At 32.9% G+C, this 129,531-nt stretch overlaps 2 protein-coding genes and 1 long non-coding RNA gene across 3 annotated transcripts in view; 1 reads left to right on the forward strand and 2 right to left on the reverse strand.

Moving 5' to 3' along the window:
• LOC106126521 (uncharacterized) overlaps positions 1–3,573 on the reverse strand; it is a 6,381-nt gene extending 2,808 nt beyond the window's left edge. Inside the window, exons 1-8 of the mRNA XM_013324233.1 lie at positions 3,561–3,573; positions 3,370–3,450; positions 2,825–2,875; positions 2,667–2,738; positions 2,495–2,554; positions 2,209–2,226; positions 2,014–2,112; positions 1,900–1,935 (exon numbers count right to left, since the gene is read on the reverse strand). Coding sequence (XP_013179687.1) covers positions 1,900–1,935; positions 2,014–2,112; positions 2,209–2,226; positions 2,495–2,554; positions 2,667–2,738; positions 2,825–2,875; positions 3,370–3,430 — 397 coding nt within the window. The 5' untranslated portion in view covers positions 3,431–3,450; positions 3,561–3,573. The remainder of the gene's footprint in view (positions 1–1,899; positions 1,936–2,013; positions 2,113–2,208; positions 2,227–2,494; positions 2,555–2,666; positions 2,739–2,824; positions 2,876–3,369; positions 3,451–3,560) is intronic.
• Positions 3,574–3,781: 208 nt separating this feature from the next.
• On the reverse strand, positions 3,782–4,342 carry LOC106126647 (uncharacterized). The gene is made up of 3 exons (XR_001228374.1): positions 4,246–4,342; positions 3,922–3,996; positions 3,782–3,854 (listed from the first exon to the last, which is right to left on the reverse strand). It is a non-coding gene; the product is annotated as an uncharacterized LOC106126647 (long non-coding RNA).
• Positions 4,343–24,715: 20,373 nt separating this feature from the next.
• On the forward strand, positions 24,716–95,718 carry LOC106126582 (transcription factor hamlet). Its single transcript, XM_013324302.1, has 3 exons — positions 24,716–25,073; positions 51,736–51,808; positions 93,924–95,718. The coding sequence occupies exon 3, from the start codon at positions 93,944–93,946 to the stop codon at positions 94,727–94,729; it is 786 nt and encodes a 261-aa protein (XP_013179756.1). The 5' UTR covers positions 24,716–25,073; positions 51,736–51,808; positions 93,924–93,943; the 3' UTR covers positions 94,730–95,718.
• Positions 95,719–129,531: the final 33,813 nt, after the last annotated feature.

Here is a 129,531-nt window from a genome sequence, read left to right on the forward strand (position 1 = left end):
CTCATCAGACGAAACGCGGAATTTCTTCCACTTCACGCCTGTTTTCTGTGTGGTGGTGGTATTTCACCGGGCGAACCTGGCCAATTCGTGCGAAGATGTTAAAGCGGGTTCTACCACTCTTAAAACTTATAGGTTATAAGAGAGTTTTCTAACTGGTTGCTACGTAAGACTTATTGACTTATATGTTCGTATTTAATAAATAAAAATTGTTATTGATATGGAATTCTGGTTTTATAATATTATAAACTTTACATGAAAAGTTTTAAATCTAAATTAAGGACGTATCCAAAAAATTAATCGACATCACAGAGGATCGAAGAGCTGGCAGCTACCTCGGGCAAAGAATTAGTTTAGCTATCCAAAGGGGAACGCTGCCAGTTCGGGACCTTGTCTAAAGGGACTCCTTTTAATAATATATTTCAGTAAATTATTCGTTTTTAATATTTTATTTCATATCATAGATTTAAGACTTTTCATATAAGGTTTATAATATTACTAGCGGACCCGACAGACGTTGTCCTATCTACACGTCTTTAATTTGAAAATTCGAATATTATTTAAAATTTGAGACTGCGATGGTAGCGCCGTCTGTCGGATCCAATGTAAAACATTCCAAAAATTAAAAATTAATTAAAAAAACATTGTCCAGCGGACAAAATTGTGAATCTAAACCATTTCCAGATCCCCTTGAACACACACAAAAAATTTCATCAAAATCGGTCCAGTCGTTTGAGAGAAGTTCAGTGACATACACACTCACAGAAGAATTATATATATAAAGATAAATCAAAATTTTATGTTGATAATTTTTAGTCGCGTAAGCTTACGTTTAATCTACTGTAATTACTAATTTAAACTACGTTTATGCCACAGATACTTTTAATGCAAAGTTACAAAAGCATTCAAAAGCTTGTTGATAAACGTGTTTTATATTGATTTCAAATACAATCAATGATATAAAATAATAATTAATTTTATGAAAACATTGTAATATTGATATACGAGACGATTGTGACTCTGAATACATTAACCTTCTCCGATTAACCAATAGAAAAATAATATAATAAATATTTTATCAACCCTGTTAATCTTTTAATAAGTACAATAATTACTGAATACAATAGAAAATTGAAGGTTGACTTTTGAACAGACGTTGAAGCAAAATGATCAGCATCTAAGCGTCAAAACAGCTTTCGAGTTAATTTTTTAAAGTTGACTCGAAGAGCCAGAGGTCAAGTGCTTTAAATAATAGTTCTTGTACAAGTAATTGATTGGTTTAATTTGTTCTTTGTTTGATTTAGTGAGCTCTCTGACATTGTTTCGACAGACGATGTGTCATTGTGCGGCCTTCACTTGTTTAATATGTGTTAAATGTTACTCTCTTAAATTAAATGACCATACATATTTGTTTATGGTTTTTATCGTAGCTTAATGTGATTGACCAATGCGGTTATATCTGTATATCACTATCTTTGTTTTTTTTTTTAATAGAATGAAACAAGTGGCAATATGTCGTGTACATGTGTCACCAGTGGTAACCCACGCTTGTAACACTCCGTGTATAATAGTTTTCAGATATTTTGACTGCACTAAATTTCGCATGAGTCACAACAGAGCACAGTTTTGGATTGTTGGGATTCTTTGGAAAGTTGGGCTGGCTGGAGTCCGGATCCTGCTCACACGTAAAATACGCGCAAGTCGTGGAATTGCGAAAATAGAGTCCTTTCAACTTACTTAGATAGCCAAACTTTTTCACTTTGAGCCGCCAAGATATTTGAAAAGAAGTATACTGCTTTGTAACCATAGTAAATAACTTTAAATACAAAGATAAGAAAGAATTAGAACCGGCTTTTCATTATTTTGGGAATTTTATTTTAAACCAATATAAATTTTCTTTACTGTTTCCACTAAAGGTATTGCGTTCCACCACTTCTCCTAAAAATAACAGTTTCGTAAATATAAATATATTGAGAGACAAAAGACAAAAGTTTGAACAAAAATATAATTACATACCCTCATTTAAAATTTGCAAAATCTTATGAAAGTTACCACTTTTTGATGAAGTTACCGATCGTAAGTCACTTGTATTCTCTGTGGCACTGTCGTCGCATTCTAAATAAAAATATATTTATCTATTTATCACAAACTGTTGGATATTTATAATTCAATGTCAATTTTAATTGATTATAAATAATTGTTCGCACTTACTGAGACCATATTTCATTCCTGTTATCGATAGGCAATTCACACTATTAATACTATTATCATAAAGACACTAACACAAATTAAATAATACGTTTTAAATTATAATTTGAAAATTGGGTTTTAAATTCTGTAATTTTAAAGTTAAAGTTAGTTAAGTGATTTATATTATATGCGAATTTCGTTACGTAAATATATTTTATATTTCTACGCAAGGGGGATAGGGCCCAAATGTTTTGTTACTCTTTGGGTATTAATTTTAACTTGTGAAGTTTTAAAAAAAAGTAATTACCTAATGCTAAACAAAGGTCTTTCTTAAGCGACGGATGCCTGTCCTCACCATTTCTTTTAACTGGTAAAAATTTAATATAATTAATGAAATCCAAATTGAATAAAGACATAATTTGTGCTTTACCACACTTCTCTACTTTGAGAAAGCTTTTGTTTTATTTTTACCAACTTACCCTCTCTGTCATATTCTTCTAATATTTTTTTCAATTCACCCAAAGATATTAGCTTTTGATCTGGATCTGTAACTTTGTTTTGAATACAATTTAGTTTTTGCTCTTTGTGTCCTAGATGGCGTTGGTCTGATAAATTTATTGATGCTTGCTTTACTCACCACCAACGTTATTATTATTAATGTAACTATTCCCGACTTTATAGATAAAATCTGTAAGAAATATCGGTATTGACTTATTTACGCTGTGAGTTTATTAATACAAAGCTTTTGCCCGCGTTTCCGTCTGCGCGAAATTAAAAAAAACTTTATTATATAGCCAAGCAATCTTCGAGACTGAGTTCTAAATCTTTTCTAAAATACATCGAGATCCATTGATCCGTTCAGGAGATACCTTCTAATATCCATCCATCCATCCATCCATCCATCCATAATATTACTATGAGAGTAAAAAGTAAAATTTTATTGGGTAAAAGTGCACTTTTTTATCGAAATAGTTCTTTACACTTTTCTTACTAACTTTTAGAAATAAATGAAACTATAACATTTTTTTAATTCAAACCAATCATGTTGGTAACACAATATGATTTAAGCAAATAACTTCTTGATGCCTTATTTTGAAGCAAGCTAATAAATTCTTAATTTTTGTTTTTTTTTGACCTCAAGCCTGTAGTTAGTTTATTAGTTAAAGTCCTTTTTAAAAATACCTTTTATTGTTGTCATACTGGCAACTGAGTTCGTTGTTAGCCAAGATGTAGTTAATGCCATGACGTTAGGCGTGCTTACATCTGTTCAAATGTAAAACTGATATAATTTTGACAAATAAGATATCAAAGTAGTATCATGCTATCGTGCATACATCCACTTAAAAATAATAAATAAAAAGGTAAAAGATTACCAGAAACTGTATTTAACTCCGCTGTAAATAAAACAGTTAACTAAAAATATATACAGAGAAATGCATAGTAACGTAATGAAAACATTAGAGATGCTAGATGTCTTGAAATTATATTATTAAATCTCTGCCTATCCCATGTGGGTCGTAGGCTTGAATATTAATATATAAACTAAAAAAACTTACGAATTAAAGCAGCTGGTACCCGAACATATTTTGTTTTAGGCGAAGCTACAATATGACCTTTGTTCCCATCTATTTCAAATTGCAGTTCGATCTCGCGATTCGGAAACTGTTCTAAAACATTTTTTTTATTTGTTATAAGTAAATAATATAACTGTATTTTAATACATTTTTCAGTTACCTGATAATTTTTTAATTGGTTTCATGTACTTTTGAAGTAAACTTTCTAGTTTCTGTCTATTGAAAACTTTATCACCTGTGTAATGAACACGAAATAATTATCAATTGTCTGCTTCATTTAGTTGGGTATATGTTTTTTTTTATAAGAGAAAGAGGCAAACGAGTGGCGGGAGTTAGTTGATCAACGACACCCATGGACATCTGCAACACCAGAGGAATTGCAGATGCGTTGCCGGCCTTTAAGGAAAACGTATGCTCGCTTCTTGAAGGTCCCTAAGTCGTATTGGTTTGGAAATTTGGGTATATCTACAATATTATAACTTACCATTCAAGTAATCATGTGCTTTACAAGAACAGATTACTAAGAAAATAACGTAGCAAATAGGCATATTTTTATAGCAATGAACTAATATTTTCCTACATTTTGTTATATAAAACAAATAGAAAATAAAGCAGTAGCAATGATTTGATTTTGAAATTATTTGCAATAAACCCTGATAAAAATAATATTTCTGCGAGTGAAATGTTTATATGTAAAATTTTAGTATATAAGAAAAATAGCAGTGTAGCAGTTGCCGCGAATTCGTCCGCGCGTAGTCGAAAAACTCTAGTAATAAATGTAATCTATATCAACCAGAGATAGTGTAGCTTCCGAACAGTGAAAGAATTTTTCAAACCTTTTCACTTTTCAGAAGTTTTGGAGTCTATTCAAACAAACAAATCTTTCCCTTTTGTAATATAAGCATAGAAATATGTAGACATTGGCTTAGAATAATGTTACTGTTATTTTTAAAACATCAAGATTTTGTAAGCATCTAACTTAAATACAATATCAAAATCAACACGTAAATAAATTCAATAAATACGATAGGACAGTCTGTTCTACACATCGTTTTTTTTGTGACTGAGTAGTCACTGTTTGCCTTGAAGAGACATTTACAGCTTCACCGGGCTTGAGGTGGCCGAGCGCAGATGGCGGTTAGCCTGAACTTCGTTTAAGAGTAACAAGACTTCAGGGCTCCCTCAGGAACCTCGGCTCGGGATGTTACTTCGTTATAGTTACCGAATTGGGATATTCGACATCTCTTCTTTATTTGGAAACATATAAGATTAGTTAAACTGTTATAGATAGAGAAGTAAAGTTTTACTTGTATAAATTTATGACCTAATTACTAATTAATCAGCTATTAGAATTATAGACGCTATAAACTATTTACGTTTCAAAATAACTGGTAAATGAATTAAATGAGATCTGATCCGGTTTTACGTAATAACAAGACTGTTCCAATAGTTACGCGGAGAGTAATAAAACACAAATCACTTCATTAGAGAGAATCTAATCATAGCCATTCCATTTAGGCATTTTGTTAATCATCTAAATTGTAATTAACTACGAAATATTACAGATAAAGTAATATTATTTTACGAGTTGTTGATACAATGTTATACATTGTAAAATATGGTTGAAGACCGAGTTCTCAATATTTTTGTTGTTAAATATTTACTATGCATTGAAATTCTACCAAATGTACATATATTAGAGATTTTAATGACGAAAAAAAATATTATATCATATTGAACATTACTAACGTATTATACTTAGTTCAGTTTCCAGGATTGTACTGAAAGTTGGCGGCAAAAGATTGATTTTCGATAACCCGTGAGCCCTAGATCCCACAGATTATTATGAGTTAATAGTAATGATATTTTAAGTTTTAATTTTACGTATAACATTGTTTGTACAGAATAGTTTTAAATCGAAGAGAAATGGAGGGAAGTTCTGCAACAGTACCTTAAACAGAGGCTTAAATATCTGATAACAATACCAAGATGTAGAATACGATTGTTAGATATTCACGAGGCTTGACCTCGGAAAGATGATGGCGCTGATGTCACCTTGATTATCTGTACGTTGTAGATCGCCTACAGTCTAATGTAAATCGATAACCTTTTAATGCTTAAGATAACAAAACATGGGAACATATTTTGAACTCTATTCGGAGACGCCTACGGGATACCATTACAAGCAATTGTTAATGTGTAAGTAGACTAGACAAGCTAGAGTTAGTATTCTATCTCCCTGTATAATTTAATATCATCTGTTTACATAAATATAAGACAGAAACCGCTACAAATCCAATGCATTGAACATAACGGCTGTAGCTGTTAGGGCAGTATACTCTGCAAAATATTTATCTTCTTCTGAAAAATTAATTTAGTTTATGATAGTAACAAAAATAAAGATATCAATAATTTAAATATCTTTCCTGAACAAGCCGAAGCAAACAGTGTTGATATTTTATATCAATAGTTTTGTGACCGATAATTTATCTATCAATTAGGTGTTTAGATATTGTACTAAGTAGCATAATTAAAATTAAACTGGTAACAATTATAAAGAAATAAATTGTTTTTATTTAACCAATTCTTTCAGTTCGATAAATAAGAAAAACAAATTATTTATCGACGTACGATAAACAATGTGTAAATATTTACACAAAAATTATAGGGTGGTATATACTGTACCTACCCTTTGTAGGAAAAAGGATTATAATGACTCCAATTATTAGGCGCGGACCACCTCAATGTTTTGAGTAAAATATTAGCATTTCTAGCTTTCGATATACTCACTCTGTTAAACTTAGTTCTGAAATTCTACTTTTCCTATCACACATTGCCAGCATTTTGTACATATGAAATCTTTACATGGAAATGTGTCAAGAGCGAGGTCGTGTACTACGTAATATTAAATTTAATAAGGAGTTCGATAAACTTTATTGCGGAACAGAAATTATTGTTCTCGTGAATCGCGATAGTTGTTCTTAGTACAGAACGTATACCTAATATTATTCTTATCGCTGCACACGGGGGACAATCGTGAGATTGCCACCATGTGCAAACCATTCAGAGCTAATTTGGATTAATTTAGACCAGTTATATGTTACAATTCTTCTGATATCTGATTACTTTGGAAGATCTCTTCGATATCAGTGGGTTAAAATAAATCAAAGGACATCATTTACTCGGTTTATATAAATTTGTCCAACTATGGTACATTTTTGGTAATTGTTCCTCTGATATTAAAGCAGATCTTTTCATAATGTTTATGATAAAAATTATACCGAACAATAAAAGGCAAGGTAATTTTCTTTTAGTAAATTTCTATATCTTAAACAACTATTGAAATTCAACGCATCGTCGTGAACTAATTTAGTTAGATTTCTATGCAAATTTAATGACACTAGTTACGGTACGTTCGGGACCACTAACGAAGTGCGCTATTAATGTTAAAATGAACTGATACGTGAAATATACGATGTAGACACGACCATTATTCGCACATTTTTTCTTCTTATTGAGCTGGGTATTGGCCTACGATACATTACACCTTGTAACGTCGTATAGTATTCAGCTTTACAATAGTTAGTGAAATTATAAATAAATTTAAAAAGGTTTTCCAAAATTCAAGGTGCTGTCTGGAGTCCAAATGCTAACTATTTTTAGTAGGAAGTTGTAGGATGAACATATTTTTACACACGAGTATCACGTGGTTATTCAAGTTAAAGTAACTTTACACTATTTTCTTCGCGCTTTATTTGTTAATTGAAAATTTTGCTACAATAAAATCGAAAACAAAAGTATGTAACTTGTAATCTACATATAAATGTGTTAGTTTCGCTTTTAATATAAATAATGTCAACAAAGTCATCTCGAGCGAGTTTACATACGCAAATTGAGAGCACGATCAACAATCTCGGAGCCTAATTATATGTATCTAAGCCGTACTGTAATGTTTTTATGAGAAAATTATACCGGAATACTAAATTTTCCGCGTTAAATCGCTACCCGTCAACACGTATTATGAGACATAAGATAGCACCTAGATATAAAGACGTAAACACTTCTTTAATACTCACTTAGACTTCGAAAATATTCACAGATATCTATAGTATAGTAGTTTAGCCTTTTATACGAAATTCAAATTGGTCCTTCGGAGTCAACGGTCGAGTATTAAGTAGGCAATAGGCAGTCCGTTTTGGTACCAACGGTGCATAGCAATCGACACCATGTAAGTCTAGCCAGTGGCTACACTCGCCCCATTAGACACTACTTCCTTAACAAAAGAGGCTCCGAGCCTCCCATTCTAACAATTGTATGAGCTATTTACCTTATCTGTAGTAAGCCGCAATCACACTCGCTCCTAGTGAATACAACGCCTTCTGCTCTTTGATACTTTATAATCAAACCTAAATCCTATTTACTTTTGACGTGAGGCAAGTTTGAATTTTTTTATACACGTTAGGCGTAAATCTCGTTATGATAACTTTTCAATACAGAGTTTATGGTCGTCGACGTATAGAGTTACTACAACTATGATAATAAGAGGCTAAAAAATCTTCAGCTGTATAAATAGTTTTTTTTTTATAAAAGCAGGGTACAAACGAGCAGCGGCAACACCGAGGTGTACATCGACGCCTATGGACATCACCAATACCAGAGGAACCACAGATGCATTGCCAACCTTTGAGACGGAAGAGTTTTCAATCAACATGAAACTTTATAAGACATTTTACGTGACATTGCAGTGTATCTTGTATACGTCTAGTTTATAATATATCTTAAGTACGAAGCTGTTACGGTCGGCGTATAGAGCAGTATCAGCAGTGTCGGTAGGAGCGGCGCACCCGCGGGTAACTGCGTTATAACAGTGATAGCCGGCGCGTGATGTGACCATAGCGGGGGACCATCGCCGCACGCTCGATGCCCGGACCCGCACCAAACCCTACCCGACGATCCTCAATCTTATCTGCTAGCCTAGTCACGATGCATTGCATTTCATTACCACTATGTAATGATGAAACATCTCGTAATAAGTATGTTGTATGTTCAATCCTCTGTATTGCTCATCTTTTATACTTAGATCTTCTTTTGGAATTAATGTGTATAAAGCAGGTTTAGTGCCGTTTTCCCAGAACGTATTTTAAGCTATAAAAGTATCACAATCCTTGACAAAGTGACAAAGTGTTTGACAAGCTAAACACAGGCAAAACGCGCATATACCGCGTAATTATTTATCATTGTTTACTGAAACATTTGCGCATTTTGAAATGGTTATAAAAGCACAAATTGCGATTACGTAACATCTCCGGCGCGTGCTGGTAATCCCGGTTTTGTGAACAGAAGTGTCCGCGCGACTCGTAAGCGAGTCGTGACATAAGGACTGCAGGCGGCCGTAATCTCGAATAAATTGCGTACACTTAGCGACTCTTTATAGACCTTTTAAGGTAGAAAATTTAAGATGATAATCGACACGTTCATAATTAAGATCCCTCGATTGTAGACTCGTGACGTAGTGTGGGTGTGGACGGTTCCGCTTCCGAGGTCACGGGTGGTCTCCATCCCCAATTTTGGTAGCCTACTGACTCTTTCTAGAAACAGTCCACATAACTAAATCGCCTCACTCGTTGTGACTTTTTGTTCTTCTAACCAATTTCTGATTTTACTTTAAAAGACATCGGTGATAAAGTGCGACGAATAGAGGCTAAGTTTGTGTAAATGTTTAACAAAAAGAGACGCAAATATTCGCCAGATGAAGAAAAAGGTATGGTGCTAATTTTATAATGAGATGGTCAAGAAGAATTCACTGTATAAAGAACTAGGAATGTTTAGCTGGATACCGTACGGTGCTTGCACGATAGCGTCGTGTGTGGCTTACGATACTTTAAATAATATACTAGCTCTGGACGATCCTCATATCTCAACGGGAAGTATTTTGCATGCGGCCACTACCTATCTTTTGGAATGATCTCAAAACGGGAGCAAACTGTTATTGAAAAGCTTTTGTTTCTACTATGAACGAACAAAATTGATTCCAATTTTGCGAGTATCAAAGTCTAAAATTCAATAAATATACAAGTAGATAAGTTATTTTATAATGTACGAAAGCGTACCAAACGCATAATTTATCGTAAATGCATAATTGCGGATCGGTAGTACGGAAGAACATCTTTGAAGAGCGTAGGTAATGTCATATATTACGCGGTGCACACATGTTGATTTTGGCCGAAACATCGTCTTAAAGCCAAGACCGTTAATGCGTTTTTAACTGCACGTTACATACGAAAAACATCGATCGATGAAGTCACTTTTTATTCACAACAACATGTTTTAAAAAATCGATTTTTGATCATCTTTTCTTGCTTATTTTGGCAGATTGAATCGTTCATTTTGTAAGTAAAGCCTTTTTTAGATCCAATGAAATTTAAACAACATTAACAGCAAACTGTATATGGGAGTTTTGTCTTTATTTTGACCACTTAATTCATATAAAAACTTTACCATTACAATCACAACTAATAATTGTCTGGTTTTCATTAATCGTTGAATTAGTTTTACAAAACTGATTCGACTTTTTAGTTATTAAAACAATTTGTCTTAAAGTTTCTATTTTAATTAGGCAAACTCCTATATACATAAATTGAAGAGATTTTACTATAAATACGGGCTAAAAATTTAAGAAATTGGGTATAAAATAACTAAATGTCGCCTGCAACTCGGTCTGCGCTGAATTAAAAAAAACTTTATTAGTAGCCTATACGTTCTTCCAGGCTATGTTCTACATCTATACCAAATTTCAGCAAGATCAACGCAACTGTTCTGGTGATACCTTCAAACATCCATCCATCTATTCAAATATTCGCATTTATAATATTAGTAAGAAGTAACATATGCTAAAAAACCAACCAATAGCAATAATAGTAACATTAATATACAGATGCACAAATATACCTTTACGTATATAAATAACCTATATAGTAAATTATTAATTAAATAACTATCCAATGCTGATTTTTGGTAGGATATTTGAAGCATCGTCTTTTATCACTTCATTAGCGAACCTTAAGACAAGTGGTCGAGGTCGGTGCAACACCTTTCGTGCTAATGTGACTGATGTGCTCTGCAGATTGCCAAGTGCTGGGCCACAGAGCATGCAAGGTCGATTCAAACACCTATTTAAACCTTTAATAAATCTACACTAACATTAAGAAAAGAATTTACTATAGATTGTTTGTTTGTGTTCATTGAATAGGCACCGAAATTGCTAAACCGAATTGAATAAAAAATTTTACTGTTGGAAAGTTATAATATCTCTGGTTTCTGGGTTATTAAGTCTGGTATATTACTAAATTATAATTAATTCTGCGAGGACGAAGTCGCGTACAATTGCTAGTTACTTATAATAATGAGATTTCACTACGAAAACACATGATGGATACTTAGTATTTTAACATTTTCAAAAGTTAGTTTGTAATATATCGTTGGACATATTGAGGCAGTCAAAACATGGTATGAAAAAGTATGTAGACCAACCAAAGATTATCATAAGTAAGCACATCAAAAAGTAACTTACCTCAAAGTACAGAGTTATATTAAATGTGTTCATAATTTAGAAATTATAAATGTCTACAAGAAGCTTTCACATAGAAGCACGTGTCTATCATTTAACAAATTAAAGATGTCTCGGAACAGTGGAGTCGCGGATCTCGTGCGCATTGCTACGCCGGGATCACGTATTCTGCCTCTCTCCTCTAATTAGCATTTCGACGAGGCGTCAGTGAAGTAATTTTTGCACACCAGTCGCACGAGCTAAGGCAATTATTAAAACATGCTTTTAATCCTTTTAGTACACCCTAGTGGAGCAAATCTCTTAATTTTATAGTTCCACTTTTACATACATATTTATAACCATTAACTTAATGTAATTTGCTAGTACTAAGATCTTAATTCGTTTGAACATATCTGCCTTTACCTTTAATCTTTGGCGTCACCTTTATAGGTACTACTTAAGTGACCTCAGTTTCAAAGATTAAATTTGATATATAGTAAGAAAATACCACAAGCATACTTCATTGGAATCTAAATTTAATTTTCCCAATGTGAAAAAGTTAACGAGGATTTGCTTTTGGTCGAATTCAATGGTAGTAAGAAATTAATAAAGTTACCTGTATAAGCCACAGATAAATTAAAACAGTTTATTTTTTTTATATAATAAAAAAAAGACAACATGACATTGTCAGCCAGTTTTATATGCAATATGTTTTTAATTTATATCTAATTTCTATTATATAACACCTTTAACCATTTATGATGATTATAAAGATTTGCTATTACCTTTATTGCATGTCTATTTAAAAAAAACCGTTACGAATTATGTATTAAACGTCAACCCTGGCATACAGAAGTATAAAACTTAAGTATTGCTTTTCCGCATTTTAATTAGAAAACGGAGGTACCAATAATGTGTTTTATTGATACATTTGATTGCGGATACAGGTCTTAAAACAAGTTGCTATCTCTAATTGAACCGGCTTCAAAAGATGCTGTTTCGTTGAATTACACAAGTGCGCACTAATCGCCAACAAGAACGACCTTGCGAAATAATCGAGATTATAATTACGTTACTCTACAATTTGCAGGAATTTGATCGAATTTATAGATAACAATGAAATCAATGCTAAAGGCGCTATAATTGTTAAGTTTTATTTTTTATTTTTTTACTACTATGTTAAATTTTATGACCTTATTCTTGTTATTACGTAGATAAGAATACATTTTTAATATTGATGCAGTGAACAAAACATTATAATCGAATCGAAATGAAGTTATTAATGCTTAGAGGCAGGTGCACTGTGACGTAATACGCCCCTCGCATGTTGTTTAAAGCTGACTAGTTCCTTTTTCTTCTAGAAATGTTTATTTCATGTATATCTGTTGAAGAATAAAATAATTAAAGATATTTTATATCAATGCACATAGCAAAATCTTTTTTTTTTACGTTTTATAAGCTAGCGCTCGACCACGATCCCACCTGGTGAAGTGGAGATTTGGTCGAAAGATGGTACGCGCTAGCTTAGTAAGTGCCTATTCACTCTACATAGCAAAATCTTTTTTAAAAATCTATCGTAGATCCTGGATCTCGTAAGCCCCCATTCACACAAGCACTTTTGTGTCACGCGTTAAAGAAACGTTCACAAAAAACAATTTCATCCCTATATATCTGTCTATATGACAGCGCTTTTGAAAGCGTAAAGTTAAATCTACATTTTTACGAAAACATATTTCTGGTAACGAAGTATATATATTTTTTCCAAATACTTATTTAAAATAGTTAACGTAACTTCTACTGTGATTAAGTTAGACAAACGAAGCGGAATCATCAGGCACTTTGAAGCAAATCTATTTTAATTTATGCTCCATTTCCCGCCATTAAATACGTCCGCAGAGACGGTATAGGCGCGCTCGAAATACTTTTACAGTTAATGTTTATATTATTTTATATCTTATTTTCTCAAAGTGTCAATTAAAAACTCAATTTTTATAATTTTAAGTTACATAGTCCAAGAAATGTCGATTTGAATTTCCTTAACAACCTATTTGATTAGAAGTTTTACCGTCGTCGAGTTTATTTATTACAGTAAAGCTAACATACTTCGCCTGTACAATCAAGATTGAATTATTATTTAAAAATTTGAATTATAAAAAAATATCAATTTTCATACAGATAACCTTTTGTACGTGGTTGTACCGCACCTGCCGATAGACGTTGCGCTCCCGTTAACGGACCACACTGTCAATACTTCTTCGTAAACTGTGTTTCCTGTAATAGTTGATGTTAAAGTTGCTCCGGAGAAAGTAAATAGCATCGCAATACGCCATGATTGTTTATAGCGATCAAAATTAATATACAGATTGCAATATGCAACGTAGAATTGATTAGAAATTATAATTGCTAATTTGTCGTTCTTTAATTTATTTCAAAGATCTAGTTTTAGTTAAAAACTTAAGTATTCTGTGTTCTTCCAGACTATATTCTACATTTATGCCAAATTTCAGCGTGATCAGTTAAGCCGTTCCGGAGATACCTTCAAACAAATCTCCATCTATCCAAACATTTAAAATATTAGTAAGATATAAAAAAAAGAAATAAATAGCCCAAAACAATAATACTCACTAACTCTTGTCATAAAGGCCTATTACATATACAAGTTATTATAACAGAACCATGCGTTCATTAATTTGATTGATTTGGTACAACTTTTAGCGAGCTGCCTACCAATTCTTTATGCTAGTCGATAAGATAGCAATTGATTTTCCATCTGCAATAATGGACCGAAGTATAATTGTCATCAGTTATCTGTGGATAGCCTGTCATAAATGTCATTTTTTATGTCAGTTTCCATCGGTATACGTAATTGGACCTCCGGGGCTCTCATCAAGGCGTTAGCGGCAAACTTCCGTAAGTCATGTGTCAGTTGTGAAGGAAGAATATCATAAACACATATATTACGAAGGTTTTTTTTATATTGCAATACTAAAAACGAATCAAAATTGTTTAAATTTATCATATCGAATATGTAATGTAACTTGAAATTAATCGATTTTTTATAATTATATCTCGTTTAAAGGAGTTCATTTGTTTCTCTATAATAATACGCATGTACTGAAGAGTTATTATATCTGTTAGGTGATTATAGATTTAAGAAGATCATAAAATAATTATATCTTATGTTTTTATTGAAATTATAAACATCGATTGCTACACTTGACTTGATTGCTGGCTATTTTATGTTCTAGGTAATATGCTAATGCGTAATTTTATCACTAAAGTAAAAGACAATTTTCACTTGTTCCGTGTTTGAAGATACACTGGAAAGCATTAGGCTTACAAAATGTTAGCGTAGCGGCTGCGATAAATTAAACCGTGGAAAGTTTCGATGGGCCGTTTGTGGTATAAACATGGACACGGCGAACCGTCAATGTTTATTTCAACCTAATGTCAAACATGACTTGGGGCGTCACAAGATCAGGTTCCTCTACAATGGTACCAAAGTTAAAATATTTCAAACTTGGTTGAAATATTTACAGTTTTACAAAGACGTATTTCATCACCGTTCTCTTTGTTCTTGAAAAATTAAACGACAGTGTATTTCAGCTTTATCAATTTAAAGAAGAATGTGTACAATGTGAAAATAATAATTTACAAGTTAAATAAAATAGTAGTTCCATTTAGGAACAGCCATGCGATTGGGAGCGAGCGATTTAACCCCGGTGCGGGCATTAGCACAGCCTCGAGCGAGAAGATACGACTGCGCGCGGACATTTGCGTCCGGCTTAATTATCATTGCCCAGTGCCCAGAGCCTAGAGCCCAACGCCGTTACGTCAGGCCCACGACACCTACCAATGAGCTTTCTCAATTGTCCACTGTGTACACCGAGAATATATTGATATAGCACTACCGCCGTTATCGATGCCAAAGTTTATCGCTGCTTTAGGGAATAGGTTTTGTGGCTCATATTTAACGGTTTCAATGTAATGATACAATGTCCGTTTTATTTTCTGACCATTTTACTTTACCCTTAAAAATAAGACTTTTTGTAATGAAAATATCTTTTCAAGTACAATAAGACTCTTCCAGACTATGTTCTATATATTTGCCAAATTTCGTCGAGATCCAGGCATAATATTAGTAAGAATTAAGATGTGAATGTCACTCGATTCTTCGATTGTTTTTATTAGTCTTTTGTTTTATATTAGAGAAACTTCATTTCAAAATAATTTGACCTCACGAGTTCCTAACAGAAGAATTAAGCAAAATATTGAATAGTAAAACTGAACAATATGTACACAAATCAAACAGGATATCCAGCACAAGGAGCGTAGCTGTATAGTGGAGATCATTTGCATGGTGCGCCGAACTGTTGTTGCGTGTTGACGCCCACGGTCCGTGCCCCGTGTCTGTGCAGTACCGTGCAATGTGCAATCGTTCGACGTATCGGCATCGCATTAAACCTTGTAAGCCCGCTACAATGCGGATTTCTACACGCTTCGTAAAAAAATCACCTTTTTTCGTTGAATGCTCGCCGTCATGCGAATATTCTTGTCGCAATATATTTCTAAACGATGATTTTTCTCAATCTGCTCCATATAGTGTCGCAGATAGTTCACACGATACCAGATTTCAATTAAATAAAGACCAGCATACGTTTGTCTTTTAACAGACAAAATAAAGGGAATATTTAATCTCATTATTATCTGTGTTCAGTTCTTTAATCAGCAAGAATTTGTTAATAAACAGTCCTTCTGTTGCTGGCGCAATACCATTGATTTTCTTGCGTAACAAAAGAACTTAGAGTTAACTGGCTATCAACTTATATAAACTGTGGAAAACAATGGTCTGAAAACAAACATCCTAATTCCGAATTACTTCAAGTATCCTAATGAAACTTTTGCTATGTTAAAATTGAACTCGGGAGAATTTTGGATTTCTTAGCATCAATTAACTATATTAATTACTTAATCTCGATCTAATTTGTTTGCAACTAATTAAGTGTATGGAAGTGCGTTGACATTCTCGGCTCGTGATCGGTCGATGGGTAAGTCGATCGCAACGTCTATCGACACCCGATACCGCGGATCGCCTGTCGCACGTCGACGGCGACGATACTGCACGGGGCCTTGGAATCGCGCTTACGGAATACGCGTCTCATGCGTATCAGGTTAACACATTCTTCACAAATCTGTAGTCGTCTTGAAGCACTATGCGATTCTAAAACAAAACATTTATAATACTGACATCGAGTAGCGAAGTGAAGATTAGAATGGGAAATCTACACTTAGTAATGGAGAGATCAATAGTAGCCTATGATCGTTCGTCGATGGATCAAACACTTATAAAATGTATCATCAAGGAAAACAAGGACATATTTTGTAGAAATTCGGAAGAATTTTCTGCCACCACATGAGCCTGACGGCTTTTATTAGACGAAGATATATTTTTTGAATATATGTATATGTATTCTTTGTATTTCCCAGAAGTCGTACTAATATTAAAAAAGCGAATGTTTGAATGGACGGATGTTTGTTAGAAGGTATCTCCAGAACGGCAGCATGGATCTCGTAGACAATTGGCATAGATGTAGAACATAATCTGGAAGAGCACATAGGCTAAGAATAAACATTGATTTTAATTCCGTGTGGATTAAGTCGCATGCGACAGTTAGTTTACTATAAAACAAAAATAGTTTTATTTATAAAGATCAAATTTTTAATAACATTTCCACGTGTAATTATTTTTGTTTTGATCAACTAAGATAACACGTCAATATCAAATGCAAATACCTTCCTAGTATGTAAAACAAGTTCTCGGTGTCGTCCCTTATAATTACGTTGTATGGACCACGCCTAATCAATATGATACACGTAATTGGTCTATCTAATAGCAATCGCGGAAGCTTGATATCGGCGCAGTATGACATCAGATGTAACAACCTACCTACACGAGACACCGAGCTGTATAAATAATGAAATAAACAAATCAAACGACTATCAATAATGTCGATATAATTATATACTCTACACATTTTTAATCAAACATCCTCGGACATACTTCTTTTTTTACAACAAGACAACTATTACAAAATAACTATTATCTGTACATTGATTAAGAAGTAAACATTATAAAGAAAAACTAAATTGGTTTGAAGTAAATTTTCAAACGAACCTTTACTAATCTGTTTTTCAATGTTTGATTTACATATTTTTTTTATTTACATTTATCTGCCGTCGTGATGCATCCTGCACATATCTGCGAAGACCGTCAAAGATATGTGTGAAGTTAACTAGCCTACACTCGGCCAGCGTGTTTGACTACGGCCTACTCATACCTAACTTAGGGTAGGCTTCGAGAACCTAAGTGGTCACGTATAGTGAGCTGTTGATGATGAAAGTCGTTATTTCAAAATGCGTTACAATAGTTTTTACATTGGTCTAGATAATGTGATTATAACATATCTGTGATTTTAAAAATGATCTTAGAAATTATACTTTAATTTGTTGGCTCTCAATTTAGTCATACCCGACAAATATGTGTAATAAAACTGCATAATTGCGATGTATGTATGCCATAACACTGCGGAATGGAAATCCGCTATTACATCCTACCCTTCTGGGTCAAGGGCGTGAGAGATATTCACATTTATAATACAGTAATATGCACAAATTTATCATTTAATTTAGATATCTAGATGAGAATATTAAAGAAATGGAGTCCGTACTTATAACTATAATCATAGCATTTTAAACATAATATTTTAAGAATTATCTCTTACTTATTTATCGATAACTCCATTTGCCCTAGTTTTTTTAATGTTCTATTAAAAAAACTCTGATTCAGATGCTCTTAATGAAGGAAAGTAATCTTACTATTTTTATAAATGCGATGGTTTAAATGGATGGATGTTCGTTTGAAAGTATCTCCGGAATAACTAAACGGACCTTGAAAAAATTTGGCACGGATATAGAACAGATATGGAAGAATGGGCTAAGTATTCAGTTTCTTTTTTGATTCCGCACAGATGAAGTAGCGGGCGAGAGCAAGTATAAAAATAATCATACAGATACGAGAATACGCGACGAAGACGACTCAGATTCAAAGTCAGCTGTGAAACTGCTTTTTGAATTACGCGAATCAAACGGATGTAGTGATGTTATGTATCAATCATTGTAACGGATGGAGGAAGGTGAAATGAGGCAGTACATCTGGAGCTACGGATGCTTACGACACTGTTTTAACGTCCGGTGCAGATAGTGTCTATTAGTACTGCTTATGAGAAAATATATTCTTCAAAGCAAACTTATGGGTTGCAAATTTTGTTACTCAATAAGCAAAATAATCAACATCAAATATAATAAACCTAACACCTACCTACCTACCTAACACTCCCAAATACATATATGTACGTTGCGAGAAGTTCAACAATTTTCTCTATCACTGTACACTAAGGACTTCCTCATTGACTATTAAATGCGTGGTGTGGCCTTGGGGATATTAGAGATTAACCGAAATTAATCAAAACTGTTTATGTTATTTCTATATGGTAGAAATCAAAATCCATTAGCGCAAAAAACGTAAAGTCATTTTAAGTGTCATGATGTGATTACAAAAGTGGCAAAGTGGCACAGTAAATGCAGCAGTACGCGGACAAAGGGCCGGTTGCACGAAGGTTCGGGCGGCGGCATTAGCCGGTGTGATAACGGCGAGGCTTATCACCGCGCCCGCGTCCACCGCGCAGTCGCCACATTCACTCTGAATATAGTCTCACCGCCATCTCTTAGTACTTGGCCCGTTTTTCGAAGCTAATTCAAAAATTAACTCGACTAAAGTAAATCGCACAGTAGAGTTTAAAGTAGGAAAAGCAATTTTGTATAAGTATATAAGAATTATTAATAATAATTTCCTCCGCTCGATTTATTATTATTAATAATTCTTATTATTTTTGATTAAACTTAAGTTTTTAAGTTATGTATAAGTTTTATGTTTTCACTTAAATTTAAAAAGTTTTTGTTACTAATAATCCTTTATTTACTTATAGTATTGGAAAAAGACTTTCGAAATAAGTTCATTCAGAACTACTGGATATGGTAAATTTAATAAAAGTATCAAGAAAGATTCGGTGAGCTACACAGGCAGAGATCATGCGATGCTTGACGCTGGAGTCAAGGAGAGCGGCCGGCGCCGGCCACGCCCGCACCCCTCCCGCGCCCCTTACCCCCGCCCGCGCACGCCATGCCGGCTGCACCAACACATCGATATACTCAATTGTTATTCGCTCTATATCCTGCTTTTGCTATGCCATTATCGGTCATAAATGCTGTATTTAATAGCATCACTCGTCCGCTAATCATACACACTTCAAAGCAGAATCTTGTTCCAATGAATGTACTATACAATTTTTATTTGTAATTTGAAATTATAAAAACTAGTCATGTGTGAAAAATAAATGCTAATCAATTGTATCACTTGGAATTTTTAATAGATCATAAATAAATGAGTAAGTGATAAACGGGTAACGAATCACTCAGAGACAAGCAGATATCCGCGATTGTTTCGCGGTAATTTACACATTAATTATTAAATCAGATCACATTCTGATTATTACGGATCTATTTTGTGCTCGATCACAACGATAGATACCTTTCCGGCTGTTCAAAGCGGATATTTATTAAAATTAATTAATACACTAATTAATATAAGGTTATTTCTAAACCACTAAGAAGGAAAATCTATTATTTTGAATACAAATTGAAATTGTCAACAATTATTTGTCGAACAATAAGTCTTCATAACTTTTATGGTGGTTATTATACACTGCCTTTAAAGACAACACATGACCTTAATTACACCATAAATCTTCGTCGGTGTAGTCATCGGTACGACATGAGCTTTCCCAAATTTGTTCTGCCCTAACAAAAACAAGCGGAATCTTTTTCATCTTCACCAGTTCAACAAACAATTAGTATAAAATAACCATAATTTTTGCGGACGGTGGCGATACATTTCGGTTCGCCGTATAAAAATTAAGCCGTAAAAGTTAACGATACGATCTCACCAAAAAATTTAAGGTCCACTGAACATAATTTATAATATTATATTTATTTGTTGCAAAAGAAAAGCCGTCGAAAGGGGCGCGAGGCATGGTGAGTCGTGAATCGACATTCGAGCTGTCAAAATACTGAGCCTCGGACCCGTTGGAGTCTTTGTGACGGTAATGATTATTATTTTTCAAGTTTAATTTCGGCGCAGCGGCGGCCGGCTGACCTTTTCACTCAAACGTTATTTTATTTTATTTCAGAGTCGGTTATCATCAAACGTCGATCTGGAATGGTGGCAGTGTCGGCGGGGAAAACGAGGCTGTTACATCCGTTCTCTAAGGTCTTTGGCGACCACGCCTAGCTAAAATGGTTGCAATGCCTACAACTCGACTATAATAAACGCTACTGCGCATTTGAAGCCGTTCATTTGGAGCTACTAATCTGCGAATATCGAACGCTCGCTCTAAATATAGCGCGACCACTTGTTTTTTTCTAAAGCAACATTCTCAATATAAGATTATTTCGTAAAAACGTTGGTGAATGAAAAAGGAAAGATTATGAACAAAGTTGATATTGTAGTAACATCTGGTATACCTTTTTCCATTAGAGGTACAAAAATATTTGTAACGAGTTTGAAATATGTATCAAATTAAATACTGGCAAGAAATTATTTCAGGCATGCGTTCTAATAATATTTGTATGGGCTGATTTTCTTTTTATAGCATCACAAAAATATGGCGTTTCTGTTAGTTTTTTGCAATAAAACTTTTTGGTGTGAACTAATAAACTTTATCGATTAAAAAATACTAATTGCCTTAACAAACACAACAAAACAAAAAATCTCTTAACAATGTGAGGAAAAATTTATGTGAATAAATATTTTTAAAGATGTTTTTAACGCCATATAAGTTAATATCAAATATAATTTTGCAGTTGAAAATGTCATATCCAATTTTAAACGCTTCGTAACTTTGCGGAGATGTGAGCCAGATATTGCCTCGGGTGGACTTGATTGACGGGTTTTAATGATTTCGATGAGTTACTGTAATTCATATGACTAAGAAAAAAGTAAAAAAGCTCTTGTTTTACTATCCAATGCTAACTACTGTTTAAATAGTTTTATGTAATCGCATTAATTGATAAATAAAAAAAAATCATTAATTGATTTTTTTATAGAATGAAACTAAAACTAAGTTACAATTTAATTTTGTGCTAAAAAAAACTTTAAATGCAACAATATAAAAAACACTATGTTCCTAATAGTGTAAAATGCTCATGTTAGGCGGATGGAGGGATCGATGTATATTAGAAGGTATCTCCAGAACGGCTCAACGGATATTGATGAAATTTGACACAAATGTAGAACATAGTCTGGAAGAACGTATTAGCTGCTTATTTACTTTATATAACTAGCGCTGGGAGTTGCGGTCTATAGCTACTTATATCATAAATTTAAGCAACAATCGACTGACTAAAAGACGTTAAGTTTATCCAAATTAAGATCGTTTCACCTCACGCTTTAACAGGCTATTCACAAACGCGGACGTGTGTACGTAAACCACGAAACATACAAGGCCTTTTAATTTATTTCAAAGAAAATATACGAATACCCAACTTTTATTATACAGGAAATTTATGATCGCAACCGCCAATGTCATGGAAGTAACCCAATTTTACACATAGTAAAAAAACTAAAATAAGGCTTGTTTTCATGTTAAATACACTTTAAAGTTGAACATTATATTGATATAAAAATTATGTTTGTTGGGAAAAATGTGTATTAATTAGTGTACATATAAGTTATGTATTATATTAAGAATAATGCTCGAACGAAATAACCCAAGACTGTCGTTAAATTATAAAATTTTATAATATATGAATAGAAAATTTAAAAAAAATGTTACATTTTCTTTTTAAAGGTGCAAGTTGTTTTATGTTAAATCGTAAGTAATTGTTTCATACTGTAATCTAGCTTCGTAAAATATTTTATTTTCTTCGTTTGTTTCCGTTTGCGCATAAATAACTGAGGAAAATGGAAAAAATTGTGTTATAAACGGTGAGACACTTAACAAAAAAAAACTAACTGTCGCCCGCGACTCCGTCCACTCTGTATTAAAATAAAAACTTAATTAGTAGCTATGTTTAGCTAGGCTATGTTCTATGTCTATACCAAATTTCAATGAGATCCGTTCTGGAGATACCTTTTAACAAACATCCATCCATTCAAACATACGAATTTATAATATTAGTAACAAATAAGAAGTAAGACATAAAGCATATTTAATCGGAGCTTATAATTTACGATAGATATCTGACGCTGTAAAAACAAATTAATATTTTTATTAATTTTATTTTAGGATGGTGACACATACGGAGTACATGTCACTTGCACAATATTTACTTTCAATCAACTACAAATCCCTATAACTTTTTAATTTGCATTTTTATTCTCTTTTAAGTATCTCAGTTTCGATTTTTAATTAAATATTTATTTATATCTCATTTGACAAGTATCGGGTCAAGGTAGTCTATTAATATAAGATGTAAAGTTTATATTTTAATATGTTTATTGGATGATAATATTTTATTACGTTTAAAAAAGATTTAAGATATCTTAAATTACTGTAGTTGCAGTGTTTAAATCGATGACACAAACATGTCTGCTATTAATAAGTCTGTGAACACAGTGTTATTAAAGGTAAAATTGTTTTATTTTCATTTATTATATTTTTTCATTTCTATTGAAATCGACTTAACTTCCTCTATTTGTTAATACTCTCACAAATACAGAGGTTTCCATTTAAATTAATATTTCCTTTTTAATAACTCAATACCTATATGTTGCCGAAATTGAAAGAAAACACACACTCAAAATTTTCGAAACCTTTAACTACTTCAAATACCTGATACACATTTAAAGTTACACTTATAAAGCAATGAAATTATACAAGCAAATTTTACACTTACCGTGTAATATGTGTGAACCTACCACTTAAACTCGACTGAGTTAATAACAAACTCGATACAAACTCGAAAGGGTTCAAAGATTAAAACGATATTATTTTCTCGGTGTATTTTTTTTCAACGAATTTTCTCGGTCACCGCAATAAAGAAGAGTTACGACAATGTTGATTTTAACATAATGAGCTCAGTAATTTCACAACGGCACCTTATATTTTACGATACGCACTTATTACGTGATCTGCACTCAAGTCAAGACTCGATCACGCTTTTTTCTGGAATTATGTGTTTCGAGTTCTATCTCCATCAAGTTGGGGCACGAAAAGAACTGTATAATAAATTACACGCCCACACAAGAACAAATATTTTGTTAACTTAATAAAGTTATATCTTTTAATATGCATTTTCTGTTATTACTTTTAAGCTCAAATTAAAGTATCTTTATAAATTTAAAAGTACGGTAAATTAACATTGCAGAACAAAATAGTACGTAAAAGTGAAAATATAAAATTAAGTTGAGTTGTAAAATGTAGAATCTTAACGAGTATACTTAAATTTTTCAGGGTTGAGTACATTGCTACTTTAAAGATTTAAGCCATCTATGTTATTATATTAATAGAAAAAGTATATAAATATAAAATAACTAAGTAAATGTTACACCTGTTCTAATTATCTATTAGATATATCCTATTTAACGGCCGGTCCAGTACTTAGATAGTGCAATAATGAGCAGAACAGAACGTCCAATGTAATTTAAATTATTTCATAGTATTTAGAATTTAAATTGTGCTATTACTCAGACTGAGATATTCAAACTAGGCATCTAAGTGTTTTAACATTCCTTAATTGTAATATACAGCAACAGCGATCTCTTTTGTATCTCTATTTACTTTATTATTTTTTATTTGAATGATAAATTATAAACATAAATTCGAATAAATATTTCAAAACTTTTAAAATATCACAATGTTTATTTTCCCATATATTAGACTTCAACGAGTAATGTGCGATTGCAAATTAAATGCTGAGACTTTTCCGAAAAAAAAATACTCAAAACAATTCAACGAAAATAAAAATTGATAACATAACTAAAACGACAGTAGATATAGAGTAAAACCCGATCAACGTTCGCAATGTTATAGCGATGTCGAAGACGCAAAACGGCGGGAAAAATAAAAATTGGCGTAGTAACCTCTGTGTGCAGACAAGCGTACGGGGCGGCGTCGCTTTTGCGACTAGCGCTATCGTTCAAGTCGTAGCCTGTACCGTTAGACAGAGAGAGCGAAACGGAGGCATGTATTAAAAAGGGACGACCAAAGGCCCGCGCCCCGTCCGCGAGCCATCCGGAAGCCTCTGAAACTGGACCGTTTTCTTTTCTTGTTATTATTGAGATCGAGTCTCAAGTTGTGTTGTTGTCGCGCGGCGCGCAGCTCGCGGTGATAACGCGATGGCACGGCGACCTGCGCACGCGCACCACACGTCGCTCCGCAGCTTTAAGCTCCCGCGCCCTCGCCGCTACCACCCCTAGTGTTGGAATGGATTTACAAGTGATAGTGCTCACTGAAAAAAACTTTGTATGAAAAGTACTGTGCATACAATATTCGGAATTGAACATAGTGTACTAAAGAAAGTGAAACTTATTCTGTGAAAAATTCAAATATAGTAAAGGGATAATTTACATTAACTTTTTAATTAAAGTGTAACAAACGAAAACTGAAAAACTAAATCGGTGGTTGTATGGACATTTTTGATAAAAACAGGTAGGTGTCTGTATTCTTTAATAGTTTGACTGCGGATTTTAATTTTAGCAAATTACTTCCTTTTTATTTTTATGAATCATTTTCTACATAACAGATAAAATAAAAAAAACATATCAACTTAGGACCTAAACGCATATTTTTTGAATTAGTAATAAATATCTCGCACATTTTCGTTACGAATTACATTTACTCGCAGTTCATTAATCTTGTTAAAGACGATAACTAAACTCATTATCACGATAATAAGTTAACTGCAATGTTAAAATGTTTTGAAATCAATCTGTAATTTATAATATTACAAAATATTCTAAATTACGAATTTCAAATTAAAAAGAACATTAAAATGTACATTGCCGCGCTTAATTATTTTCATGGTTTAAACTACTTTTTACTTAAATATTTCAATTATTTAACAAATAAATAGGAAAATAGAATAATATAATAAATCATATTGACAAATAGTGTTTATTTCAATAATAATAAAATGAATTATTTTTAAAAGCGCAATTAATGCGGTATACGGTATTCGGTAACGAGTTAAAATATTTAAACAGATTTTCTTTAATTTTCCTATTAACCTTGATTAAAGTCCCATAACAGCCGAAAAACAAAAGTGAAGGGTACAGTTTCACCGTAATTTTCACTTGCTGTAACAATCAAATAAATAAAAAATAAAATAAACAAGATTATTCGACCTAGTAAACCAGAAAGTGAGTTACGCTGTGTCGCCCGTGCCTGCCGCACGCCGCACCGCACGCCGCACTCCGCCGGCCGTCGGATAAACCTTTTTTTGCTCGACTTTTATCCATTGTGCTCTAGCTTACTATAAACTTGCCATAGTATGAAAACATTCAATACATAAAGACTGTAATAATGCGTATTTTAGGAAACATCAACCGTTATTTTCTTCAATATATAATTGTATTTATTTCTTAAAGTTTGTAACGTTATTTGAATAACTTAGGAAAAAATAAAATGATCAATATACTTGATGATTCCTCAACTGTCAAACAAATGAATTTTGCAAATTAAAATTCTTCAAAAACACAAATACGCACAAACTGGACCGACGTCATTACAACGTGATCCGTGTTTCCCACATGTATCAACTCCTTATACGGCAATCGTAATATCGCGGACAAATAAAAATTAAAGCGAGCGGTATCCATTTACACCGCATTTATTTCTTTATCATTTTGTTAAATTTTGTACTAAACTATCTGCCTGTCGCCCGCGAATCCGTTCGAGCGGTATAAAAAAACCTTCATTAGTAGCCTATGTGTTATTCCAGACTATTCTTATTATTGGGTATTTCTATATGTATGCCAAATTTCAGCGACATCCGTTCGGCTGTTCTGGAAATACCTTCAAACATCCCACCCATACATCAAAACATTCGCATTTATAATATTAGTAAGAATAAAAGTACAGTGTGCAAAACTGTAATAGTATTAGAAAGTTTATTACTAAAATTTTATAACAACCGCGATACATATAATTCAAATAATTACCCGTCTAATAAGAGTACGTTTATCAGAGATCTGAAATAGAAGTCAATTAAGATCTGGCATTTTTTTTATACTGCTACCGACACTTACACTTTTGATTTGGTAGCAACGCATCGATTGCGATCGTTGTCCGTCAGAAGTCAATCAAGTTCGTTTTCTTGTTATAGTCTCCATTTCATAGATCGCAGATGAAGATTGCGTATTCAAATGGAAAAAAAAGTATCCCTACTCCGAAATGCTATGTCATCTCTGTTATTATAAAATAAAAAAAATAATTAGACATTTCGCTTTCACTGCTATTGCAGAATAGGTGCGTAGAGTTAGGTAACTGACAGAACTGTCTGTTCTTATATCGATCAGGTGCCAAGAGACATTCCGGTTTCTTACTTCGTTTATTTATAATTAAATGACGTCTAGAATTTTTATTTAGTTTTTTTAAGCTATTAATTAATAATCATTAAGTTGTGATGCAATAGCAATTAAAATGCGATTTAATTTTAATTTAACACAAAGTTACTCATAAATGAAAACGCTTTAGATAATATTAATTTTCAAAATGCATTTAAAAAAATCTACAACAAGAACAATATTTCAGTAATGTTATGTTCCGTATGTTTTAAAAGATTGATATGTTATATATATTTTTCTTAAGCTATAAATTTTAAAAATAATTCTTTTTAAAATTTATAGCTATTATTTTTTCTAATTATTTCTTCACAAGTTATTTCTATGAAATGTTAAAAAATTAAGAAGCTATGAAATTAATGATTTTACAGACGCATACTAACATATTAGTGTGACAAAATTATCAAGGGTAGGTGTGACGACAAATGAATGCTTGCAAAACGAGCACATTTGGCATGCGTCAAATTTACATATAATTGCAGCTCACTACTAATTACCTACGAGGGCCCTCACGATGCAGGCGTTTATTGCTTTTCTAGTTCTGGCGACACGCTATTAAAATGCTTACAATCTACTTAATAAGTAAAAATCTATTACTTACATACTTGTATACAAAAGTGAAATATCTTCAACCTGAGAATTTGTTTTTTTTTTATTATTTACAGTTCCTTTTTGTAAAATCATTTAAAAATAAATCAATAGATTACGTTTTAATGAATCTCTTGTGAATAATTCGTAAGCATTACTCGCTACCTTAATCTGCATTCAAATATTTCAATGTATAATTACAAACAGCAAGGTATAAAAAGAAGTTAGTGATCACTGGTTAACATTTAATCACCCTACAAAATATATCTAGTTAATGCATCACAGCTGCAACGTAAGTTGTAATACAAAATAACAAAACAATCCGTAAAAAGTGTAAATCGTCTGTCGCTATGAGACCGTTATAAATGTATTTCGTCTGCTGCATCAAACACATATTGCGATGCAATAAATAAATTCGACACTACAAGGGGTGTATTTACAATTCTCACACAGAATCCAAGCTATTTTCAATCTAAATATAGACCTGTTTCATTACAACATAGTCTAAAATCGCCTGCACCGTAAATAGACAAAGCAATAGTTTTCAAACAGCATTTGAGACAGAGACTGAGATCACTAATAAAAATTCAAGGAAATTTGAAATAGTCTGCATTCAAGTACATCACTGATGAAATTCAGATTGTAAAAAAATGCACAGACGGCGATGTAGACGGTGTCGCATAATTTTTAGATTCATTATCATAATGTGCAGTCGTATTGTTGAGGTCAACATCGGAAATAACAAAATACCTAAATCACATCACTATTACGTCACAACTAACAATCACAACTCTATTGTTAACAATCACAGGTAATTCTACAAATCTAACAAGTATTTTGCATTACTTTCATATCACTTTACCTCCAGGAAAGATTAGTCTCTATTAAAAATAAAATTACGTATAAAAATCTCATTTACAGCGTATAACTTTACATATTTTCAAAGTTTTGGCTCTTATAGAAACTCTTCTTAAAATTAACAAAACAAATTGCCGTAAAATAACGATATTAAAATTCTGTTGAGGCAGGTCGTCTTTGATGCCAGTATCAATCTTCTCATCGATTAAAATGTCTCTAGTATTTTAGCTGTTAAATCTGTGTTCACTTTAAGCTGATGTAGATATTTACATCAGATTATAACAACGAACGCAGTACATCCTCTCCGGAAACTGTAGATCAAACGATAAGCGATCACTTTCGAATATTCTACTATGTATTTACATTTACAATTTCACTAGGTGTCGACCTCGTCCCTGTCCGCGCGGAATTAAAAAAAAAACAAAATTAGAAGCCTATGTGTTCTTCCAGACTATATTCTATATGTATTCCAAATTCCATCGCGAACCGTTCAGGCGTTCTTTAGATACCTGCAAACAAACATCCATCCATCCATCTAATCATACAAATTTATATTATTTGTAAGATTTTATAGAGCATCGGATTATGCAAAACTAACGATTTCTTGTATTAAATTTCCTACTAATTTTCCAAAAAAAAAACGTTAGAGCTAGATAGTTTATGTTCTCCAAAAAATGTCATCGAAATAAGTTAATTTTAATGTGGCAAAACTAGCGGCAGTTAGCATGTATCATTTGAGAGCGACAAATTCAAGTCACAAAAAGAAAAGTGAATATTTGAAATTTATAACTTACTAAACGCTCGCATTGCGATATCATTCAATCATAATACGCATTAAACTCGTGAGAACGTCGGAAGAATTCCTAAAAAACGGCCTAGTAAAGGCTCGATTAAGTTGACAGTTGACTTGAGATGCTTATCCGTAATGCTGGATGAATCTTAAATCATATTAACTACGTACGTGACGTCATCGTCCGCTACAAAAATCACCGGCTGCTGCATATCTTAGATACGATCGAAGCTATATTACCCAGAGACCTAGTTTACTAGGAGTCATATAGTTCGCTCACACGTGTTTTAACTGCTTAAAAAATATGGCTTTCATTATCTCAATATATGTCTTCAACGGAGGGCAGTTGCGTAAGTAACTTAAGTTTACCGCCGAGATGGCAATCGAGTGCATGGGAAGTCGATTGTTCTTCACACAAAACTCGTTCACACACATGAATGCCAACATTTGCGCCTATATTGTTGCGAGCCTTTCGATACCAGCTAATTCGATGCACTAGGAAAAGGGAACGAGGTTGATATACAAAATGATCGAGTCAATTTAATGCTGCGTTGTCACTGATCGGCGAATCAATAGTTAGTAGTCATTAATCGAATTGAACATAAGTAAACTTATGCCTTAACAGAAAGGAGATAGCATTTTGAAATTGCCGAAATCAATCACCCATATATTGAATAAATTACGAATTAAAAACACCTATACAAGTAGAGACAGCTATATTCTCTAAATGAGTATTACTGCTACGTCTATTTAAATCACCAAAACTACCATAGATTTCGGAGCTAGAAATACCTAGCTTCTTATAATTTAAAATGTTAGCAGCAGTCCATTAAACGACTGTGTATAAAAATCTCTTTTTGCCCTTAAATTTATGCAAATTTCAATTTACACGAACAAGAGAATATTAAGTTTAATTAAGTAAAAGTATTGTTAAACTTACGAATTATCGATACAGAAAAATCAACCCAATGTTCCTTATTATATAGATCCTTTTTCCTTATACACGTAAATCATACGTAACAAAATTTATGGAAAACGATACGTAAGAGTAATCTCAATAAATAACCTTGATTAAAAAGAAACATCACTTGCGCTTTCATTTATATGAAATCGAGCAGCATTGCCGTGATATCGGACAATAAAATTCAGGTCTCCCACCGTCGCCGTACGAAATCGACAAAAATTACTATTGCATAATAAACAATCGTCTAATTGGCGTAACCAACTATTTTAAACCAATCAATTACGTAGTTAATAAATGATGAAATAACTTCATCACATTTAGAACAGTTAAAAATACCTTTTAACTGTGTCTATTGCACTACTGTCATATATCTTTACTAATATTATTAATACGAATGCTTAGAAGGATGGATGGATGTTTGTCGGAAGGTATCACCAAAAAGCCCAACGAATCTTGATGAAATATGTCATAAATGTAGAGCATACTCTAGAAGAAGACATAGGCTACTAAAGCGTGGACGTTGTCGCGGGCGACATCTAGTACCATGATATATTAAAATAACTGACTTTAAATCAAATTATTAAAAGTCATTGTAATCTTGGCTTCAAATCAAGGCTTGAATTGCGTTTCTTTGGAAATTTATCAGCCACCAAATCTATCTGACTGTTAAAAAACATTTATTTGTATACTAGATTTGGCTATCCAGTAGTTAGCTGTGATCTTTATTTGTAGAAACAACTGTATCTTACTGCGGTATCAATGTCGAAGATATCAATGTCAACGAGGATATCGTCTAGGCTCGTGATGTAATATATTTAACATACAGCCGTAACCACTTTATTTTCAATTCGGATGTGAGAACCGTTAGATTTAATTAATTGGTGCTTAAGCAAATTTAATTAACCGCATGACAAAATCACGATGTGTATGTTTTTTATATGCATACGAATTTAATGGTTCATGTTTGATTACATTCCTAAAGTTATAAAATATTTAATATTATTAATTATACACTGATTTAATCATTTTGATTGTGTGTACGATTGTGGAGTGAGGAGGGTGGTTTTAACACTCGTAAAAATTTAGTTTTATTGGAAAAAGCTATACCACCGTAGACCACCACTTAGACCATCAGCTGGAAGAGGCCCATGTGTGACAAGACACGCTGACAACTAACTCACGACAAATGTGAATAAATCAATAAATATATTTCATTTTCGATACAATCTTAACTTATGCATTATTTAGGTAATTACCGCCTATTTTTTTAAACTTAAATTTTTAAACTACGTTATATATTCTATGAATTCTTCAATAAAAATTGTATAATTTATTCAGTCCTCATATCATATTAAATTTTACAACCATAAAATTCTTCTTACTACATTGTAAGTACCGTAAGCAATGAAAACGCCTTAGTATAAATCAAGTGCGGATTTAATGCAGCCTTTTAATTGGTAGGAATGTCGTTTACGTATTTTATTGTGTATCCGTTGTTATTGAATTCGATCCATTTAGAGTTAATGTAGGTCATTAGAGAGTTTTGTGTTTTTTTTACGACATACAATAATCCATATAGATCTTTATTAACGCTTTTGTCGATCGGCGAACTGTAGAATTAAAAGCAAAAAACTAAACCTAGAAGCGTCAATAACCTAATGGTTAAGGATACGGATTTCCGATCACGAGGTCGGGGGTTCGAATCCCGCCATTCGACTATTGTCGTAAACAATATCCTAGCACAAGCCTAGAGCTTAATTGGAATGGTAAAAAAAATGTTAGTAAATTTCCAAAAAAATCTGCTAATATTTAAAAAAAGAGAGTAATTTAACTATAGCTTTAGGTTGACTAAACGTGGTTTTCTGAGACCAAAATATCCGTTTATAACATATTGTTATTTCTGTAGTGTCAAATACAACGGTAGGGTTTTTCGGTCTTAGAAACTAACAGTAAATCTACATTTAAAATGTTAATGTGTTTTATTTATTTTAATTTAAAAATTGCAAGTTATAAAGTGCTAATATTTTCTTATTAGTTAGCACTTGTAGTATGTATATAATTATCAAGTTGATGCCATAAAAAAATAACATTACCAACAAAATCATACGTTATGTATGCGTGATAAATTTAAGGAATTTTAATTCGAGGATCTAGTTTCAATAAGTGGCCGCGAGAGTGCGTTGATGTCCGAAAAAAATTTGCATACAGCCTTCGCACGAAACTGGAGCAATATAAACAACGTTTCACGTGTCCGTTCTGTATATCAAATATGATGACAGGTGACAGCTCGGTTGGCGACTTATTTTTTGTAATCATCTTTACGTGACAGGTTGTTTTTCAAGTTTCCTTTAGTTATCTAATGAATTTCTTATAAATAAAAAAATACCCTAATTAAATCAAAAATACGTGAATCCTGTTTACATTAAAAACAAAATTAATAAATTAACTGTGGATACTTCGTCTGATTTTATGTTAAACATTTCTTTTTCGGTTCACCTAAAAGTTGACCTTAAATCGTAGATTAAATAATGGCTGTATAAAAAGAAACAAAGAATTGCTCAGTCGACGGTACACATATCGAATAGTTCGACCGCCAAGTCCAGAGGAATGCTTCTATCGGCGCCACAACAATGCATACTATAAAAAAATATCCCACGGCACATAATAATGAATAGCTAACGACGAAAACTAGGTGAATCTTTGTGCAATAGTCTAGTGTCTTTTATAAGAAATACGATCATTTTCAATTTCATAACGTTTCCCACACACGGGGGCTATGAATGGACCGACCATTGTCAAGATGACGAGGGACGGTTGACGGACAAATTAGTGTAATCTCAAACTGATTTTGTTATCGACACGTGCCAATGTCGTGCAACAATATTTTTTACTTTAAACATGCTATATTAATAGTGACATGTTTAACTGATGTTTGAAATTATTACAATATGACAACTCTTAATTTGGTTAAACAGATTTTTATAAAATAAACATTTGATTTTAGTATGGATTATATAAGCCCAAATATTTATAAAAAGAATTTAAATATTTAGATAGCAACTGGAAGACATCGTTATGAAGGTAACCAAGGTAACATAATTATTACAGTATTTCCTATTTCTCGAATTTGATTCTACTCGCCTCAGGGTTACCTATTGCTAAAGCATCGGTGTAATTAAAACTTCAATTAAGCACTCATTATGGATATCGTTTACGCGTTACGTCTATTTGACAGGTATGTAGATAAGTAATATAAACATGATATCTTAATTATAATCTAAATCAGTTACATTATGTTACGGAAACATGTCGGTAATAAAGCACAGAGGGCGCAGGACGCAGGGTCGTATATCCTCGACATTTAGTTGTACTAATTACACATTTAATTAATACATTTAAATAAAATTATAAAGTTCAACAGATGAAACGTACGAAATTGAATGTCGCAACATTTTATATCACTGCTTTAGGTATACATACGAAAAAAATGCGTACTAAATTCAAGTTAGAATGGCACCAAGTGCCATCGCAGAATGAAATTTAATTGAACATATGTACAATTATAAAGCCGGATTAATTTAAGGCGGACAATGAATGTTACTCTACATTGTATGTCTTAGCTTTTAACTTGATTTGAATAAGATTTTTAATAGGCTATTGATGCCAATCAAAGATAGAAATCGATGTTTTTTGCGCGCTTAACAATGAGTGGAACGGAATGTTAATTTCGCGCACAAACTCCTCAAGAACACAAATTCAATGCAAAATGACCGAATGTCATAGCGGAGCGAAATAACAGTATAACAACGTTACACAACATACATCTTGACATTCCTTTTTGTTCTTCAAACATTCTCAGTTGACCGTGTGAATAGCTCCCACGTCACGGTGATACTACCCGAGATACTTGGCGAGTCGAACAAACAGCGATTTACGATTACAAGAGATTGCCGCATCCGACAGGATTATAGTGACGTGATTCATCCCGGCACCGTATCGAAACTGAATTTTAAGACGTTTCACACGCGCGGTAATTTATTGCAATCGGAGCGGACACCGGTCCGGGCTTCCGACGCGACATCCACCTAATTTCGCAAACAGTCAATTTGTAGAAGAGATATTTCGCCGGCGCTCGTTCTTGTTGATTATCGATTACTTTATAGAGGATGTTAATGCTTCACAATCGAAGACAAGTGGCATTTGAAATGTATACAGCTATTTAGATTCGGCATCTACAGTCTAATTGTATCATAACACGTAACAGCTCTTAATTCGTTTGAATAAATTTACAATCAGTAATCATCTTATTAACAATAACATATTCGCGAGTCATTTGAATTCTAAAATGTGTCCGCATTGAGCAACTACGCCCATCGCCTTATTATTTCCAACGATATACACGTGTAAAGCGAACTTGTATCAAAGTAAGATTTATTATCGCTTACGAAAAGCAATCAGGGGAGGCGTGACCGATGGTAATTAATTCTTAACACCATCTTCTGAATATGGCTACCGAACGCTCTCCATTAGATATTTCCTTTGCTTTAATAGTTTCGATTGAGATGCGGTTAACGACTGAAGAGTTAATTAGATCGCTTAGTATAATCGAGTTCACTTAACGCTTCCTTAAAAATAATTCCATTTTTTATAATATACATACATATAAATGAAAAATTATAGGTTTATAAATTTATTGACTTCACGTATCATTGTAGATGTGGGTATTGAGCGGTTTAATAACCTTAAAAAAGATTTATTACAAAACATGAATGGATAAACCGGTGGAAGATGTTTAGTAAGATCTAATAAATCAAATCTTAAACTTGTTGGTTCATTCATTCGACGTATTAGATCGAATTGATATTGAAAATATTAACATACTAACATTTGGCTACGAGTTAGTTTAATATAAAATGAAATTTAGTACTTTGGTTCTAGTACTAAGATTCTTTTAGAGTTACATGAAAACAAGGAACACACTACTAAGAAAACTTAAGTGAAAAATTATTCATAGAATTTTCTTTTAATGTGTCATAATGCATTAGGTAAAGTGGCTTATTTAGAAGGTCACAAAGACAACGTTCCGTTTATGATTAAACTTTCCGCGTACGTTTTCTTTTAAATAAAAGCGGAGATAAGGAAAACCGTATGCGTCAACTGCGTACAACGTAAATGTTTTGAAATTATAATAAAGAATACATCGTAATGTTGAATGTATGGATGAGATTTCCTAGTATAAATATGTTGACTTTAATCGTCTATTTAAAACACATGAATTCATCTTACATAGGTATGTTACGTAATCAAAATTACTTGTCATTAGCAAGGCTAAAATGTCACAGAACAATGCGAGTGGCTCATGTCTGGTATTGGTGCGGTCGAAGGCCGTACGTGATCGCATTTCCTTCGATATTAAAGTTTAAACGGTCACGCAACAACAAACGTAATGTGTATTCTAATAGCACTAAATCATTCAAATGTTCAACACAGAAGGTTGAACAACGCCTTTATACAAACCGCAATACCCTTCTTTCGTCTATGAAATAGCTTCCTAGAATTAAGTGTTCATAAAAATTAGAACGCAATTTTTTTCATCTGACTCAGCCGTGGAACCGACAATTATTTAGAAATTTTTTATAAATTGCTTCCTACATTTTTTCTTTTTATATCAATTAATTATTTATATAATGTACTATTGCATTATGTACTCATTTAAAATATTTCATTCAATTATATTAAAATTACAACATATTTTTTTTAGTTTTTGTAACAACTGTATTATTAGCGTAATCGAAATGTAATTTTCATAGAAAGAAACGATTTCCTTATCTCCTCTTTCTCCAATACTTTATTTATTCTTTCAACACATATAAGTTCAAACACACAGTCACAAAATCACACCAAACTACCACTCACAAACCAATGAACATTGAACTAAAGAGGTGTAGTTAAGGTTTGAGCTCGACATTCCAGCGGCGATGGAACAATGTGGCTGTGTTTAGCTTGGAAGCTGGCTCCTAAAGCAGCGTATTACAAAACGATGAGTTCGCTTTAGATCGGACAATCAGGGGCAGCACGTGTTGAGTGCACGGGTCAGAGGTGTCTTGCGCCTCGGGCCTGACACACGGCCCGCGCGCATCTATTGTTGTAACGAACCAGTGAAAGATTTCTTTTCTTACATCGGTAATAAATTGTTTTATAATTTGTATCTGTTACTTCATTATGTAAAAATTCTTATTAAAGGTCGCTAGAGATTACAGATTTCTATTCATCCAAAATCTGACCAATTATTAATTATTACGTCTTAAATTCATATTTCTAACGAGATTGAATACCCATATATATAATTTTATTAACTAGACAATTTATTTTTACTATGTAGTTCTCGAATGTAAAAATTACTGTAGTTCTACAATGCGATAAAATTATTCAACATAACCGTAAGGTGTATAAATAAACAATAACAATTGTCATAGGCATTTCAATGAACCATATAACCCGGCGTTAGTTTGCGAGGCGTTGTCACATGGGGGCGTGTCCGCTAATAAATCGGCAACGGTGCAAACTCTAGCGTGAAAGATGAAGTGCTCGTTTAACATACAATAAGTCTGCACTCTGGCGCAATATCTGCTTGGGACAGTGTTAGATACAAACAACAAATGTGTTCAAATTAGAGACAGTACTCACGCCAGTACTGTCCTATAAATATTGGTCATACATTGTTAAGCATTTAGTTTCATATTGTATAATTCAGAAATGTATATTATTATAATAAAGGATTAGAACTTAAAGTATAAAATGAAAGACTGACCTGAAATAATTAATTGTAAAATCATCTATGTAGAAATGATATTAGAAGACATATGACTTATTTCTTAAACAAGGACAAAATAAACTGTAGAGTTAAAAATTTAGCGTTCAATTAGATTAAATTGACATAAAGAAGCACTCTTCGTAAAATCAAGCTGTTCTAATAGTTAAGCAGGCAGAGCATTTTTATCACTAGCTGCTCCTAAAACAAACAATCCAAACGCAGCACAAGATTAGTCGCTAACGAGTCTGGGTGTGTCTTCTGCACCAAATAACGCGGCCAATCATAATTGTAGGTGCAGTTAGATGCAATAACATTGAATTGGGCAATGCATAGATCAAATAATACGCCTTGCTCTGTGCTCGCAATATTTTTAAACGATATGAGAATCTATTAAGACGCGATTTCATTTATAATTTGTAATATTAATCGTACTTATTTTAAACGCAATAATTTTTTGTAAAAAAATATTACAAGTTTGCAAAAATTCTTATGACTAATTAATTTTACCGTGGAATAAAACATGAATACAATTAGTTCATCAAAACATAACAGACGTAAATAATACAATTCAGTTACGAGTTAAAATATTGCGCACGTGAATAATTTTTGAATTAAGTAAAATTGTAACCTTTGTTATTACGGTTTTTATGATAATAATACGGTTTTTATAAGCTAATAAAAAGCGCGTCTGTGCCTCAGGGGTCAAGCACTTGACATGCAATCTGCAGGTCCTGGGTTCGAATCCCGCAAAGTACCAATGTGTTTTTCGATTTCCGATTTACATATGTACATTTATCCGACATTCTTACGGTGAAGGAAAACATCGTGATGTAACCTGCACATAGCTGAGAAGAAATTCAAAGATAAGCGTGTAGTCTACCAACCCGCAATTAGCCAGCGTGGTTGATTAAGGCCTAATCACCCTTAACGTAGGGTACGCTCCGTGCCCCTCGGTGGGGACATATAGCTGATGATGATGATATAGCTTTTGCCTGCGACTTCGACCGCATGTAATAGGAAAAAAAATAGTGCGTAATTTATCCCAGTGCTATGACTATGCCAAACATCGAGATTCGTTAAGCCGTCTTGGAGTTGTCGTCTAACAAATTTCCATCCATTTTATCTTTTGCATTTATATTAGTAAAAAGCTGGAAGCACTGTCTTATTCGCTCTCCTTCAATAAAGTTAAAGGGAAATGTTTGATACATTTAATTTTAAATGTATTTGTTATTCAAACCTTGCCGATGTTTACTTATATAGTGATACTTAATGGTATGATATCATTTTCACAGAAAATGTGGGTAGATTTGTTTACGAGCAAACATAAAAAAGTATATTTAAACAATAGTACTTTCCATTGTAGTTATAATATAAATTAAATTTTACAATTGTATTGTTCCATAATAATAATAGGCAAATAAACTAAATAGGTGTGATTATATGGTTTTATTAGCGTTAAGGTAAATTACGAAGTAAATTAGCAATAAAATTATTATATCGGAATGCTACACAATAGCTGGCGCATACGCTCATAATTCTTATAACGTGTTATACAAATAATAATTTATGCGAAAATGAATTATTTGCTATAAATTAGTAGCAGTGTGTTACAGTCAATCTTACGTCAATCACTAAAAAGAACAGCTCATTTAGCTAAAACGTTACTGACGCTAAATATCCCGCGCTGTTATTTATAATTTATAGCTTCTTTGAATTGTGCAGTCGGAGTAATTTATTTTTGTGCAAAGATTACTAGAGATGTTATCGGACGTAGCATAATGGATGTGCATTAAAAAGACAATGTGCACGTCAGATTGATAGATCAACTTTTTATTCTACAAACTGTAACCGAGGAGTAGTATCGGAATACATTAAAAATGAAATATAGAATTACACTCATAATTTGAATACGTAGTAGCCAAAATAATAAGTATGCTTCAGTGATGGCATCCGATAGGTAAGTGGTTTTCGTAACGCCCCTCGAGCGCTCACGATATCATCGGAGGCTGCGCGTGCGCAAGCCGACCGCGCACTGTTCACTAGGCCACTCTTTTTTTTGTTCGAGCTTTACGAACGAAATATCTGGATGATTGTTATCGAGATCACCACACGTACCGGAGCATCTTCCATTATTACTAATTTCACTAATGACATAGATGGATTGCTCGTTCCGAATGATGGGGATAAATCGTCCTAATGGATCGATATAATCACCATCGATCATCATCATATATATCAAGGACAACCATTAACCTCGATCCCTAAAGGACTTTATTGACCTTCGAACGACAAATGATAAAATCATTCGTTACTTTCGATTCGGTGATCACTCGTACATATCGATCGCGTCTTCGATTGTGTCAATTTTGACAAGTAACGCTTAAAAGGAACGAGGTTGTTTCATTACGAATTAAATCTTCGTTGGTATGTTTCTTTCATTACGGTGTACAATACCAGCTGTGAGTATTTCAATTTGTCGGCGTCCAGATGACGAGTCTTAATTATAAATGAGATCAGCAAAATCTTGCAAGACCTCGGAGACAGTTGAGGAAATATGTCATCAATTTTAATTGGTTTTTATAAAGCGGTGCGTTCCTCGAGAGCAATCTTTCGATCAAGTGAGCGGAAAGCAAGGTTACTGGGAGCGGTCAAGGGATACTCGGATGAACTGAAAGACTTGATGAGTCATAGACATCGATCTGAGGTATTGTTCAATTTTGATAGTGGCGCCTAGGGGCTTGCAACACGCTTGCTAATTATTGCTTTATACATGTTAGCCAACAATCCTAAGGCGCGGGTGCCTCGATTTGACGTCGGCGCTGGGAGCCGCTTGCGGACAGACATCTGCTACCCGATATCTGGTCGTAATGTTTCGTAATTCCGAGCTCCGCAAGGCACGCATCTCGACCGATCAAAAATTCTTTGTGCGGGTGGCCTTGTTGAAATCGATTTCTTTATTATCTGACTCACCGATAAATCAATGACTTTAAAAAATTTCATTAGATAAAAGAAACTTCATGACAACCAATTCGATTGCGATTATTATAAAAACATTTTATAATTATTAAAAAGTAGTAAAATAAACAAAATTTAAATAAAAATATAATAAACAATATCGTTAAGTTTTGACGGAACTAAAGTTATGAAGAAACATTTTAAACAAAAAGCCAAATGAAGAACAAAATATGAGAAAGTTCATTTATCAAAAAATAACTAGGTTTGCAAAACAATAACATGGTGTAGTATGTCTACGATTCGTTAGTAGTTCAGATGCCTCGCGGACGTTTGTATCGTCAGTCTTAAGACATGAGTATGCAGAGTTGTCGTCAGCAACAGAACATTAATTATCATCAATATAATATCTGAATCAGATTCGGCGACAATTGAACAAAGAGCTTAAAGTCGATTATTCAGAGAGACTATACAAATGTTTAACTGATGATTTAGGATACGTATCGAACAGAAAACTATGAAAAAACTATTAATGTAACTCAAGATAACCAATTGTAATTTTAGTGTTATGAAAAAAGTCAGATTTCTGTCTTCGTAGAATGAGTTCCATTATTTATTACATATCTTCAATTTAATATCTACGGCTGATATTAGTTGTAAAAAAATGTTACAATTATTTTAGTATTTCTACAACTTAAAAAGGATTTCCCATCAATACAACATTTCTATTGGACTTAAGCACTTTAAAAGGCGTGTCAGTGAAAAGCGGACTGGCTTATGTACGTGTTTTTGTTTTAATAATAGCGTATAGAGAGGTGCCATAATAGGCCGTGACTGTTCAACTTTCTTATATTATAGAGTTGTAACTATACTGAAAATGATCTATATATTTATTGGGTCGTTTAAATAACTAACTTTCTATATGATTGCTCAATGAATAGATGTAACATCCAACTAGATTACTTTTTACCTATTTTATAAAACATATTAAAAACTCGTGTTAGTAGAAAAAAAAAACTAAAAGCATTAATTACGAAAAATAATATTAAGAAATACTTTGCGAACCTTCGATTATTAAATTCTTATGCAAAGCAATTAGCCGTAACAAAGATCAAACTAACGTATAATAAAACCATGAAAGCAATGAACTATAAACTAATGGGAATCTTTATCGCATTGTTAATCTAACTAAGCTTATATTTATGATGAAATCTAACCACATACGTAACGTAGCCAGTGAACTCGTTAATTATTAAAGGATTGTCGAAACGGTCCGCATGCGACCACCCGAGCGCCATTTCTTACCTCTAACGTATCCAGTTACAATCACCATAGTAATTGACTTTTTGCTCAGATTTTATATATAAGTATCGTAGGATGATACGTCTAAGGTCCTTCGTACACAAGGCAATGTAAATTTTTGAAACTAGGCGATTTTAGTCGTAGATGTTCACACACAACGCGAGTCGCGGACATTTTGTTATTGATTTTTTTTTATTATTTGTTTAAAATTAATATTAACAATTAATGAATAAATTAACTTATAATCAAGCTGAATGGATCTTTGAACATCAAAACTAAAGTTTTTTATAAAATTATGTAAATAAGCATTGCCTGCTAGAATAACTAGATAACAAAATATAGAAGAAATAAATTAAAAATGTCTCAATTAGTCGTTTCTTCTTGATAAATTCAATCATAATAAGGTCCGGCTGGCACAAATGTGTCGCATTTTGTCGCATCGATCTCGCAGATTATATGAAGGTCAATGTACCTCCAAATTAATTCTCACGAATCACGCAATTAAGATGCTTGCGACAGAGATGAGACCTGTTATTATTCTAATTATATAAAAATATTATTCAAATTTCAACTTTAACTACGTGTGTTTATAATTGATATTTCAGTTGACATGATACTGTTAGTGCGAGGATTTACTATAAATTATCTCAATTTGATCGGATCAGCTGTCACTTCTGTCGAGAACTTAAGTAGTGTGATCTCAAATGTCGCCATGTACGTCTGCTCATTGAATTGTTCACGAGAATAAGTTGCATTTACAGTTATTTTAATTACTAGAGTTATGTTAATACTATAGCTTCAAACCTGGATAAGAGCGAGTAATCCTAAAGATTCCTTTGTAAGCGAGAGTCCTTGTCCTGTACCGAAAGACAAGTAAGAGAGAAAAATGTCGTGGTACCTTGAACTCTCGCTTATCCTGGTTCAACTGTATTAAATTAAACTAGTACAGTTTGTTCAAACTCTAGTTTTGCGAAACTAGATGGCGCTACTTTACTACAATTGAACTGAAAAATATGAAAATTCCTTTAATTGCATAATAAAAATTGCTTAGTAAGTAAATAACTTTACCTTTAAATATCAGCATCATAGTAAATTGATACTTAAATGTTAACCTTTAAATTAATTTCATTTTACCGACATCAGGAACAGCTCGTTAAAGTCATCGTAAAAATAAACTTTTTAAAACAACATTTATGTCAAAACAGACCATTTACTTCACTGTAACAGACAGATAGCAGAAGATACCTTAAAGATAATGTTCCAAAAGAGACATTAAATACTATTTGCTTATGGATCTGGACACATACATAAATATTGTATATAGCAGTTATACTATCCATCGGAGATTTACTGCAAATGTAACAATAATACGTTTAACACTTACGATATAAAATTTTATTACTTGTGCGATTTCCAGTAAGCATATTACCACCCACGAGCATTACAATATGTTTATGATTCTGTCCTTTATTATATCGGAATTTACGTTAATGTTCAACAAGTTTTCAGTAGTGAATGTAGCAGAATGTCATATTGAATAACTTGGGCTTGATACTAAATGGAAAAATATTAACTAAGTACGAAGAGCTAGGAGACAAGCAAACATACAAACTTACAAGACGCGTAGTATGCATCATTATCACACAAATGTAATAAGTTATAATCCTGTAAAATATGTTAAATCATACGTAAATCAATAAGAGAAGTTTAATTTTGTATTTGTTTACATAACAATGAGGTTTTCATAATGTAATGTTATTATAAAATAAGTGACGTTAAACAAATATTTATTAAGAGGAAAAAACAAGCACGATCATATCATGGCTAAGGAAAAACAGCAGAATAATGAGTGAACAATTTTGATGAGCCCTTAACTAAAGTGAAGTTTGCGAAGACCGCGATATTTTTCGCGCTTAATTGGCCTCCCAAATGACCGGAGCCTTAATTTAAAACGAGGCGGCACATCAAAGTGCCGGCTTAATTTATTGTGCGGTCTCTGCCTCACTACAGACCAGATTAGACTTGACGTCTGGTCTTTATTTTCATTACTAAATGACATCACGAATTAGTTCAATGACACAATTCATCTAATAACTTAAAAATTGAAACTCTGGATAATTTGAAATCTTCTGTATTTATCACTTTACCTCCCAGTTAGAGTTGGCTTCAAATTAAACCCAACATTTAGGTTTATTAAACCATGTAAACCGCCCACGTGATTGGGATAAGGCCAAGGAGATGATGAATTTTCAACATTTTTGTCCTCATGTTAATAAAATAAATGGTAAGTGACAAATGTTACTAATATTATAAAAGCGAAAGTTTAGATGGATGGATGGATATTTGCTAGAAGGTATCCCCAGAACTGCTTAATCGGATCTCGATGAAATAGATATTTAGAACATAGTCTGGAAGAACTTACTCTGCTTTTGTTATTCTGCGAAGACGGAGTCGCGGGCAAAAGCTAGCTAGTAATACTCATTGAACTCTAGAATAGTGTGAAATTTTAAGCAAAAATACTGAGTTAATTATAAGCTCTCTTGATACATTCAATGAGGAAAGTTGTTTTAAAATGATAGTCGACTAATGCAGTCGGTATGTGGAGGTACACATCTGGTTTCAACATTCGGCCCCATCTGACGGCACGCTAATATCTCATTCACGCATGCGTCACTCTCGTTACAATCTTCTATATCAGTTTTCAATCACGCTTGATCTCGATGACCCTAGATTTCGGCTACCGTAAGCACGATTTTTTAATTCATCTTAATTAAATTTATATTTTATGCTACCGATTTAAAGTTGGAATTCGAATCTCTATATTAATAAAAAATCGGCACACCTTTGAAGCTTCGCATGTTAACAATCCGAGATTAGTATGTTTAACAGCCGTATCCAGTTGGTAAAATTAGTATTTTATTATTCATAAAACAAATAGCTATTTAAAACTTTTTATTGTGATTAAATCGTGTTAAATTAAATATTGTTTAATTTATTAACATATTCTTAATGAGTGTAGAATTTAAATTATAAAACTAGTTTTAGAAATGTTACAATGTTTCTCACATAAATTTTATTACGTATGGATGAGTCGTCGTATTTTTCTCGTGTTTCCTATGGAGATGTACATTTTGCAACGCAACGGTGCCGGTGCTTAGCCATTAAGTAAATGAATGGTGAATATGGAGCAACATCCTGCGCTCGTAGGAAGTGAGACCTGTTTGTGAGTAATGCGGAGAGGAGCCGGCCGATGCGTGCGCGCTTTAAATTGTACAAAATGATGGCGTAAAGTGCAAGGACGACTTTAATGCACTCCTGCACTTAAGTGCATCCTGAGGTCAATATTTTACCTTTAAACTGACTCTAAATACTATTTTTTTATTCCAATTTCATATTAAGATAACAGAGCATGCCTGCTGATAAGTAATGTGATGATTATAAAAATAACCTAAATATAACTTAACCCTTATGTTCATTTTGTATAGTATACCATACATACAACTCTATAGAAATATACGATCACTATGAAATAATTTTTAACTTACTTTTATTAAACTTATTTTTGCTTTTGAGTATTTTTTGCTTTTCTTTAAAAAAGAAATCTTGCCACAATAAGGGTTAATAATATTTTGGGACTCATTATCACGTTTGCCCTGAGACAAGCTGAAGACAGGACGGCGTGTAGGCAGTTGGTCGACGCAGCCGTAAAAGCATATCAAGACGAGCACGACCTTCATTAATGAAGTATGCGAAGAAGAAGAACTTAATAATAATTAGACAAAATATTTCAGAATGGAAGCATAACACACAATAACCGTCAGGCACAACCATTGAAGTTTAAAATAAAATAAAATTTAGATAGAACCTAACCACAAAATTAATTACATTAAATGTCAATATAATTATTAAACAAATTACACTGAAAATAAAATAAATAATATATAAACCAATGGAACATAAGTACTATGTTTAAATCGATTCTATAACGCAACATATTTTTTTATTTATTAACCATTCAATAGAAAACAAAGACATCACTAAGCAATGTTTAGCTGAGCATATGCCATCTTGGAATCCACATGGATACTTTATGATAAATAAATCACTAATAGCAACAAATTATTCATGCGCATAATAAAGAGGCAAGGATCGTGAGTAGGACCCATGCATTTCTTAAACAGTTATCGTATTTATAATATTTTAGATTTCCTGGTTTAATATCGCGATTGATTTTTCCTTTTAGGGTTAGGGTGTTGTAACAAATATTACATTTTCTCAATATTAAGTCCAAAGATATACGTATGTATATTATAAGGAGTTAAGAAAAGGATAATAAAGCTTATTCAAAATTTAAAAATATTAAAAAAAGCTTATCAAAAATATTATGTCACCCGAGGATAGTGTGAAATTTTTCATATTGGTTCACTATTTTCGGAGACTAATAATGTAAATGAACAAACAAACATTTGAATTTGTCTCAGTATTGATACCGCTTTCTGCTCAAATTTAATGTACCAATACGTTATTCATGTAGTAACTAAAAAGTTTTAAGTAATCATATAGATCTCCAGTGACTGACTCTTGGGACTCGCAAAACTGTTTGAAAATGTTTCATAAACAAAACTGCTCGTGCCCTTCATCAATACTAAACCATTGTGAACAACAATAATGACTCATAGTGATCGAAATATTTGCGCATTTCTCAGATTTCTTTTGACAAAAAAGGGATGTTTGAAGGTTAAACACATTCTCTTGTTAGCGTCATTCAACATACAGAGTGTAGAATATCATGTTTTTATTATCATGTAATAATTTTTGTATAAAATGGGGTCAACAGTTAAACCTTTGAACGTGTACAGTGTATGCAAAGATCTCAGGAATTAATTCGACCGAGCCACGTTATATGATGCCCATTAAATTTGTCACACGGGCAGCAAGAACAAAAATTACACCGGGCAGACGACGAACTACTTTTTTTACATCGTCGCTTAATGCTACTGTGTAATAATCACGTATTTACGTACCAGCTGGTACCCGCAAATGTCAACTTCGTACTGTTCTTTTTTCTGTGTCACAAAAAAGACGGTTATTCTTCAAGATTATGCAAGCGTGATTTGTTAAAAGTCCTAATTTTAACGTCAAAGTTTACATAAAATTTCTCGCTAGCCTTGCAGTTATTGCTGCGATATTTTACGAAGATCTAGATATAAATTAAAAGCTATTCAGTCTTAAATAAATTGTACATTTAAAATGAAAAATGTTGTTGACACCTGTAACGACGTTCGCAAGACGCCTTTTAACACTTCCTTATACCGAACGCATACGGAAAAGCGTTTTAATTGGACTGACTAATGCAGTTTCCATGAAATGTGACGTGCGGGACTTTTTCTGACGAATTAAGACATTTTGTTCATTTAAAATTACTGAGCTAGGCTTGAATCTTCTCGCAAATTTCAATTGTAACTAGCAGTTTAAAACCTAATCTGGATGATGATGATGATGATGGATGGATGGATTGATCGATGGATATGTGAAGGTATCTCCTGAACGGCTGAACGGATCCCGCTGAAATTTAACGTTGTAGAACATAATTTGGAAGTACACATACGTTACTAACTTTCTTTTAAATTTAAATCCGTGTTAACTGGCGTAAATTTAAAATCGCGGTTAATAGACGCTCAGTTTTCTTGAAACATATATTGTATTGAAATATATATTCTGCCTTCTGTATAAAACAAAAATGAATAAGACACTTTTAACGTTATAGTGTCAACGATTCGAAATGAAGAAAATTATCAAAATAGTATTCATTATAAAATTGACATTCGTTGGATGCAATGTTTAAAATATTTTCACAGTAATAGTATGTCAAGTCTTATTATACTTTCTCTAAGTAAATTATCGTATCATTGCTCTTATTAAATCTGTATTAGTGTGTTTTGTTTGTCATTAATGTCAAAGCACACTGTTAGAACAGTTTTTATTGAATAACCAGTTTTTTCCCACACCAGTTACGTTTATTTCGGTACCTAATTCTCATACATAAATAATCATACACAACACAAATAGCCACGATTTGCTTTGAAATTATTTAAATTCGATCTTGTTATAATTAATATAAATTTTGCATGTGTTATTTTCTAAAGAAGATATTTATCAGCACCATATCATATGTTTTTCTATAGATACATAATTGTTAAAACAGGTACAAAATACCATTAAAAAAAATCTCTAATTCTAGAATTTTCTATCCAATAATCGATAACGGCGACTTAGCTTCTTCATCTCCAAAGGAGTTAAAAAACATTGTATATTATTTTTAGATAATATTATATTTCTCCTAAACTCCGAAACAATTTGAAATTTAAAATCCTTAGTTTTTTGTCTCTCTGCGCAAAGCAAGACAATTTTGACTATTAATAATATAAAAATGTTGAAAAATAAAAAAGGTATTAAGATACTAACAACAACTTAAATCGATTTACCAAATTTAAAAGTTGTTTAAAAATCATGTAGTTTTCAATTAATACTGATTAGTGTTTTCGTGCGATACATCAATCAAACACATGTTTAGTAAAAAGCTGTCAAATACCAAGCTACCTAACTAGTACGGTGAAGTAGGCAAAGGCTCGCGCGTTTACCATGTTTACGCAAATTAATGTATTTATTAGTACTTAGTTAACTGATTTCTTAACTTTAATAAGGGTGACCCGTGAATATGACTAAATTATATTTATACTAGAGCTTCAGTGGCTAAGGGGTACTTGACTTGAAATCTGCAGGTCCTGGGTTCTAATCCCGAATTCCGCTATGTACCAATGCTTTTTACGAATTTCGATTCACGTGTGTACATATAACGACCATCGTTATTCAACCTGCACATATCTGCAAAGAAATATAAAGATGCCAGAACTGAGCCAGCGTGGTTGACTATGACTAGAGGTAGGCTCTGAGACCCTCAGTCGAGGGGATATATAGTGGGCTGATGAGATTATATCAAATAATTTACATCAGCAAATTTATTTAAGAAAGAAGTTTTGAAGCTTTGGTAAAAGTTTGAAGTAGTACAACAAATAATACATCATACGTAGTTATGGCCGGACGGGCGCCGCATTTACGACGAACGAGTCCGAACCAAGGGTCCTTATTCTCAAATTGCAGGCCGTAACATTTTTTATTACATTCGAAAGTGATTTTCGCTTGTTACGTAATGCATGACATTTATGTTGTTGTAAATAGATATTGATATCGAATAAAAAAAAAAGTCTTATAACAATCAAGTAGAGATGAACTTATTTTGTTAAAAAAATTATTACGTATGAAATTTTGCGAACAAAATTCTCTGATGCGATCAAATTATATATTTTTCATTATGTATTATTAATAAAGAACGCAATCGTAAACAAAATAAAGCGCGTTTGGATCGGTATTGGAGGCGGCCAAGACGGCAATGACTTAATTATTGTTATTTCGTCCCGACCACTGTACGGAGCGCTGTAATTGCGCCCCCTATCGTCTATAATCTGACCACTATAATATTATGTTTAAACGAGCCACTCGTTTCCAATGGCCTTGCTTACAATTTTTAATATATTACTTAATTTTGCCAACATGTTTTAATCATGATTTTTACTATATCGATAATTATTATTTGCGCCTACATTCAATATGTAGAGTTGTGTTAAAGTGCTACTATGTATTCTTATGTAAATCAATATCAACCTTAAATAAATAAATCTTACTAATATTATAAATGACAATGTTTGGATAGGTCGATGAATGGATGTATGTTTGTTTGAAGGTATCTCCAGAACGACTCAACAGATCTTGATGAAATTAGACACAGTTGTACAACATACTCTCGAAGAATACATAGACTACTTACTTAAATACTTTTTTTTAAATTATGCGCGGGCGCAATCGCGGGCGACAACTAGTATTCGGATAAAGCAAACCATTACGATTCGCGGGGACGGACCATAGCTAAGAGCAGAGCAGTTTTGCTGTCGCAAATATTGACCTTTACACGATTGACACAAAGTTTAATTTTACTTACTACGTCTTTTTATTCAAGAGCAAACGTTAAAAAAACGAAACTCAAAATTAAACCTTGTTACAATAGTATGAAGTTCATTTTTTTTTTGTTATAAAAATCTGCGCTTTACTTCGTGGACAGACTAAGTCGCCTCGAAACCGATATAAAGTACATATTTGTATGCTTTTCAATTTAAAATTAAGCTCATATTAATTCAATGAAATACTACAAGTCACTAATCTGATCGACTGTGAGTGTTTAATGGAATCGAACTATATTTAGAAGAGCGTAATTATAGCGGCTAGTTATCAGTGAAAGTTTTATCGAGACCGGTTAATGAGACCGCATGCAGAACCAGATTAAATACATAAGTATTTACCTTCTTTAAGCGAATAAATTGTTACAACTTTTTTCGCAAGTACCTTTTAATACAAAGTTAATAAAAAAACATCGAAAACATTGAGATAAGCTTTTTAGACGAATTCAGGGCGAGTTAACCAGACGATGTCAAATGTTGTGCAAATCTGGAATACATTTACAGGAGATTTATCGAGTACCTCTAACTTGGTAATAACTCATATGAGTTTATATCACACTAGGTTACTGTCTAAGCGACTGTCTTAAGTATGCGTCACAGCACTTGAGTAACTTGAATCAATAACATAAGAAACACTTTTGTTAAAGCAATTTTCCTTAAGTTTTTATTGTTAAATTAAAGCTACTAACTGTCTTAAAACATCCTTGTTCCTAATTAGGTTTACTGCTACAATTGTTCATTGGCACTAAGAGATCTAGATAGTTTAAATATGAAAAAGTTACACTAAGGCTTTATGTTATTAAGTTATGATTTATCTTTACTGTGTAGCAGTTAAACTATACATTAACTTAATTCAAAAGCTCCCTCGGAAGCGTTAATGTGGATACTTCGATATCCTTTACAATAGCTATTAATGCTTTATATAGTATCCATTGTCTTAATGCGTAAAACAACCTTAACCTACATCAAGGTGTTACACAATGTCGCATCAATCTTCGACGGCTAACAATCAAGGAGGCTCCCATAGTTTCGTATTGGAATCATCGCCTATTGTCCGCGATACGTAACGCCTGATACACACTGTCATAACGATTGAATAGCGGGAAATCCTACAAATATTTACTTAATATTAAAAGTTGTTTTTGTAGAAAAAAATAATGATTAAATCCGCTATTTATTTTTATATAAGAGGTACATGTTTAAAAAATCAAACTTTTTCATACTATCTCGAGATTCTAAAAAAAAAGTCAATAAGCCGTAATTTTCTCTCATACAACAGAGCGAATAAACAGTACTTGTCATGAAACCCCAAATTCTAATACATTGTCTTAAAAAAATATATTTTGACAATATTGTACAAACATATTGTCAGTACTTACATACACTCGTATAATCTTATATAATACGTTATAATGGATATTTTTTTCAATAACCAGACATCTAATCGAGCCCACAAATTGTCCGGACCTTTGTTTCGGAATCCGAGACAGATGCTCATTCACGTGCCATGAAAATATCAATCTTGTTAAGCAACAGTAGTATCATCATTTGTTATAAAACACAGACATCACAAGGCACCGAACTAATCTGTACACAACGTATATCATATTTTTTGGTCATACATTTACAACTTTATTTTAAGTGGAATTTTTCGAAGGTCGATTTATGCAGTTTTTTTATTTGTTTAATTTACTGTAGTATTTTTTTAATTTATTCAAATGGAACCGGAAAACTCATACATTTATTTAAATAGGTAGAATGCGTCTTTATTTTTGATATTAAAACATTAATAACATGATTACATCTATTAAAACTTGTACTCTTTTTAATTACGGTGTTAAATATCTCGATTAATTATTAAAAAAAAATAAGAAATATTCTTGCTCACTGACTTTCACTAGGTGAATTTAAATACTATTGCAACATAAAATTTACAAGCCCTTGTCAACATTAATCAATGATTCAATAATGAAATCAACAATGCATCTATGAACAGTGACAATAGATCGACAACATTTGGCAACAGTTCAAAGATCACGTAATTAATTTCAATGGTCGATATCTAGAAATGTACCCGCACAACTGTCACGATGCGACTTATTTAAGACGATTGTGTAATTTTATTATTAAATAATTGCCCCTTTGAGTATGCGCAACTATCGAAACATAAAAACATTTGGGGACGTCTGGAGCAACTGATTTTGCAATCTCAGATGAAATTAACATCTCGCAACGTTAACTTATTATTTGTTAACAACCGTTATTACGGCTTTCGTCAATCACACAGTTATAAGTCCAAACAAGTCCATTCATATGGATTTTTTTATATACAGCTTGTGACTTATGCAGTTAAGCTCGTTAAAATGTTTCCGAGACCTGTTTAAAATGTATTCTACTCTTTTGTTGCAGCGTACAAAAACCGCCGCCAAACTGTCTACCGCAAATGAGATTATTCCCAATTACCACGACCAAGCGCTAATAGGTAAGTCATTCGTTCAATTCCACGTTTTGTTAAAACATAAATAAAAAATGTACACGACAAACAGGAATGTCATAAAAAATACATAATAAATTATTTTCTCATTTTATATAAACTAAGCTAATGTATAAAGGGCGATGGATATATCTTATAATGGCTACTAAAGCTTATTATAATAAACGTGGTGGGACGACGGGCTCCTACACGGTTTGACCCCGGGGCTGCGATTAGGCGGCTACTACAGCTAAAGGTATCTTAGTTTAATACTACGTCCTATACTGAGCCATTAAAATACAACTAGTTCACGATTTTCCACACTACAATAATTCGAAATTTAAATTAAATTTAGCAATTGTTTTTACAACTTCTTGTTTTAAAAATTTAAGAAAAATTGATCACTAGCGAAGATGAATGGCAACTAATAAACTTCCTTTTAAATGAAATGAAAAAAAAAAATGCTCTTACAAAGTCAATATTATATGAATAATGAATAAAAATGTATTTTAATTTAAAACTATATCTCAGGTTGGTCATTATAATATTCTTTTTTCTAAATACTACAACTTATGTTTATGGTCTAAGGAAGAACTTGAAATATTTTGCGCTAATTTATAGCGTAGCAAATGACCGTTGCAGTGAAATTTTCCTCCGCCCCACCGACTATTTTCCGCCTTAAATCCATGCAAATTGAAATTATTTATACAGCAATACTTTATATCAATTCTTTTTAAGGTAAGAAGCTTTCCGAAATAGGAAGATGTTGCATACTTTTTAGGAGAACCTGGCTAAATCAAACGTTCTAATTCTCGGAAACGGCACTAAACTTCTGTGAAGTGGCGGGCGTTTTATGTGAAGCGATGACGTACCTACATAATTTCAACCAGCGCTAAATGGCTTGTAGATTAGATCTACTAAAATCAGAAGCAGAGTTGTTAAATAAGAGTATTAGATAAAAAGTTAAACGGTGATTGATATACTTTAATATGAGTTTGATTGCACTTAACTATTACAGAAATTGTTATGCTTTACTGGCTGTCACCCGCGATGACGTCCGCGTGGAATTAAAAAAAAACTTAATTAGTAGCCTGTGTTCTTCCAGACTATGTTTTACATCTATGACAAATTTAAGAAAATCCGTTAAGTCGTTTCAAAGACTCCAACATAGATAGAGAGATAGAGATACAAACGTTCGCATTTATAATATTAGTAATTAGTAGAGTAAGAAGTGAGATCATTTTTAGCGTGTAAACGTGGCAAGTAAAACTTCACGTAAATTCTACTATAGTAATACTGACTTATATTTTCCTCCTCCCTGATATAAAATAAAACTTATACTTATATATTGTGTGTATAAAAATATAATATAACATCGGACAATTTACTAAAACCTCATCACATTAATCTCAAAATAATACATATGTATGTGAACACGCGTCATGTAATCAACCATAGTCACGCGAACTGTGAGTCAAATTACGAAGGTAATACCATCTGGGTACAAAGAGATACTCCATATTTACGACATTGGAAATAATCGTTAAAAAAATGTTTATAACATAATAAAAACTTTTTAAAATTATGAAATAACTGAATACTGTTATAATAAACGGATATTAGTATCTGTTTCGTTTTTATTTATTTGCAGCAATTAACTCGTGTTATTTACGTTAACAACAATCCTTTTTACTGCCACTGCGACATCGGTTTATACACGTAATTCACAATATTATAGATTTCACAAAGGTATGAATTAAATTTTACTGTGCCCTAAAATTTTTTATTAACTCTTTCTCAATGTATCGCAATACCAATGTTACGATTCACACGAACAATAAAAACGAAGATCCTTCTTTAATTAATATGTCATATTTATATTTTTACGATTTGTACTTTCTCGCGTATTATTTAAAAAAAAATCCTGCCAAAATAACAATCTTATTGTAAGTGGTTTTGTATAGCAAGATGTAAAATTTATAAACTCTAAATTAAATTAAAATATTAATTACATTGAATACCAATATAAGATTTGTGTACATTTAATGCTTTTAAATCGATGAATGAAAAAACTACATAGATTAAGAGGTCATATATAGACAAATTCTCTTGAACAATTCCAAATAACTAAAACATAAGTAAAAATATCATTGATGCTGTTGTTCACTGGAAATATAGGCACATATATAAAACAAAAGAGTTGGGTACTTGAAATTAATTTTTAAAAATAAAAAAATTATTTTTATTATTAAAAAAATCTAAATAAAGTAAAAATACAATTACATCATATCTTTTAAACCAATAATAAGCGCTCATTAAATTTTCATAATTCAATTTTTAATCAGCTTCATTGAAAATCACTGCATCAAGGTTAACGAAAAAATGCTGCACGATGGCTGTAATCATCTTTATACCTATAATTTTGGTATCGACGTAGTATACTTTATATCTGACGACCGACAATCATTTGTTTATTTGACTCAATTATTACATTATTTTAACAATACTTCGCTGTCCATTATTATCGAAACCTTTAATAAACATCATTGAACTCTGACCTTTTTTTAAGTTGTATAAACTTTATTAAAAAACACTTTTAGAATTACGATTTTGTCTTTTATTGGACGAAATTGTGAAAAAAAATTTAATAACTATTACTTATAAGTCTTCCAATAATTGATAGCTTGCATCGCTGCAGGGGCACTGCTATGTCCCTATATTGTCTTCAAATTTCTTTCATTTTTATGATACGACTGTCGCTTGCGATTCCGTCAGTAGCCTATATGTCCTCCCAGACTATGTTTTACATCTATGCCAAATATCAGCGAAATCCATACAGCCTTTTAGAAGATACCTTCTAACAATCATCCATCCATCTAAACATTCGCATTTATAATATTGTAAGTAAGATTGAAAATGAAACCTTTACATTTAGAAATAAGTACCTATCCATCTACGTATCAAGTGGTTTCAAAGTTACGTTAAACACTTAAGTTAGTATTACCTTAATCGTGTAACTTAGATTTAATGTATTATTTTCTGATGCTACATAATGTTACCTCGTGGTTTGCATTGAACGATTGACAGTGAAATCGTTGGAGGTTTCACTTTGAACGGTCGTCTCAATGAAACGTTTTACAATAAACTATAATTTACTTCTATCAACACTTCTCTTTTTGATAAGCTTATTTCTTTTATTGATAAATTAATAGATTAGTGAAATAAAGAATAGTTGTTTTTTGTAACAATCAACGGCTAAGATAAAATCTTTTTAAAATAAAGATTGATACTGTAGCGTAGACTGATACGGTAGCTAAATTCTCTTATTATCAGGTAATAGCCAAAGAGATCAGTAATTAATATAATTTTTTTCACGATATAAAGACATATATATAAAGACATCGTTAAAGCGATTCTTTTTTTTAATTCCGCGCGGACGGAGTCACGGACGACAGCTAATAGTGCTATAAAAAGCTTAAACGTGATAATTTTATAATGCAACAAATATAGTTCTAGATAAATTTCCCTTTTAACTGTTGATAAAGGCGTAAAGTATCTGAAGCGCAGAAAGCACGAGCCGTGTTATCAGGCAGAATAGTGAATCACTAGCCTACTTTCTTAGCGTTGCGGCCCGATGTCGATATATCGAAAGCAACGGATCTAAGGTATTTGCGGTTTCCTACAATTGAATACCGCGCGGTTTGCCACGGCTCCTACCATACCATCCGTTCTTTTCAATTTCTCTATTAAAATGTTAAGAAAATAGCTATGGTATTTTATACATAGTATAAAAATGTAAGTTATTTAAAAGTCTTACCGTGGGTTTCTGAAGTCAAATTCCCCGTTTTAAATCATATGATCTGTGTCTTATCTATAAGTATTACAGAGATGACGATATATTTAGCACAGAAATTTTGATGTCAGAAACTAAGTGTTGTCGAATTATTACTATGGTAACAAGTCAAGTGAGATTCGAGTGAGTAGTTGATTCTTAGTAGCGCCATCCTTGATCTCGGGCAAACCGCATATCATATATGTGTACTTTCATCATACTATTAGCGAATACCTCAATGCTCGTGTAATTTCATACTCTTACATTACAAAGATCCATTTGTTATGAAAATGTTGGGAATTTAAATTTGATTGTCATTATTAAATTTGGAATACAATATTTCAAGTTGAGAGATGTCATCATAATTGTTATGAACCGTTATATAGTCACAAACATAGTATATCACTCAATTTGCACTTTTTCCAAATATATATTAATACTAGCTGTCACCCGCGACTCCGTCCGCGCGGAATAAAAAAAAACTTAATTAGTAGCCTATGTAGATCACATATCATGAGACTATGTTCTGCATTCATACCAAATTTCCGCTAGATCCATGCAGCCGTTCTGGTGATGACCTTCTACCAAACATCCATCCGTCTATACAAACATTCTTATTTATAATATTAATAAGTTGTTCATATATGTAGGTAATTCTACTTCAATTAATTTACCTACTTAGATGATGTGAATTCCCAAAGAAATACTTTACTAAATTTATTAATATCAAATAAACATTACATAACAAAAATGAACAGTCCTTGTTAAGACGCATAAACCATCGGAGCTAATTTGATTGCATAAAGCAAGCAAAAAACATACATTTTTTATTTATTGCTCATAGATTCATGATTGGATTCATAAACACCTCATAAAACGGCGTAAAGGCGGTATAAAATGTAGGCTAAAGATTTAGAAACGAGTCATAAAATCTCTACATATATAGCCGAGCGTCTTGATTAGGATATTTTCAATAAAACTGGCAATGATACAGTTAAAAGTGGCTACCGCGTTATTAAACAAGTTTATAACGCTCTCAGCGCGCGCCGATCGCGGTGTCGTTACGTTAACTAACTTATGATCCGCTTTTATCTATCTTATGTGAAATACCGCTTATTTATTTACACTTTTAATATGTAAATAATTTGCATTACGTTATTGTACTGATATACATATGTACTTAATTATGAAACGAGAAATAAGCAACTTGACGCATACTTTTATTCTAAAGCCACAGTATGTACTTTTTTATACGAAAGACAACAAAAATTGTAGAGGGCCTTTTCCTTTCTATAGTATACTAATACAGGATGATGATGACAATTTTTTTATATCATAAGGTGGCAAACTAGCGAGCGGCCACCTAAAATCGTTAAAATAGCAAAGTGAAAGAAAATATTTTCCCTTTCCATGCATCCTCTCATCTTATAAGAAAAACGGTAGGAAGGTAAAGAGGACTAAATTAGGCCTCCGGGACGCACACTCATCAGACGAAACGCTGAATTGCTTCCACTTCACGCCTGTCTTCTGCGTGATCGTGGTATTTCACTGGGCGAGCCGGGTCAATTTGTGCGAAGATGTTAAATCGGGCTCTACCACAGTTACAGTGCTGATATTGAACATTGTAAACAATTATAATAATTTATCTAAGTAACGCAGGAGAAGAACGACTTGTATATAAAACAGAGTATTGTTTGAATACATTTAGATTACATTCATAAAATATATGTTGATGTACATTTTCTAAAATTTCACTTTGCAGGTAAAGTTATTGGCTTTGAATATAGGCTCGGCCTTCCTCGAAAGGCTTATTTACTGCAGCTAGTCAACATAATGTCTATATTATAATTGCGATGCTGTCCAATGATAATAGCACTCGAATATACCAAGAATCTCATTATTGAAACTATGTTTTGTTTATTTTAGTTATTCTTCCTCTATTTATGATAAAGAAAGGAACAATTTTAGTTCATTTTTGGAGATAAATTTGCCTGAAAACTTAACAAAGTAATTGTAACATTCGTATTATTCTAATCATTATCATCAGCTCGCTATACATCCCCACCGAGGGGCTCGGAGCCTACCCTAAGTTAAAGGTGACTAGGTTATAGTCAACCACGCTGGCTAATTTATTATATATTATAAGGCCTTTTTTTATATACTATAAGGAGGCAAACGAGCGAGCGGCCACCTGAAATCGCTGAAATAGCGAAGTGACCGTTGCCCATAGACATACGCAATTGCATATGCGTTGCGTACCTTTAATCGACGGAGGAGAGGATGCACAGAAAGAAAATATCTTACCTTCCATGCATCCTTTCATCCGGAAATCCACTTCCACTTCCCATCCTTTCCTTAAGAAAAAGGGTGGGAAGTGAAAGGGGACTAAATTAGGACTCCGGGATCTCTAATACTAAAACAGATTTTACAGTGTATAGGTTTACGATGTTATTAACTTACATCATTACCATCATCTGATACAGCCGCGTAGCCTCCTGGACTCAGTCATATTAACTAACATAGCTTCATTTAGTTATTCATCTTGAAATAAATGACATTCTCTGCCGGATGTCGTATCTTTCTGTATCACTACAAACATAGATTTAATTATTCATAAGTACAGGTAAGATACGAGACAGCTTAACTTATTACGTACAGTTGAGGACGTTTATTCCATACCCATTTTGGAAAAATTGACATAAGCATTCACAACGCTATTAGGTCGAATATTTTCAAGTCAAAAGAAAATATGTACATGTGTGCTACATTATAGCGATTATGGTGATTGTTGTACGTCATTCGATTCTAAGTGGGCATGAAATTTGATTCTTTGACTATGTATTTCGCGAGACTATCCATCTTAAATCATAGATTTCTAAAGGAGAATTTATTGAATTGATCCGTTATTTAGTGCATCTCAAGAGTTGTTTTGAAATTTCTCTGTTATTATCTTACGAATAGTTAACAAGTAGATTATAAAGCAAGAGTTAGTCAATTCTGTGAGATATTTATGATCTGAAAGTGCTTTTATGCGATAATATAAACTCAGCGGATGCTTTTTCAATTATATAAAGGAAATATAACTGTTTGCAGTTAAATAACAAATAATACTGCCGCAATATAACAAATGCGTAATACAAATACATATAAATAATACCTTTATGGTTTTCACAAAACGATTTTTTCTTTTACAAAACACAATAGAGAACATTGGAAAGAAATCACATATTTAATTACCTAACTTTTTACGTATGTTAATTCAGGAACTTTTTGTAGACTAATACAAATAGGATTTGATGCTTGCAACATTAGATATGTAAAATTATTTATTAAATCATTATTATATTCATAATATATTTTATTGGCAAAATTATCATACACATTAAATTAACAACCTATACTACTATACTAAGATCTAATATTATCAAAATTAATGAACCCACAATACTAAAGAAATGCTACTAAAATTGCGATGCTACGAATCACGGAGCACTCACGCGTAAAGTGCTTACAAAAAGCGCTATCAATTTTTGTTTTTATTGATTTGATTCACTAAAATAGAGCAACACTTTTACTTCCATTTACGCGAAAGCCGAAGAAATGTCTCCTCAGATACGGCGCCTTTAAGCTCTTAAAGTGATTGGCGGCGATTCCAAACGCGTTTACTTTCATCAATTTAATGTAAATTGTATCAATTCGCATCTGTTCTTACGTAAGTTGGTATTTTTCTTAAGCCTTTTATCATCAGCAATCAACTCTTACTTAAAGCTTTGCAAGTTTCATATAAAATGTCCAATTAAGTATACCGACAAATCGTTTTTTCGTCTGAATTTTTTAATTTTTTTATGTGTCTCAAAAGAAAATAATAAAAATTAATGTATTTTTTATGAACTTTTTCGTTTTCTTAAAAAGTCACCGAATAAACTTTGTTCTTATTATAAATAAAAAACCTTTCGTATTTTTTAAAATAAAGCAACGACAAAATAATAAGAATCAAATATAAAGTACAGTCTTATGAAGCACAAAAAAATTATAATATTATAACCTAATTCATTCAAAAGTTACATCATCGTTAAAATTAGAACATTTTCAGACAACTTGTTATAAATTAACAATCATCAACGTTGCCTCAATACAATAAAAAACCATAAAACATTACGTATATGAAAAATCAATCAAATAAAAAACTGTGTCACTGAGTAACAAAAAAGAAATAACTAAAACATAATACGATAGAATGTTAGTGGTTTAATGGCGGCGCGTGCTTACTCAGTGTGTTAGAACACTTATAACGGGCCGAGTGTGCCGTGAGCCGCACCGCACCACGCCGCCGCCGCCCGGCGCACGGCACGCGCTCCTCAGAGCATCAATTACCGGGTCGTGATCGCTTCTGCACTACTACTACCAATATAAATAAAACTCGCCACCACACGCTACCATTCCGACAACTAGTCGCAACTCACGCCAAACTAAAATATATCAAAGGTCAAAAGTTCGAATTCGTCTCTACTTCAGAGTATTCCTGATGGATTCCCGCCATTAGGCGCACACGTTTGCACTGCAACTTACCTCTAATCTAATGCTTTTAGCGCCCGCGAAACGGTCCGCTCTTTTCATCCAATTACAAAGTAAAAGAGCAAACGGACGGTTGTATTTACGAAATGGGGTGGCCGTGCGATGGATAGTCGTGACTGCGCGGCATACAGCGGCACGCGACCGCGGACAAAGAAAAGAAGGCTCCAGCGAAGCGCGTTGCCGGCGTTATTATTCTATTTTTATAACGTCAGCTTGTCCTATTTTCGCTTTCCTAACAATGGCCTCGGTCACGCATAGTATTGATAAAAGAACCGATCGATTCGCTTTCGCGTCGTCGGCGTCTCGACAATGACGACACTTTTAGTCCTTGCGATCGCACCAGACACCGGAAAATTATATCACAATACAGTTATTAATTATTGCTTTTAAATTGATTAACACAAACTTTCACTATTGCATTGGAGTGATAAATGAAAATTATTTCACATAGTTTGTTCCTGGACCAACCTCTGTTTTAAATATTGTCATGTTTATATTTTAAGTAAGAAAAAAGCTCATAACTTAATTTTAACTTAATATAGTTTATTCTATAACAGTAACGATGGACTTTTCTATTTATACAAATAATATCTTCTTTTATAAATAATATTTGTATAAAAAACAAATCTTCGATTTAAATATTATATTAAGTTATAAATATTATACACGATAAAAAAGCGATATAATATTGCAGTGATACATTTAGAGGATCGGTTTCATAAAGCCGAAACCATTACGATAACACACTTCGATAATTTTGAAAGCAGTTATGTTGTAATAATTATTATTAAAAAACAGTTATAAAAACAATAACATATTTAAATCCCTTTACTTGAAAAAACATCCTTTTACTTTAAGGTAAGATTAATTTTATATATATAATATTATCATCCAATTTAATAAAAAGTCAAGAAAATTTAATTTCTAAAATGACATGGCATTTCCAAGCGCTATATCATTTCACAATTTTTTCCAACGCAATTTAAAAAAACAAATTCCCAAACCTATACAAAAATATTAATAATAATTTAATTATAATAATCACTTGTAAAAATCAAAGATAGATAATCAATGGGCAATGAAGAATTCAAAATAACAATACATCATTTTATGTTACTTTGATCTACGGCTCATTTTTATCTCTAAAACAAAAACTTATTTAATTGGTTATCGAGTTAACCTTCATTACTAACAGTCGGTAAAGGTAGTCTTTAAACAATTGAACATCGCGCAGCCTCGAGCTCCGTGTTGCGTTATCGCGGTCGCACTTGGAACAAACAAAATCAATTAGGATTAAGAAATTAAACGTTCGCTCAAAGAAGCCGCAACCACTTCCGATATCGACCGAATAAGGTCATTGACGCTCCCTATATCTGATTTCGCATAAAACGTTTCGCTTCGAGCGACTGTTCTCTTTTACGATTTCATCTTCAGTCATCGTTGTAAATTATAGCTATAAAAGTTACAATTTGTTGTAAGTCTCGTTTAACATAACTAGATATATTATTTTTACTGATATAAAAACTGGATGTTGAATTTCATTAAAACTTAATTAAGTAATAATCTCATATCGTAAGTGTGAGATTATATGAGAGTATTGATAATTTAAAAATATAACGAGATTGGTAAATGAACTGTTATTTTTGGTGAGACTCGTATGTAGTAATAATATTTTTACTGTCGAATGGACGGCGAAACAGTTAACACGAGTGACATTTTTGAACGTGATATAAACGCGCTGGACAATGATGACTTTAATCTGACGCTTCTTAGAAGCATTCGCGTGAGAAAGACCGGAGTTCAACCTTTGACTCGGCCTCACAACATAGCCACTTCAAAACGTTCTAGACTAATTAAAGTGACACTTCATTTTTGTACCCGACGTTCAAGTTACGTACAAAGTATGTGCAGTTACGTCCGCATTTCATTATCAACAATGTACGCTTTCGACCCAGTTATAGCAGGTCAAGCAATAACTCCGTTTTTCATAATTTTCGGACGAGTATAACTGCAACAGTTTTTGCCAAGCTAAGCCATGAAGACATACAAAGATCACGGAAACGTACAGTGGTGATATAATAAAACAAAAGCAAAAAATGAAATCGTCATAATATTTGACGAAAAATAATTTATTTTAAGCAATAAAACATTTAATAGTAAAATAAATTGCGTTGCAAGTATTGTAAATATAACGAACGACATTTTCAGGAGTGTCGTTGATGTCTAATATATTGAAACTGCAGCACTAGCTCAAATGGTTGGTAACAGACGACGAACAAGTGAAAATTAACATTTTTACTTTTGCTTTGCATTGTATGTTAGCAAATTAATGTAAACAACACATATGAAGCAAAATTGAATAATTGATACAAATTACTCTTATGATTTATTTTATTACCATTAATACGGTTATTTAACAAAGAACCGTTTCCATATTATTTGCAGATACAATGTAAACTGGATTCTTGACCTGCCTTTAAACACGCCGCAGACTGACATTAAGATATTTCAAAGCGATTTGCGTATCATTACAGGTCAGTCTAAACATATCACGACGTAAATAGGAATACGATTGAACGTAGAATTATCAAAAGAGGGTAGTCGGTCCGATCACTGCAAACTAGTCAGATTTTCCTTGTAGATCTAGTTTTCTTTCAGAGTGGTCGCATCACTCAACAGTTACTATCGTTTTCTTTTGGACAGCCGGGAATGATTCTTATCAAATTACTAGGTCTTGTTGGATAGTGAAAATTTTCCCACATTTTCTCGTGGGGCATCGACGCTCTGATGATAGGAATCAGGGTGAAATTGCTGGCTATTGCGCCCGCGCCGCCGGAGGCTCTTAATGGGCGGTTGTTTGTAAGTTTTCACTGAACGTTTGATACGCACCTGGAGCTACGGGTTTTATAATAAGACAGAGATGATATGTTTTCTATATCGATCATGTGATTAAACGTGACAGTGAAAACTGTTAACGCAATTATATTTTTATCACAGTTTCTTATTAACTAAAAGAAATTCTTTTAACGACGACTATTATAAGTCTCTAAACTTGGCTGAAATAGTACCTACAGTATGTTCTGCATTTCATTTTCTACTTTAAAAAATTGTTAATTTAATGAATAAATTAAATATTTCAACAACCTTTAACATCCTGATTAATGTTGTACTTTAAATGCATTATGGTGTGACTAAAAGCGTGCATTTATCAGCACAAAAACTGGCTTCAACGCCGCTACGTATCAACCATAAACCGAATTGCCTATGGGCGTGGACTGTGAGATAGTATTTGCACAAAGCGAAGCCGCGAAGCGCCTTTAGCAATTGGACGTCATTTCACGGTTCAACATTAGTTTCTCGACTCTTTGGCCCGACAGTATTTCACAACATAAAAACAAAACATTTCATATTTTACTGAGTATTTAAGTCTATTTCAAAGTTACAAATACTAACTTCAATAACTAAAACGATTAGTTTTTGAAGTATTTTTTAAAAATATAATTCTTGACTCCGCAACAAATTACCCCTACCCCTTCTAGGTAACTAATAAACGTAAAATCGTTATAAAATATGTTTTAAAAATATGTTTCTTCATTATTTAAAACTTGAAGCTTTTTGACCATTAGAATTATATTTATTACAGTCAATCGCTTAATATTTAAATTATATTAATAGTTATTTATTGATTAACAACGATTGTATAAGAAAACACAAGCAACACAGACGAAAATTATGGTGCCTTCATCGTAATATACAAAATAATTATAGCCCAAGTTGACGTATTTATCGCTGAGTAGACACTTATTCATAAATATTTGAGTACATTTCTTAACGTATAAATATTACCGTAGTGTAGTTTAAACACCACTAAATATAGCAAAGCGATTCTAACAGTCAATCTTAAATTGCTGTCAAATAGTTTACAGTCTTGAAATTCGATATGAGCTGTATACAGGAAATACTGCGCCACAAACGTGTATTCAATTATACAAACTGCGTATTTACAAATATTTTATACCAACTAATATTTTACATGCGCTATTTTAAATCTAAATGTAATATGGAATAAATTAAGCAGATGTAATTGGCGGTTAGATCTTTAAACATTGCTTTTAATATATTGAAATTAAACTAAATTTACTTTATATGACTTTTGTTTTACGTACGTATGTGTAGCTACGAGAAATGTTTGTAAAAAAACCTATTTTAATTTTAAAAAAAAATATGTATAGGAAAATTTAAGCAAAGGGAAATATCATTTTCATTATTAATCGTCGTCTTAAAGTATAGAAATATCAAAGTACAACATAACACTTTAAAGTTGTGCATTAAAGCAACGCGTGGGCAGATCCGTCCACATTTCTATGATGAATCGGTCTCCGGCGCCGCGCCTGAACTGGGTATGTTACGAAAATTCACCTCAATTTACATATTGATACAATCCCGACATACACCACACTCAACTATCGATATCCCAGCATTGTTTTATTGTTGCTAGAATAATTTATTGCCTTGTGAATAAATCCTGTTGTATTCAAAAACATTTGCACAGAGAATTGCATATACAAAATAATATAATAACAATTTATGAAATTATATATTCGTATGTATTAAAAAACTGTAATATGTTACTATTAATTTTAAAACGTGATTAAATATAACTTTAAACCTCCAACCGACATTACTCGATTGAATATATATTAAACTCATTAGCACCTTATCCAATCGTTTAATCATCATTTAACTTCAGGTGTCTTGACCTTGCCTTCAAGCACAATTGGATTAACGCATATTTTCTCATCTATCGTTAATCAAAACAATTCATAAACAAACATTAAGTACACGTAACGTTAAGATATAAAACAAAAGAATAACGATCATGACCTCATACGAAATATAATCTAAGACAATGCGTCCAGACGGTCAAATTGTTACCCTCTATTGTGCAATATTAGAGGCATTAGAATGTCATGTGGTGAGGAATGGCCCACTGAGTGATTGATGATTGTATGACGCGTGGGCGGATCAGGCGCGTTCGCTGAAAACACTCGCTAAATTACACGGCCGTGTCAATTGTGATTGGATAATTTTAGCTCAGTCAGATGTGAGCCGCGGATCATCTGTTATCACTGTTACGTTATTAAGTCTTATGTTATCATTAACTCGAAATAATATAAGGGAGATTAGAATTGTTTAAATTGTTTGTTCTTTGCAATCTACATTTTCATCAAAAAAAGTACTAAATGATATTTTTCTTTTTTTTCTCAACATACCTAACTAAACTTTGACATGTTCGCCGTATCCACTAAGTACGTACTCAAAACAGGGGAGGTGTTAAACTCCCAATATGACATTTTTCCAAGCTGAGTTTAAAAAATTAAGAAAATTGTATTTAACAAATATCGATTACGTGCAAATATTAAAATAGCGTAAGAAGTATTATATAAGTAGTTATAGAGTAACGTGCACTGTTTCAAATATAATAGCGCATCGGCGCACGCGCACCGCACGCGCCGCTAATGATCTGACGGTCCATTCTGCTATTTGAATATTCATATAATTTAAATTTATGCCATTTAAATTTACTAATTAGATTCCCATTTTTACTTTATTTTCCTTAAGACAGCAAATATGTTTTAGAAACACTAAATGATTTATTTAATATGTATGTTATTTACCAACATTAACTAGTATTTGGCACTTTTTCATAAATAAAGCTATAAGTTCTAAAGAAGTTTAATTATTAATATTGTATTTGAGTGCGCTTGCAGAATAACCTGTTTATCTTTAATGACTTTTAACGTAACACGCTTATTCATCTGTCATTCAATTCATTTGTTATCTATTCACGAACATCTGTTAAAGTTATTTTTATTAAGATGTGAATATTCATATTACGATCGTTTTAAGAAATAAAAATCAAAATAATATCTCAATTGTTAATCTACATTGATATAATACTATTATTTAAATTACATTGATTGTATATTAAGCAAATGAATACATTCTACGATGTATAAATTTAAATATATGTTTCAATACGTCTGATTAATACGCAAGGGTGTAAATCAAATAAAAACGTGTACAATTAAAAGAATAAATTGAAAAAATAGCGCAACGACTGATTTGCGGAGATATAGATTTCAATCTTGAGTTGATTGCAAGCCGAAACGAACTAATAAATTTAACTAATGTATACTGAAGAAGCCGAGTAATTAAGAATTTAGCTTGGAGGCATCCGCTTGAGCTGACGGTCGGTGAAGTGATATATGAGGTAATGTGTAATTTAGCTATTAAGTTTGCTTACGGCTTTCGAATGTTTGTGTAATGAATTTAATATGTAAAACATTAGAACCGATGTCAGTCAGCTTTACACGTACAACATTCGAGTAAAGTCGCGAATACTGGAAAGACTTATTAAATTATCGTAATACTAGCAGCAGTCGCCCGCGACTCCGACCGGCATTAAAAAGAACAAAATAAGTAGCCTATGTTTTCTTCTAAACTATGTTCTATATGTATGCCAAATATCATGGACAACTGTTCAGCCGTTCTGGAGACACCTTCAAACAAGCATCCAAACATTCCCATTTATAATATTAGTAAGATTTTATAGTAATTGAATTAATTAACGGAAGGTGACATGCTGTCTGCGTATCAAAGAATGAAAAAAATAATTGAATTAAAGTAATAAAAACAACGCTGACAATTCAACAATTGTTTAGTGTAGTGTAATTACATTATTTGCAATTACAAAAATTTATGTTAAAAGAAAAAATGCCAGATAACTTATAGAAATTGCTATTGATACGTATCAGACAAGGCCCGTAAGATCGCGCACGATCATAGCTAACAGTACCGGCACGCAATGAAATGCAAGACGATAATAAAATGAGCGTTCCGGTGGACACTAAGACGTTTACCGCATTGATGTAGTGCCGCATCAGTTTCAGCTTAGACCGCAACCAAGATTTACTGGTCTGTAAGCTAGGCGGCCCGATTTGAACGCACTTTAGAGTGAAGCGACGCGCGCGATAGACGATAAGCGTCCACATGTTGAATTGTAATGACTTTAAGATAAGATAACACGATAGCTTTACTGGATTTATATTTATCTCATTTTTAGTACATAGAGTATTATTGTAATACCAAGTAAAGTAGACGATCAAGATTTTGATCAAAATCACTTACTAATATAACTGCGAATGTTGGATGGATAAAAGATGGATGGATGTATGGATATTTGTTTGAAACTATTCCCGGAACGGCTCCACGGATCTTGATGAAATATGATACAGATGTAGAACATATTCTGCAAGAACACATAGGTATAATGTTTTTTGAATTGCGTGCAGACGGAGTCGCGGGCGTCAATACGTCATATGTTGACATTCAATTACCGCGCGTTCAATTAGAATTTCTTTTACAATCGGAAGCAATGCCTATTGCTAAAATTTATTTTTTAACTTAAAAACACTACTTAAATTAATTATTTTTTTAATGTTACATTATTTTATAAGAAATTTTTAATACTAATATTTGCTATAATGTAACACATTGTTTATATTCTACTGTTTTTATAAATTGTTTACTTTAATGTTGACTGGAACCATAAGGAAGCATTAAAGGAAAATTATTACGAACATTAGTCTTGTTCATTTTAACACATTATTGTCAACATATATATAAACTTTATGTAAATATGAGATAAAATTAAAAAGAAAAAATAAACTATTTTTTAAAACTATTGTTGATCTTTGATAAGTATTTGAATAAAGATACATTGAATTTTAAAGACTGAGATTTAAATAAATAGTACAAAGTTTGTAAAATCGCTTACTCTTATAATATGGACCAATAAAATTTACTATGACGAGTGTAAAGAGACTGTATTATTTCACTGATTGTGATGTATGACATTGCTGGGCTCAGTAATGTCTGAGCGCAGTGATTTGAGGGCGTTGGATAACATTTTAAGTACAGTGTAAATACTGTTAAAGTAGGTTAAATTAAATTCAAAGAGTTAGGCGATATATCTTTACTTTTGACGACTATATTTAAATCGCAGACCAAAGATTTTTTTAAATTAATACAGCCCAAAAAAAGACTCGACACGCAGTCTTACCCTATTACAAAAACTTATGAAATCTTATGTAAAACCAAGGCATTTTAGTTAGAGTCCGTTATAAAGAATGAAAAATTACACGGAACCAACATTTTGAAAGCTTATATTATAGTTTTCTATAACTAAACCTAAGCAATGAACTCTAAAATAAAGTATTTTTAAACGCTAAAAACCTTTAGCTTCTGGCGATCAAAAAGGGTTGATGTCGTTGTTGCTTATTCCTATATTTAGTTGTTACTTGTGAATAAATGTATGCAATAGACAGTTTATCGTGTAAGCCGTGTAACAAAATACTTATTACGTAGCAGGACAGATCGGTATCGATTTGGAACAGTTTCGCGCGGCCGCTCGTGCCGAGCCTTTCATCTCGGTGGGCGGCGGCGGCGGCCTCTCGCAAAGGTCATTATTGGCAAATTAAAGCGGTCAACAAACAACTAAATACCAGGAACAATTACCTACATTCTATTTGTATTCTGTAAATTATGTTTACACTGTTCAATAACTTTCAATATAAGTTGTACTATATTTCACATTAAAGTGAATTTTGTTAAAAGAAATAAGAAGATTGAAAAATTTCGTATGAATCCTGAATAAAGTATGTTTTTGTAAAATGACTCACGCCTAGATAATAAAAGTACGCGTGAATATGTAATTGCTTATTAAAATTAAAATATTTTTATAGTTCAGGTTAGCATTTATGGCAAGTTGTTGATTTATTACAAAATATTTCTGATCTATTTTAAATGCAACTTAAAGACAGCGTAATAAATCATATGTATGAAAAAAGAGGCGTCATATTGTGCTTCCTTGACATTATCATATGGCATATGGCCGTGAGCGATACCGACAGGACAAGTGTCTTCAATCTGTGGCTATTATAACCACATTTATGTATATATCTTTGTACATACCACAGATAAAATATAATCTTATCGTAAGTAAATATAAAAAATTGATCAGCAATCCCCATCCCCAAAGGTAATTAATTTGTAAGCTCATGTAAGACAAAAGTGTGGAAATTATGACTACTAAAAAATTCAATGAGGATTTCTATTATGTGTTTTACATTTTTAAAACCACAATAACTAGCAAAAGATTGATTTCAAATGGTTGAAACATTTATAAAGATAACCGCAGAATTGAAAATTGTACCTAACGATACATTTTTAGATTTATACGCCTTGTTATGTCATACCTGAATATTCGAATATTACAATCACCTTTGACAACCGGAAACAAAGATTTTCATTAACCGTGGGTTTCTGAGACCAAAATCTCTCTTGAAAAATAATGTTATCTCTGTTTTGTCAAAGATAATGAAAGGTTTTAGTCTCAAAAACCAACGGTAAATTACATTATTCATGAAAATAAACTGTAAAATATTATTCTTTATTATTTTTCATCTTACGATACATCAACTAGACAGAACTTTTCTCGTGTCGAACGAATGATTTATGTAGGTACACATTGAATACGATGACTTCATTGAGTAGCTTCAGGCCGAACGTGAGTGGGCGTGTCCACGATGACCCCAAAATATAATCAAAGAAGACTTCCCGATGAAGTAATAAATCAAATTCTTTGCGCATAAAACCTCTTAATACCGTCCCTTTGCATCCGCCCTGGGTACATTTATCATTCCGATCAACACACACGGCACGGTGTCGAGGAAAGCATTCGTATTTTATCGACAAATGAGAAATTGAGAAATAATAAGTAGCATATTTTATTTCGATGCATTTAAATATTTCCTTGTTAATCTGAAATTGCTACAGTGCAAAGGGATTTTAATGAGTACGACGGTATGGAGTTCTCTTCTGAAACTGATATGCACTTGTAAATGTGATATTTATTAAAAACTTGAACGTTTAAATATGGTATAGTATGGTAACGTGTATGACCTTTCATAAATGTTTACTTTTTAAAGCAAGATCCGTAATCAGGTTGAGCCGGCCCAACTTTCTATTGAACCGTGCTCGACTTTAATTATTAACTTTATCGTAGCCCAGTTATAATTATAATTTATCACATTTTATTAACAATGAATTGGTAACAAGACAACGCATAGATTTTTGCATTAGTTTGAATTAAACATTTTGTCAGAATATCTTACTAATATTATAAATGCGAAATTATAGATGGATGGATGTTTGTTACAAGGTATCTACGGTACGGCTCAACGGATCTTAATGAAATTTTGAACAGACGTCAAACATAGTCTGGAAGAACACATAGGCTACTAATATTTTTTTAATTCTACGCGGATGGAGTCGCGTTCGATATCCAGTTGACTATAAATGAAAAACTAAAACACTGTAATCATCTTTAAAACAAGAGTGGACAATACTATATATGAAGCAAATGCAGCTTTTAAAACAATGGCATAGACTTTCCGAATATATTAACTATGATTAAAACTTTAGAATGTAATTAAAAGGTGTTTTGTGATTACAATAGTGCATTTAAGTACATTAATGTAAGCATTACTCTCTGCTTATAGCATGATCGCGTCTACGTCCACTTCATTAGCACGCCGGCTCGTTAATTCGCGTGCGGCTGTACACTATAAACATCGCATTGCCTCGGAACGAAGCATATCGAATTACAACTAATGCTCGCAACGAACGAGTAAAACCCCATGTCTCCTAGCTAACTGTAACGGTGGTCTGTACTTTAAAATTATACTTAAGTTACAAAATGGAAATGATGCTAATGAGATGAAAAAAATATATGTTATTTTTTATTTTATTAATTCAACTATTATAGACATCTGAAGTTCGGACCTTTGTTTCTAGGGTCTTATCAAGATAATATTTATTATATAAAAACATAGTTTATTATATGTCAATCAAGTACAATTGTGTAGGTTTATAAGTGCATATACAGGTGTTATATAACCAGATCAGATACTTGCATTAATCAGTCCTTCAACAACTTGAATAATAAATATTAATGAAATTGATAATAAATGCAATACGTATTATAAGATAAAAATCAATATACATAATATACAAATATATACATATTTTTAACACACAAATTTGTCACATTGATGCCAATTAAAATATATTATTATTTCAATTTTAAATAATTTATGTTAAATAAAACAATATATCAATCTCATAAATGTTAAATATACTAATCCAACATAAATTAATGACAACGATATCATTAACAAAAAAAATTTCATCATTAAAATTCAAAACTATAAACAAATGAGCATCGGTTTCCAGTAATAAATTAAACGTTACTATAACAACATTAAAATAACGATCTCATTTCTATTCATAAATGATAAACAATGAGGTTTTAAACGATTCGCTACCATTTCATGTGTCATCTCACACAGTAATCTAGTGATTTATTGTGCATTTAATATTGACTGAGTGAAAGGTCGCCGCGCTTCACGCCGCCTTCCTAACCGCTTAATGATATTTGATAAACTTACTACTTTACGATCAATTTACAACATTTTATATGGTTATAAAATCAATTCCGTTATGCAACTGTAGTGTTTACAAATATAATAAATTATTTGTTTTTTTTAGTTATATTTTTTGGATATACAAACATTATTATAACTTGTTGATACTAAAGTAACTAAAATAAGACATCTGCTAAGAAAGTTAAAGAAGATCTGAATTCGATATAGCAATGTGGTATCATTTCGTAAAACAATGGAGGGCCGTACAACAAGGAAGTGGTCTAGTACTATCAAGCTATCTCTAATAAGTGTAGTGGACAGAGGGCAGCGGTGTCCCAAGTGGCCCGCTTGCATACTTTCACCGCTCGCTTCCCGATACATCGATATTGTTTCGTTCAGACAATGCCAGTTACATGCTCCAGTTGCTAAACCGCACGGAAATAAACTAACTCACTTACTTTTATTAAATTACATCATTGAAACAGTATTTAAATGTCATTATATACTTAACTTGTACCTTATTTCATAGAAGTTTATCATTTTAAGACGATTTTATCTTAACACTAGCGCTAACCCGCGACTTCGTCTGCGCGGAATTAAAATATAACCTTTATTAGTAGCCTATTTGCTTTTCCAGACTATGTTCTACATTTATGCCAAGTTCCATGCAGATCCATGCAGAGATTTTGAAGATACTGTCAAACAAATATCCATTCATTAATCCAATCATCTAAACATTCGCATTTATAATATTAGTAGTAAGTTTTTTTTTATTTATTTTTCATACAAAAGATTTCACAAAGAATTTTATCTCGCCACCAATTTTATCTTGTAAGTAACGTAATCATGATGTCTTCTCTCTTTTATAGAAGTTTTATTATAAATTGCAATAAAAAACTATATGTAGCCTTAGTTATTGCTATGGTACGTATAGCAAATCGTAAACGTTAAGTAGCGATATGTACGGCATTTGAATAAACAACAGTGGAATCTTACGGTTAGATGAAACAAAAGTGTAGACCATTCGACATCGTTAGGCATAAGTTATACAGAGCAGCGCGGATCGTAGGAAGCGTCTGTACAAATGCCTACGGGCTATCTTTATTCCAAGTCTTATTACACGTCCACAGAGTAATTTAGTTACAGAGTCAAATGAAACAAAGGAAAATGCTCGCGTGGTTCTGTCACATATTTCACAGATTATATTAAGTGTTGATAATGTTTTGAAACGATGTAATAAACAAATATTATAACGAGATGAAGATATGACATACTTTAACCATGTTTTAAACTTTACTCGCTGTCGCCCGCGACTCTGTCCCCGTGGATATATAAAAAAAACTTAATTAGTGTAGCTTATGGGTTCCAAATTTAATTGATATCCATTCAGCCGTTCTAATGATATCTTTAAACACCCATCCATCCACATCACATTCATCTAATCATTCGCATTTATAATATTAGTAAGTTAAATAAAAAGAAGCTCATCATGGCATAAAGTCGAAAAATAAAATAAAAAATATGCATAAATAGTACTCTATGTCCGTCTCCTGGCTCAAAGCTACCTCCTTACCAATTTTAGCCATATCGGTAAAGCCGTTCTTGAGTTATAAATAGTGTAACTAACACGACTTTCTTTTATATATATAGATTGTAATGTGAAATGAACTTAATAATATTTATTGTTAACGTTAAACAATTAAATGTTCAATAAGTTTATTTAACAACTTTCGAAAGTCGCTCCAATAAGAATTATATCATTTTACATTTACGATGTTACATTTCGCCACTAATTATCAGGTTTCACTCGTAACGCGGTCCTGGTAGAGTGATGCAATTATTTAATATTTCATTATTGCTGAATTGTAAAAGTTTCATGCAAAAGCGATGTAATCTGTCAGAGAATGGACAGGCCTTGTTGCGCAACGACACTTGTAAACGGAGCATTTCAACATAACACTAAAGTTCCAAAATAATTTCTCGACCACCCTATAAAACGTCGACTTTAAACGCGATTCACTTTTTAAAGTCACTTTCCTTCAACGAGTTGGCTCTCGAAACTTTATGATGTGATTAAACTGTTGGCGACTCCTGCAATGCGAACGCTTCGAGAGCGGCAGTTCGGCGGCAGAGCGAACAGATTCATATCGTCAATACCACAGTTTCGCCCAAATTATATCAATTACTTTATCTCACCTGCCTTCATTGACAGTAAAAAGTCTTTCCTAATTAAGTCCAAAAATCTCAGTGCTAAAATAGAGAAGATTATGACACGAAACAAAATACTACGGATATGTATTTAAAGTATCCAATATTCATTGCAATTGAGAGCAGTGCAATGCTAAGCTACGGAATATATAATATTAATGTTTGATCTAATAAATAATATGAAATTGGAACTCTAAAGTAAACTACCACAATTCAAATTGTTTTATTTATAGCTGGTATTTATATATATATAGAGAAATCAATTGTCTCGCTAAAACTCAAGAACGACTGAACGGATTTAACTTATAATATCTTGGTCTTAAAATGTTCGTGGAGATCTAGCGAAGGTTTAAAAGGTAAAAAAATGTTGAACAATTGCCGGGAAAACACTAAAAACAGCCTTTTTATTTTTCTCCTATAAACGAACGGATGAATGTCGCTGGAACTGGGCATAGATGTAGAATGTAATCTGAAAGAACACATAGGCTAATGCTTTTTTTTTTAATTACGCGCGGACAAAGTCGCGGGCGACAGCTAGTGCCATATAAAAATGTCAAGAAAACTATATTACATTATAAACTGTCAATATAGAATCGGTAAGCACCGGGATTCTTTTAGCATTTTATTGATCAACATTTTAGTTCGAGGTTCGAATAAAATTTCATGATAATAGCGGCTGTTAAAATTCGATTGATAAAATTAGTTGGTGACAGGCGTGTATTTAATTATAGGTACCTTTACTTTCTTATCGTGATTGTTACAATCTTTTCACATTAACAGAGCATACTTTACTTTCATTATGAATATTCTGAGATGTCTTTAAGTTTTACTTTACCTGTGGTGCGGATATTTGCACAGATATAAACAACTGCTGTTTGAATGTTAAGCCCGCTGTACACCTTTAGTTTTCACTGCACAGTTTTAATACTGCTTAGTCGTAAAAAACAAAAACCAAAATTAAACATAGAATTTTAAAACAAGTCAATTTTAGTTTTTGTTTATAGTTTTAAATACTTTTAGAAAAACAAAGTCTTTGTATCTAACAACGCCAAGAGAAATAAGAGGGCAGTAAGAGCCCGCTATAAAAAAAAATCTGCACAGTTTTTTAGCAAAACTACGAACTATACAGCTTGTTTGACAGTCAATGTTTACACGCGTACGTTTTTGTGTAAATTAAAGCTGAAGGTGTGAAGCGGGCTTTATTTACAAAAAATGACTATAGGAATTTAATATTACCACACTTCACTAAAGTGTTTTAAATAAATAAATTCACAATTATCAGGCTTATGTCACTATAAATTACTCATCCCGTCACCGACAAATTAAGTGAATTTACAAAATAAATTGCTTTACAAGATGACGACAATAACACCAAGGATATCAGATTGAGGAAGATTGTTTAATTCAAGACCTTGTTTTTTTAATTGCATTAAATGTTATGGAAAGTTAATACAACATATTAGTCATTGAAATATCACTTAAGGGAAGTTGGATCTTTTTTTTAAGTATTTTTAAGCTAGTGTTCGTTATATATTTTTCTGCGCTATTTTTTTATTTATATCAAATAAACTAGTTTTTGACCAACCCACGTTATAGAAAGTGGTTGTGTAGTGGAAATAATAAGTAAATGTTACAAATACTATTAAAATCTTTACAAATATGAACACAAGACAATTCTCCACCAATATCTACCTTTGCATTTTTTCGTATTATTATGTGTATTCAATTAAAAAATAACTTTATTCACAGTTTAATAAAACCTTTGTTATCTGCAAATGCATTGACTACGTCAATCATAAGAATTTACAGCAGTGTTTGATTTATTGCTAACTTTAATAGAAATCTAACGACGCTTCCGGTCCTCCAGTCTCCGAGGCGATGTTTTTATTATTTAGTTATATCAATAAAATAATCGTTATTTATTATTTATATAACGACGGATGTTTCATAAATACAATTGGTTTCCATAATAATTAAATTTTATTGAAATAATAACCATTACGGCTTTATTCGAATTATGATTTACTAGCTGTCGCCCGCGGCTTCGTTTACGCGGAATTTAAAAAAACCTAATAAGTAGCCTATGTGTTTTTCCGGACTATGTTCTACATGTGTGCTAAATTTCATTAAAATCCGTTCAGCCGTTCCGGAGATACCTTCAAACAAAGAAACATTCATCTATCTTTCGGTCTAATATTTTGCATTTATAATATTAGTAAGATTTTTATCGATTTCTGGAAAAGGCATATGAAGTTGCGACTTATCGCTTAGTGGAAAAGGTGTCTAAGTAATGTTTAAATTAAAGTGGAACACAAACCATCCATGTGTTACTTAAATCGGTACTCCATTGACGAAATTATGGTACATTATCAATTACGTTCGCTTATTTCAACGTCCGATAGATTGTCGCCGGATGTTAACCTCAAAGTATTGATGGGACCAGTTGATCGCTATTCGCACTCCGCAAATTTCACCTTCGCATCGCTGTCCGTTTTAATTGCACCACATTATGTAGGTGGACATAATTGGCCTGTAAATCACATTCGCCCGCTCAATCGATAACACGTCACAAAAGAGCAAAGAAAGTGCTGATATTTATGTGACCAATTAAATTTAGACCTGAAACGTCTCGTAATGAGGCAATCTGCGAGACTCAGTCATTTGCCAGCAGTTTTCTGTAACAACGATTACATTTTAGTTCAAATTAAAGTTTCGTTAAAATGCCGCTCGTTGTAATCGCATACTGTTTCGTCCAAGTGGTTAATGGTACACATAAATTTGACAGAAACTTGTTTTTCTTGCTACCGTACGCCGATTTAACGAGACAAGTGATTCGAAGACAATGGGTGGCCACTGTTACTTAATTGATCTGTTTCATAAACTATCCGCATTCAAAATATAAAGACGTAAATATTATATCAAGGAATATCCCTGTTCAAAATATTAATATAAAATTACTACATATCGTAAAAACATATCGAAAAGTTAGTGTTTTGTTAATAGAGAGCCAGTATTATAATTTGCGAAATCTTGTTCTGATTTTGGACAGACAGAACAAGCGTATTTTTCTTGTAGTTAAATATCGTAGATTATTTGAATTGCTTTACAAAAGCTTTTATGCCAATGCTTTAATCCATTATAAGCATTAAGCGAGCATTAAGGGTCAAAATAACCAGAAAATTAAATTACTACCGACAGACTCCAGAGTATTCAAATTTAGAGGCAAACTACTGATGTCGGCTATCGTAATCAGTTTACTTGTGATATTCCATTATAGGTTAGACATGTGATACGTTAATATTAAATCAAGTTTACCTACATTAAGGTCAGTTTGTCTCAAGTTCAAAGTAACTTACATCGCTCAGTTGGAAGTGTGGAAAAATTTTAATAAAGTATTAATTATCACTATTTTATTGAAACATTCAACTTGTCTGACTTTCCGAAGTCAATGTCGTTACCTTACATTATATTTAAATTTAATATTCCCACGCTTATTTTTATTTATAACGCACATTATTAATGATAAATGTCGCACGAATTTTCGATGCTTTAATGTATCTTTAAAAAGTAATTTTCCATTTTAACGTATAGCTGATTTTTATTAAACGTTACATTATCAACAATAATTATATAGAACCAACTAATAATAAGTTGGCGCTTATTTAACACAAGAAACAAATTGGTTAAGATATATAAAAAGTAAGTCTTAATATTGATATGTTTCAAGTTTAATTCGTAGTACATTTATGACATAGTTGGTTTCTGACATCAAAATCTACGTTTAAAACATTGTTAACTCAGTATCAAAAACCAATGATAAGTTAAGTTATACTTAAATTACGTATCGTGACATCTTTTCATAGTGTCTTAACCGCCATAAAGCAATACACTTAATGGTTCAACTCATAACGCATTACCGGCTAATATAAATATCTAAGCATATTCGCGACGTATCAGCAATTACCTTGTTATATCTCATTTATTACGTGTAAATTTATTCAATGCAAAATATACTTTGCAAACACTTACATTAATCAAAAGTCTGTAAATTTATCCCCAACTAAGGTAACCAAAAGGAAAACCCAATTTCAAGTATTTTAAACTATCTCCTAAAGCTTGATGTAGGAGTGAAGGTTTTAATATTGATTGTTAACCGATCTCTTGTTTCGTATATTCAATCTTAATCAATCAATTAATATTTCCATCACTGATAAACCTGGATATAAAACATTGATCTTTCTCTTTGTAAAAATGTGTTTAAACTAAACGTGAGAATTTTAAAGTGATTAAACGTAATCGTACGTCTTGCAAAAAATGACCGTCACCGGGCCAACTTTCTATAATTAAATGAGATATATATCTCGCATATTCATAAGATTGTTACGGAGATAATACATGTTCATGTATTACATAAAGAGCGTACGTCGGTGAGTGAAAACGCATGTCAGAGGCACGCGCAGACGTCCCTAACAAGAACGAGTGTCCGAGCGGTATCTAAATTCCGCTGCGACATACCGCCAGAGAAATCATATCGTTGTACTCAACCTTCCTCACTCATTTATCAAGCACGTAATCATTGGGAGACGTATGTTGGTCTGTCGGCTATTACAATACACTGTGTTATAGATCAATCTGATTACAATTAGTTTAGAATAAATTAATCATATTATAGTATAAGTAGAAGTGACGAAGAAAACGAGTCAGGTATAAAACATCAGTCGTTATCAATAAAGAAACAACTTGTAATTGTTATTATTTTACTATATTTGAATTTAAGCAAATATTATTACTGCGATGTCAGAAGATATGTGTGTCTAAAAGAAAATACAAGTAATTGCTCCAAATGGTTGACAACCTCTGGCCGGTTTCACCGCAATAACCAGTCCGCAATGCAGCATCGATCTTCGCCAATCGTAATTAACGATACCTGTTTGTGAAATCGAATTATGTCGACAAATCGATCGACGACTATCATTCAAATTTGTAGCTTATTGATACAAATTTATGAAAGTTTATAACACGATTGACAACTCAAAATCGTTTGTTAATAAATATTGTTTACTAAAGTCCTATGTTTGCGATCTCTGTCTGCATTCCATAATCGAAATATTAAAGTATCTTTGTTATTTAATGAATCAAGTCTTTCCAATTGTTGGCTTTTATAAAATGTTAATTTTTTTGTCTTAAATTAATCACCAAAGATGGCAACATACGAACCAATTACCTACCTGCTGTGAATAAATGTTTATTTTATAACGGAGAATTGCACCTACCCTCTGAAATAAGGTAAATACCATTTTACCTTGGTCTCTTTCATTTGGATCACATTTTATAATTAATATCACAATTCAACAGATGATATGAAAGCGGAGCTCATCATTAACTGGTGGTTAACTGCGTGTGGTCTTTGTACATGATCCCATCAAGAAATTTTCAATTTCAATTCCACGATCACAAGTACAGTCAAGCGAACAATTACAACGCATTTACATGTAAACGATTTAGTTTTCACCGACAACTTTAATTAACTAAGCAAAAAAAGAGAATGGCGATCCAATTATACTAAATGCTAATTACAGTATATTGTTTTTACAATGTCGATATAGTTAATTATATCGATACATAGCTAGTGATGGGACCATATGACCAAACATGACGATAAAGCAAATATTTATAATAAATTATTATAGGAAAGTTAATGTTCTATAGTTAATATCCTATAGTTATATATAATCCGGTAAACTTCTTGTTCTAGTAGTATAAATTAATAAACCCATATCTTAAAAAATATATAATTACATAGATAGTTAAAATATTTTTTCAGTAACATAAATATTTTAAAACATTTTTAGCGCAATTTTTATACAATTAAATTATACATACAACTGCAATGTTTCAGACTATCGATATTAAACAACAGCGATCTGTGTACATCACTCAGAATAAGAGCACTCTCTAGGGATGGGCAAGATCAGTATGTAAAGCAGGTGCGGGGTCCGTGAGCGTAATGCCGTCGCTCTGGGCTTTCCAGGAGGGTTTCCTTTGCTATCTAGAGAAAGTATATCACTTATTTCTTACCGCCTATTAAAATAACAACTTGTTTTACTACGACGTTAACGCTTCACTTTTCACGCAAACTTGAAAATTCCGCATATCGTGAATTGTTAAAATTATCGATATCGATACTTTTTAATAAATAAATTGTCATTCCTAGAAACAACATAGGATTTAGATTTTCAAAAACACCTAACGTCTCAAATTCTACCATTTAAGGCAATTTGTCGTCTGTCCGTCAACCATGGGACAAGGATTCATATTAATTTTGGAAAGAAAAATGTTGCACTATGAAGTATGCAAGCACTTTTGTATGAAATGAATTAATAGTAATGTTAAAGATTCGACACGGAGAGTAACCATTAAGTAGTAGTAGGCTACCGTGTAACGAGCTGCCTGGAGAGATAGGTTATTAAATTCATGTAGCACGCCACAAGCACGCCACAAATGCGTATTTATAAGAACCCGCTTCTCAGCAATTAGCAGCAAATCAAACTTAACCACTCGTACGTACAGATTGCTTGCAATATTCATGTAATAGAAGAATTAATAGATAAAAATTCTAGATTTAAGTTAGGTTTAAAAAATTTAATCTCAAAAAGGCAAAGAAATAGTCACTTATATAGGAAATTGCACAATATACGTAATACAATATAGTCGTCTGTTTTACAAACAAATTAATTAAATGATCTTAAATTTTTAATTTATCCTCAAATTTTATATAGATTTTCATGACAAAATGGAATACAATTTTTTTAATGATCGTTTCTTTTCTCTAACAATATTAACACCAAGTAAAAAAATATAGGTTTTTATGGGACATTCAAATTTTATCAATAATAAGGTCAACACATGTCTTATTACCATCTGAGTTTGGTGGTTATGACCAATCCATACGCACTTATACACACACGTACTTGTTACGTGCAATCACTTTTAAAAGATGACGATGCTATTATTCGACCATACACCAATTTAAACAGTTAAGTAGCTATCTCCATAATACTTAACAAATTAAATTGATGATTTACTTTGTATTATTTTTATAATTATCTGAACGTCCAAACACATATTATAGAATAAAACGAAAATAAAGTGAAGCTGATTGTTTGGAGGTGGATGTCGAAAGAGTAACCATCCATCACGGCACTCGCTACAGACAAGTGAGTAACAATGGCCCCGGAACAGCGATCAGTTATTAATTAAAAGAAAAAAAAACATTCCTATTTAAAAGTCTGCTTCGAGGCGAGCCCCTTAATGTTTTTGTATTCCCTTAATGAAGCCCATACATGGAGTCAATGTCTGTTCCAGAATTTGCATTGATCTTCTTATTTTTATTACTTTGACGTTTGGTACATTGATTGCGTAATTTTGATCATTCCAAATTGACTATAAAGGTGGGTTTCCACTGTCGACACACTTGTGTAAGTTTCACAGAATATTTTACGGTTGAACTAAAGGAAACCAAGGCACACATGTTAACTCTTTACGATATTATATCGATTAGCCATTATTTATTCTGTTATCGGACTAATTAATCAGTTGTTTGAGCGAATGGAATAGTCTTTTATTGGGGCAACTTATATAATTCAATTAATTTTAAAAGTGAATGTACACCCTTATTACATAACTAACCTTTGTGGTTAACAACGAACAAGTTTTTTATCCAGCAATGTTGGTACTGACGTAAAGAACAATAATTTTGAAATTAAACTCTTTTTATGGTTTTCATCGTATTTTTAATCTTTCGCCTAAAAACTAATAAGAAACAATAATAATAATTCCTGAACTAAATTTTAAACAGAATTATAAGTATAAAACTATAAACTGTAAATCGTAGTTCCTTTTACTGTCTTTATTTTGAAAAGAAATCTTAAAAGCGCAATTAAAAACAATAATGATACTCGTACTTCAATAACAAAGAGATTGAAACATAAGAGCCATCAGAGTATAATGTCAGAGATCCTACGCTGCATAATTTACTCGTACAGTACAGTAATGAGTAAACAAAATTACTCTTTTTTAAACGCAGAATTTTTATTCAGGGCCAGTAAAACCTTTTTCAATATGAAATTCAACTTATTTTGTACACGGGAAAATGCGTTTGGAATTTTTTCATTTTTAGATTAAATTATTGTCATTTAATAATTAACTTTTATTTAAATAATAACGAGTAGCGATCGATTAATTAATATACATAGGTTTACCTTATTTCTTGCCATTGTTTTTTTTTACTACCCAAATTGAAATAAATTTGAGTATACTTAACACATCTCACTTTTCTGCATAAAGTACAAAATTTTATATCACCTTGGTTTATTTTCATAGCAATATAAAATACGGATAAGAAACATATCTCAAGCTTATCGAATGCCGCTTATAAAGACATTAACACTTCATTCTCGTCCGTATCATCCTCTGGCATCTGCCAGACGTTTTGACTAAATGCCAAGGACTGTATCACAAACAATGTGGGCAGGAACTATGTAAATCTTTATTATTGATCCTATATGCTAAACGTGTGATTTGAAATGCTTTGTAATTTATAATTGTAATGCTTCACTAAATAGTAAAGGAAAAAAAGTTCCCAGATTATATATTTTTCATTACCAAACACATGGCTCCTAGCATAGCCTTTACAAACATATTTTTTTGCGAATTAAATTATTAAAGTTTCCTACTACACCAATACGGACCGGAGTGGAATTTTATAAATATGCAATAACCAAAAAGAACAAAAAATGTTGATTAATTTGTACCTACATCTAGGATATTTTTTCATATTCATATCTTCAATCTAAGAAATGATAACAAAGAACAATATTTTTAAAATGATTTCTGAAGTTTAGGAGTACAATATAAATTAAAAATTGCGACATAATTCGGCATAAGCGCGCGTAATTCATTATGTCCCATGACCCGCATTATGTCCCGTAAGCACGCTATTATAAGCTCAGCTATTACGTTCCGCCCTCATTGAAGCGCCTCGATAGGGCTTAATGACAGCCCACTAGTGTTGTACTAGTTTTGTACTATCTTTGTGGAAGGTCGATTACAGGTAATACGCTCGATTAGCAGGTGGATTGTTGTGTTCTTGGAGCTTAATTGTGCAGTTGTGCATGACCTCATTCTTTGATATAACATTGATGATTCCGACCGAGTTTTGAATAATCGGCGGGACGACCCTTGTGTCAGATGAATTTAGAGTATAACGCAGTAAGTTAAAATTGGGTTTCAAAATTTTATTTTTCATATTTAACTTGGAGATATAGTTTAAAGCTCTGGTCACAATATTTACTGTATAATATTATTCTGTCAGTTAATACTTTAACAAATTATTAAATTAAGTAAAGTACCAGCTGTTTCTCGCGACTCCGTCGGCGTGGGACTGGGAAAAACTTAATTAGTAGCCTATATCTTCTTTAATATTATATCCTACGTGTATACCAAATTAAAGCGAGATGCATGCAGCCATGCTGAAGATACCTTCTAACATCCAAACATTCACATTTATATTAGTAAGATAGTATAAGTAATACACGATGATTCTATGATAAAAAAGGTTGTTTCAAGCAACCGTGACTCGAAGATACAAAAGTAACGAGAAAGGAATTTCACTAAATCAATGAACAGATGTAATCCCATCGTACGTAATATTACAATAACCAACAAAACCACCGCAAATGATATTATCCTTCAATTGTGTAAGTTTATTGTGAAATGCAAATCGAAAAGTAACTTTACATTGGGTCTTGTCCATTTGAATTTGTTTTCGAGCGATCGGTACGAAATACAAATTGCGAACCCAAGAATTGCATCAGTGTATACAGACAAAGATTTAAATTTGCTTCCCAAACATAAACAAACTACGAGTAGCTCTCGCCCGGGACTCTGTCAACGGAATTAAAAAAAAAACCTTAATTTGTAGCTTATGTTTTTTCCAGACTTTTTTCTACGTCTACGCCAAAGTTCAGAGAGATGCTCTGAAGATGGGTTCTAAAAATATGTATCCGTCCATTCAATTTCAATTCCATTCGCATTTAGAATATTAGTAAGATATCTTACAACAAACTGTCACTTTACGAAAAATAATTTATCAATTCTGCTACAAATTTTCGACCTAATTGCATTTTGATTTTCAAATGTACTGAAATGGGTAGGTAATTAACGTCCTCGACTGCAAAGCTCGTTGGGCGCGGGCGTATATATTGTGGCGTGTTTTCGAGCTGAATAAATCAAGAGATATTAAATATGCAAGTGTAACATCGAGTGAATACATATTGGTCTCGTTAAAGGCGCGGATGCACTAATGGTATACAATTATGACGGTCACAACGGCCAGCGATACACAGACTATTGAGTCATTTACATACAAGTTAACGTCTTACGATCAAGTCTGATGTAAACAAGACTTTTATTTTAATATAGTATTATACTGTTATGAAATAATTGTATAAGTTCTGTAAATTGTATAAACAGCAAGAAAAGATAACATATGTTTGCAATTTTATTAATTTAACTGCTTTCTGATCTTCCTCATTTGAATAAGACTGGAACAATATTTTTTGTTATGTTAGAAGACAAGTCGACGGTATCAAAACGCGAACTGCGTACTATTAAGTACTGTGACGCTAAAAGGGGCTTTAAAGATCTATAAGAACAGATGAAAATAAGAAAGAGATCTAAAGGGAATTAATACTATTATTAATTCACATTCATTTACAGTATTTTTAATATAACGCCGTTCATAAGTGACGTATTTATTAAGACTATTTTGAAATAAGTTTGCGGATGTTGATTAAATTTATATCAATACTGATGTTGGCATTCTTATCTAAATAATTGAAGTTATTGCGACGTGTATAGCAATGCTTTATCAACGCAATAAAGTATAGTTGAGTCAGAATAATTTGTAAAAGCTATTTAAATAAGATACTTTATTGTATATCGACATACCAATGTTATTAATATATATAGTTATATTTATGATGCAATGTTTATAGGAGAGAAGACAGACAACCTTGTCAACGTACTTGTAATAAATATTTAACAGAGACTGATTATATTATTGTAATAATACATTTAAAATTAAATACGAGACGGATGAATTGTAGTAAATGAAATTGATATAAGGCAATCTCAGTGATACTTATATAGAAACATACTCATCAAATTATTAAAAAAAAATTATCCAACTTCATATACTTGGAATAAAGGCGATGAAGATCTTTTCAAAATGTTTGCAATTTGTAATGTTTTTCTAAAAATATGTCTGTGTGTTACACTGTTTACTATTTAAATAACAACTAGCAGTTGCCTGCGACTTCGTTCTCGCGGAATTAAAAAAAATAATAATTATAAAATGTATAGGCTATCGCACTAGGGATAGTGTAGCGTCCCAACAGTAAAAGAATATGTAAAATCAGTTAAATAGTTTCAGAGCATATTAACAACAAAATTACAAACAAACAATTAGATTTTTCCTCTCTATAATATTGATAAAGGCAATAAATCGTAAAATAAACGTATATCTATTATGTACAATCATGTATTGAGTATACACGTGAGATATAGTTTACATATGAGTAGTATTGCGGGGTCACAGCCATACCGACTCCTCTACAACAATGTTAACTACTCTATTAACATAATGTTGATGGTATAAGTGGAACAAATGGAAGGCCATCATATCGCATACTATACATTGCTATTGAATGAAAAATATTACAGAAACATTTATAGATTCAATCGATGTAAAGCTTTAGTAAGGAAATTGTAAATGTATGAAACAAAAAAAAACTTTTAGAATATTAGATTATGTAAGTTACTACCGTAGAAATTAGACATATTATTTTTTTCTCACAAAACAAAACAAACATCGAAATCTACAGCTTTTCACTTTTTCTATAGGCTCTGAATTACAATTATGTACTTAATTTATGTAATTTATTTATATGAAGCTTTATTCAAATATTATTTATAGTAAGATAATCATCAGCGATACAATGAGACAATGATTACCCTGATATTTATTACAATCATATAGTTTATCGATAAATATAATTTACCCGCCTTGACCATTCCTCAACTCGACCGTGAGAAATGCCATTTAATTATCTATACATTACTACATATAAATCTATTATACGACAAAAAATAGCTGACTATCCTCAAGTGATATGTATCACTTATTTAAAGGAATCAAAAGATACTTAGATCAAACTCTAGTCACTCTAGAATGATAGTATTCTTTGCTCAGCGAGAAAGCTTAAAGCTTCGTTGTCTCAGGGGATTTAACACTTGACTTGTAATCTACAGGTCCTGGGTTCGAATCCCGCCATGTACCAATGTGTTTTTTTATTTCCGATTTACATATGTACATTTATCCGACGTTCTTACGATGAAGGAAAACATCGTGATGCAACCTGTACATATCTGCGAAGAAATTCAAAGATATGTATAAAGTCAACCATCCCGCACTGGGCCAGCGTGGTTGACTAAGGCCTAGTCACCCTTAACTTAGGGTAGGTTCCGAGCCCCTCAGTGGTGTGTGTTGTATTTGGCTAGTTTTAGCTATTTAAATATTAGCTGTCAACAACGTCTCTTTCTGCTTAAAAGGAAAAAAAACAATTAGTAGCCATGTGTTCTCCAAGACTATGCCAAATTTCAGTAAGATCCATGGAATCGTTCTAGAGATACCTTCTGACAAACATCCATCCAAACATTCGCATTTATAAGATTAATAAGATTTATTTATTTAATCCATATTATTTAACAATGTTACATACTGTCGCGACGCACTCAATGAGCGCGAGGAAAAGTTGATGTGACAGACATGTCTCACTTTCACCCATCAAGAATATTTAATTGCAATTAACTGTGCTATTTTATTGCGCAATGATGTACACGGTTGTTGCGACGCGACACTCAAAGTATCCGGTCCCACGGCACGCCGCAAGGTGATGTCCTGAGGCATGTTCTTGACGCCTTTGACAGTTCCACTTTACAGATTACATGCGTATTACTGTAAAGCGGTTACATTCTACACATATGTATATACTATTCTACACTTGTAACCTTAGAAAATACATCAATGAATAGTAACGACTTGAAGAATAAAAACATTATTATGCGCAGTCCTACAGAGCCGCTAATTAGTAATGAATACTATGGTAAATATATATGGTTTGAAGGTAACTACAAATCCACACTGCATGTAGCAGTTAATCCCTTAGCCCGGATTTCCCCAGGCGCTTTTTACGCCACATCAAGTATTAAGAGATGATCGCTTTATAATCAATCGCATTTCTTTCTCCCAGTGTTCAGAATACTACTTAATATGCGCGATAAAGCAGCGTTGCGTTTTAAAAGTGCTTCTGTATGAATGACATACAAATGCATTCTTTATTTGTACTCGTTTTAACGCGGCGTAAAAAAAGTTCGGGCTAAAGCTCCTTTTTTGAAATATCACTATTATTACGAAAAGGCTTTCCATATAAAAGTTTTTATTCCATGCGACTCTCAAACACGAAGTACTTTGACTAGTTTGTAAAATTCAGTATTTAAATTCAAAACATATCTTATGAGCCATCTGTTAAAGCTTAACGTTAAATATCTTACATAACACATAAATAACCTTCAGAAAGCCTTCAAGTCGCTGGCTTTTGTAGCACAACATTTGCAACGGATGATGTCTTTGCAAAACTAACGTTGTCCACGACATATCCATTATTTATTAAGGGAATGTCAAATAAAACCCGAGAGGGCGTTCGCTAGTGGTATTGTGGCTGTGATAAAGGCATGGCCACCTACGTAAGGCTCGTGCGTTGGCGGGAATCGTGTCGGGATTTCACTAGTCAAGATTATTATGGCGCTGGTATGCCGCAGCTAGGAAATCGCCTTACAAACAACCTGCCCCTACGTAAAATACTATCGAAACGTTAGTAAGGTGCTTAATACTAATTTTACTATGCACTTCGAGTAAAATAATACTAAGGTAGGGTAGACTAGATATAATACAAGGTGGATAGAAGTAAATCTTGCCTTCGAAAGTTAGCTTTCAGAAATCCGTAAGTTTAACAATGCCAATAATTTTCACAAAATATAACGTCTTAAAAAAATTATCTTATATTACTTTTACTCGTGTACTATTTTTTGTGGGAAAGCAAAGTAGACAATGATTTTTGTCAAATTCGTTTATACCTATTCATCAAACGAATACGTAAAATTTGACAAAAAATTTGATCGCTTACCGGGTGCTATTCATCAAGCTATATGTACTAGGCTATCATATTTCTATGTAGCTACAGTCGTCACCCTACGCAGTCTGTCCCGCGTCGTCCGCCGCAATCAGAGCCCCATGTATCATTTTAATACTGGCCATGTCACCGCAAATCCGAATCACCAATGCAAATGAAACGAAGCGAGTTTGCAGAGTTCGCTCTAATAGCGAACTATAAATTATAAGACGTAGAATTTTGTTATCTACCCGCGTTGTATACAATTTCGTGGAGATTATATGCTGTATGCATAATCGAATTGCATTATATCGATTTTGTAATCATATTAATCGTTAATCTTTATTACAAGGACAGTATTTTAAGGCGTTTTAATAATAACATCAGATTGGTTCAGTCCTAATAAGGTGCGAGGGTGCGAGTGACGAAAATAACTCTAGTTTCGTAAATGATTTTATTTGGCCAATAAATTCGATATGCCATTCATATGTGACGCATGATAAGGACAGTATTATTACTTAATATGGATTATTTGAATGAAACAGTACGAAAAAGACAATACCTAGCGTATTTAATTATACTATTAATCTCGAAGGAAGTTTACACTAGTTTTTAAAAGGCAATATTACTCATGCAAACCTATTTTAAAGGAATTAAGAAGTTTATGTTAATGGTTTTGTTTTTAAAGAGCTGGATGTATGAAATGTCAATAATTATACTAAAACGATCTTATTATAAGTAAATAAGGTCAACATCAAAGATACGCGAGTAATACGTAACCAAATGTACCAATAACCGTTCAATTAAATCACATGGTACACTTAACGTATTGCAAAATGATCTGGTTTAATAAAAAAAGCGCAAATTTCCGGCGTTTCCCACGAGGCGTCGCCCCGGTTCCCACATACGATTACTTTTTATTTGCAACTTTGTCGCAGGCGGTGCGCATGCGTCGCAAATCTGACAGCTATTGGTCGGAATCTATCGCAATGTGTCTTAAAATGTTCACACTTGAATACTTCGGATTCTATACGTATTAGCCCATAAAGGAACTCTCTCATAATTTTAAAATTATACTTGTTTTCCAATTATCTATTATAAATAAATATTAATATTACAATATCCTTTTAAAACCTATAAGCTCTTAAACCAAATTTTTAATTTGTAGTTCTGATATGTGGTGTGTAATCATCATTGTAAAATTTTATATACATTAAAACCAGTTGCTGTTCGTTAGTTTCGCTAAACATCGAGAACGGCTGAACGGATATATCTTATCTTGGTCGTGAAATGTTCGTAGAGGTCTAGGGAAGGTTTAAAAGGTAAGAAAAATTCGAGTAATTGCCGGGAACTATTTTTTTTATATTCCACTCGAACGCAGTCTCGGGCGACAACTAGTTACGTATATAAAATTAGTCAGTTATCCTAAGTGGCAAACCGCACTCTTTGGACTGTATTTGATAGTATTAAAAACTTAGCTTATACTAAGAAAGTATTATAACTTAAAATCTACTTGGAAAAGCAAAAAGCCTTAAAAATAAGAGTCTATAATCGTACGGGATCACTGTAAAGTGGAATAAAACATTTTAATTTACAGTTAATTGTGGCGAATGTGATCAACCAATTCATCTGTTGCGACTATTAAACTGTTATTTTATAATTATTATAAAGTTATTGATAATCAAGGCACGATCATGTGTGAGATTAAAGATTCCTCTTAACGCTCGACAGATCGCGGCCGCTCTGTATTACTGTCACGTATATCTGTGGCACAGATTCCAGAGTAATATGTACTCACATCATACTACTTAATGTTCCTTCACTATACAACATATCTTACATATATTTAAGATATATTGATAATCATTTTTAATATTTAAAAATCAGCTCTACTAAAGATTTCTATTTATACTATTTAGTAGTTAATTTTAATAACCTATACATAAATGAATCTTTTATGAACATAAAATTAAAGTCAATCGTAGTATTAAATTATTCAAACTTTCGTGAGACATTATACTAAACTGATATATAATCTGTGTTTATATATCAGTTCAATCGTAGTATACAAATGCAAAAAATTAATGCTGTATATTTTATAATTATTGCATTTCTTCTATACAATTTTCTCTTTATTACATCTTCACTATAACAAGATGCCATTTAAGTAAAATCTTCGACGATGTTTTGAAGGATTTATTAATGTAGATTTTATATGAAGTTAATAACCTTACTGTAACTTAGCATTGATCGTGAGATCGCTTAGAGCCTTTTACCGAGTTTCTTTTTTACGGCAATCGATCGTTGAGTCGGCATAAAACATCCAATAACGTCATCGATAATTCTAAAGCCCAACTCCATATATCTAACGTTCATACATCGTAGAGTAATTTCATATCTCGTCATAAGGCGATCGGCGCGACATGTTACCTAAAATAGTGTTGTGAAATAAATCAAAGATTGTCGATGTCGATATGTTGCGGGTTAAAAAAAATGGCGCGTGTGAATCTGCTCCGGTTGCGATCATATGAGAGAATATAAGGTATGTCAGTTATTTACACGTATGACATATGAAGCCAGCCGATATTTAGTTAGGCTCCTGCAATGCCTTCATAACTGTAGCTCACACAACTGCCTTACCTCACTAATATTATAAATATAAAAGTTTAGATTAGTTTCTAGTACTACAGTTTTACAGTTTCCAGTTGCCGTAAACAGTTATATTAATTAGTTATAATTAACTGTAATCGATCAGATATCTTCCATTACACTTTAGGATTTTCATATATTCAAGATCGATTGCAGTAAATATTTTTTAAATATATTTTTTTGAAGAATTCTATTCCAAAGTCCATACTAAAATATGAGTCTGATGATGTTACGCGTATTTGTAGATCTACTGAATGCGTTTGTAAAACATTTTTGGTATATAGATTGTATTATGTCTTCATTTAGTTGTCGAAAATAATATTTTTGTACATATGTGCCGGCATTGGAAAGTTATAGCGTTGCAAATTGCAGCGTAAGCACCTCCCATATGTTCCGCACTGGTAACCAAGCGGCACACACTGCATTGGTTGCATGCTGAATGTAGAATTAGTGTGGCCCTCGAGCGTAAACAATACCATCTTTATATACCTAAATGAACTGTACTAAGCGTTGGTTTTTGAGACCAAAATCCCTTACTATCTGACTCGATGCATTCCATACTTAAATTGTAAAGTAATTGAAATATATATTTGTAAAAGACCTTAACTTATAGTATCGCTTGGCTTTTCACACCTTACAGGTAATATCATATACACATTATTAGATGTCAAACACAACGAGTCTCCAACACTTTATCATGCATTGACTTATATCGATAAGCTATGTCCGCTACGGTGAATTACGGTAATTTATTACCATCGAGTTTACATAACAAACCTGCAAAACGAGTCGACGCGCTTATTCGAAATGCATAAAAGTCGACAAAAGTTTACAAGATATACGATTCGTGTTGCGTCCATGGTAGGGGCTGCGAACGAATAAGCGATTCAAATGCTAATATATCACAAGGCGGCGTGGCGTGATGCCGCTCATTGGCTACGCTATTTCCATTAACATACATAACAGTGGTTGCCCCGCCCACTCTGCACGTCACGCCGCTTCCGAACGTTAATTACTAGTAATTAGCGGATCGTGACTGGAGTCGCGATGGACTCACAAATATGCAATAATCACTCGATGAACATAATGCAACCTGTGTGTACGCTCTATGGACTCAATTAACTGCATCGATAACACAAGAATTCAAATCGATAACCACTTAAGAATCGATATAAATTACATCTCAATGCACATAGAAATTCTAAATAGATAACTCAAAACATTAAATGCGGAAAGTTTGATAAGTAGTTAAATGAAAATTTTACGTAACAGAAAAAATCTTTATACATTTTTAAAGTATTTGTATCATTATAAATCGATATTATATAATTTGAATAGTTTACCGTGTGTATAAGTAAATTTGAAATTACTATAGATTTCGGATATCTGTGAAAATATAAAATCTACCTGATTTTCATGATAACCGTAGAACGTATTTATATTTACAGATATTTTACTTTAATTTCATAAAAGCTTATTGCGAGAAGCGGAATAAGAAAAGAACAAGTTCTTGACTATTTTCCAATAACAGGCTCACCCTTCATCAATCCGTACTTGCAGCAATTACAAATTAGTTCTTAGTAATGTATCACTGCTAAGCACGAATTTCTAGCAGTGCCGGATACTGGCGTGTAGCTTGAGTAACAAATCATAAACAAACTGCTCGGGGCTCACGAGTTCACCAAATAAGGTACTTAGGATGTCGATGTTCGGTTGTACAAAGGATTTATGTCGGCTGCTTTTGGCGCAAATTAACCGAGTGTCAAGGTGTAGGCGTGACCGGACTAATTTGTAGCAACACTCAAATAATAATGTTTTTCTAAGTAACTTGTATGTTAAGGTAACGTAAGGATTAACTTGGCTTTAATCAATTATTTTAACATACCAAAATATCGATAGTCATTGGATCCGGTTCCCTGTAGCACATATTACTTACAAGATTAGATTTAACGCTCGCCCATAGATGACAAAAACAACATAAAATTATTTCTTTCTTTCCTGAACAAACGTTATTTGCTACCAGTATTAATCACGAGGCATAGTCGTATCGATCTGTCAAAATTATTGTGCTATAATGATATTGTAAGACAATACAAATTCATACTCGGCGTTATCGTCGACGAAATCTTGAATGGACAGACAGCATTGGCGGCCGAAATGTGCGTGGAGATACGTGGGTGATGCACGCAGCGATCAATCATACCGAATGGAGTTGTCCAATCGAGCGTAGCAACTGTACTCTTCTTAATGTTTTTTGTAATACCTTCAAGTGTCGTAACTTGGTAACGTGAAAGAAATAATTTGTATTTCGTTTTTCAACGATATTTTACTTGTATGACTTTATATTACACCAGCACCTTTATCCACATGTAATATTTGTAAGTAACCTGACAAGAAAATCTTTGTAAACCCAAGCTGTTATAAACTATTGACTAGTTTATAACAGCTTGCTAAAGAGAGCATTTGGTTTGAACTTATGTAAATTGATCATACGAAAGAATTTCGAGTGGATAGTTTTGAAATATGACAAAATCGATATCGAATTAAGAACGGGACCGCTCTAGTAGAGATTAAAGCTGTCACTACAGATAATGCACAGCGTCTGTAAGGAAACTTGTTCACGCGTAATATGTATTTACGGCATAATAAGGTAGCCAATAAAGTTATGTCAATATTTAATTGAAAAAACGTCGTGGATTCGGTACCAAGTGGTCCAGATTGCGATGTCGCAAGCCTGTGGGCGTGTGCGGCGCGTAGGAGCCGGCATCGATCACGATGGTCACCCTGCCACAGCTCGCCTTATTTCGCAATTACTGTGTACATTTTAGCGTACCGACGTTTCTCCGATGTCGAATAACTCGCCACAGACGACAGCTCGAATTTCTTAATAAAACTAATTACCTGTCTTTATTTTTTTATACAGCAATGTATGCAATTCATTAATTATGTAAATTGCAATTCCATTATGTGCTAAAAATAAATTATCGAATCATGTAATCTTATTTTTTTTGTTGTTGCAGGTCGGTGGCGCACGAGCCCGATGAGCGCGTGCGCGGCGGCCGCCATGCGCGAAAAACACGCGGCGCCGCGCCGCCTTGCCTCCCCGCCCTCCTCGCCGCACGACACGCACCCTAGCCCTCTCGGCTCCCCTCGCGCCGATGAGCCGCTCGACCTGAGAGTAACCCACAAGCGGCCGCAGCGGCTCGAGGATGAGAACTGCAACCTGATCGTGCCCTCTCCGCCGCCGCACCCGACGCACCCAACGCACCCGGCCCACCCTGCGCACCCAGCGCTGCTACAGTTTTGTCGACGACTACCGCTAGCTTTACCAGCCTCCTTCGGCCGCTACCCTTTCCTCCCGGCAGCCGCGGCGACCCTCCTAGCTCCGGGGGCACCGCGGCCACCGCCCGTGCCGCCGAACCCCGGAGTCAACAGAGCTCGCGATCGGTACACGTGCTCGTACTGTGGCAAAGCGTTTCCACGCAGTGCAAACCTCACCAGACATTTACGGACGCACACGGGCGAACAGCCCTACCGCTGTAAATACTGTGAACGTTCCTTCTCCATTTCGTCGAATCTCCAGAGACACGTGAGAAACATTCATAATAAAGAGCGACCGTTCAGATGTCGCCACTGCGACCGTTGCTTCGGGCAGCAAACTAACCTCGATAGGCATCTGAAGAAACACGAGGCGGAAAATGGGGACGACGGCCGTCGAAGATCACCGGAGGAGACATACTTCGAGGAGATTAGATCATTCATGGGGCGCGTGGCCCCGGCGCGCCGCGCAGCAGCAACGGCTGCCACCGGCCTCGACCACACCTGATAGTGGCCGAAGTCAAGCTAATTCTCCGTTGCAATTATCTGGTCGAAGCATCCAAATGACACTTGTGTATAAATATAACAATACCTTGTACTATGTATGATATTTTCGATCGGTATGACGCGCCAATGAAACTATTATGCTATCTAGTTATACCTCTACCTTATTGTTATTAAATAAATGAACCTGTTCTGTATTATAATAAAAATTCTGTATATATGTCTTTATTGTTACCGAGTCCACTTGATTTACCTCTAATTCTTGGCGAAGTCTAGTGATAGGGGCTACTCGCCACCCTGTCTGTCTTACGGTAGCTTGATAGATGTATTAACGAAGTGATAACTTGTCGCGTACGTAATGTAAATATAAGATTGTGCAAACTAGTTTAGTTCCGTACCGAATTTTTCACTACCGATAGAAGTTATACTAGAGTAACGGATAATATATTCCTTAAGCATCGTTGACGTTAGTCAAACTATGCTAAGGTCCTCTTTACATAAGGCTACGCAAATCTCTGATAAAATTGTTTGATCCTTTTGTCGCAAATATCACGTAACGCGCGTTACAGGTATAGCATAGCGACTGACAAGAATTTATGAAAAATAGTGGCAATTTTTTTAACGTTCTGCACCAATAGAGAATCTATCAGGAATTTTGTATAAGATGTCATGCACAAATTCTAATACAAATATAATGTTAGGAAGACATTCTCAAGCTCTTTGGTAGCGAGCGACTGGCTTCGGCGACGAAGATCTAAAAAGATTGTATTGAAAAAATCGCTTAGACACTATTATAAATTGCAGGGTATCGGATATTTGCATAGCCTTGTGTACGAAGGGCCTTTAGTGTTCCGAGAGTGTTCGCTACTTTAGATTTACAATTTAATAATATATATTGTATGAATGTAAGTTGACTTCTTGTACTATTTTTGTATAAAATTTGCTTTTTCGATGTAAAATATTTAGTTATGTAGTCTGAAAGGAATCGCCGGTTACCAATAAATATTTTTAATTTGTTGCTTATTGATGATATTATGAATATATTTTAATAAAATGTTAAACAATTTGTTTAAAAATGATTGGATATCTTTAAATATTATTATAATGTGTGTTTCGTAAATTATTTAGTTTTATTGCTTCATTACGCAGAATGCGAGAGACTCTAACTCGCGATTGTTAAGTTTCCAAATATTACGAAAAACAAATATGTATATACAAGTTTTGAGATTTTAAATTAGATTTTATATGAAAATATATGAACGGAAAGTTCGAAAAAAGATATTAAAAATTGAAGCTCTAAATTAAGTTACATAATATCTGTGATTTTATTTATTACTTGGCTGCAATAAAAATCCATAACAATCTTTTAAGCCTAAAAATATTACAAAGAACTACACTAAACGTTCCTTTAGGAATAGATAGATCTCCGGTACTGTTGCTACGAGTATAATAAGTCATGGACACAAATAATCTATACCTCGAATCACCTTATTTGGTACTGCTTAGAAAAAATATGTAACACAATTCAATTTGAAAGTAAAACGTGTATTTTATTTGTGTTTTCATCATCATCATCATTATCAGCTCACTATACGTCCCCACCGAGGGGCTCGGAGCCTACCCTAAGTTAAGGGTGATTGTTGATTGATTTGTGTTTTAATAAAGTCAAATTACAAAAATTATTGATTAACCGTTTGATAACACACTATCTTTTGCAAATAATCAAGTAAAAAAAAAACTCGTTGATAACTGGACTAATAAAGAGTGTAAAATTTACAATAACGTTTTCATGACTTTACCTTTTCTTGTACTCGTATCAAATATTACTATGAAATGTTTAAGAGATGCTATTTAACTTATCACTAGATTTAAATGAATATAGAGATTATTATTACCTTGTCGTTTTGTACTTTTGATACCTATTAGTTGTTCAAAGGTCACCGATTACCTTGTCAAAATAAATATTATGAAATTTCTTATGTCTTTCTTTTACCCCAATTATATGCATCACAGCAATAATTTGAATAAAGAATATTTTTCTAGGATACAAGAATAACATATCATGACTCTTTTCATCTCTTTTTCCACAATTGAAAATATAGAGACAGATTTTTTTATAGACAATTAAAGTAATATAACAAGTTTAAAACAAAGTTGATTAGATCTAGGCATATTGTCAATATAAATCAAAAATTTTTTGTTCGTACCAGTATTACAAAACACATAAACTGTCCGCCATCTTGTCATTCATAACACAGGTGTTAGAACCATTATACAATAAATGGCTAGAACATAAATTCAAAGGCGTAACAACGATAATAAGGTAGATAAAAGATAAAGTACAATATGTAACAGCTCACGATACCATAAACGCAACACTTATTGACATAAACAAGAATGAGATCTAATTCAAATGGTATTCAAATGGTACGCCATTTTGGAATCGAAGGGCACCGGGGCGCGGGCGGGGGCGGGGACGTGCTTCGTTGCGCAGCCTCGTGAACGTTTACGATACGATTATACTTTATTGCCATTAATTTGCGACAAACGAAACCGCCCAGAAACATCGAGACGGCCATATTGGAGAAACACAAATTTATTGAACTAATTGACTGTTGTGCATACTAAAAACTAAACTACTTTATAAGCCACCAACTAGCGTTTAACATTATTTTTCTAATTATTAAAACCAATTAAAAATATTCTCATCTTATCGTGATCATCATATCAATATCAGTTTCAATAGGTTAAAATTACGGTATTAAACAAACTGTAACAAAGTAAGTATTCAAAAGCTTGGCAAAAGAAGTAGCTGTGATTTCAGATTGTTGATTGATAACAACATCGAGACAAATAAGACGATAAGTTTCAATTGAATAACTGAGATATCTATCTCTATCCATCCTCATTTAGTTTAAAATAGTCTGTTAACGACTAGAAAAAGTAACATCCTGCGACCATTGCACAGAAGAATAATATCATTATATGAATTATTTCTCGATAACGGTAGCAATAAAAACTTCGAGTCAATAAATTCCTACGCAAATAATCTAGTATAGATCTAGGTCCAGCGCAATGTAACTATGGCTATCATTCCGAATGCGACTTTAACGGAATCACTGTTTGCGCAGCGGGCCAAGTGATGTGCGTTGAGCGATTACCAAGTATTTTATTATAATATACATATTATTTAACGAAAAAGAAGAAATATTAGCATTCATATGACATATAAAAGAAAATCAAAAATCTTACTGATATTTGGATAACTTTAAATTGAGTTTGAATTAAGTAATTCAATGGCTAAAGGACTTTTACATGGTTAAAAAATGAATAACACCTTAAAAAAATTTTTACAAATCTCTGAGGATTATTATTTTTTTTTTTATAACAGAAGGGGGCAAACGAGCAGCGGGAACACCAATTTGGGTACCAAACAAAGATTAAATTTCCAGACTTTCGCTATTAATTAACATCATATATGAAATAAAATCTTTCAATTACATTGTTTAAACTACCGTACCAACCATGTCCATAAATTCAAATTACGTCGTGCTCTCTATCTGTTTCGCCGCAATCCTCAAAGCGAAAGTTAATGTTAGGCACGAAAAGCTTATAGCTTGCGACGATAGAAGTAGCAACAGGGTGGGGCCGGTTGCACAACGATGACACGGCACAGGCGCGGACCGGGCGCGGGAGGGGCGCGGGCACCTTGTTAGCGGCGCGTGCGCAGCCGCCGCGTTGCGTTACATTATTTATTGCTTATTGAAAAACTGACGGTCGCCCGCGCAAAATTAGAACTTTTGTGGTCTGCGCTGTTGCTAACTTTTTTAAGTATCAATTTTTGCACCGTCGTAAAAGTTGTGTGGCAATCTAATGGCAAATTATTGTTACACAAAACATCGATGCAATATTTCTATATTCTAATAAGGAAAAGGAGTTGAACAAAAAAAAATGAAAGTGGTTGTTGAAATAGACATAGTAGCAATTTTTTTCTTAAGTTAAACCCATTAAGATATAATTGATAAATGAGCTCAAAATTTTAACTTAAATTGATAAAAGTGTACCTCGGTAGTATGGACACGAGTTAAAAAGGAGACTTAAAGAGAGTAATAAATACTTAAAGATACACTGAATGCCACTAACGAGACGCTTTCTGTGTGACATCCATTTACTTCTCAATTTCAAAGTTGATTTCCTCTTTAGAAATTAAAATTTACGTAACATCTAAAAATGTCTTGTTTTTGGCTAACGGCAACTAAATATAAGGACAGAAAATTACTATTGGTATTTTTATTTCTGATAGCCTGAGGTCTGATGGCTATCACACCCTCACGGAATCAAAAAGTAACCGACTGCATAGATACATAAACCGTCCTTAAACAATATGCAGTGAAGAAATGTTTAGCTTCCTTTTTAACTTGATAAGCCTGATTTCCCCAAGTGTCAAAAAAACTTAAAAAATTAAAATAAAAATCTTTCGTTATTACGAAAGTTTGCTTGCATTATGTCAGATAATTTATACTTTGGATATTGTCTTGTCTTGTCTTTGACAATGCCGAGTTGTGCAAGTTATAAATATGAACTTTCGTCTTTGAATTTAAAAAGAAGCTGAGTTGCAAATTATTATTATAAAAAAAACAACAGCCCATGCAGATATGAATATAACCTTATTATAAATAAAATCTTAAGCAAGTACTAAGACGTGAAATGTATCCAACGAGACGAACAAGCCTGTGGTCAGTTGCATGATTTTGGGAGCGCACTTGCGGTGACAAGACGCCGATGTAAAGAACTCTAGAAGTGTCACTTTCACTGTTCTACTATTTTTTATCTTGGAAAATTAAGTCAGCAAGCGATATAAGTTTTAAAACAGTCATTTTCGGAAAAACTAAGCAAATCCAAATCTTTTATTTTTAATTTAATGACATTAACATTTTTGTGTGATATGATAAAATTGAATAGGTATCAGGTGCTTTACTTTTTCTTCAGATGAGTTTTTTATTAACTAAATAATAAAAATGTATGAAAAAATTTAAAAAAGCTATTTTTCATTTCCTAAGGAAATAAAAAATGGTTCTCAGTTCCGTAGCGGTGTAAATGAAAACCAAAAAGAAAGAGTCTATTCCAGTAACAGTATATTCGGTGTTCTCGAACAGGTGACCGATCCATCACCTGTGCTCGGTGACGTGTTTAATTAATGGAAAGCAAGGTCGGCTGACGAAATAGGCTTACAACCACTCTGGTGTCTCACAAACCCAGTGTCTTACGCAAACTTTTCTAACACAAAGAACTCTCTCTTACCACCACTACTTTTATTTTATAATGTATTAAGTTGGATTTAAGTTTATTTGCCAAGTAACCAAACGGTTAATAAATTAATATTTCAAAGTAAATACAAATGATGAAATAATAACCAAATAATTGTATTTAACATGGCACCAACAATCTTAATCAGCAATAAAGTAATAAATTAAACACATTTTTATAGCAAAACGTATAACAAATATGAAAAATGGCGTGAAATAAGGTGTGCGAGATACAATTAAAGAAAAATGCGCACCGGATTTATATATATCCGTAACTCCATATCATAGCGGGCGAAGTCAAGTGTCGAATCCAGATAAGGTGGGGTCCTCGTTTGGTCATGCCTTGCCGAGATATTTTGATGAGGAGCAGATAAATTAATTACATAGTGGTTCGAATGAACGCTAATAAACTGGCAAACTCGCTTATCGATATCGACCTCTAGATAGAGCTTGGGTAATGACGCTTTAAGTCACGTGTCTTTTCGCTTCTGCAGCTTTAATTACTGCTTTATGGATTCAAGTTTAACTTAATTACAGAAAAAAAAAAACAATTTAAACGGTTTTGAGATAACTTGTTTGTACGTGTTACACTTTGTATAAAATTTCATACCGATTATTGTCAGAATACTGGTGGGTAACTTGTTATAATTCCCGTTATTTTGAACCTATACAATATTCTAAACATTCAAATCCAATTTATCTTTAAACTTCACTAAGTTATGGTTAAAAACAATTGGCTATTGGCAATTTTAAAAATTTAATATTACTCAATGAATAAAGTCATTTTTTATGTTTGCAATATTACATATAATAAGCAGACCACGAATATACGTTGCTTATTAAAAGTATACGAACATTGCACCAAGTAAATAACAAATTATAACCCAAGAGGCCACAGCCACTATAATTATAGACGTAAAATTGAACAAATTCGATTATCACCTCACATTGGACAGCGATGGATGTGGTTATGCCTCATTTTAATGCAGTTACTACAAATCGAGAAACTTGCGATAGCGCTCGATAAATTGGCCGTGCATCGATAATAAGTGTACCGGCCATCAATAATTACACGGTAGCTGTGACGATAAGCGTCGACACTATTGTGCATAATGTCGTCCAGTATTACTAAATTATATAGTGCTCGATGCAACTGCAGAACGCCGGCCAACGCGGCGACCGGTCCCGCCCGGAGTTCCTCTCAATTAGGATAAAACCAATTTAAATATTAACGTCACATTGCAATATTGAATCAATTTAAACGTTTAATAATATAAGGCTTACACTACCTAGAACTGGGTACAAATTAACAATGAAAGCAACAAATCATTAGCAACAAATATTGGTCGATTGAATTGATTTGCCCGGATTTCATAGAAAACTTGCAGAGTAGAGTATTTGAACTTTTCGTATAATAAATGATTACTGTACTTCTGTTAACTTGAAATAAAAGAATAGAAATATGATGATTGACACAGCTATGTTTTGAAAAAATATCTCGAAAACCAGTCAAAGAGTTGCACTTTTGGAGATGTGTTTTCCTGGGCGTTGTGTAAATACCAACGCGATTTCTTAACCATCTAACTTCCCAACCTACAAATTATCATCTCTGTCTACCTCTTTTGAGAAGACAGAGCATAATATATTTTATAATTTCCTGACAATCAAATATTCTTTATTTGGTCATAGTTAAATTATGCCAGTCATAAATCAAGAACTAACAAAATGGAACATGTACTAAATTTAAAATATTCAAAATGTATATGCAGTTACTCGTTAATCGTACAGAACCCTCGTGGTACAATCTAGATTCTCTGACAGGTCGAGTCGTCACCAGTCATATTATAAATTCAGCGCGGGCGACAGGTTTCTTCCGTTTCGTTCCGCGAGCTTCGGCCGTACAAAGTTTTAAAGCTTAATGGAACGCATCTCGATTTACTTTTAAAATTTATTGTATATTTATTTTATTTTTCATTTTATTATATAAACATCGTAATATTTCAAAAAATAGTTTTAATTTTTACACTCTGAGCGTTAGTCCTTCGTTTTCATCAAAAAGATTCGTTAAAACTTTAATGTTTCTTAACCGATTTTTGCACTTATTTTTCTTAATTTCTGTCTCGGGTAAGTATTGCAACATATGCAGTTTTAAACTTAAAGCTTTAAAAACATTTATTTGCGTAATTTTTTTGACCAAATATAAGCAATAACTTTTGGGTAACCATCAACAACCACGAGATACTTGAACCCGGTTAAATTATTTAAGATACTTTGGAATATTTTGCCAACATCACGTAAAAAAGGACAAAAATATAACATTAAATGTTTTCTAGTGGAATCCACTTAACGTAAATTTTAATGGAGTTTTTCGTAATAACATATTTTGTGGCTTTACTCTGCGTCAAGTTAATTTTCCGTTTTTATGTAAGTAATAATTTCGTTGAGTGAATATTATTTCTGTTCCACGATACAGTTAGCTAAATAATTGATACACTTTTGTACGCCAAAATAAGTGGCCCGTACGAAAAAGTCTGCCACTGCGTCTCCTCCGTGACACGTTACAAAAAAGAAGAAATTAAAGAATCTCACAACGATATATTTTAACGAGCAGTGTTCCGTAATAATAAAAAATTATCTCCATTTTTACATGTATGAAATTTACTACATGCAGGTAATAGTAAAATCTATAATTCCTCAATACAAAACCTTGTTATAAAGGCAATTTGTAATGTTATTTTTCGCTGTCTATAACGTCATAGTCTTACGATATCCGTATTTAAATAACTTCCTTAAATCTTAATTAATAGTAAGTTCTTCCAGACTTTGTTCTTCTATATCAAATTTCTGCGAAATCCATGGAGCTGTTCTGAATATACCTTTTAACAAACATTCATGCAAACATTCACATTTATAATATTATTAAGATTGGTTCTTGTAAGCAGAACCCAAAAATATATTAAGTAAAATAAGAGCGAATTCCCAAATAACAAGCCGCGCGGAAGACACGAATATTTGGTATGGTCCGGCGAGGCCCTGCCGGCGAGATTGCGCTAATTAGCCACGAAACTTATGCCCGTAATGCGCACTTGCGGACTTTGGCCTTAATCATTAAAAAAACAAAAACAGTTGCCGTAAATGGAAGTAACAAATAACGATGCACCTGACAAATGATTACCAAAAATATCTTAATGTATACAATAATTGTTTAATTAATGATAATTAAGTTGTAGGTCCTGTATATTTTAATATATTTAAAAATTATATTTATCTATTCTTCGTTATTTTTTTTTAATAACTTTATAACCAGCCAGCTTGATATTGCATTTGCAAAGAGTAACAAATTAGAGTATTAAATGCTAATATATTCTTTTGAATAAAATTTACATTTATTTAAAACTAACGTACGCCAGCGGCTTCATCAGCGCAGTATTAAAAAAAAATTGTTCCCATACACATAAGCTACCTTCCAGTTAACTTCTCTTCAAACTTCGGAACTAACGAGAGCTAGCGGATAGACAGACACACAAATTTTTTTACAATTGGATTCAAACTAAAAGCATACACATGGTCAAGAAATACTTTATTCTTTTTCTATATAACATAAAGACACTCTAATTTTATACAATAATGGCAATTACATATTATTCGAATAAAAAAAGAACTCCGAGATCATGTGTCCCTAAAAATTATAGTAATCGATTCTTAACCTCTTCATTTCCTTCAAGGTGGTGCTTAGTTTTCCGTTTTGTTTTAAGCTACGTGCGTTCCATGTTCCTAACTTTAGTACTTTGTGCCCGGGGATTCTTCGCAACCCTGTCTCATTGAAGAGACGCTCGGGGCCATTGTTATTATTGACCCATTATACATTGTTTTAAATATATTATGATGTAACTAAGAACGTTTATATCTTTCAATTTAAGATCAAATGACAAAAAAGGATATACCATATTCCTAAAATTGTCATTATTATGTGACTTATATAAGTATTATACATTGATGCATAATATTAAATCTATACATGTTTACAAATATTTATTCATATGAATATTTTAATTTAAATGTAACAAATCAATTAAGCATGCACCACTTACTCATAGGTATATAACAAGTATTGCTTTATGTATGGAAATACATTAGTGGCAACCTATCAAAGACAGCATAACAAGATGTAATTTAGTATACGTAATGAAACCTGTCCATTATTATATTCTAACGAAACTAAAGCGATTGTGTATTAAGCGTCCCAATTTAAGAAATAACCGCGGCCCCGAGACCCAAACGGCAGTCTTCTATACCTCGGGGCACACTCTCGCTGTTGTGCATATCTCAATAATAGATTAAAGTATGTTGTTTTATTGTATGTAATCATAGGCGAGAACAAACCAGATAACAAGAACCGTTATAAACTTCTAATCTTGTTTCACATTCACTAAGACAGCGTGTCAAAGTATATTGGTTTTTACAACGCCGATGGCATCTCGTTTTCACTCTCAATGCTATCTAGCGTTGATTTTCTACACTGATACAGTTTTTCATTTGACCGAAGCATCGCAAAGCTGATTTCACTTACTGTGGTCATGACTAGATATCTCCGTTAAGTTCATTAAAGATTTGTTTCAGGTACTTTTTTATGATACTATAGTTACTTTTGGTAATTATAGGCATTACAAAACTATTGAAAACGCTTGGTTTGAGATTTATATAATATTTTTTGAAATATATAATACCAAAGCCCGTAACGTATTTGCAATTACGGATGTCCCACGCTTGCCCATTTTAAAAAAAATGTATGCATATCAAGCAATCTACAATAATATTGATAACACGACTTTTACATGAGTTTCTTTCGAATTTTTCCCAGTTGCCCGTTTTTTTAACTTTCTCATTTCCATGTTATATTCATAAATATCTTGTTTTTAATTTATAACATATATTTCCATCAGTATTACATTAGATCTCCTCGCTATGTAATTTTCTGTCCAACGTAGAAGATATTCAAGTCCTGCGGGGACTGTTTACATTATACGCCTGTAATTGCATCGGACTTTAGAAATACATTTTGAAATATCAATAATGTAATTCTGTAGCACAGAACTAATATTAGTACTATTAACTTAATCAAACTTTAGATATGAGTTTTTGATTAACAACTTAATACTTTAATAAGTCTATTTTTGTTTCGGTTAAAAAGTGTACTTGTAAAAAATTTATAAGCACCATTTATATTGTTAAATACATATGTAAAATGAGGGCTATATTTATTCCAGGATTCATTACAATATATTACTCGGTTCGCTTCCTGATTGAACTAGAACTTGGTAAGAGAAAATTTGTTACATCTCAGTGAACACTTCGCGTACAAGAATGCGCTCCGTAATCTGTATTACAAACGTGAAAAGCATTCTTAAGCTGTTCAACCTGTTAGAATAAATAAACAGAATATTCAGACATCTAGCACGCAGTGCGCGCACCTCTTAACATTTCTTATGTTAATTTAAATGATGAAACTAATACAACATTGCAGTCATCTGTTTTCTTATTAAATAAATCGCATGTCTTTTATTTTATTCTGTTCATACTAATAAATCGTTACTTAAAAAAATATTCAGACATATCCAAAATTTTAAGGGACAACTGCTTATTGATCTTATTGATTCACACAAAAGATGGCTACTAAAAATTAATATTTTTGTAAGCAATTTTTCAAATAAACGCTTTCAATATAGTTGTTAATCACACAGCAGCGATTTAAGATGAGCGCAAGCACCTCGGTGAGTTCTATACATCGCTATCAATTGAAGCGTTCATATTCATTCAGTTTCTCCTTAACCGCGCGTAGACTTGGGTGAAACTTCTAAACACACAAGAAGCAGGGGCTGTGTGATTTGTGACCGAGTTGCGGTTACAAGGGAAGCGATCCGTGCAACCGCATCGATTGGACGCGCAATACCATCGCCTACCACTCCGCTCTTGTCGTGAAATGGGAAAGTGATTCAAACAAGGCCTCTAACCCGACCACTTTTAATCAGAGCATGATAAAGTTTATCATTAATCTTATCAGAATACTGAGCACTATATAATATCAAGTTGTGTTTAAAATCTTTTAATAACGTTCACGTCAACTTTGTTCTAACACTGAATTTCAATACAATTTTAACACATATCGTAATTCGACTTCAATAAATGTACAATACTATCTGATGCATAAATAAAATACGTCCCAATACATAAAATCTTAGTAATATTATAAATGAAATTGTTTATATGGTTGGTTGGATGGATGAATAGATGAATGTTTGTTTGAAGGTATCTCCAGAATGACTCGACGAATCTCGCTGAAATTCGGCAATGATGTAGAACATAGTCTGGAAGAATACATAAGCTATTCATTAAGTTTTTCTTTAATTTCACGAGGACGGAGTCTTGGGAGACAACTAGTTTAAGAATTAGATTTCGTTCTCTATACTGTAACTAGTAGCTCAACTCTAGTTGTGCTTTGTGCAACAGAAAAGCGATACTAAATCATAAGTATGTTTTATTCATTCAACCAGTTACGGTTTGATGTCGCAAGTCGAGCCTGTAGCGGCTCCTTGCTCACTTATTGGTAGCAGTGTCATAAAAATACTGTCATAAATATACGAACTAATATAAAAAAAAATTACATTACATTGCAAGTTTCAAAAAACATTACCAAAATAGTTATCATTACCTTACTAATATTACAAATGCGAATGTTTGGATGGATGTTAGTTTGAAGGTATTTCCGGAACGGCTCAACGGATCTTGATGAAATTTTTCACAGATCTAGAACATAGCGTGGAAGAACACATAGACTAATAATTTTAATACCGCGCTACCAGAATCGCAGGCGACTGCTAGTAAGTTTTATAAAACCTAATATGCCGACCTCGTTTGTGAGATGAAGCCAGGAAGATCATTATAAGTTTTACATATATCTAACAAAGATGAATGATCTCTCAAAACGCTACACTTTTGACCCATAATGAAAGACAATATAGTACTAACTAATAAACGAAATAATGACAAATTTTAAAAGTAATTACAGATAATACTTTCAGGTGATACAAGTCATCAAAACTTACTTCTTTTCATGTCAAAAACTTACATATGTTTGAGAGCATTTAACATATGTTGACAAGGATAATAGGCTAGTTTATGTATCTTGGTGATGTAAACTCGCGAGGCCTTTGAAACCACGTTTTAATTTATTTGTTATCTTATAAAATCTGCAGTAATTGCGTAAAGTATATCTTTTTATAGTGTTTACAATAAACAAGGACATATTTTTAGTTTTTTTCGCTACCGCATTTTACATTAATTATATAGCTACATATGTACGTAAGTATTACATTGTCGACAAAACTAGTTATAGAGGTAATTAAACCTAAGAAACTATGAATACACGAATTATAGGTAAAAAGCATTAAGGCCTGTAAACCAATGAGAGAAAAAAGACAGTTATAACCCACTTATAATTCTTCCGATTTGCGTAAAACAATTTGCTATACCAGAACCTTAATGTTAACCTGGACGTGCTATATATTTCATGACGTCAGAATTTTTAATAACTTTGCAAAATCCGTATAGTATATAATATTGTTTGATTAATCAAAGCTCATGACCCGTAGCGGATGGTAGTCATACATGATATTGCATTACACGCGCGGCGCGGGCTCGTGACTGGAGTAATGTGCTCAGTAGGCACATATTTATGCATTCAAACACGGCATCAATCATTCTAATGAGCTACGCCGGTAGGCTGGGACGGGAGTACCGGCCGCCGCCGGCGTGATCACCTCTTATGACGTTTTAGTGATGTACACGAAATGCAGTTCATCTTTATCGATACACATTCAATTCATTTTTGCTTCATAAGTAAGAAAATTACATTCCATAAAAATATTCTTATCAAGACAATTTTACAGAACATCTATAAAATTCAACCCTAATTGTTATTTTGAATACAAAATATTTTTGTTTTAGAAAAATCCTTTAGGTATCATTTATGTAGCAGATGAGAGATTACTTTTCTTGATTTAAATTAAAAACTTACAAAGTTATAAAATATATAACAATTTCTTTGTGGCCACAAGTCCGCAACAATACATCGAATACACACAAAACAAATTTTCATTATCGATATCGATAAACTATTTCAGTTGTTTCTAAAACAAAGCAGTGATATTCACCTAACTTGTTTAGCAATAGAGGAAAGAAAGCAGAACGTCCGGCGCTATTCACAAATTGGCACGAGCGGAGCACGCGTTCGGTCCACATTCCACATCGGCATAACTTTACACACTCGCTATAGAAAACGAGCCTTATATTATGCGGTAATTAAATACCTTTCTGCATATATTGAACATATCACTTTAAAGGAATCCTGAACGGAGATAGACGCAGAACAGATTAACAACATGAAAGTATTATCAATAGCATTTTATTAATTTGCACCAATTGGAATAATTAAGAGTGCCAAAAACGAAGCTTATGTATCAGACATCGCAAATTTCGGAAATATTTATATTTAAAAGTTGTTGTTTAAGACTTGTGAACTATGTCATCAAACAACAGCTATAATTTCCATTATTATATTATGAGTAACAATATTCAACGCCATTAAGAGTGAGTAAACGACAATTTGTTTAAGAATGTTTGTTATATTAGCAACTGGTCAGCGGTATAATTATTGTAAAACAAATGAAATACAGGTCTAACTTTGTAGCGAACGTCAAGTTTCAATTAAACGCAATCATCGCGTCAACAGCGCCCTCGGGCGGGGACAAGCCGCGATACCAACATCGCGATATTCTCATTTTTCTACAGCAATTAGCTTTGCGTGCTCGTTGCATTAGTATCAACTAAACCGATAATTATTGTGCGTCTTATCTAAGCTCGTATTTGAAATATTCAGCTGCTCAGTTTTTTTTTTCAATAGCATGTGTATAGCCATAGGCGTCACCAGCTAGATTTAGGCTAGGTAATCAATAAACAAATTACTACTTTTGGAAAAAGAATTCCATGTTTTTAAAATAAAATTCTAATAAAATTTATTTGAAATTAGAATTCTCAGCAAAATACATATTTTTTTTTACATGAAGTAGCCAGTACTGAAGAACGACATTTCCATAAGTAAAGTACCTATTATATAGTAACAAGCAGGTTGAGCTTAATAAACTAAAGAATAGAAAAAAAATACCTTTATACTCTATGATTTATACAAAATTTGAAATGTCTTAAGGGCTAAAACCATATGGGGCCAAGATTATGGAGAAGTCGCACGTCTAACATTTTCTGGCTTTATTAATTCTGCTCCAATCTAGAGTAAAGATTCACAAATGGACAAGGAATCTTTTGTGCGGATAGTGAAGTTGAATTAATTGTTACCTTGAAAAACATTTGTTTTAATACATTAATTTCGAAATAAAATGGTAATGCAATTTAAAATGAGTCAGTAAAGTCGCATTATACTGACATTGGAGGTAACACAGTCATCTAGTTATTAATTGATATTCAATTGCATGATAAATTGATTTTTAAGGCTTTTACAAGCGAATAATTGCATAAACAAGATTAATCACATCGTAGGTCAGTTATTAGATAATTTATATTTACGTTTTTTATTAATTAATTAAAACCCTGTCTTAGTACTAATGGAAATATGGACACTAAGTAATTTAAATAAAAGCGTTGCTCTATTTAAAAGCAATTAGGTGACATTGTGTTATATTTGACACACTAACTAAAACAAAGCTAAAATGTTTAACAACAGATGTCTTTCTGTTAAGACCAACAGTTGTTATCAGTAATAAATAGTTCATTCGAAATTAAATTATTTAAACTTTCGTGAGACATTATAATAAATTTACATGAAAACGGCTAAAACACACACGTTTGTACATCCGGTGGTGGCACGGACTAGTTCCGAGCCCATCGGTGGCTCTGCATCAAGGTAAGTGGGACTGGTATTATTACGCGGACGCGGCCTGTGACCGAACAAACGTGAATTTTTTAGCCGTTTTATATGAGTTATTTTTCATTAGAAATGTTTATTTTTCTTGTTTTTCATTGCTGCAGTCTTTTCAAACTGGCTGTGGTCATCAGGTATCGGTGCTCTACGAGCCGCCTCTCATCCCTAGTGTCTGTCTATTTTGACATGCTTATAGGCTATGACAAAAGTCCATCAACATCCAGTTGATACATTTAGCAGCGTTTTAAGTAAAAAATAGTGTAATTTCAGTTCCTGGGTCGTTTCTAAGAAAATTAGTAAGCTACTTAACCAATGGCTTACAAAAAAATTATTTTCAACTACTAAATCAATTTAAATTCAATTTAAGTCTTCGTTGCTTGTTAACTAAATGAATTAATGTTTTTATATTTTAGAACACTTTAAAATACAATTTTTTTTAACTAATTCAATTACGTTTTTAACTAATACAATTCGAAAATGAAATAAAACGTGCATATTGCATGTTTTATTTCATTTTCGAAATTTAGTAATTTTTTTAATGAAATTCGTTGTCTAAATGGTTGAATGTTCGTGCTGTGTGAGTATGAATTAAAAATATAAGACATTATATTTTCATAAACATAAATAGACATTCCAAGCTACGAATATGTGGTAGAACAAATCTTATTATGTGTGTGAAAACTTATAAAAAACCTGCTTTAATTTTAGAGGTAATCGCTTTAAAAAGCAAACAGACGGGAAGTGACTTTGCATTATAACATGTGTTGATTAATACACTTTGTACATTCTAATAAGTAAACGTCTCTTAAATCTTTAATTAACCTAAATACCGAGACAGATAATTTGCACACGCCCACACTATCTACTCGAGATGATCGCTATAAAGTTTGTTAGTTTCGCTCAACAATTATTCAATAAACAATTTATCCGGCAGTTGTTTTAATTAACTCGTGATGCATTTAATCGAGGCCCAGATAAAACTAAACTAGCTTTAATCTGTTTTAATAACATTTCTCTTTCATATATACGACGCTTATTGACTTAAGAACAATCAACTATTATTTATAGGTACAGAAAATACGATCCTAGTCTTTCAGTTACAGTTATTAACTAGCTCTCGCACATGTCGACGAAAACATAATTAGTAGCTTATGTGTTCTTTCAGGCTATGTTCTATATGTATGCCAAATTTCATCGAGATCCGTTCAGCCGTCCTGGACACACCATCAAACAAACATCCATCCATCTAAACATTCGGATATAATATTAGTAAGATTAACTACATCTAATTTAGCACTCTAGATATGTTTCTAATTCTCTTTTGAGTATACATATTTGAAAAACTACAAATACTTGTAATTAGAAAACATTTTCCATCATTACTAACAAATAAAAACGCACAAACATCTTCTAAGTAAATATATCTTTTTTGTTTGCAGAGAGCAGTATTACTCATGATTACTATGTAAATATTTAATAGATGTATCATCATAGTATAATATCGTGGACATGATTACCATACACCTGTCAAGCGGCAATTTCATCTCATCAATCTTAAATTAAAAAGCTACAAGTAAATGCTCTTAAGTTTCTCTCAAGCGTTAGCTAATTATTTAAACTATACTATATTAAAAAAAATATTTTTCAAAGAAGTATTTATTCAAGTTTGTATGACAACAATTATCTCCGTCTTGTGTTCCGTGAATTCATTTCGGTTGCATTTTTTTCTCGTCATTGCTCCAAACAACCAGCCAGTTGCTTCCGTAACGTCAAGCATCGCCCTACGCGGCTCAACGTCCTACCTTAATGATGTCAAAAGGCAGCATAACATCCTTACACGGAGCTCTCGGTTCGTTACTGTCGTCTCAGAAGTTGACGTCTCACTGCCTACACCCCAACACATTACCATCACCTCAACGACTGAATAAAATGTATTCTCTTGTTAAAATATAAAAATGCGACGCAATATAACCATGAAATTCCACTAAAGTGACACTTGTTTTGGCACATATTGCTGTCTCTAAATTTAGTAAGAAAATGAGAGAGACAAAAGTATGATTTTTAAATGTACTTTGATAGTCGAAACCCAAAAGTAATGTCGCTCGTTTGCATCGCAGAACATAAGACATAAACGACTCGCCATATTCCACTAAAAGTTTCTTTGGCATTATAAAAATTATGACGTTACAATAAAATCTCAATAAAGAAGTCTTATTCATAATTCACAGTGTCCTCACGTGTTCATAAAAATATATTTTTTATTGCTCTCGAATGTTGAGGATCGAACGAGAGGGATGGCCTCGCGGTGACCTATAGCTAAAGACGAAATTATTTTTGCCCCTTATAAAAACACGCGATTGATTGAATCATTTTAGAACAATTCAAAGAATTTTTGCAATTAAATTAGTAAGCATGCTGCCTTATAATCTTACTAATATTATAAATGCGAAGACGTTTGGATGGATGTTTGTTAGAAGGTACCTCCAAAACGACACAACAAATATCGCTGAAATGTTGCATGGATGTAAAACACACTCTGGAAGTACATCTAGGCTCCTATTTTTTTAATTCCGCACGGATAAAGTTGGGGCAAAGCTAGAATTAATATTTTGTAACAACATACTTTGTAATAGTTTTATTAATTAAGTAAATCGTGTAAATGATATTGTTATAGTTTAGTTTACAAAAAGGAACACATAAACGTAGGCTAGCAATTGATTCCGGTACACGCGGCTTTCCTTACTATCGTACCTTATAATTAGAAGATATCAATTCGATGCGATAGCGCGGCGGTCCCTTACGAAACTCGTCCAGCTTCTTAGGGACCATATCAATCTCTTACACCATTTATAACGACATATAGAAAAACGCAATGCAAACAAAAATAACCCTTAAACACACCAATTTTAAGAATAGTATTCCTTATACTCCAATTACATTATACGTCATTCAGTCTCTGAAAATTGTAACAAAGATTATTATATCCAAAAGAATAAAGTGGCAACTTAATGTTGCTTAAAATTATACTATTAACAAAAGGATTTTAGGTCTAAATTAGTTTAACAAAAAATGTTACATATTACGTTATAAATATCCACAGTGAGTTGGCGTTAGAATCAGGATGCTGTAAGAGCCCGGACGCAGTTCTAATTATCGCCGCCACTCAGTATTGCAAAATGATCGAAGATTATTCTCGAGTACCCTTCGGCTATTAAGCCCGGTCTATTGTTATACGAAGTACATTTTAAACATTGAATGGTGCTTTAATGACCTGGGTGTGCCATTCTGAGGCTACTGATAGTGTCCAATGCGCAACACTAAACAATATCAAACCTTATCTTGATCGTCTTGAAACAATTTCTAATTACTGTAATAATGCAATCAGAATTATTAAAATTACGTAAGTTAAAATACAATTAAGTCAAATGCAATCTTATGTTGTAAAATATTTTCATTAACATACTTCTTGAATATTTTAAACCATTAAGACGAGACAAGCATAATTTTCTCTTGTTTATACGATTAGGATATTGAGAAATGACAATCAGGGCTGCGGTAAAGTACATATACAGGATTCGAAGTAATTCATTTAACAAACAAATACTTATTTAAAGGATTTCAATGACATTTAAATAATTTTTTTACATTTCAAAGTATGTAGTAACAAATTCATTACCACATAATTGTTTTAGTATGCAGCACGAGTGAGACTAGATGCTCGGTTCACTCGCAATGCAATAATGACAGGAAACGGACCTTTTACTTATATTAAATTGATATGGTATTGGTAACAAGTGTGTAAGGTCGACCGGGCACTTCCTTTCGTCTCGATTTCCAATCAAATAGACTATACACTGAGACTAATGTGCAGGAGGTACATTTAACGATTAACCTTAGACATCAAACACAATGTGAGGTTAGATTCTAACCGTTAGCATCGCAGTTAGATCACGGTCATACCGACAGCCATAATGTTAAAGAACTTAAACATGACATAGATCTTACTAATATTATAAATGCGAATATTTGAATGGTTGGATGGTTGTTTGTTTAAAGGTGTCTCCAAAAAGGCTGTATGGATCTCGCTGAAATTAGACGCAGATGTATAACAAAGCTAGTACAGAATATGCGCCACTGACGGTAAAACAAGACATTGACTCCATTTCAAAATCTATCAAACCGTTTTAAGCTGCACGAGGTCTCAATAGAATACATTACATCCTCATAAAAACATTACATTCGTATTAGTATAAATATGAATATTTATATAGTCTTAAGAAGAAGCAATGATTTCAGAATTGTTAGGACGTAGTCTGTACATAGAGTTTTGCTACTAAGGTGAATCTGAAAAGGAAGAAGGTGAAACAGAGCAATTCTCGATCTTCATTGATCTGTAGTAAAATTAATGATTAAGATTTTTAACCTAAATACCAATTGTAACATGCGACTGAAATTTTTATCAATACACAACTTAAAAATTTATGCAAATTTTTATCAACATCGTGTTAATTAAAACAGAATTTTAATGAATCTTTGCACAATACTTGAAAGGTATTAATCAAAAATTATTAACATGTTATGCATTCTTTGATTGAAATGTACATTACCAGCGGGCAAGGCAAGGACTCCGTACGACCGGAATGGTCAGGCGCGGCGAGAACGCGCTCACAAAGTTCAAACCACCACCAAAAATGTAATTTATAACTACATTTAAGCGAAGAGCCGAACCGCTCCGACCAATATTAATATCGGCGTCCAGTATCATTAAGAAATTCCTTTTATTGCGACTTTAAATAAGTCCGATCGATCGGCTTTATTAAAAGAGTCCACCTTTCTCCAAGGTTTTGCGCCGACGCCCTTCTTTTAAGACGGTGTTAAAAAACCTTCATTATATTTATTTGTGAGCGCATTGACAAAAGAATTTCTTATCAATTTTATGTCATTTTTTTACAAGTTTGGCACTATTCAATAAGAATATCTTTATCAAAGGGAGTGTAAACTACGGCAATTATTATTAATATTAACTGAATAACTAACATCATGCTTGTTCATAATAATTCGAGGGAATTAAAATAGCCATTTCCCCTTTTAATGCTAACAACAGCGTCTTTTTTTTTCTTTTTTATGTTATACGGTGGCAAAGGAGGAAGAGGCCACTGCCCATATGCAATTGCAGATTCGTTTCCTACATTGGATGGAGGACTGCGCAGAAAAAGGATATTGTCCCTTCTTATAAGGGTGGAAAGGGAACGAGAACTAAAATAAGACCTCCAATATGCACACTAATCATATGAAACACGAAATTGCTCAACTTGACACCTGTCTTTTATGTGGTCGTCTGTCATTCGTGCACAATTTTTTTTTGTTTTTGCGGGCTCCACGACTGTGTAACGTTGAAATAGAAAATGTACCGCAGTACCCAACTAAACGGCTTCTCTGCAGGGGTTACCAATCAATAATTACTGATTTTAAAACATAAATAATACGTTGATAAGATCGCGAAAGCTTGTTTTTTTTATTAACACAAAATTTTAATTGCATACAAATTTCATCAATTAAAATTTATTTACGACGTATCGAGATCAAGTAACGATAATCGATAATAAACGATTGAAATAAGGATCGATAAAACGTTCAAAGGAACGGCGGAAATGTACCTTTAAATGTATAATTGACACGAAGTTGAATAACATGTACTCGTTCAACAAATAGGGCGTACACTGGTGTCCCGGACAAACGGACGACCAAATTCTTTTATTTGTTTAATTCAAAAGAACTCGACAGTATACAGCGGTATAAATCATTGTTGCTTTACGAAAGAATAATATGGAATAGATGGAATAAAACATTAATGTATATTTTCTCATTAAAATAGGATCAAAAAGAACTCATAGTTTTTGCGTCCTTTGCTAACCTAACTCTTTACCTGATAAGTTTCATCATGAATTAGATGTTTTGGGATCTAGAGTTCTGAAATTTTAAACCACGTTACCGGGAAATTGAATAATTTAATTTGATTTATTCTTAATTCGGTTATGTTGATTGTATTAAATGATTATATTGAAGATACAAAAAATAAACTCAGTTTTTTAGAGACGGTACTACAGAGAAGGACTGAAATGAAAAAAGTCCAACATATCTAAATTATTTTACGTCTTATGTAAATAAAAGTTAATACGATTTTTGCATTTTTTGAATAACAGCATGTTAACTCATCTGTTTGACTTTCAGATATCACCTATTTTATAAGGTTAACCTCATAAAGTAACTGATATACAGTTCATAATATGACATTCAGACTTGAGGAAAACAATCTGGACTACAACTGCCATGACAAAGGACAAATCGCACCGGTATTTTTTTCATTTTATTGAAGCATAAAGGTGAATCCTTTGATAAAATATACTATTTTTTACAATAATTTTAAACAATTAGTATTATAGAACAATTATATACGAAATACTTCTTAAAGTATTTAAAAAAAAAATTAATAGGTCACATTTTTAGGAAAGAAAATTATAAACACGTCTTAAATCTGATTTTTTGAATTAAATATGACAACTGCTATTATTAGGTACTTAATATCATTTTTATTATGTTACTACTTAATATGGTAAAGTATTAATATTTAAAGATGTCATTAAATTTTTATAGCGATATAATAAACTACAATAACATATCCATTTTATGATAACGTGCATCCTTTTCAAGCTCCCACGTTACGGGCCTTCCTCGGACTCATGTTTCACCTAATTAGCTGCTCCTTGTAACCTCGCCCGCGCTGTCACTGCACTTATAACACCACCAAAATAAAATATACAATGTTAATACAATGCCATATTGAGTAAACTCAGAATAAAAACATTAAGATTACATTTTGACTAACGTGTTCAAAACTGGATGACATTCACATGACAGACAGTATTAGTTACAATTGGGAATGTAATTTGATAATCAAGTGTATTACCGTGAGTTTTCACTGCCGAAAAACATGTACAAAAACATAATGTTATCTTCCTTATTCTCTTAATAAAACAGATAACGAGTTGTCAACGAAATCAATTTCGTTCAACTTTTAATGCTACATAAGACTATCCAAAAAAATCCAGGCAACGTTCTAGAGCTGTGCAAAGCTTTAGAAGGCTTTATTTAAATTGTTTAAAGTTTTATCTGATCATATATTCATATTGTACAGCACGTAATAACATAGCGTGATTGTTTATGAGGCCTATTGATTAACCAGTTTGACCACACAACGCCCTTGAAACTTAATATTAAGTGACACCTTACAACATCATTTTTACTTACACAAAATATGTCATCTTATCGCCGCTAAGCATCGCTCATTAATAACCACGTCAACGTGTATAATAAAGTTCTCTGAAGCATGAATAAATTTCACAGCTTTAGACGTGACATACAACTCTTTAAAAATGCAATAAAACCAGTTCGCAAATCGTTGCGCAAAATAGCCGAAATTTTACGAAAATTAAATATCGATATTTTAACTACCGAGTACATGATACAGCTCTAGTAAATACGATGGAACTAAACTGAGGCTTGATTACATAAAATAATAAAATATTTTTTACTGGTTTATTACCTAAATTCCAAGAAATAAAGCATCCATAAGAAAAGTAAGAACCTAGGAACAAGTTTTAAGCGACAATTAAAAAAAACGTTTGACAAAAAGAAAAGATTATTAATCCACAGTTCTATCTCATCACTAGGAATGTCTTACATATCTGAAGGATTAACTGTTAGGAAGAAAATTTGGCAGTGTATTGACCCAACACTAGCCTTACTAAAATGTCGACGTTTGCGTCCCTTCACTATTCATTCTGACACTGGATTTTGTAACGAAAGCACGTCATTCGGGCCAAAGGATTCTAACTAATAATGTCTAAGACAACAAACCATACATTTAAGTTTATTAAATTAATTCTTTTCGAATTTATTAAACAATTCAATTGAGACGCAATTAATGATGATGCATTATTGATTCACGTGATACAGTTGTGACAACTCTCCTTCTAAATTCACCTAACCTACCTAATGGATATGATTTTGTGACGATCATAAAATTAAAAAAGGATCACAGCACGGGTCAGCGTTTGCGCAACCGTTAATGCTGCATTAAATCTGCTTACATGCAATGTTAAACAACTCTCGAACGTCGACGTCCTTAATTAAGGCAAAACGTCCATCGGCATTCATATATAAGATCGAATGCGATTTTGATTGATACTGGTGAAACGTTACACTTGTTTCATTCGGTTTCCACTCGCTTTAATCTCGACGTAGGAAGCCATCTCTGTCAATATCTCAAATTCGGAACGCGGGAGGATTAAGGCCGACAAGTATGAACGGCGGGAATACGCACGATCATGTTTGCGATAACTGGACAGACGTGATATTAATTTTTTGCGCACGTGAAAACCAGCTTTATAATAAACCTTAATATTGGTATTAAATGAACAGCAGGATTAACAACCAAAGGTTCTTTCTTTTCTTCGCCGAAATGATTTTACAGCCTTTAAACATTCGCATTACTTGTCAGTAAGTCTAGAAACACAATTTACACTGTTTGAACTTACATTTGACAGGACAAATGGAATGATGTTTAACTGCGAAACAAGAAAATATAACTCTAAAGTCACCGTATTAACGTATTCCAAAGGTAATAACTGAAGTGGATGCATTTGCCGTGGGCCTGCACCGTGCAGCTATGAAATATTGTCATGCCTTCGCCGTCACATCGCGACACAACGATGAAGCTGGAAGTCAGGTAGGAAAGAATTGTACGCCAATTCATCTCGATTTGTCTGGCGGGTCACGGCGCCCGGCGTCTAACAGTCACGATGCCTTATACCAAGTCACACACGCCACCATATATATATACCAAGATATACCACATATCCACTGCTACTGACGCTTAATTATAAGAACTAAATTACAATATCCATGCTTGTGTAGTTGCTGATAGTTTACACAGTTTTTTAGTAACTTTATTCAGACATCATCGCTTTCAATATTAAATCTCTTCAATATTATTAAAAATAAATAGTTGCTTGTTTACTATTTTAGAAAATAAGGTTTATTGATCATTTGAAATCATTTTAATAAATTAAGAATAGTTTTCTATTAAAGTACTTAGAGAACTATCCACAAACACGATCAGTTGCTTATCGTTGTAAACCATTTGTGCCTTAAAAACAAACAATCATAAGGTTGGTTTTAGAAAGAAATATTATGACAATGAAAATATTCAATTGATTTAAATCCGCATATTCTCAAGTTACGGAGAATGTGAATCTGTAAAAGCGGACAAAAAGGTTTATAGACTATTGCCGTAATAAAATTGTATGATTTATCGTAAACAGAGACAAGAGAAGTACTCATTTGCTTTACTGAATAGAACATTGGGTTTTTGCGCGGAGACACTAGATGTCGTGAGCCTCATTACTTATTTTGTACTACAGATCGCTATTTCTTATTGAGGCGTTTCGTTGAAACTAAAAGTTACTTGCTCCTGTTTTTTTGTTGAATACAAAAAGCTTGTAAATTGCTTTGTGACCGGTGTCAAAAATAGCGGAGCCAGGTTGTGCAAGTCACATCGTGCCCCAGGATCCGTCGTCAAGGTCTTGTGAATTCGTGCAGAACTGTACGTGCATTGATTCTATTGATGTAAAAATTTAATCAATTACACTTCACTGAAATTACCCTAATAGTTTAAAGAAACATCTCATCCAAAACGAACATATTTACGTGATAATTCATACAAATAATAGTATTTCCAAGTAAAAAACCTAAGTAAACGAAAATTATTAACATAAAATTAAGTTTTTATTACCAGTAGAGAATCAAGAAAATATCTCAACCAATATTATTTTCATTGTTACAGAGTTTTTTTTTCATCGACTTTTTCATATATTTTAAAAAGTTAATTAACACAATTACGTCTTTAATTCCTTTGAACTACGAAATATAATAAAAAATAACGTTTCAAAATGCAATCAAAAACAAGTAACTCAAAATTAGTTTCGCAACAGTTTCCTCGTTGATTATTTTTTGCTTTTAATCTGACGAAATAAAGAAGGACTAACCTTGAGAAGGCGGAAGATAGTCCAATAGAAAAATATAATTATCGGATCCCCGAAATTGGAAAACTTTAAAAAAAGTACCGCACGCCTATCATTAACATTTGTAATGAAAAACCAGAGTACAAAGACGAAGATTTAAGAGATTATCTAACTTTTTTCGTAACCTTACGTAGTCGTATATGAGGCTTTATTTTAGTATACTAGTTATCGAAAGTACACAACAAGATTTTATTAATATCATTCATAATACGGGCTAGTTAAAAAACAACCGAAAGATATATACATAACTAATATATTTTTTTACACTAAATATGACAAACAGGCAATCGGTGTTTGCGGTTTCTATCATTGTTAAACCTAAGGATCTAGTTTCTTGACAAAGTGATAAGATATGGCTTCTACAGTTTACTGAAATACTTCGAATCTGTGAAAATTATTTGTTCCGATGATTATCCACTCTCAATATTTGAGTGATATTTCTCACAGACTGCTTCCTAATATGTGCAAACATGAATAAATGTATCATGCTATCGAGCTACAAACGATTATGAAATATAACAGGAAACTTTCATTACATCATAACATCCAATTTAAATTGAAATCGTACTCGAATACGTGTAGGTAGCTACCGATCGCCGACTACAATCTCGATTGATCTAATATGAGAATGTCATAAAAAATCTTCGTTTCAATTTCACGCAACATAAACTTCGCGAACAGTTTTTATATTATGATGACAAACGACAATTTCCTACTCGGACTAATTGTCGCGGTCCATTGTAGCTGTGGCTTAGTTCATCGATATTTTTTGAGATCGGGCACATCGGCCCAGTCACCTTGCACTTTCGATTTTGCTCACACTGCGCCGGCACTGTTACTGTCGATTGATTCTTTGTCAGTGCCAAAGAGCTGACTCATTCATCAATAACGACTATTCTCTGAACTGTCACGGTATTTCAAATATGCTAAAAATATCGCGAACAAAATCTTTTTATATAGTTTCTTTAGGATTGATCTCTTTCTTTATAATATAATTGCAACATTATAATAAATCTCCGAACAAGACTTTCATATATAACTATACGCTGATTGCCAGTTAAAAAATGTGAGATCTTTTTTAACTTAGTATCATCTTGCAGGAAACCACATTTAAGACCGCAAATTGCCCTACATTGTGCCCTAACATTGTCTACAGATTTCTTTAGCCTTAGTCCTTGGTGGTGAAACCTTAAAAATGTCACCAAGGTGGTCGCGTCCCCACTAATTACTCGACGGCCTTGCGGTGCTCGCAACGAGTTTTTCTCGACGTTATCTATTCGTAAATATTAATTGAATTACACGTATGTCATTAAATATTGTATTAGATTGATCATGAAGTTATTGATGGGTATTGAATTAAATGGGTACACATAATTTTAATTACCAAGGTGTGGGCATGCGTAAATCCAATTAACAGTACGACTTGTTAAAACAGATAATGTATTAATTTTTTAGAGATAGCAAAGTCTAAACCTTTGTAATAAAAGGAGGTTGACTAATGCAAGAATAGTATTTCATTTATTTACTTGTGAGATTTTAATACTTCGAACTTTATAAATTGACCAAATTCCAAAACCCCTTGCTACAATGTTTCACTGCGATATTATGATTCGTAAATCAGTAAATTTAGATTGCAACCACATCTTCCTTTCTTATATTCTTTTTTTAGCAAACTTATACCTATACTTTGTTTTTTTTTTCAATTAATTTAATACTATTATTAACTTATTTATTATTACTTCAATAAACAGTCGCCTACACAGTAGCTTATTAAACAATTCATAAGCTTACTGGCTTAATGTGATCAGCGAATCAATGCGGAAGATATCGAGGGCCGTAGAACTGGCCAGCGATGATGCAATATGTTAATTTGGACATTACTGTACTTATCATAAGTAATAATTAGTAATAATACTCATAGACATATTCTTAATTTAATGAGGAAAGTATACGAGATTAATATTATTAAAAGACCAATAATTTTCTAGACTAGTAGTCAAGCTAATGAAGATATACTCGTATTAAACTGATATATAAACACGGCTAAACACTCACGTATATACGTCCGGTGGCGGCACCGACTAGTTTCGAGCCCATCGGGGGCCCTTCATCAGGATGAGTGGTACTGGTATTATTTCGCGGACGCGGCCCGTCCGCCGAAGATATATTAGATAGAACTCCCAAGAATTAAGCTATGTTTTTGCTCAAGTTTGCTTTGTTTTCAACTCCTAATAGCTGTCACGTGATTCTGTTCGCGTGGTATTAAAAAAAACTTAACTAGTAGCCTATGTGTTCATCCAGACTGTGCTCTTCATCTACGTCAAATCCATCCAAAAGTTCTTCAAACAAACATCCATCCAACCATCGATCTATCTATCCATCCAAACATTCGCAATTATAATATTAGTAAGAAGTAATATTGAAAATCATGTTACACACAATTGTTTGACCACGGTATAAAGATATATTCAATTACTAGCTAAAGTTCAAATAGGCCCCTATTCATTAAAAAATGTCCATTCATTAAAATGATACGTACTCGTATGTCCATTATTGCAAATCGATTATTTTTGATCCTATATCATAAATCTTGGCACGTCGAAACTTGTAAGTTAATTGATTAATAGACACGGCCACATAACTAATAAAGTACTTAATAACACGTCTGCGTGATTATTAAATCAATTCAATAAGCAATAAAATGATAAGAACAATATACTTATATGTCAATTTAATAATAGAATATGTTAAGTATAATTAAACGTGTTTAAGACGCTTCAAATAAAAGGCCCTTTTTAAATAATTAATCACCTTCTGTTGTCTCGCTGCTATAGATAAAATTAGACATGAATAATATAATATATTAATTCCTAAAAAATCGTAAAAGGACTAAATAAATAATATTCTAAAAGGTATATCCACAGTGAGTTGTTCTGTATGATATAATTTATTAAGTTTTCAGTACTTTTGGTCCTGCATTATAATGATCAATGTGATTCATACTGCTCACTACTTATTAATCTTATTAATATTTTAAATGCGAATCTTTAGATAGAAGGATGAATGGATGTTTGTTAGAACATATCTCCAGAACGGCTGCATGTATCTCGTTGAAATTAAGCATATATGTAGAACATAGTGTGGAAGAACACATAGGCTAGTAATTTTTTTTAAATTCCCCACGGACAAAGTAACGGGCGACCACTACTATTAGATAAATTTGAAGTCCAGTTGACGTATTATACATCAACCCTGGTGAAATTATATTAGCTAATATATCATAATGGCGGCGCAGCAGAGCTAAGAGTGGAGACATCGACATCCATGGCCAATTATAATTATACCTTAGCGGATTAATAAATACCGTTATATTGTTGAGCATTAATAAATTTGTCACCGCATTATAGATAGTGCGAGAAGGCGAATCGCGGACAATGAGCCGACGCTGAATTATCGCGCTTACAGTCCATTAGTCTCTCTCTGAAGCTGCAGAATAATGGTTAGGTCTCCGTGATTTTATCTAACCGCTGGAAATGACACCGATGCTTGGCTGGCTGTTAGCCCCGGGGTAATTGTTACGTATTTTTGATTCGCATCTCGGACGCCGAGGTGAGGCGTCTGTGGTGAGATACCATCTCTCTAAGCTTCTCTGCAGTATTAAGGCAGAAGATACGCCAAAGTACTATACCGTTTGTATACAAACTTCATAACATTGACTGTGCTTTAGAAGAAACTAAATCAATACAAATGAGAATAGAATATATTTATGAAGCTAGAAAACACATCTAGTGAAGCCATGTCTATGTTCACTCAAGAAATAATGTGGCGTGCCCGACGGTAATTCACTAAGCGATCCTATCGGTTGTCGATATGCCCTTTTTATGACCAATCCAAAGATACAGAAAGAGTTGGCAAATCTAACATAGTGCATTACATAAATTCATAATGCTTCTCTAATCTTACATCCGCTAAGTGTTACTAGACTAGAAGTATTCGTTAATACCTAAGGGCGTGTTGTTTTAAAAATTATAAAAGTATTTTTGTGCACTTGCTTTTCATTTGTGAGAAGTGCCACCTTCCTTAACTCTAAGTAGCAAAATCGCTTGAGCTAGGCGTTTGACTTATGACTAGATAGATGACCTATAGTGATATTTATAGAGTATTTAACGCGCGGTAGGGCAGGGCGTAGCAATAGCGACGCGTGCGCAACTAGGCTCAAGTAGGGAGTGAGAGGTGAGAGGGGGGAAGGTGGTTACAGAAAGGACAGAATAATACGCCAGTGGTCTAAGACGTAAGCGATAGGCGATATAACAAATGATTTAACCTATTCTTTTTTGATATTTTATTACAACCTTAATGGTACAATTAAAAGACTAGGAGATCAGTACAGAAATATAGAGAATTTGAAGTCTATATGCAGATTTCATTTATGCCAGTGTAGTCCAAAATAATCACTTATAAGGTCTGTTTACTTTGTTTAAACACCTAAAATATTACTAATTTGATTAATAAAAACTCGTATCTCATTAGATAACGTCCTCTAAATTACAAGACTAAACTGAATCACTAAGATAACCACAACTTTATTAAATTTTCACGAATTTCAATCTCCGTCGACTAATAGTCAAACATATAACAACATGTTGCAACAAGTAAAAATAACGTCAAAAATATTTTAAAAATCGCTATCGCTTGTAAATTGAGCGGTGTGATAGGAAGAGTGGCCAGCATGGCCCGTCGTGCAGCGTCGCGGCCGGCTATTGATAAATCATCGGCGGCCACGCGCGCCCCCGGCCCCAGCGCGGCGTACAGCGAGCCAAGCAACTGAAATACACGCAAGTTCACCATTCAACGGTCAAAGGAAACGTTTACTTTTATCCGATATCACGACAGTTTTGTTCTAACGCTCAGAGCTACGCGAAAAGCGGGACTCGCTTTGCTTACGAATAGCGGTGATATTCAATGTTTATACATACTGCTTGAATTTATAGTCAAATATAAATGAATTTTTGTACCATATCCCAAATGAAATGAGAAAATTAAAATTTGTTCATAATATTTTATGAATTATCTTCAAAAACATTTTTTTTTATTTGCTTTTGAGTGTAAAGTCAACACACATTGATGAGACATTTACAAGTTTCAAAATATTAAATTTAAAAATCTGAATAAAAAGTGTGTCATTATTGTTACTAATGACAAACTTATTTACCGGTAAATACAAATAAATACTATCCCTTGAACACCATAAAACAGTAATGAAGGTTGACAGTCACATCACAGTTGTACAAACTGGTTTCACCTTGCGTATAGTAAATCTTAAACAATATTACCAGTTATTCAGGAAACGAAGATTACGGCATAACGAGCGCTCTTCCTCTAAGATAACATGAACTGGAATGCAATGCGTAGGTGACCAGAACTGACCACGTATCTTAATTAACCCATTGTGTCTCATTAGAAAGCAAACACCCTGTGATTGTATTTGTAATTGAGCATTGTCAGATGTCCGCTTGAAAGGTTAACACTGTACTTTAAAACAGGAATGTTAAGCTTAAATATTTTTGTATCTGTGGTCTTTCGGTGACTTTAAAAATGTTTATTTGAAAAATAACAGATTACCCACAGAGCCCACTATTTGTGACAAATCACTTTGATATTAGTACCTTATATTAAAAGATTAAAAAGCAAATACTAAGACTATGGTTGTAGGAACAAAGTGTATTAGTCCAAAAAATCAGTTAGACACTATTTGGTTAAACACATGTTTTAACCTTTTGACCGTCGATGACTGATGGATGTTATAGACGTCAACATGGTTATAGCATTGTATATTCTACCCTTTAATATGTATCACCAAAACTGATTCCGTTATGAGTAAAGTACTCAAAAGCCTACTCCAAATTTTAAAGCAAGTGTTGTACGCTGATTTTAATATGAAACAGAAACGATCGTTTGAATTAAAAGCATTTATGATAAATAAACTATCATCTTATAAAAAAGGGTCTTGACAGACAGACGGACGGACAACAAAGTTATCCTATAAGGTTCCATTTTTTCCTTTCAAGCTACGGAACCCTAAAAAAAAGATTTTTCTCTATTCAATTTTATAAAATATAACAGAATCATCTTCCGAAATATTGCTCGATTTATATTCACTTCAGTACCGTACTCCAAATGTTAAATCATATTTAAATTGTCGACCAAAAATCTGTATCGCTCGAAGGCGAGCACCGACTGTAATTTACTTAGTATTATGATGCGATGCAATTTCACGAAGACCTCGATTTTCGCCGGCAAGAAATCATTTCCAAAAAATAACTGCTTTAATAAAAATGCTCTGAGAATTGATCGATATCTCGGTTTATCGGATTTCATATATATTGTTACTACGAACATCTCAGATTTACAATATAGTAATATTCAGATTATACGATAAGTCGAATTTATTACAATAATAAACAAAAATAACTATAAATCAACTCAATATATAGCCCATACCGACTTACTAATAAAATTATAACCAGGGCATTCATTAAATTTAATTAAAATTAAAATAAACTACCGGTCGCCCGCGACTCCGTCTGTGAGGAATTAAAAAAAACATTATAGTCAAGTTGAGCTGTTTCGGAGATACCTTCTAACAAACATCCACCCATCCATCAATCCATACAAGTTTTCGCATTTATAACATTAGTAAGATTTACGTAAAATCCGGACCCCTATCAAAATTATTACTTAGCTAGACGATATCTTTAATAAATTAGGGTTACACTATATTTTTCTTATATATTTTTCTTAATAATGTTTCTATACTACCATTTATTATTACATTCAAAATACTTTGATGAGCATATTTAATATAATAAGCATTATAAATAATTCGCCGAGAGCTGGGTGGTCCTTTCTGAAATATGCTTATAAAAATAACGACTCAAATTCCAGACGGATCGTATTGATAATAATTTTAAGAATTTTATCATCTAAGTCTCGATTTATTTAAATACTCATTTGCTTCTAAGCTCTTTTATATAATTTGATGTGCACTATTAGACTCTCTTATCTATTGTTATTTAGGATTACAGCAATAAGTTGCAGCTTGATTAATTTCATGGAGGCAATGTTGGTTGGTAACTTAGAAGTGAAATATTTAGGACATCATAACCTTACGATATAATAGACGCAAAAGAAAGTGTGCAAGGTATAAGTAAATACATAACTTTATTACACGAAAGATATATGTCAGTGTGAAACGACACATATCTGCAATATTATAGTAAATATAAGCGATTATTTTTATACAGATAAATCTAAAACCATCAAGATATACAAATGTAGTGTGAAATTAAGAATCAGCTGGAAGTACGAGGCCGGATAGAATCGATTGTTTGACCACAAAACTCATTACCCAGCATAAACGTACAATGTGAAATTTTGATTGTGATGAAACTAAATAAGATTCGAGTACGCAATATAAAGGCGGTAGTCAATGACCCATTTACATAAAATAGATAATTCAAAGCTTATATCGAATTTCATGCGGGACTTATACAAAACATGAGAAAGTAATGCAGATCATGATTAAGAGATTGTGTAATAAATAAATTATGAATATTCATATTAAAATTTTAAATCGTGACCTCAAGTAGCTGAACTGAGTAAGGAAATTGCGTGAATAGGCGGCGCAAATACTTTGCAAACATCCACAACCGTCCCTGTACATTCTCAATTGGCTCTTGAGTTGACAAAATACGCGTGGTATTCGACAGCGGTGGGCAAACGGCTGGCAAACTGCGATCGTCAGGTGTGGCCACTGAATGACTCACCGCTGGTCGAATTCCATAGATAACCGGCAACTCCTTTATTCTCTCTATATCGAGCAATGCTTTATTATTCACGATGCCCTTTAACAGCCGCGGCTATTACATGCACTTTGTAACCTGTTAACTTGGTAGCTCTATAATGACCCTCGCTGTTAAAACTATGACTAATTAAATTATAACGATATTATATAACTTAAAACCTTCGTGGTTTTTACTAATATACTGCGAGTAAGAAAGGGGTGTTTCTTATAATGGAGACACTTTCAAAATATAGGGAGCTCAAACATATAAATCGTAGTAAGAATTCTTTTTCCTACGAACAGTATATCACGATGTTTATCATTATCGTTGTAGAATTCAATTGCTTTAAAAACTTTACAGGTTTTGTAACTCTAACTTAAAATATGAATTACACACACCGTCAATTAACATCAGTTAACCAAAATGTTATACCAAAAAAAGTATTTTCGCTTTACCTAGAATTCTACCTGCACCCCAATTTAGATCCATATTTCCAAAACCGTTATCATAATTAAAACATATGTTTTATTCGAATAAATAAAATTTAAATAGTGACTATATATAAATGAGTTAATTCTAAAACGTCCTAATTAACAAAAGCGCATCGATTCTGAATAGAAGCAGCTAGAATTTGAATTTGATTAACCGGATTTGGTGCCGGCCGAAGATAACACGAAATTCACTTAAGGCGAGCCGACACAATGGTAACTATGAATGGTAAAAGGATTGAGTCCATAACATTACTCTTTGACTATTAAGATGCAGGACCTGTCCAGAATTTCCATTTCCTTTACAAATAAAAACGAACGAAAAATTGCTTGCTCATTTTGAGTTTGTAAATTTTTTAATTTAGTAAAAAAAGTACTTTAGTGTCATCAGGATGATACACATGCATGTTCGGTATCTTCAACGCCACGAAAAGTGGTAGAATATATTTAATGCAAAGCTGACTTTTGTCGAGTCCGTTTCTCTATCGGCAAAGACACTACCCGAGTCACTCCGACTGGGTTCTGGTTACATTTTGACACCCAACAATTAGAGTAGACGAAGCGGTTGTTTTGATACTAGATATAGAACAATCAGCTATGTCTAAATCTTAAACACTAGAACAATGAATTCATAATTTATCCTACTTCAAGTAAACTGACATACGATATCCGTATAAATTAAATGCACGATAGTAAGACGTTTCTGGAATATTTCAAATACTTGGGTAATTTTGCTGTAAAGAATTATACTTTGGTATGGTGTAAGAAAGTATTCATCATCAGCTCACTATACGTCCCCACCGAGGGGCTCGGACCCTACCCTAAGTTAAGGGTGATTATGCCATAGTCAACCACGAAAAACGACCACACCACCACCACTTAGTAAGAAAGTATTACTTAGTTATAATTTTTTTTAGTACAAGATGGCAAACGAGCAAGCGGCTAACCCTTCCTTTCTTTACAAGAAAAGAGTAGGAAGGGAAATAAATTAGGTCTCCGGAACGCACACGGAACGCGAACGTCTGTCTTTTGTGT

The sequence above is a fragment of the Papilio xuthus genome, unplaced genomic scaffold, assembly GCF_000836235.2.
Source record: "Papilio xuthus unplaced genomic scaffold, Pxut_1.1 DF824992.1, whole genome shotgun sequence".
Lineage (NCBI taxonomy): Eukaryota > Metazoa > Arthropoda > Insecta > Lepidoptera > Papilionidae > Papilio > Papilio xuthus.

Bases quoted from the DNA above. Each gene is read 5' to 3' on its own strand.
- LOC106126582 (XM_013324302.1), top strand. From the start codon at position 93,944: ATGAGCGCGTGCGCGGCGGCCGCCATGCGCGAAAAACACGCGGCGCCG.